The sequence below is a fragment of the Diuraphis noxia genome, unplaced genomic scaffold, assembly GCF_037042655.1.
Source record: "Diuraphis noxia isolate RWA-SAM2 unplaced genomic scaffold, SU_Dnox_SAM2 contig0001, whole genome shotgun sequence".
Lineage (NCBI taxonomy): Eukaryota > Metazoa > Arthropoda > Insecta > Hemiptera > Aphididae > Diuraphis > Diuraphis noxia.
In genome coordinates, this window is record NW_028301711.1 from 65,912,253 (window position 1) to 66,027,059 (window position 114,807).

The 114,807-nt window shown below is 28.7% G+C and overlaps 3 protein-coding genes and 8 pseudogenes across 3 annotated transcripts; 5 read left to right on the forward strand and 6 right to left on the reverse strand.

The window, feature by feature from the left end:
• Positions 1-1,562: 1,562 nt before the first annotated feature.
• Positions 1,563-3,868, reverse strand: LOC149061343 (zinc finger protein 862-like). Its single transcript, XM_089214952.1, has 2 exons — positions 1,984-3,868; positions 1,563-1,591 (listed from the first exon to the last, which is right to left on the reverse strand). Exons 1-2 carry the CDS (start codon positions 3,866-3,868, stop codon positions 1,563-1,565), a joined length of 1,914 nt encoding a protein of 637 aa, XP_089071078.1.
• Positions 3,869-8,726: 4,858 nt separating this feature from the next.
• Positions 8,727-9,371, reverse strand: LOC149061344 (uncharacterized). Its single transcript, XM_089214953.1, has 2 exons — positions 9,134-9,371; positions 8,727-9,058 (listed from the first exon to the last, which is right to left on the reverse strand). Exons 1-2 carry the CDS (start codon positions 9,369-9,371, stop codon positions 8,727-8,729), a joined length of 570 nt encoding a protein of 189 aa, XP_089071079.1.
• A 6,296-nt stretch (positions 9,372-15,667) lies between these two features.
• Positions 15,668-21,280, forward strand: LOC149061345 (uncharacterized; annotated as a pseudogene).
• A 1,110-nt stretch (positions 21,281-22,390) lies between these two features.
• On the forward strand, positions 22,391-23,504 carry LOC149061346 (uncharacterized; annotated as a pseudogene).
• Positions 23,505-26,239: 2,735 nt separating this feature from the next.
• Positions 26,240-27,912, reverse strand: LOC149061347 (uncharacterized; annotated as a pseudogene).
• Positions 27,913-34,443: 6,531 nt separating this feature from the next.
• On the forward strand, positions 34,444-35,532 carry LOC149061348 (uncharacterized; annotated as a pseudogene).
• Positions 35,533-37,487: 1,955 nt separating this feature from the next.
• On the forward strand, positions 37,488-85,733 carry CtsL4 (Cathepsin L4). Its single transcript, XM_089217820.1, has 8 exons — positions 37,488-37,624; positions 37,701-37,825; positions 45,505-45,650; positions 55,429-55,542; positions 62,618-62,751; positions 62,815-62,950; positions 77,377-77,537; positions 85,300-85,733. The coding sequence occupies exons 1-8, from the start codon at positions 37,620-37,622 to the stop codon at positions 85,538-85,540; spliced, it is 1,062 nt and encodes a 353-aa protein (XP_089073946.1). The 5' UTR covers positions 37,488-37,619; the 3' UTR covers positions 85,541-85,733.
• LOC107168651 (uncharacterized) lies at positions 80,313-80,960 on the reverse strand (annotated as a pseudogene).
• A 13,257-nt stretch (positions 85,734-98,990) lies between the features above and the next one.
• On the forward strand, positions 98,991-101,676 carry LOC149061350 (uncharacterized; annotated as a pseudogene).
• Positions 101,677-102,591: 915 nt separating this feature from the next.
• LOC107168650 (uncharacterized) lies at positions 102,592-103,887 on the reverse strand (annotated as a pseudogene).
• Positions 103,888-109,569: 5,682 nt separating this feature from the next.
• Positions 109,570-110,838, reverse strand: LOC149061351 (E3 SUMO-protein ligase ZBED1-like; annotated as a pseudogene).
• Between the last annotated feature and the right edge of the window lie 3,969 nt (positions 110,839-114,807).

Consider the following 114,807-nt stretch of genomic DNA (forward strand, 5'->3'; position numbering starts at 1 on the left):
TAATAGGTATTATGACATTATGCCATTATGATTATCAGATTACATAAAAATAATGAAAAATAAATGTGCGTAGGTATTGTATTTTCGGTAATTACCTAGGTCCTAAGAGCTAAGCGGCTAAGTACGGTATTTTTGGTAATTGCCGCACTTCAGTATTTTCAGTAATTACCGCAACTCGGTATTTTCGGTAATTACATAGGTATGGTATTTTTGGCTATAACACGATTCCGCAATTTTGCGGAATCGTGTTGATTTTAATAGACACTGATATACATACACGACTCCGAAAATTTAATATATATGTATACGATTCCACATAATTTTAAATGCAACGTTGCTAAATATACGAGTACAATTAATTACTCTTGTTATATAAATTGTAATTTTTTTTTATAGTTAAGTATACCAGTGGCGTAGCGTGCGTTTCAGCTTAGTGTATGCATTGAAGTTGTAAGTTGATAAAATCGTGGGGGGCATAGCCCCCCACACCCCCTACACTTATCTTAAAATATTACTTGAAACATACAAAGTTTTACGTAATTTTTAATATATATTACCTTAGTACAAAGCACAATATTATATTTAATAAACAAAAAATAAATCACTTTTTAAAAATAATAAACTTATTAACTACAAAATTACTTATATATTTAAATATTTTTCATCAAAATTCAGTGAACTGAAAGGTTTTAAAAATAATTTTTCAATTGCACACTCACATATTGTATTATTTATATTCATTATTGTTTATTTAGTTTAAATAGTTTTAATTTAAAACGATATGTCACACTGTCTTATAATATACGATTAATAATACGCACTTATAGCCGGCAAAATATACGACAAACGGACAACGGTTCTATGCGATAGCGTATGCAATCAGTGTTGCCAGATGAAAATGTCATAAATCTCGAAATTTACACTCAATAATCCCCAGATATCCCCACTATAAAATTTCGCGCTCGCTACGCTCGCCAGCATTTTTTATCGGCACTCAAATAGTACAATAGTTAACAACCCGTCTATTAACAATTAACATCTAATAAACAGCTTAACAGCCACCAAATAGTTAAATAGTCTTTACTTTAATTCTTACAGACCCCAAAATGTCTCACTCAGAGCGGTTTATTACATGATGTCATGATTGGTGTACAGTGTCCGCGCGGGCAGCCCGCTTTCTGTATGACTGAGGCTTTAAATGTTTGGTGAAATTATGTTTTTAAAAAAAAAAAATGCAATGTTGATCATTTTGACAGTAATATTATACAAAATACATGACTTGCAAGTTGCAGATTATATCCAATAATAATACAAAACATAACACAAATGTTATAATTTATTATTAAAAAATACATAGTTACAAATTGTTGTCAAATAACAAAAAAATATTAACAATGTTTACATCATAATGTGTGATGATAGATAATATAAAATAAATATGATTTAAACTTTTATCTCAGACTTTTGAGTAGGTAACTAAATTTAATTAAATAACAAAACAATATCAATCATAAACGTTTACATCACATTGTGTTAGGTAAATAATATAAAATAAATATGATTTAAACTTTTATCTCAGACTTTTGAGTAACTAAATTAAATTAAATAACAAAACAATATTAATCATTAACGTTTACAGTATTACACTTTGTGTTAGGCAGCATACCAATAAAATATAATATAAATACACTTTAAACTTTTATCTCAGACTTTTGAGTAACTAAATTAAATTAAATAACAAAACAATATTAATTTTTACATCACAGTTTGTGTCAGGCAGAATACAATAAAACAAATTAAAATATTTAAGTATACAACATATTCATTATTTAAAAGCTAATAAATGTGTTCAATTTAAAAAAGAATTTAATAAAAAAAAATAGTTCTATTTATCATATATTGAGCTATTCATTTTATTTATTATTTCAGAGTTAATATCAAAGTTAAAACATGATTTGTCTTGATTTTTCAATAAATTTTTACAATGTAAAATTCCTGTAACAGTATCTGTTGATAGTTTATTCCTAATCTTTGTTTTATTTAAGTTAATAACACTAAAAAGACGTTCAACAGTTGCGCTACTATGAGGTAAAATCAAAACAAATGACACTAATTTATTGAGTAAGGGAAAAGTAGTATTGTCGTCACCGTCCTTAATATTTGATATATTTTTCCAAAACTCACATACTTCTACATCAAAATCTACGTCTAAATTTCTTAAATGGCGCCATTCCCTGTCAATATCATTTAAATCAATATTAAGTCTTACTTCAAAATATTTTACAGCCGGTCCAATTGAAGGAATACTCTTAATTTGTTTTGGTTCCAGAAACTGTAACATTTTTAGGCACGATACTTCGGTGGAGTTAAACGGAAATCGCTTATAAATTTGGCATGCACATTCCACATAAAAATTTAGACAATTTGTATAAAATAATGTTTTCTCACTATTTGTTAATTTTCCATCTGAAATAATAGCAGCACATTTACCACCAACATATATTTCTTCTACTTGAACAAAATGAATAGGATTCCTGTACTGGCATTTTGATACATCCGTGTTGTTCAAATAATCTGGTTTTATGTAACATTCTAATATTGATTTAAAAGCTGAAGACATTTTTTGATACAGTTTGTGGATTTGTGGTTTTTCACTTTGAAACTCAACATTTAATTTTATTAAAATAGGTAGAACAAAATCAAGAAAGTGCAAATACAATTGGTTAGTCACTTTGGATAGTTCACAAAATATTTCGTTTGCATTATTTTCAATTAAATGTTGTCCTTGAAAATATAATTTTAAAGCACTATACTGCTCCAAAATTCTTTTGACACATAAATGTAGAGATAACCACCTTGTTTGTGACGGTTGCAAGAGTTTATGTGGCTTTAATTCCACAAACACTTGAAACTCTTTTAGTTCAGTCTGACGTTTAAAACTATATTTAAAGTAGGTATAAACGTTCCTAACTAAATTTTCTACCGAATCAGGCAATTTATTTGAGGCGTATGATGCACATAGCGCTAAAGAGTGACATATGCACTTCATAACAAATAAATTTGGTATGTCGTTCTGTAGAAGTGTCTTCACTGAATGGTGAGAACCAAACATTGTATTAGCCCCATCAGAGGCAAATCCAACCATATTTGTCTTGTATGCTATGGTATGTTTTTCAAAGACATGTGTAATTGCATCATAAATTCCTTGTGCTGTTCCATTAGCAATTTCAGTTAAACTAAAAAATTCGTCACGAACAATACAATTTTTTAAATCCATCAATCTGACAATAATGGCCAAGTTCTTAATAGATGATTTATCAGTAAATTCATCTATTAAAATGGAAAATAACTGATTATTCATCTTTTTTACTAGTTCTTCTTGTCCATAGGAACCCACAGCATTATTAATTAGTGCCGTTGCTTTAGTGCGATTACATTTAATATTTTTTATGGTGTCGGGCTCGGAACAATCTGAACATATCGTTTTGATAAGACTTACTAGATGATCAGAAGTCCTATGCGCAATATTGTGCTCTATTATAAACATAGCAATTCTGAGCTCAGCACTTTTGGTTTTTTTTTCCATACTACTTTTTTGTAGGACTCTTGGCATTTTATTTGCTGGAATCAAATTAGCATGGGATTTGGCATTTTTGGTATGTTTCGTGGTCTTTATATGTTTCTGCAGCGCAGATTTTCCTGCCAAATAGTCATCCCCACAAACCATACAGTGGAAATAGTTTTCTCCTTTCTTGCTGCTTCTGATGCATTTAAATTCTGGGATATTTTCCCAAGCACTTCTGTATTTATGAACATATTGTTTTTTTTTTGGCCAGCCTCTAGATGCATCTTCATCACTCGATGACATATTAAAACAGTCCCTAAAATCCTCAAATATGGCAACACTGTATGCAATACTGATCCTGCATACACGAGTGACGAAAACACGACCGCCAGAATTCTATGTTTGTTTATTAATATTATCGATAAGAAATATAAATAGCTGTCGCCAAATGTCTGTACCCGTATGCAATCGCCTACGTGCATACTGCGTACGTAATGAACGTCATGTACTAGCTATTAGATATAAATATAACGGACAAAAGCGCGAGGCGGCCGTAGTGTTGCGGATTAATCCTAATGAACTTAGAAGAAAATATACAAAATATAATAATATTATAAAATATAATATTAATACAATCAAACATTTTTTTATAAACATATTAAATTATTAATATAAAAAAAAATATTTTTTCAATTTGTGAAGTGTATGCTGTGCACCACTAGTATACTTATACTATATTTTTTTAATATAGCCAAAAAAAGTTATAAACATTTTTATATGTAAGTTAAAAATAATAATGAGTATAATAATTTTAAAAATATATGTAATATGAATTATAATGATTTATCTTGATAAGTATGGCCAGTTAGTGATAAATAATATAATAAATGATCTTGGGATTTACAAGATTTATACTTATCATATGCCCTAATAATAGTTTCAATGCGTTCTGTTTCTCTATGAGTCATTTTCTTTTTTTCATTTTTAGAAGTAATTGAATATATTTTTACATCTGTTTCGGACTGTGTTTCTAATAAGACTGTCAGCACTGAATAAATGGGTGGATGTGAGTAAAATTGGCCATTGTATGTTCGATGAAAACTTTCGGCTGCATTTGTTGTTCTGTGATAACATTATAATAATATTATAAAAATTATACAGTTTAAATAATAATTATAGAACCTACCTTGGATTTTTTTATGGTTCTTCAGCCCAAATTAGTGGTGGAAAAGGATAGTCTTTGTCAATATAATTTTTTAAAACATAATCAGAAAATACAAGTTGTAAATTAAATTTAAACTAAAATCATGTTTTCTGAACGTACATAATAACATATTTTTTTTTTATAATCGATTATAGCGCTTACGCTGTCATAAGTGTAGTCCAAATTTCTTATTCATATTATATTTATATAAGAAACGTATTATAATCTAATCTTATATTAATGACATGAACATTATCTTATCGTATAATAATATAGCTGAAACAAACTCATATACGTTTAATTCCTTATGTTGCGGAAACTGATCAAAAAAACGTCATTTTAACGCGCGTACCGGGTGCCACCGTCGTATGCGTACCGCGCGCCAAAATCACTCAATAGTGTGGCTCGGTCTTTAAAATAATATAGATTTTGTTTTCGGAATGGCAACGTTGCATTTAAAATTATACGGAATCGTGTATATATATATTAAATTTGCGGAATCGTGTATGTATATCAGTGGCTATTAAAATCAACACGATTCCGCAAATATTGCGGAATCGTTCTCCACCGGTATTTTTGGTAATTACCGCACCTCGGTATTTACGGTATTACCGTGGCACGGTATTTTCAGTAACAACTGTAATTACCAAATCACGGTATACCGGTATTCTGAAATACCGAAAATAAATGGCTATTTGAAGCAAAACTTATGGAAAACTTAGTGCCGATTTTTTTAACCTTAGATATAATTATAAACAATTTTATAAATTTTGAACTACAAAATAATTCGTAAATATTCATGGTATTGACAAATTTTTGTCAATATTAGAAATTCAAATGCAAATAAAAATTTAATTTGAATTTCCGGTGGATATATTTTTTTTATGATAAAGATTGACAAATTTGTAAGGAATCTTGTATTAAATTTTCAAATCTGAGATTTAAAAAGAAAATTTTTCATGAATTTCTAGCTTAAACAATTTGCGAATTTTTATGATGTTTCCGTATTTTGTCAAAATTCAAAATTTGAATGCTTATAAAAAAAAATTGTGACTATGAATTTATTTTATTTTTCAACTGCTATTGTAACAACATGTTAAGAGCCTTGTATTAAATTTTCAAGATTTTTTAATTTTCATTAGGTGAAAATCGATTTTCCTAGAAAAATTTTTGGAACAGAAAATATAAAAAGCTGCTGGTCAGAAATTCACACAGGAATTAAGTTCTAATTATTGTCAAAAGAAAATTTAAAAATTTATATTGGATGGGGGGTAATATACGCGCACCTGAAGAAACGCTTCCTCACGCAGCATGCGAGAGGAAAAGTCACCGCCATATCCCGATGCATGAACAATTATTTTGAAAGCATGTTTTATTTGACCACAACTAAAACTATGTAATTTTTTTCTATTCTACTAATCGATCGAATTATGCGATAATATTTCAGCAGACTGATATGAATTCGATAAAATATCTACTTGAGATCAGCCAGTTCACATTTTAAATTTCGAACAATCGATTTTGAATACCCCGAAATTGCAAAATATGATAAGAACATAAAAAAAACATAGCGCGCAACACGATATTTTTCCTATATTAAATATAAAATCTATGAATCTATGTATGTTTTTATTTTTCAGTTACGAAATTACCATGATTACGAAAACCTTACGAAAAATCAGTCAGAAATAAAAATCTTGTAACCAGCCCAAAAACATATTTATGTTAATATAATATATAATATTATAATGTACTTTTCCCCGTCCCGATTCCTATTTTTTAGTATGTTCAACTACTAGTGTAGTATTTATTACCCTTGATATTTATTATTTATTTGGTATTTAAAATATTTATCTGTGTTTCGAAATAGTATTGATAATAAAATCAACCAATTATTGTCTAAAATTAAGGACTTCGGTTATAACTTTCAGCATTACACTTTATGCATTATATCATATATTATATTAGACATATATATTCAGACTATAAGCTACTGCTTAAATACTCTATACTCTTTTAGACTAGCGTTTATTAAACTTTTGTTTAGATATTTTTATTACTAATCATTTATCAAATATGTTTATTATATAATTATTTACATTTGCTCTTGATTTTACGCCGTTGCACGTTGCTTAGTTTTGACAGATTAAAAACTTAGTTTAGTGCAAAGATGGATCAGTGGCGTGCTCAGCTTTTTCGAAAGGAGGGGGATAAGCAGTTTTGACTTGTCACAGACCCGTGGGGACTTCACCCCCCCCCACACCCCCTTCCACTGGATTTATATTTTAATTTACGGTGTCTAACCCCCCCCCCCCATATCAGGAACAAAAAATAAATTATCTGACCTACATAAATACAATATGAATAGTATGATACTTTTATGAAAATTTCACCCCCCCCACCCTTAAATTTTTATCTTGCATTTTGCCTGCCCACTCACCACCCATTAATTTATTAGTTTATTCTACCAAAATAAATAGATTTCTGATTTCTACTATTCTGTAATAGTATAAAATAATATATTCTCCAGGATAATAATATAATATATTTGCATGAGACTTGGCGTCACCACCAATTTTATATGTAGGACAGTTGTCCTACATTAACATAGGGTTTGGTGCCACTGCCCTGAACAACTTAGAATAAACATTTTAATCTTAAACTTCAAACTTTTTAATAAATTTAGACTTTCAAATTGAAATATTAATAAATAAATGTTTCCCATTCGTAAATAAATAATATACATGTAAGTTTAATATATTATTTTAACTACCTATATAGTTTACTATATAATATTTACTGTATATTAACTATATAATTTTTATTAACTAAAGGAAAATTTCTATTTTCCTTGGCTTCTTGGCTCATCTAACACTCCGTTTAGGAATTAGCATTGATTATAAATACGATAGATCGTTCACTGCCTGTATAATAATATCGCGCGGAAATTGGACGTCGCCGTTGTAGAGCGCTTCAGTCAGAAAGTGGTTCTAGACGTCGACGTTAAGATCGCTAAAGTCGCGTCGTGCGGCAGCGGCGGCAGATTAACATTTCTTCGGGGAGACGAGGTGGCCGAGCCATAGAATAAAGATTAGATAGAATGGACACTCGTTGGTAATAGTTGTTATTGCAACACTAGCGCTCCCGGTGTTTGTCGTCAATATTAAGCTTGTAAAAAAGTGCAAAAATACACCAACCTGTTTCTTAGCTACGGGTTTATCCCACTAGGCCACAGTGTGATATACTAGTATATAAGGAAATTAACATTTTAAAGAATTAATTATTATAAATGTTCATAATATTTTTATTGTATAATCTTTCAACAGTCTTAATAATTTTGAACAGCATTTGACACATATTTTGTAATACTATATAATATATATAAAAAAAATTACAATTGATACAATTTATGTTAATAATATAAAATATCCTTTTGCTGAAAAAACAATTATGAATAATATTGTAATATAAATATCAATGTAGGTTATAATGTAGGTACATAATATTATCCATTTATATTATAAATATTAATAGGCAAATTGGTATCTACTATGTATAATGTAATATGTTTGTAGGTAATATAAAGTAGATAATTAGTATGAATTAAAATTAAATAATTAAATAATTATATAAGTAAATATATCATACAATATATTTTCACAAATATTAAAATATGAAAATGCATCAAGTTTTATTACTTTTTATTTTTGTTGCCCTTGTGTTTTAAGTAATAATTAAAAGCCAAAATGTTCGTGAATACACTTTTATCAAAATGTTTATCAATACCTTTTAGTATTTTTACAAAAATTAAATAACACAAATTGTATAGATTTGCATTTAATTATTTCTTTTAATTCGTGAATGGGACATTTAAAATAACTAAAATCAGTATTCATTTCATTTAAAAAATTTAATTTTTGTCCAATTTGTTTTTGATGACATATTTTTGAAATAATATTAGAATAAATACAGAGCATATCTTTCATTAAAAACAAATGTTGTGTTTACCTTACCCCAAATATACTTTAAAGATTTTAAAGTAATGATCCAGTTTTTGACACATGGGGGAGTACTTATTTTGCCATCTTTAGCCACAAACTTCATATAATTGAAAACATCTATAGCTTCATTCCAAAATTCAATATCAATAGAGGACTTTGTTATTGCACATCGTAGAATTTTGCCCTTATCTGGTTTTACACTGGAACCATTAACCGAATCGTAAACCTGATCCATAAAGTGTAAAAACTCTGATGTTCCCTTTGCACCACTTAAAATATTATTTGGAGCTGAAAAAATATGAGTACCTAATGAATTAATTGTTTCTAAATAATATAAATATTAAACTAAATAATTTTTCATACCATAATTTACAAGAAGTCTTAATGTGGATGCAACACGCTGACTGAACACCTGTGCTGCGATAGAAACCTTCATTTTTTTCATTTTATTTATATAGATGTGCTCATCTCTTAATGTAGGTAAAGATCGTAAGCCATGAACTTCATTTTTTTTATCAAACTCATAAAGAGTTTCAACATCTTTCCACGACGCTGTATGACTCTCGCCCCTATATGTAAACTGAACATTTTTTGTTAACATGTTGTTCCTAATGCACTTCAGTAAGTGGGCGGATCAAACACAGGCACTATTTCCACATCTTCAATAAGAAAGCCTAAGTATTGATTTTCAATATTTTGACTCAAACAGTATCTGTTGGTTTCTTCTTTAAGTCTTCTTATAGCAGCAACATATGTAGCACCTTGGTCACAAACTGTAGCAATGATTTGCAAACCAGTTGTTAATAAAGATGAAATTACCTGTTTTATATACATAACTAAATGATCAGTTTTTGTAGTGCCATTACAAAAATAATAGGCAATGGGTTGTTTCCATTTCTTTTTGATACCTCGTAACATAAAAACAAGAACATGGTCGGAAAAATATGTCATTGTTGAATCTTCATTGTTTTCAAATCCAAAAATAATATCGTTTGTTCTGTCATAAGTTAATCCCGGTTCTAAAGCCATTTCATCAAACAGAAGAACACAGGATTTATCAATTTTTTTTAATCTATTCACTTGATGTTTTAAATTTTCAATTAATATTAATACATTAATAAATTCCTGGGTGAAATGGTACTTTATTTAATAACGTGGACAATGTTTTGCGAGATGGTAGAGAAAATATAGTTGATAGGATCTGTATCCCTTTGGTGATGTCTTATACAAAGATAATGCCAAAATTTTGTCACTGATATTATATCTTCTCCCTTTCAGCTTTCTTCTTTGACATTTAACATGTGACTTAAAAAACTGGATTGTTGTAGCATTTAACTTATAAGAAAACTGTTCAAAATCTTTTCTGTTAGCAAGTGACTTGGCCAATTTCAAACGATTTTTTAATTGAACGTTTGACTTCTTCATTCTGTTGGTCTTCTTTTGTAATTTTAAAGCTTTTACATAAAATTTTCTTGCTTGTGGACACACATTTTTTTGTTTAGTATAACCAGATTTTAGTAAAAAAGAAGTTTTATTATTTGTAAGTTGAAAAGCAGCATTTGAATTAGATGAGTAATCTGAAAATAATACAAGTTATATTTTATCTGTAGGGCACTTGAACACTTGAAATATTTTTACACATATGTAAACACATTACCTGTTGATTGAAAAGAAGCATTTGAATTAGGAGTGTTTGTTGAGTTTGATGTATCATCTATTTTCTTTTCTTTCATACACACTTCAAGAGCAGCTTTTAAAATAAAGAAGGTATTTAATTTAAAACAAAAATAATTTTTAATAAAGATAATAATTGAACCTAAGATTTTTGAACATAGAAACACAAATTAAATAACACAAACATTTAATACCTACTGGCTACTACACACATTTTTTATATCAAAGGATATTATATATTGCTCTAAGTATTATTTTGAGCTTGAAACATAATCCATCTTTTACAAACATATACATGCAACACATAATGTTTATGTTTTAAGTACTTGATAGATTTAATGTAGGTAGAGATCGGCATTTTAATCGTTTAGTTCCTGGACTTTTACAAGATGACTCAAAGTGTTGTTCGCAAATTAAATAACTTTTATATATATATTCAAGTGACTTATTGAACAATTCTATGTTACCTGTTCTTTGCACCCAAATACTTAAATCTTCAGGTGATTTATAAGGAAATCGATGCTTTGGTATTTCTTTATTACTCTTACATCCTTTAACAACACAGTTTTTAGAAGGCATTTTGGAAATAAAGAATTGTAATTAAATATCGTTAAACAGATGTTATTCGTTATTCTCTATATTAAATGTTCGGTATTCGTAAATCGTATACTTTTAGTAAGTACTTAACAAATAACAATGTTCAAAATAATTTTGGCGGGAACATAATATTATGAAAATAATATGATAAGAACAAATCGCGCGAGTGGCGCGACTGGTGTCTGTCACCCATAACTAATAAACGTAGTCCGTGTTTAATTGTTTATATCAATGAGTGCACACCCCCTGGGCCGAGTGGTCTAAGGCGTCGGTTGCGGGCTTGCGGCGCTGCGCTGGCTCGAAAATACTGACAAATTTTTTTTTACAGATTTTTGCATATTGAATGGTTATTGCATATTTTTAAAAAATTTGAAATGTATTGCACATTATTTAACCGAAAATCAAAAAAAATATATTAAATTATATTATGCCAAGTAGAAATATTAAAAATAATTTTGTTGGCATAAAATAATAATAACTGAAATAAAGATAACATTTAAAAAAATACATTAAGAGGACGTCGAACGTGTATATTGAAAGTGTAAAATATGCCTCAGCTCTATGCACACAGCACAATACACAAATACCGCAGAAACGCAATTTTAACACTAAAAGAAAGATAATGACTTAAACTGTGCTTTATCGATAGTTTTTAAAAAAAAATTATTTTGTTTTGTTTTTTTATGGGGGGGGGGGGGAAATAAAGAAAATTACATTTTTAAACTTAAATATTTGTTTATGAACGTAATCGATCAAAAAAATCTCTTCGAGGAGGCCTAGTTTAATTTCTCTTCTTTCAAAATAACTAAACACAATTCATCTAAGTGAATTATTGAAGGAGCTGTAACTGTAGAGCGAATGATAATTATTTTTTTAAATTTAAATATATTTGAGCCGTCAAGTGCTGCGCCTATCGGCACACGAATAAAATCAGTCGATTTGGAACGGGTTGTGGTGGCGGAGTACGGGGTATACGTATACCGTATTTCCGCAAACCCGTATTTATATCAGGTTGACGGTTCATTATCTACGCCAAACGAAGAACTCTTGGTATTCGACGCCAATAATAAATTGGTCGTGTGTGTAAAATAAAACTATAACCATTGATTATAAATGCTATAACATTAGGAATAATGAGCTATTCAATATATAATTATTATAGGTACACTGTGGTGGGAATTATAAAATGTGAATGTTACTTTTGGATTATAATTTTATTATCGTTTGTTGTAATCGATCGAAGGATTGCGTACGTTTAGAGTATAATTCGAAAGTAAATACACTTTGGTTTTCTATAAAAAAAAAGTACCTAAACGCCAGTTTTATAGTTTAATAATATGATGAATGGTTCAAAAAAAAGTCGACCATATACTTCTATTAGAAATGTTTACAAACCTAAAAGTTTAGCATCTCGAATGAAAAAACTTAATGCTAAGAGAAGGTAAGTTCCTATTTCCTATAGGCAATAAACATTAAACTACTAAAGCAGTATCTAAAATTTAAATATATTATAGGTAAGTAGGTACCTACGTTAGTACGTTACCTATACGTATTTTATGTATCCAATATTGATAAATAATATTTTAGATTTTAAGTGGATCAATGAATATAGGTATTGATATTTTTTTTGTGTGTATGCGTACAAGACTACCTAGTATTTTACACCATATATTTATTTTATTAATTTATATAATTGATAAAATTTTAAAAAAATTTCAAAACATTTTAAGTTATTTATAGACATTTAAGATTCTGAGCGGAGCGATAAATGTATTGATTTTACCATGATGTGTTTGTTTTTTGTGTCATCACGTTTTGGGGCAGTAAAAATGCTTATATATATGTTTATATAGGCATTTTATATATTTGATAACATTTTCAAAATATTTAGATTTGTTTTGAGCTGTTTACTGACATTTTAATTTTTTAACTTTTTTAGTTTTTTTTTTCTATAAATATCGATAAAAATTTATTTGTTCGGTAGAAAAGTTTGAAAATTTAATACAAGGCTTCTAACACATTGTAACAATAGCAATTGAAAAATAAAAGAAATGCGTAGTCAGAATTTTTTTTACAAGCATTCAGAGTTTGAATTTTGACAACATATGTAAAAATCACGAAAATCACGAAAATTCGAAAATTATTTCAAACTAGAAATTCATAAAAAAATTTCTTATGATATAATATCATTGGATTCAAATTTAATTCCATCCATTACAGTAACCCACTTGTAACCTACTGTACAGCAGAGCGACATCTACGACGTACCCGCCTTTTTAAAAAAAATAATAACAATATAATTAATGTAGTATAACATATCCTAGACTGACAAACCGTCTCAACTCAGAATCGTTTTTCGTATACAATGATATTATATCATTGAACTTAAATTTAATACCATCCATGACAGTACCTAACCCACTTGTAACTTACTGTACAACAGAGCGACATCCACTTTACTTACCATACCAGCTTTTTTTCGTTTTTTTATATTTTCTAACTGCTATTATATAAACTTATAGGGAACCATATATATATATTGTATTAAATTTTCAAGTTTTTTGACCCAACGGATAAAATTTTGTTGACATTTATAGAACAAAAAACGAAAAATTGCAAATTTTTATAAATAACTTAAAAATTGTTTAAATATTTAGAAAACCTTATCAATTATAGAAATTAATAAAATAAATATATGGTGTATATTTCCGGTTTCTTCAGTTATTCGTTTTTGAAAACCTTTTAAATAAGAATATTGGTTCACGAGAAATTGAGTGAATATCCAATGTTGTAATTCAAATGTTCATAAAAATTTAATTTGACTTTTCAGTAAAAATTTATTTTTTGATAAAAATAGACAAACTCATGAAGAATCTTGTATTGAATTTTCTAATCTTAGACATAAAAAGATAAATTTTTATGAATTTTTAGCTTAAAATAAATTGCAAATTTTCGTGATTTTTACGTATTTCGTCAAAATTCGAACTTTCAATGCTTATTAAAAAAATTGTGACCATGTATTTTTAATGTTTTTTTAACTACCTTTGCGGAAATATATTAGAAGTCTTGTATCAAATTTTGAAGCTTTTTTACCCAACAAATACAATTTTATCGTTATTTATAAAAAAAAAAAATAAAAAAGATTGAAAATTTTTGAAATTTTATCATGTATAGAAAATGCCAGTATAAACATTCAGTGAAAATTTCATGTTTCTACGATAATAAGTTGTACACCAATATCTAAAATCGATTTTTCGTAAAAATTCCCTTTTTTCCGTCATTATTTTTTTTGAAAACTGTTGGAAAATGTTTACTTTTGACCTCTATAATGCACCAGCCACCAAGGCTTATAACTTGGCTATTAACTTTGCCATCTGAAACCACCCCCAAAGTTTGAAATTGAAGCATTATTTCGACTAGTTATGCTGTACACAGATACCAAAAAAAAAAACATTGTAAAATCAATACATTCATCACTCCGTTCAGAATCTAAAAACAAATATACAACATTGTAAAATCAATACATTCATCGCTCCGCTCAGAATCTAAAATATTTTACATACCTACATTTTTATAGCCTAAAAAATCAGTTATCGGATAAAATTATAATTGACTCAGTAAACGATGAGGTACAAACTAATACGTCAGTATTAAATAATCATAGTAGTCCAGAACATATTTTGAGTGTTTTGATTGATGCAGAAAAACAAAATATTTCAAGCCCATTAGTTTCTATCAGACCATCAATGTAAGTTTGTATGAACTTAAAAATATATTTTTTTAAGTTAATATTATCTGTTAATGTTATAACAACTAAAAAATATATATAAATGTTTTGTTAGCGTCGAAATACCTATAAGTGCAATTGATATGTCTGGAGTAGATTTTCTTTACGACGAAAATACCCTGTCAAACTGTACAGATGTTATGGGAAATTATGTAGATATTTCTTATGATAATCATTCAACTTCGGTTTCTAATTTCACAAAGTATACCTATTTATACAATTTAAATATTGTTTTAATAATTATAAAATAATTTATATTATTACTTATTAAGCATAATTTAACCATAAATACTGTTGTAAGTAATAATGACAAGTTGCCAGAGTTGTGTACTATTGATAAACAAACTAATGATGATTTTACAAACACGTAAGTTAATCACTCGACAACATTCGACTTATAACTAATATCTAAATTTAAAATATTAATTTTAAAACCAACATATTTTGTAAAATTACAGTGAAACGTGTAATGAAATAAACGGTAAAAGAATTGTCGATGTATTTTACCTTTTTGAACAAATACAAAATAGTAAACATGATGGAGGATTTGGGTGTACCTTTAATAATATGTATTTTTTATCTGAAGATCGACGAGGATGTTATTCGGAATTTTGGTTAAAGTGTAGAATGTGCAATATAAAAAAAAAATATGTTCAGTGAAAGAATCTCCGAAGACTAATTGGTCAATTAATAAATCTATTGTTAATAGTACAATAACAATTGGTAAAAATTATTAAATATTACATACCTACATAATCTATCAATACCCATTCAATTTTATTTTTTAATTTTATTGTATAGGAATAGGATACACGTAATTAAATGAATTTTTATCTGGAATAGAAATATTTCCTATGAGTTCCAAAACGTATGCTAGTATAGAAACTACTCTTGAGACAGAAATTAAGAACACTGCTTGGTTTGAAATGCAAAAGGCAGGTCAAGAAGAAAAAAAAATAGCTATTGAATCAGGTATAATCATAGAATAATAGAATTAATTACTTTGTAACTATTGCTGTTCTTGGTTGCCTCATGAATTTTGAAGTTTTAAATATTTAAACCGTTAGGTATTTTAATAAATATATTAAATGTGTATTTATTTATATAATGAATAAATATAAAATACCTATATAGCATATGTATAGATCGTAGATGTCTAGAACATATAATATTTTAAATATATTAAATATTTATTCATGTTTATTCAAATAAATTGTTATATAGATAAAAATGTACTTAACCTTGTAGGTAATGTAGATGCCGATGGCATACCTTGTATAACTGTTGTGGCTAGTGTTTGAAAATTTCATGAAATTTAAAAAAATGAAATATTTCAGTATTTTAATAAATTTTGTTTTTTTTTAAATAAGTTTTATTTTTATGTATAAAGTAAAAAGTTGTTATAATTTACTTTTATAATTTAATACTACTGAAACCAATCACTAATTACCCATTACCTACTCATTACTTCATTAGTAATGGTTTTTTTTTGTATTAATGGTATTATACATTTAAAATAGTATTCAACATTTTTAAATTGATAAAAAAACATACAAAAATGTTTAAATGATACTATATGTCTATATTAAGTATACCGAATGCTCACATTAGTGTACCATACACTTCTATAGTTCTATAAAATTAAATACTTATTATAGATTTATATATACAAATATAAATGTAGTATGCAGGTATATGGCCAAGTTTTTAATAGGAATACTAGTGATAACTAGTAGATAACTAGGTACTGAATATAGTTTAGTTTAGTTTAGTAGATATATCTAAAGCCTAAAAGGAATTGATAAATTAATTTAATATAATAATTTTTTTTGCTAATTTTTGCTATAAACAGCCGAAAACAAGACCCTAATATAGTATAAATAGTATAATATGTCAACCACGGCACTCATTGCATTAATAACAATGATTATACCAAGAACTCATGGACTGTACTGTCTGTACTATTAATAATTGATAAATAACAATCGTTATAATTTGTTTAAAAAAAAAATACAATGTTTCACGTTTTTGTGAAATATTTCACCATGTAGTGAAATATTTCACATGAAATATTTCATACTTCAAACACTAGTTGTGGCTGATGGACAATGGTCCAATAGAAGTTATCGAACCAAGTATGATGCTCTTTCCGGAGTAGTAAGTTAATGTTTTTAAATTTGTTTCATTTTTTTTTTTCTGTGGGTTAACATTTTAATATTTCATTTAGGCAAGTATAATAGGTTTTAATACTAAAAAGGTATTATTCGTTGGCATACGAAATAGATATTGTGTTGTTTGTGAAAGAGCATACAATAAAAAAAGTCGATGCTTCAGCACACGTTTGCTTTTTGAATTGGAAGGAAGGGGCGACCAGCATTGAAGCTGATGCCATCGCAAAGGGGTTTCGAAAAAGTGTAGAAACACATGGGGTAAAATATACTAAATTAATCGGTAAGATAAAGTTATAAAAATAATCATATATTGCACATATTTTTAAATATGTGCAATATATTATATAATAATAGTTAATACTAAATGGCGAATGATTACATTAACTAATATAGTAATATAAATAGGTGACGGGGACAGCAGCGTTACTAAACGGTTAAATAATATACTACCTATGGACCGCAATGTAGAGTGGAGAAAGTTGAATGTAGGAACCATTTACTTCGTAATTACTGCCAAAAGCTCATGACATTATCAAGAAATTTTGATTATCCTATTGAAATTAGGAGAAAAATATCTAAAAATATTTTAAGGATGAGAACAGATGTTACGTGTGCTATAAATTTTCGAAAATCAGAGGAAAAGCCGCTGAATGAAAAAATTGCAGGTAATTTCAAAATGTAAAATACAAATAATAATATATTGCTTTTTTTTCGTTTGTTTTTGTTGTGTTTTTTTTTATACACTTTTTTATAATCAACTTATAGCTTATATTTTATGTAAGGTCTTAGATTTGATATAGACAACGCACCAAACCATAGGATTTTTGAAAATCATGCCAAGTGCTCAACATATTTTTGTAAAAAGTCTGGTGTTGTACAAAATATTTCTCAAGAATAGAAAAATAAATATAAAAATATTTCACGAGACATTGATACAATTGTGTCCCGATTAACAAACAATGCGAATAGTTTAATAATGGATGTTGATAACAATGCTTGTGAACAGCTAAATAGTGTTATAAATAAATTTTTGGGAGGAAAGAGAATTAATTTTACTCAAAAAAGTTCCTATTCTACAAGAGTGCATGCAGCTGTAGTTAGTTATAATTCAGAGGAATATTTAAGAGCCGTTAAGAGACACATAACACACACTAGTCCAGGTAAACATTAAGTCTACACTCTACAGTAATTTATGACAAAATAATATTTAATATTTTACATTTTACCTTTACCTTTTTTTGTAGGAAAGATTGGTAAACGTTTTTTGAAAAAACACTAGAAAAAAGATACATTTGCCAAAAACGAAGAAAAATGAAATCTAAACTACTGAAAAAAAACCTAAAAGATCTAAAAGTCATCATACTAATGGAGCAGATGAAAATTATGGTAATGCTGATGCTATTGAAATTATTAAAGATGTCAAAGATGTAGAATTTATTCATGAAATGATCTTATTTGTCAGGTAATTTTTAGGAATATACATAGCTGTATTTATTATACCTTATGCTTGAATTGGAAGGGGGGATCCCTTCTTTTTTAAAAACATTTTAGTGTACCTCTTCTTATAATCAACAAAACATTTAAAGCTACATGTACACATATTTTATACTTTTATTTCATGCCCCTCTTTTCTTTTTTTTTTTTAATATAGACAGTGCTAAAATTAAAGCCATATAATATGTTTTACGATAAATAATTTTAATCATATTCATATACCTGCAGGTTACATGTAATGTTAAGAAATTAAATAGTTTATCATACTATTTTAGATCATTGGGAGAAGTTGATCGTTTACAAGTGGAGAGTATGACGAGAGATCAAGCTAATAGTGAAATGTGGAAACGTGAAAGACATTGTCGACTAACAGCAAGTAATTTTGGACGTATCTGTAAAATGCGTAGAAGCACAAGCCATAAAAATGTGATACATTCAATATTGTACTCTAGTTTTAATACCAAGTATATATTTTAATGTTTTATGTTTAAAAAAAATTTATATAATTTTAATTTTTATAACCAACGAATATTATTATAGTGCAATACAGTACGGTAAAGACATGGAACCCAGTGGCGTAACTGGATAAAAAACTAGGGGGGGCAATGTAATTTATTCACCATAATCAAAACCCTGAGTCCCTGACCCCTACATTGATTTAGTCTTAAAACCAAGGCTTCAAACCGAAATGATTTTTGTGGTTAATGGTTTTAGTTCTTCTTTAATTTTTTTCGGTTTAAAAAATCGGTTAATATTGATCCTACATTTCATGGTTATTAAAAACCGATTTTTAAATTAATAAAATCGGTTAATTTTTTTTTAATAATATGAATAATATGTTTATACTGTCTATGTTAGAAACAAATTGTAGCCCGTAGGTAACAGTTACCCATATTGTTAAATATTATTAAGTACCTAGAGAGGTCATTAATAAAATGTGCTATGAGTAGTTTAAAAAGTAGGTAAGTAGTATAAATATTATATACACATATTGACATATTTTATGCTTGGGGAACAATAAATAATAAATAAATAACCATCAAATAATTTAATTACTTTATTAACAAATAAAAGAAAGAATAGGTTTTATTTTTTGTTATTTTAGTGTGAGTTTTCTGTTACCTCCTACTCCATTCGAAACAAATTCATCAATTACTTTGTCAAAATCTATTGGCACTTCTCTTTGAATTTGTTGTAGTTTTTTTTGATCTCGATGACATGAAATCGACCAACGTCAACTGTCGTTTATTTGACATATTTTTAAAAAACGTAATTAATAATTATTTAGGAAAGCACACTATCGTAACGTAACAGAATATAATGTCGTAATAAGACAAGTACAAGTCCAACTGAACAGTGATATAAGGAATTAGCAAGAAAAAATAATATAATAATTATCTTTAATCTTTATTATACTAATATACCATTATCAGTTACTTGTTATTGATCTAAAATTAACCTGCCGTTCAGCCGTACGTTCCTGTAGTCATAATCTCGATTTCAAGATAATAACGTGTTCCCCAATCACGGATAATAATAGTCACGAGTAATGCGATTATTGCCATAACACTGACAATACGTCAACATTGTAATATTATTCAACAAGAGAAACATAAAATAAATTTAAACTTTTATAAAGTAATTTGAGGAAAAAAATATTTTAATATTATAATAATATGTTAACAGTCTTGTTAAAAATACTTTTTAAATGTGGATTATTTGTGGGGGGGCAAAATGATACTTTTGCCCACCCACAAACATTTCTGGGGGGGCAATTGCCCCCCTTGCCCCCTCGCAATTACGCCACTGATGGAACCTATTGCAAGGTTAAGATTCGAGGAAATGTCAGGGTTAAAGGTAAAATTGTGTGGATTGTTTATTGATCAAGAATACCCATATTTTGCTGCTAGTCCAGGTTTGTATTTTTTAATTATGTATTACAGTGTTAATACTTCGATCATCTAGATTATAGTTTTTCTTTTAAATCATATATTTGTTTTTTTAAATCGTCAGATGGAATTATTGATGATCAAAAGTTAATTGAAATAAAAGCACCTTACACAGCAAAAGATACAAGGAACGGAGTAGAGGCTGTTGAGACAGGAAAAGTATATATAGCATATAAATAGGCTATAACAAATATGATTTTAATATTATAAATTAACAAATGAATTCAATTTAACTTAAGCATATTTTTATTTTTAGTTAAACTACTGTACAATCGAAGATGGAAGTTTAATACTAAAAAAAAATCATAATTATTTTTACCAAATACAAGGACAGTTGCACATATCCGAAAGAAAGTTGTGTTTTTTATAATTTATACTCCACAGTGGATATCAATTCAGGAAATAAATTATGACCATGATTTCTGGACAACTTCTATGGTTAACAAATTAAAGTCGTGAGTAACGTAGTTCACCAACGTATAAAGAATATTTAGCTAACAGTATTATTTAATTGTAAATAATATACGCTATTAAATTATACAATTATATTTAAAAATAGACATAATAAAATTATAGACTAATAATAAAATGTATGTCTATATAATAGGTCTATAGATACCTATTTAGACAAACTACTATATAAGTCACTATCATGTTAAGTAATATATATATATATAAACCGTATCTAATACAAACTTTTATAATTTTTAGGTTTTATTTGGAAAGTTTAGTTCCAGAGATAGTTGACCCAGCATTTGGACATAGATTAATGATATCCGATATAAGAGAAACAAATACCAACACGATTAAAACTGTGAAAAAAAAATTTTTTAAATAATCATCTGTACCTACCTAATAAATTATGTTATGTATTGCACCAACCTAACCTATGTAGGTACTTTGCACAATTTGGTAATTTCAGAATATATCGACTATCGAAATATTAACTTAAAAGAAAATCACAATAATATAATATATGTCTGCATGTTTTAATAACATTTAATTCAACCTACCGTATTATTTTAAAAAATAAATAAATAACCTACACAGTCTCTTTATAGCAAAATAAATAACTATAATTAAGATATTTAATTTATTATTATCTAAATAATAATCATAATAAATTATATAATAAAATAAGGTTATAATCAATAATGGGTATATATCAATAAGGTGTTATGATGAGTCGATGGGAAGACGCCTAATTTTTTTTGATTTACCCAATTTAATTATAATATTCAATAATTAGTAGGTATATAACATATATTATTTAGATTATAATTATATTAGGTTAGTAAGGGTATAATATTTAAATAACTAATAAGTAATAAGGCAATAAATACAAAACCATTCAATTAGGCTGTATTACATTTGATGTAAAAGTATTTTATAAGAGTTGAGATGTTATAATTTTAATAAACGAAAAGTTGCCAATTATATTGTAGATAAAACAGTCAACAGAATAGCATTAATATCTACTATTGATCCTATAAGATCTAGAAATTAAGTACCTACCTATTTAAGAACGTAGTAACTGTATTTCAAAATGCTAATCATAAAATATATACGCATAACGCGACGTAAGCATGTAAAAGTACATGACTACATCATGACAACATACATCAGACACATTTCTGCCTAAAGGAAAACGTTCGGTATTATATTTCAATAAGTAAAAATGCAATAAATACAAATTAAACCATGTTATAATACAGCGTATACGATCTATATATTGGTACATACATTTAGGTAGTCAGTGACTTAAATTATAATAAAAATTTAGAATTTTAAAATATCACGGCGTGTATGAATTTTATAATGACGCGAAACGTCTAAATAAAAAATAAATAAATAATAATAAATAATAATAATAAATATAATAAATAATAATAAATAATAAATAATAATAATAATAATAATAAATAATAATACCACACACACAATTCGGATTCAGACCAAAACACTTGACATTGCATCAATTACACAAAACAGTCACTATCATATACAGTTCCCAGGATAAAAAACAGTTCTGTATAGCAGTATTACTTGACATCTCCCAAGCCTTTGATCGGGTATGGCACAATGGACTAATGCACAAACTTAATAAGTTTTTAACCTCCCATTATGATGAAAACATTTACTTAATGCATTATTTTCCAATTTATTTCTATGAACAAAAATCCATCACAACACAAGAAACAAATACGGACGATTGTGTTGAAGAATATGTTGTAAATGAGGAGGAGTTTGATGATGATGCGCCATCAACGCATGCAAATTTGTCGTTTACTAATCGTAATTATTATTATTTCTGTGCTTATTTACTTCATAATATTGTATTATGAACCTTGTGATAAATATAATTATAATTAATATAATAAATATAATATAATTAATATTGATACATTTATGATTTACGTATAGTAATCAAACAATTTCCACCAACTACATCTTCATCACTAGAAGAGATAGATATAGTTGATACAGATATAAATAAAGAATCATATATTTGTACAGATGAAAATCAAGAGCAACGTAGGTCTAGATTCAAATATTAAACAAAAATAAAATGTGTAGAACTTTAATAGCAAAATGCCTGAAATTATAAAAATTTAATTACTGTTTATCAGATAATAATCAAAACAATTCAACTTGGTCTCCTTTAAACTCAACAAAAATGCTAAGAACAACATCTAAAAATCCAAAATTAGTATTTAATAACAGTCATCAAAAACAATGTGAGCTTTTATAATTTTAAATAAAATATTAATTTTCTGCTACATGCAGACATTTAAATATGTACTACAATGTCTTCTTAAAAATTTGTAGCTAACAATAAGAAACATTGCATGACCATGAAACGTTGACATGAAAAGTTTGAAGACCTTGCAGTATCCAAAATGGAGTTGGTATCTCTGCAACAACAACTTGTTAGACAAGAACTTTTACAGTCGTCTATTGAACACGAAACAAAATTAAAATATATGGCAGAAGAACATGCATTAAAACTTGAGATCTTAAGAGTTGAGTTAGAAATTAAAAAAAAAAATAATTTAATTTAATTTAATTGAAAGCTTAATATAAAGCTAATAAAAGCTATAAAAACCTTTTTTTTAATACTTTCTTAAAACGTTTAACCATCAATAATAAATAATAAACAGTAAAATTTTAATTCCTAAATATAATTGTATTTTCATTGTAATTATAATTAATATAAGATTGTGAAATAAGTAAAAAATAGTTATAAAATATATTATTATTAATATCAAATAGTAATTAAAATGAAATAATAAAATATATTATTACTAATAGTGATACCTAATAGTAGTAATATTATATAAGTAAAAAATGTATATTTATATTTATTTATAATAGTATATAATTCCTAATTTTTTAAATAATAAAAGTTTTATCTAAGCAAATCAAAATTTGTATGTTTTCAATGAAGATACCTAATGTTTATAGTCTAGAGAAATACTCTCTTATCAATTGTTGTCTTGCACAACCTTCTTCATCTATTACTTCATGATTAACATTGATTATTTCATTTGGTGGTAATACTACGTCTATGAGATCAGGGGCTTCTAAATCATTGTTATCGCATGCAATGTTATGTAATATAGAACAAGCAACAATTATAGCTTGTGATGTAGTTAGCTTCAAGCGTAGACCAAGAGATAAAATTGGGAATCTACGTTTAAGAACTCCATATGTTCTTTCTACTGGATTTCTGGTTCTAATTATTGACTCATTGTACAGCTCTTCAATATTTCCCCTTGGATTTATAAAAGGAGTCACAATATGACTGGTATTTTTATATCCACTATCTGCAACAATTAAGCTATTTCCCCATTTACCATTAACCAATTGACTGTAAATATTTGAATTTTTGAAAATTGTTTGATCATGGTAAGATCCTGGCCAGCGAGCTACAATGTCCATTATTTTTAAATCAGGCGAAACAACTGTTTGGACGTTCAATGAAAAATATCCTTTTCTGTTTCGAAAATACTCAGCATTATGACCTCCTAAAATATTATTATAATTATTATTTTATGTGATACATAAAAATATGTATCTGCTAATAAAAAAGAGTAAATTTGTTTTTGCAACATCATAGGCAGTAACACCCTATAGGGCATTAAAAAATAATAATTGAGCAGATGTTTTATTGGTGATTAAGATACCAGACTTCCACCTGTGTATATCATTACAATATAAATTCTTTTTATATGAAGTTAGTAATAATAGTTAATAATAATCAATAACCTGGCTTTGAATTCGAATATGTGTGCAATCTATTGCACCTATAGCTCTCGGAAATCTAGCAATTTTGTAAAAACATCTCTGTAATGTATACACTTCTTCATCTGTAGTTGGCATACGAATAAATTGATGACATAGGCTTGCAATAGCTGTGCTAACAGTACGAACAATAACACATGCAGAAGATTTACTAACACCGAGAAAGTCACCAGCAGTAATAAGAAAACTTCCTGTTGCATAGAATCGCAGTGTTAATAATAATTTGTCTATGGGTGCTATTGCACAATTCCTTTAGAAATAAAGAGAAATTAAAAAATATTATTAAAAAATTAAAGATTATTAATTGGAATTGTATAGACCGATTCCAACATGTATAGTAGGTTGCCATTTAAAAATAGTAAGGTGTATCATATTGATGTGAGATAATTATAAATAAATTTAGAATGGTGTAAAGAATGTTGGTTTAATACTTGAAAATACTTGCAAACTTATATTTTAATTTCATAAATACAACATTTTACCTTACTATTTTTGTACAAAATAGGAAGTACCTACAATTATTTTTATATTTTATTTGTTTAAAGCAACTTTTTAATTTTTTTATCCAAACTTACCATTGGTTTTCTACAGATATATTGCCCGTTATTAATTCTAAAACTTGTTCAACAACAACTTTAGAAAGTCTAAACCTTATCCTAAAATCATGATCATCCCATTTTATTATATGATTAATTCTATCTCGTACCGTGTAAGGTCTTCGACGATAATTAATAAACTCTAATATTTCATCATCGTCGTCATCAAATAAAAGATTTGGCTGAATATTCATTATATTATAATAGTTATTTATTCTAAACAAAAATTTAGGTCGGGTACCTACACATAAAATTTATATATTTTGAAATAAAGTTGTACAATACAATCATATAATGATGAGGTACCTAGTTTATTTTTTTAATAATAATATAATAATAATGTATAAACTCTATGTTTTAATCCTTCAGTTAAACATTTAACTAGTAGAAAAAGTAATCGATAACTTAACCAACACTTTATCCTACAGTTATGTTTAACCATTAACTGATAAACTGAAAAGTTTCAGTTAACTCTCTGTTAAATTTAACTGATAGTTAAATGTCTCTAACTAGCAGTTAAATATGACTGAAAAACCGGGCCTAAGACGAACGTTCATATAATAATAAACGTCGCTCCCGAACGCATATTAACATACTGTACATTGCTACACGACCGCTGTTCTCTGATTGGCCGATTCAAATTTACCGTGGTTTTATTTAATAATTATTATCAAAGAATAATATGATATCAGATGCCGCGGTTTTACATAAAATATATTTAAAATTATAATATTTATTATCATCAGGGTTGGGATTTTATAGCACTTAAAATTGCATAAATATGCGCTATAATATGACCTTAACTATCGCTAAATATGCGCTAAAAATATGCAATAAAAACAACAAAATATGCAAAAAAAATGGAAATTTATTAATTAATCACTTACAAATTTGAAGTTATTATAGGTAGTTACTTAAGTTAATTATCGCTAAATATGCGCTAAAAATATGCAAACAACAATACGTACAACAATACGGTATACGTAATTCAGTCACTCTGGTCAGAATCCTGAAGGGCTGTAAAAAAAATTACCCAATTAATTATTTTCAAAAATTTTAAATAAAAAGTAAGCGATTTAAAATGTTTACCTTGAGTGTTACATTGGATTATTAAATGCTTGGCCAGATTATCAAATTTGAATTTACGGCGGTTGTCAGCCAACAAAGTCTTGTACGTCGAAAATGAACGTTCGACGTCCACTGACACAATTGGTGCGTATTTGAAATATACAATATCGCTACATGTAAGTTCACCAAGTAATTCACCAATATTTGTATTTTCATCCCCATCCAAGATATTTGAAATATGTTTCAATTTAGACAAACCACTATTTTTTTCTAAAACGTTTTTTAATTTTATGTATATAGGATGGTAAGGTTCACCATTTAGTGTTTTCAGTGTTTCTTCGATATCTTTAATAATATTTAATGATGTGGCTAAGGACAGATTTTTTGCTTGCAATTTATCAATGGCTACAGATAAAATAGAAAAATTTGATTTAATGTATGCCAAGTTATTTTCAAGATTTGGTTTGTCTAAACATTTTTTTGCTTTTTGAATACTAATCGCATCTTCTTGGTCGAGTAATCCAATAATATGACGAACAGCTTGTATATTCTCGCAATAATAGGTAGCTGCATTAATCCAGGTTCCCCAACGTGTAATAACTGGTTCTGGCGGAAAGTTTACTCCAGGAAGTTCATTTTTAAATAATTGTAACCGACTCGGAGCTTTTTTAAATACTTGTTTAACACTTGCTATTAACTTATCCACTGTACTGAAATGAGATCTAACTTGTTCTGCTACTTTGTGTAAACCATGGGCTGCACACGTCACGTGTAGCATTTTAGAATAGAAAACTTGGAGAGCCGTCCCTGCCTTTACCATATATGATGCGGCGTCTGATACAAATAAAAGAACATGTTCATGTTGTACTCCGTTCGGCCACAATATACCCATTGACTTGTTGAATAGCTGGCTGATAGAAGAAAAATTTGTTTTTCCTAGTTCTTCAGTATGAAGTAAAAATACAACGCCTTAACGATCGGCTTCAAGACTGCCGACAATCACATTGGCTATATACCGTCCTTCGACATCGGTTGTTTCATCGATACTGACCCATATTCGCTTAGAAGATAATTTAGACCGAATGTTTTCCATAGTCTCGTTATATATATCATCCACATATAACTTTCTTAACGTGGTTTGATCTGGAATCGGATTTTTCATGTACGTTTCAAGAAATTGTCGAAATATTGGATTAGATAATTTATTTAAAGGAATGTTTGCCGCTATAAATGCTTTACATAAATCGACATTAAAAGAGTTTTTTTGGTACCTCGTAAGAAACTGTTGTTTTTTTTCAATTTTATTTTGATGGCGTTTCGTTGCTTTAATATGTTTATCTGTCTTTAAGTGCTGAGTTATGTTAAATTTTTTTTCACTGTTCACTTTACACTCACATAATTGACAAAATAATACATTGTCATCTACCTTAAACACTTCTTCTCCGAACTCTGATACAAAATTATTGAGTTTACACAAAAGAGATGACTTAACTTTTGGCATTTTAAAACAAAGTTATTGCACATAAACGGCGAAAATACAATGTAACACGTGAGTAGGTACTGACTACAGGCACACGAGACAACTAGGTACCTATATAAAATGAATTGACTATAGTCTATAATACAACGTTGATAATCGGCGATTAATAATCGCAGTAGAAATCGACAAAAAAAAAACCCAACAAAATTAGCAGATAACAAAAATTAGAACCAAATACCTAAAACTAAATTATCGTAGTATTATATTATACCTATACAGGGCGATTTTTTTATCATGAACCACTCATTATTTCAAAAAGTATCAATGTTTTTGAAAATATTAACGCTGTACGGCATTGCATCATAGTAATCGGCCTATTTACTTAATCTATAGGTACATTTACAATTTATTTGATAATTCAATTGAGAAAAATCTAAAAACATGTTTACTAAAATATAATTTCATAACATTTTGACAGATTTTGATTCAAAAACAGGTAAAAATGCAAAAAAAATCTCAAAAAACCCCAAAAAAGCAGTAAAAACTAAAAAATCGTAAAATATGCAAAAAAAAGCAAAATAAAATTTTTAATTTGAGTTCTCTGTATCATGAAACACATTTTTAGCTTACTCTGCTATTTTTTAAGCATCTCATAAGAAATATGCAAATGCTATAAAATCCCAACCCTGATTATCATTAATAGTAAAGTATATAAAGTTTATAATATTTATTTTTTGCAAATATAGGTACAACAATATGCAACACTAGAGTGAAGTTCAGTTTATAAATTAGGTATACATGTTATTATGTCTCTATATATAAGAGTCAAGAGAATTAATAAATAAAAATAAAAATAATTGCTATATTATAATGCCATAGTCTAGATTATACAAAAACATTTTAATTCCCTAACATTTTTGAAGCTTAATAAACTAATGTTTAGTTTTTTACAGAAAATTGATCCTATGGTTAAGATTTTAAATAATAGTTAGCTATAATAAAACAAGTACCTATTATAATAATACCTAATTGTAATGTTATCACAATGCGTCAATGGGTTATTGTTTTCACCATTAAAATTTACAAAATGAATCTGCATTTGCCTAATTCATTCATTAACAAAGTAGTAACTGAACTAGAATGTTATGAATATGTTATTCGATCAAACATTAAAACTAAAGAGGACTGTAATTTGTGGGTTTGTGAATTTGGAAAATTAAATAATATTAAATCTAGATCTTCTCGACCATGTTGGAAAAAAATTAATTGTTCGTAAGTATAATATTATAGGTGCATTATACCAATCAGAGAATATATTACATTTATGTAAAAGTGGCAAATACTCACAAATGTTCATAAAATATAATTCTGGGACATTAGGTATTGTATAATTTACAATTAATATAAAAACATTTTAATATATACTATATTATTATAGTATAAGTCAGTTTTTGAATTTAACACTAAATTTGTATGATTTAATAATAATTAATTATTAATATGGTTGAGTTTAAATTATTAAGAAAATATAAATATAAATGTAATACATTTTTAGTAAGGTAATATTATGAGGTGATCTATCCACTACTATCCTGTCATTATGCCTGTCAAACTAAAATGTTTCAATATAAAAGTGCATATACTATACATATTATATACCTACTTAAATTTTTTATTTAATTATTAACAAGTGTTTAATTACAATAAATTATAATACAATATATTATTATTTTTGTTGTTATGGTGTTGACTGTTGTTGTCATAGTTATAATAATTATTAATTATATTTTAAGTTGGGTGAGTCTTAAATTAAATGATTTAATAAAGTAGAAAATATTTTACACTAACGGTTAGGTAAATTCAATAGATATTGTAATATTTGTATTAATTCAGTAAAATCTATTTTTTGGTACCTAACACTAATCAATGATTAGTATTATATTATGTATTATATAATATTATTATATATTATATATATTGTATTATATTATGTAATAAATTATAATATGATATATATTGCTTACAAGTAGATGATATCAGGTATGTTTTTTATATAATGTAGGTTAGGTATATAGGCTATTATTTATATAATATATAATATATTTTAATTTGTGGCTATACTAAAACAAGTACCTATAATAATTATTTTAATCAAAACCATATCATATTTTTCAATTTTATACTCTTACATGTATTTAGAGATATTATTAACTATATTTTTAATTTAGCAAAGTTGAAATTTGTAAATCTCGTATTAAATTATTTTGTTTATATCTGCCTATGCAGTATGTACACATATTGTAGACTTTTATAATTTTGTATTTATATATAATTAACCCCAATTGGCTTTTATTGCAGTATTGACAAAAGTATTTTAACAAAACAAAATATTAAGGATACAATAAATCTATGTGTTAAAATAGGAATAAAATATATATACTTATACTTATATATATAATATATATAATAATATATACCTTTACCATCACATCTGAATAGGTTGTAGGTAAAATAATAGTTTATTACAAATACAGTAATATAATGTACGGTAGTTAATTAATTACTTAATAAATAGGTATATAAAACAAAATTTAAGATCTATGTTAGGTACTTAGGTTTAAAATAAATTTATCTGATTTTTAATTATTTGTAACTTTTTTTTCTATTTATCTTGCAACTTCTTCAAGTTCAAATTAATTTTTTTTTGACTTGAAACTTAACTTTTATTTTCCTATATTAACTTAACAAAGTAAAAAAATTGGTCAAGTTATTATAAATAATAATTATTCCAAAATGTAAGTAGCTATATAAATAAGTATACAATATATTTGTTATTTACATATTTTATGTTATCTTTTAATTTCTGAACAAGTAATAACTATATTATCATAATTAATATTGTATTATATTATATGTGGAAGTAATGTGATAATTATTATTAAAATATTACACCTAAATATATTATATCTTTTGTTTAATATTCAGGAAACATTGTTTTGGACTCGTTAAGTCCAAAACGTCTTCGGCAGCGGTACATATGTGGTGATCATTTCGAATCAAACATGTACATGAACCCAAAAGCTAAAGTGTTAACATTAATTCCAAACGCTGTTCCTAAAAGATATCATAATGTTTCTCCTAAACGTAATGTTTTTTATAACATAACGTAACATTAATATTTTAGTATTGATGATGTTGTTAAACAATTTCAGAATCTCCAGATCAAAGTTCATCGGCCTTCTTTAAAATATTGAAAATAAATATACACACATTTTCTTATAAGCATTTGTAGTTAAAATGTTACGAAAAAATTTCAAATTTAAGTTTAAGGTTAGGTTAAAATAATACTCAAAATTATATTTCGCGCTTATGGGCTACAGCCGTTTATAACTCAAAAACTAATAACTAGGGTTCGGAAGTTATAGGAGATGCATATATTGCAGTTCTGTATGCTTTCGATTTATAGCAGACCAAGCTGGAAATCCAAGCTATACAAAGTTGAGTTTAAAAATTGAAAAATAAAAATGCATATTTTTACAGTGGCAGTTGCAAAATAAAAGAAATACATACTCACGATTTTTTTTTATAAGCATTCAAAGTTTGAGTTTTGACAACATATTATGTAAAAATCAAGAAAATTCACAAATTATTTTAAGCTAGAAATTCATAATAAATTTTGTTTTTAAATCTAAGATTTGAAAATTTAATACAAGATTCCTAACAAGTTTGTCAATCTTTATCACAAATAAAAAGTCCACCGGAAATTCATATTACATTTTTATGAGCATTTGAAATTTAAATTTTTACGACATTGGATTTTCAATGGATTTCACATTTAGCGATTTTCTTATTTTGGTGTAACACTAAAAGTCTAAAACAAATGACCGCAGATACTTGAAATTTTTACTGAATGTTTATACAGGCATTTTCTATATTTGATAACATTTTCACAAAGTTATAAGAATACATAGGCACATTTTTTTTAAATTAGCATTTGAAGTTAAAATGTTGACTAAATACGTAAAAATTACGGCAATGTTCAAATTATCTTAGATAGAAATTCATAAAAACTTTTCCTTTTATACCTAAGATTTGAAAATTTTATACAAGGCTCCTAAAATAATTTTACAATAGCATTTGAAAAATAAAAGAAATATATAGTCACAAATTTTTTTTATAAGCATTTACAGTTCAAATTTTGACTAAATACATAAAAATTACGGCAATGTTCAAATTATCTTAGATCGAAATTCATAAAAGTTTTTCTTTTTAATTCTAAGATTTGAGAATTTAATACAAGGCTCATAATATAGTTTTGCAATAGCAGTTGAAAAATAAAAGAAATGTATAGCCACAATTTTTTTTTACATGCATTCAAATTTTAATTTTGACAACATACGTAAAAATCACGAAAATTCGTAAATTATTTTATCCTAGAAATTCATAAAAAATTTAAAATTTAAAGCCTTGTAAAATTTTTTTAATTAACTTACACTCGACTTATTTTATAATTATTATAAGAAAAACTTATGGATAACCTTGCAATAAATTTTTTGCTTTTTATACAATATAGTTTATAAATTGTTAACTACAAAACAATTTGCAAATATTTGTGATTTTGACAAATTATATCAATATTTGAATTACAAACGCTAATAAAAAAAATTATGCCTCTGTATTCTTATATAATTTTTTAATCACTGTAATACGTACTAACTTATGAGGAACTTTGTATTAAATTTTCAAATATTTTGACTCAGCCAAAAAAAAATGTATCGATATTTATTTCGAGTTCTCTATAGCTATTTGATGGAAAAATTATGGAAAACTTAGTGTGGCAGTACCTTAGATATAAACACAAACAATTTTATGATTTTCAACTACAAAATTACTTTCAAATTTTCGTGATTATGGCATATTTGATATTTCTTAAATATTTAAACTTTAAATGTACTTTAGTCACAATTTTTTAATTTTTTTCAAGTGAATAAATATCGCTATAGTATAGAAATTTGGTAAAAATGTCATAAATCATACATTCATCACAAGTTCAATATCTAAAAGCAATAACATTAATGTAACTTTTTTAAATCCCGATTTGTAATTTTGTTTTTATGCAATAGCAGACTTACGTTTATTTAATACTACAAATAGCTCATTCGGTAGTAGGTTAATTCAAGATTTTTTACCCAATGAACTCAAATTATTAACACCGAAAAAAACATACACTAGAGATCCAAACGATGAAAGTAGACTTGATGTTTATGAACATGATTTTAGTAGTCCTGCGTATTCTGTAGTATCACCAGCAACTAAATTATACGTGTCTCAACTTGTACAGCTTCCGAGTCCCCATAAAAAGGCTAAAACTGAAAATATGATTATTCCGTACGATCAATTGTTAGAAAAATATGAAAAACAGAAAAAACTATTATCTAGGAAGAGAGCAAATATTTGTCGTTTAAAAAACAATTAAATAACAAACATAAAAATGACAAACTGAACCATAAATTATTTATTAAAAAAACAAAATTTGTATCGAAAAACTCAAAATCTTTAGTTACTATGCAATTGCTCCATAAAAAACGAAGACCTTGGTTACAAAATGAAAAAATTTTAGTTATTTCTACATATATTCTATAAATCTCCAGCTGCTTACAAGTTTATGAGAAAAAATAATATTATTTTACCAGGTGTAAGTACATTACACACATGGCTCAAAGCTCTACAATATATGCCTGGTTTTATTACAGAATATACGGAAGAATATATGAGTCAATTAAGAATGATGTGCTATGTCTTTACAAGAAAAAAAATGTGTTGTGATGGTAGACGAAATGTCAATAAAATATTCTTTAGAATACAACAAATCATTAGACATGATAGAAGGATATGAGGATCTAGGACATTTGGTTCGGTCTAGTCTGCCCGCTAAACTGGCCTTTGTCATAATGATACGTGGTTAATATAATAAATGGAAATTACCAATGTCCTACTTCTTAAGTTCAACTGGTGTCAAAGGAGATTTAATGGCACAAATAATGAAAAGTTGTATTTCGGAATTAATTAAAATTGGTTTTAATCCTGTATGCATTACATGTGATCAAGGTACAGCCAATCGAAAAATGTTTGCAATATTTAATGCCACACCAGAGAAGCCATACACAACCATAGAAGGGAAAAATGTATCTTATTTACGACGTGCCACATCTATTAAAAAGCATTAGAAATAATTTAATAAACGGTAATATATTATTAAAGACTTCGGAATCTACGAAAACAATAAGGTTTTATGATTTTAAAAAAACATATGAAATTGATCGTTTAAGTGTAACCACCAGAGCTATGTGCAAAATAGGCGATCAGCATATAAATCCAAATCCATGGCAAAAAATGAGCTGTAAGATTGCAATTCAAACGATTAGCAATAGTGCGTCTGCAGCCATTAAAACATGTGTAGCAACTGGGGAGTTAAATTCAACAACGGCATTAGACACGGCTAATTTTTTTCAAGAACTAAATGATTTATTTGACGTGTTAAACAGTAAAAATATGTTTGATAAAAATCATAATAGAAGACATATGTGTGAAAAGAATCCTAATGCTTTAAATATAATTAAAAAATTAATCGATACATTTAAAAATGCAGAAAAACAAAGTTTTAAACCATCAAATAAAATTAAAAAAGATGTACCACCATGCTTCACAGTATTCATTTGGACTTTAAATGCAATATTAAATTTGTATGAGTCTCAAAAATCAGAAATGTCATTGACTATACCTTTAACAAAATTTTTTTTAATGACTAACCGGTTGTGTCAGGATCCTATTGAGAACTTATTTTCAATATCCGCCAAAAAGGAGGTTACTGTAAGAACCCAACTTGTCGTACTCTAAGATATTCTTTTGCGAGTGTATGTTCTTTTTGGATGTTAAATTGTGCTTCGGAAAAGTCCAACTGTGAAGAAGATGATGACGTGTTTTTGAATTCTAGTAAAATGCCGATAAGAGCGAAAATAGATACTATGAAAAATAACAATAGCAATGAAGACGATTGGGAATCAAATAGACAACTTTTGAAATCACAAACATACACGTACCTATAATGATTCTACGTCAGAAGAAGAACCACGGAATGGAACGTTTATAACTCTTGAAACGTGTTCACAAATATATTATGCTGGATATTTGGGAAAGAAATGTTTGGAACAATTCCATTGTGAACAATGTCAAAATTACTTATTAAAATCAAATACAACATTAGATGATAAAAACCAGCTGTTAATTTTAAATAAAACATTTGAAAATATCGAATTAAATTCCAATTCTGGATTGAGGGCTCCATTTGACAATCTGGAACAATTTATAATTATATGCTTAAATGTTTTCAAACAAAACTATAATCAATTGAAAAGTGAAAAATATTTGGTTAATCAATTAATGACCAAAGCAAATCAAAATATGCCCAAAAATATTATACCACTAGAATGTGCTAAACATTTTGAGTACATTATGAAATTGCTATTTGTTGTCGATATATACAAAACATGTAAATGGTCTTCAAAAATATCTGAACACAATAAAATAACCACCTTCTCACAGAAACCAAATCAAAAATTAAAAATCTTACAACACTTATAAAATTTACACGATACATTCCATATAATGCACTTACATCCTAGAATGTATAAACGGCAATCTTCTGAACTTAATATTATTTTATAAACAAACATGTACATAAAATAATAAATACATAAATATGTAATGATGACAAATTATTATATTAAACATTATACTATATTTTATTTATTATATGTTTTTAAACACTGTGTAGCTAGTTATATAGTTATATCTATTATAATATTTAACTGTTGTTTTTATTATTTTTGACAGGTGTTTATTATTTAAAAACAATAATCACTATACAAAAAGCACATATCATAACTTGAAAAATATTGCAGAAATTAAAATATAACCCAAGTACAAAAGTACAAAGCATTAACGGTTCATATAACATGTGTTAATTATTTAAATGTAAAAAAAAAATTATTTATTTTATGGTAATCATTAAAATCTAAAAGAAAAATATTAAACATAATGTAAATAAATGAAAACAAAATGAAAAATATTTATTTTCAATAGATTTTGAAACAAATCATAAGTAAGTATTGAAAAAATGAAAATTTAACTAGGAACACGATTACCTATAATAAAATCAATAAAACAATATAACAATAAAATATCAATTTAGAAAATCGGTTTAGGTATTGTGCTGCAGGTCGCGGGACAACAACACGCAGCCGCTCACGACGGAACACGACGGTCGACGACAATTAGAAATACCTAATATTATTTCACTTGTAAATTATTATTTATTATAAATGAAATTTCTTATCGCCATCTATCGAAAATATTTTCCGCGCACCGTATTTTGTATTGCAGTGAGCGATATATAGTATTTATAATCAATGGAATTAGGTATGGGTAATGAGGTACAAATCACAATGTTATATTATATACATAATACAGGTAACATATTATTCAAAATTAACATTTTATAAAATGTTACTAAACATAATTATACAATAGACCTTATACTAGTGCCTTAGTATACTAGTACCTAGGTATATGAATTATACATACTTTATAATAATATGCATGACTAAATAATTGTTTATTTTGTCATGATAATATTTAACATAACTAAAAAACTAAATTAAATTAAAACACTACATTTTTTTTCTGAGTAAACCAAAACTATCGAAGAACTATTAATTACGCATAAAAAAAGTTCATGTGGGGGATATGACTGACACCCTCATCCTCCCACCCGTGAGAACGCCCATAAGATGGATGAGGAACGATTACCTAACTGATTTGGCCTCATTAAACAAAGAGATATTTAAATCAACGTTAGGATCTAAATAGATCTATATAACTATGAAAAATTGTTGTTAGTATTTTTATTTCAGATTTTTTTTACAATTTACGAATATTTTAATTTTTTTGTATTATTTTTTACTATAACAAGTCTTAGAATGCATTAACCGTAGTAGGATTGTTACATAGTCCCTTAGTATATCATCATGCCTATTTTTTTTTTTTATTTAATAAATAAATGTAAAGTAGGTAGCAAATTAAACAACAACTGATATATTCTTTTTGTTTATTTGTTTCAATATAAAATATCAATATGATCTCTGAAACACTGATATTCGATATTTCGATAAAATAAAAAAAACTATCTAAGTAGTATGAAATGTTTGAACTCTACAAAAAGTCCAAATAAAAACAAAAAATATTTTTAAAAAAAAACTACTATTAGCTAGTACAATATATGACCTATAAACAAAGACAAAAAAACGCGAAATCTCATTGTCGTCGGTCTCGTCACCCCTCTTTCGTATGTAGCAACGTTTTAGCAACGTTATGGAAAATATCTTACACCTTTATATACCTACATACATTATACATACATATTGCGCGGGTACGCGATATTCGGTCATCGATTTTCGTCGAGTGTGCGAAAATGTATGTTTGCGTACCTTTTTCACGACAGTTAAGCAATATATTGAAACCGCTCGGCAGACCGTCACCTACCTGTGTTCCTTACCTGTCGTTACTGTCACCTGTACTACACTTCGTTGCTGCTGGTTAAGTCCAAAAGTGCGTACAAAATTTTTATTGACTTTAGGTAACTACTGAACGAGGGTGTTTATCAGAAAACGATGATGTGAGTATACAATAATATCTTGAATTTTTATGACTATAAAACTAGTTGTGTGTGTCTACGATTACTTGGCTTACAGGTACAGTACCAAGCGAGATCCACTTTGGCCACTGTTCTGTTGCGTGATACTCTTCGAAGCCGTCGAGGGAGCGAAACCAAAACATTCCATTCATTTGGACCCCCACTGGGATAATTTTAAGGCCAGTATAAAGCAAAGTAACAGATAAGACAGAAGCTATTCAACTATAACATATTTAATTTTTATGTCTTATAAAAACATTAATACCTTACTGAGAAAACTTGAGTAACTACTAAAATGTCCGAAAGTTCAAAAAGTAAGAGTATAAATCGATATTATCAAAAAAATTTTTATTGATATCCCTGATAGTTTCTGAAATAAAATTTAATCTAGTTAGTACTATTAGTCAAAATTAAAAATTCAAAGTGCTTTTAAAAATAATGTTATAGTAAATTAAAAAAAAATAATCTTTTTACAGTATTGATGTATGATATAACTTTTGTTATTGGTCAAAAATGCTGTAAAATTTAATATCAGGTTCCTCATATAAGTTGTTCTTGCAAGAAGAAAAACTATTAAAACTACAGTCACAATTATTTTTATAATAGCTGTAAGTAAAATAATTTTTACGAAATTTATCAAAATCACGGATTTATTATTAGGTTTGAAAATTTCAAAAAAAAAATGTTCAGTATACATTATTTTTTTGAGTGTTTGAAGTTAAATTTGACATTTTAGACATTAGAGATTGTATATTGAAACGTATAATAACGATGTATAAAAACTTCATATGATTTATTATTTTTTAGTTTAATTAAAAACAATCATCGTGGAAACTTAAGATAATATTTCACCAATACTTAAATTATTATATCTATACACTTTGAAATTTTGAAAATATAAATAATTAGAGATATTCTAAGCGATTTTCTTCCTACTCGTTTATTTAAAGTTTTGTTTATTTTACTTTTTCAATTTATTGATAATAAGAGGGAGTTATACTACTCTGCTGTTCTGTACGAATAGGTGTAAAGGTTTTCGAACCAACTCTTAAAGTAAAATTTAGATGCACAAATTAAATATTTCGCATGTGTATTATTGATATTTTTAATTTTGTATGGACCACAAAATAAATAACTCACAAGGTTTCTTGCTATTCATATTGAAATATTTCATATGTAATGAATTTTTGGTATTAGGTATATATACAAACATTACCTAACGTTTATTACGAATTTACAAATTTTGTGAATTTTTTGATATTTTTAAACTGATTAAAGTAAAATTAATGAGAGATTATTTGCCATTTTTTTTCACTTTTTATTATCCAAGATAAAAAGGAAATGCATTTTTAAAATCCCTCACCCTCAGAATATTTGAAATTTGCACTTCAAATGCTCAAAAAAAGCATGTTGCTCTATAAAAAAATTTTTTTATACGTGTAGTAAAATTAATGTAGAGAAAAACTCCAATCCTTCACCCTTATGTATCTAGGTATAAATGTTGATATTTTTATGGTTTTTACATTTTTCGGAAATCTTTTTAGTTTTTTCCTATTTTATCAATTTTTTTTATTACTGAACATTTTTTAGATACTACGTTTACTCACAGGACAATTATTAAAATTACACAAATAATATAATAGTTTATCTAACTTTTTAACCATATAATTTTTGGTATTTATACATTTTGTGTTGAAGATAATTCGTAGGAACTGAATTAAATTACTTCATAACCTTTTTTTCTAAACAAAACAATATAATATAATTAACGATATTACTACACAGCTTAAAATCGACTGACGAAGTTCAAAAATAGTTTTTTGTTTGATGATTTAGCATTTATTTTAAACTTATGGTAACAATAGAATACCTGGATTATTTTATTTAATACAAATATTAGTTCAGTATTTGTGAAGAAAGAATAAAGAAAAAAACATTTTACATTATTTAAATGTATTTGTTTATTCCTTATAAATGTTATTTCTGTAGACAATACACTCAACCAAATAGCGGCGTCTGAACAAAATATAGATTATTAAACTAGGTATTCGTATGATGTTTGTTAATACTACAACATGAATCCAATAAAATATTTATTGATTTATAATTCCTGCATTCATTATTTCAACTAATAAATTAATAAAAAGTACCTATTATTAATTTAACGATACATGTTATCAATACCTCGTTAATATTAGGTAGGTACTATAATTTTCAAAAGCGTATCATTAATGCCACTTATTGGCATTATCGCGTGTAATATCCTATCCTCACAATTACACATTTACACAGCCTGCCTACATACCAATTTAATATTAGATAAAAGATACTAATTTTAATCAGTTATTATACCTATCTACCTACTATTTTATGCTCGAATTGAAAATATAAGAGAAGGGATGCTAAAGCACTTATAAAAAATAAGCGTTTCAATTAATGCTTTAAATTAACCTAACTATACCCAAAAAATAAACAAATAGTTTTAATCAACACCATTTAAACAATAATTACAACTATACAAAGTGTACACTACAACAATAAATAAATATTATTAAATCACAAACAAATTTTTTATTTTTATTTTTAAATACCTACAAAATATAATTGTTTAAATTTTTAATTTATTCCACAGCTCTATATAATATTATGAATGGTTCTTTTCATTATTTTTTCGCTTATGGCAGTTAACTTTATCAGCACATAATTTGCCCTTCTGTACCCAAGATATAACATAAGGTTCAGGTACAAACATGTGCACTGGCGGTCCTATACAATTTGACAGCATAAAAGAAGAAATACTTTTTGGATTCAAAGTACCTATTTCTTTTAGTAGTAACTATATATCATTCATTGAACTGAAAGCTGTTTCACATTCACTAGACGATATGCTGATACAGAGCATATAATTTTTCAAAGGACATTTGAAAATTATTAATACCACTAACTTCAAGGTAACACTAAGGTATCACATACAGCGAGTTCTAATCTATGATTATATGATTACAACAATGCCAAATAACTATATTCTGGTATATTTTTTTCAACTGAGCTCCAACACCAGCAACTCAACCCAACATTGTTGATGCACCATCACTCAGAAATGCTATGAGATTTAACTTTAGAAAATTATTATTAAATCCATGAGATAAAAGATTTGTTAGTATAACGTTTTTGACTGAATCAGCTGATGTGCTTGTTAATTCTATGATATCAAAAAAAAAAAAAAGTTATTACCTCATTATTGTATCCAACTACAGTTATTAGGCAAATAACTAACATAGAATTTTGACTTAATGTTATAGATTTATCAACAACAATGCACAATTTCCTTAGAAATTGTTTGTAACTTCTTGTCTTACCGCCAAGCTTACATCATTTTTGTTGATAATTGTGCGACAAGCGTATTATAAAATATAAATTATAATATTACGTCAATTTTTTTTTTAATGTTATACGAAATGAGTATATATGATAGATGGACGGATTACGGATAGTATATTTTTTTTGAGATATTTATTCAATAATATTGTAAGTGTTTTATTTTTTTTCAGATAATTATTTATTAGTACTTTTTTAATATATACAATTTATTATCTACCTTCTATAAAGGTATAAGACAAGCTTGTGTTAAAGCTTAGAACGTTAATGTTTATGGTTGAAGGTACAGAATTACAATTAACTTAAATTCAAAATACACAAACTATAGATAATGAAAGAATATAACAACACATTTTAACATAATAGTATGACCAGTTAATAACAGTACCTACTTTTTACATCATTTTATTAACAGACCATGTTCTTATGCAAAATTACTAACTACATTATCAAAAAAAAAAAAATGTATACATTAAAATATTTATAAATTACTTACATAAAATTTGCAATTTTCTATTTTTTGTGTAAGGAAATTTCAAATTTCGATTGGTTCTAGTTAATGCAGTATAATTTCTAAATCTTATAAATAAATTTAACAAATATTCACGAGGGAATTGCTTACAGGGATGTTCAAAGTACACATTTAACATTAAAGTTTTTATTTTTTGCCCTACTTTTGGTAATGTTGGTAATCTTCATTATAATATTCAAAATAGTTTAAGGAAAATAATGTTTTTAAGGTAGGCTGTATCTGGATAGTGGTGGAGTTTATACAGTTACCATTTTGATTACGAATAGATCCAAATACATTTTCCAAACTTGATTTAATCACCTTGTCATTAGTTCAATCTTTTCGTCATATTCTATTGATAATGTATCTTGTAATCTTATTAATCTTGCTATTAAAATCATTCAACCTGTTTAAAATTGAATGTTGTAACTTTTTTTATGTTGTGCCATTGCTTTGTTGACGTATTATTTTTTTGTAGATCGACATTTAAAAAAATTAAACATTTTTAACAAGAAATTATTTTGATATTCAGCATTTTTAAAGGCCAAACAAAAACGTTTTACTCCTTTAAGTTATGATCCATCGTCAATTTCAATGTCTGTCTCTTATGGCTTTATTTTTTTACGAGAATTAATTATATCAAATAAGTTATCCATTTTATCTATAAATTCTATTGTATCAGCAGCTGTACTTTGAAGTAATCCATCTGCCATGCATGTCGTCATTGCACAGATAACAGTTTTACGGATAACTTGAGATGCAAATTTTACTTTCTTTTTTGGAAATGGACTAGGATTGATGTGTTTTTCTGTTAATTTAGAGGCTAGGTGACAAGTTCGTTGTGCATTAGAATAAAAAAATTGGTTTAAATGCTTGCTCTCAATAATTTTGTCTTTAGAAACTAATCTATAACTAAAAAAGTTATTTATAGTTTATTTTAGTAAATGAGGAGGGTCAAACATGTAAATTATTTCTAGGGTTCCAACTTTAAAATAAGGATTTTGTTACACCCACACTGTCAACAAATGATATAAAATTAGAACCCATATCGGATATCATCACTCTAAAATTAAATTAAATACTCGTCAATTCAAAATACACTTATAAAATATGTTTTTTTCAGTGCAAGTTGAAACAACAAAATAGTATCATATTGGCTGTTTCCCCGAATTATGTATATCCTTCATCATTAAAACCATTACAGCTTTAGAAACATCAGTGATTTTATGCGTTTCTACTTTATGGAATCCAATAACTTCATCTTTGGCATAATTTTAGTAGAGAAAAGCTTTTAATGACATTTCATCAACACATAACGCACAATCTCTATCTTAGGTTATTTATAGGGATTAATCACAATTAGAATCAAAATGGTCAGAGCTGATTATTTTTTGAGAAAGTTTAAATGTATCATTTAAACCAATATTTTGAATCCAAATACTACACCTAAATTAAAAAAAAAAATTAATCAGAAATAAAATAACATATGGTATAATAAATATAACTAGAGTTATATAACAAGTGGCATGCTTTTATGATTGATGTTCGATTATTTTTTTTCTCCATCATGTGCTTAACACACTGAATTCAAAAGGGTTTAAAGAAATTTTCAATATAAATTTAAATTTTGCAAGTGGGTGTCGCTCTACTGTACAATATACGTACAAGTGGGTCACTATAATGGATTTTGATAAATTTGAATTAAATGATATAATATCATTGTATAAGAAAAACGATTCTGAGACTGTAAATTAGCCTATGATTACTAAGTATATATTTTGACGATATAATTGTAAATAAACAAAATTTATATATAACCTATATACGTGGAACCACGGTCTTAGAAGATAAGGTCGGACAACTCCCCCCGCTAGCCCATGTTAATGCATCCGCTTAAAAAGGTTAAAACAGTTCAAATTTTAATCACTTTATAATAGAGCGCTGATGATTATACGTTTTGAGGTTAGGCAATAAATATTAAATAGGCAATACAAAAAATGCCGCTAAAATTGATTGGATTCAAATCATGTGATTTGTGAAGAACATTTTACAAAAGACCAAAAAAAAAAAAAAAATGTTATAACTAATTATTTAGGAAATGTCTTATATTCACTAAGTAATTGTGTACCTACATTGGTACAAATTTGAGGGAAAATAGTCTATACAATGAATTGCAATAATATAAGATATTAATACTTAACTGAATGATTTGTGTATAATAGGTATATAATGTATGGTACAAAATACTACAAATTGTTAGTTTTGACGAAAAAAGGGTTTAGCTTCATATTTTTAGTCGGTATATAAGTACGTATAAACTTGTAAATAACACGTTTTTAGAAGTTAGCACTTTAAATTTGAAATTATGTTACCTATACTCAATTCAAATTTCAAATTAATAATAATAATTATTGTAAACAAATTCAAATAATGCATTATTCTGTATTCATAAACAAAAACAATTATACCTTGAGTACACGGTCTTGGAAAATATCTATCTTTGAATTTTGATATTAGTATTTAGTATCTACGATCTACCAGATCTTCTAAGATCGTTATATTTACTACATAACCTCAAAAACATATAACCAGCAGCGCTTTAACAAAATATGGTCAGTAGTGGAATTGTTGTAGACATCATACGCGGAACGCTGATTAAATAGAGTTGTCAGTCCTTATCTTCTAAGACCGTGCGTGGAACCATGGCTAAATACTTAGTTGTGATTGCAACTCTGTGATACGCATGTCATGACGTCAGCCGGCAGGAACTGTCATCACTACTCATTATCATTTATCGGTACTATAATAGTATTTAGTATTACATATTTACAAATTTGAAATATTGTATTGCTATTATAATTATTATATTAGGTATGTTAATTTATTTCAAAATTTCAAATTATGTTTTACATTTTAAATTAAGACAAATGTATAGGTATACTATAAGATGTATTTTTGCAGTTGTTATTCCAATTACTTATGATATAAACTTTCTAAATCAGAGGCCTCTTTTGAACGGTGTTTGTTTGTCTTATAAAGCTTAATACCGCACCACGACATTTTAAGAAGTTTCAAACACTACAATTGGTGGATGAACACAGGAAAAAAAATAACAAGTTGAATACTTGAATAAAAATTATTTTTTAGTTAATAGTGTGATACATACACATAAAAAGACAGACAGTATTTGTAGCACTCCTGACAAACTATTTTGAGTGCCCCCTTAGAAGAAAAAATATCAAGGAACTAGATAAAAAAACAAAAATCGATTTTTGTTAAAATTTGGTTTTGTTAAAAACAAAGTTTTTCTTAATTTATTTATGGTTTTTTTTTGCCCCCAATATGGCATTTTATAAATACGTTTATATAATATGTATGGAAGTATCACAAAATAATATAGATACATAGTTATTACAACATCATTATCATATATTTATTTATTATAAGGTAGTATGCAGTAACCTTTTTTTTTAAGTTAGCGGTCTGGTCTCGAGCGGTCTGTTTCAGCGATAAAAGCGTTCCAAACATCACGCCTTACCGCCAAGCTTACAACATCAATCAGTTACAATGAAATAAAAATAATTAAAGTGGAGGGGCGAGTGTCGCTTCTATAATATTCTATGGTATGGCTGGACTTACGAGATCGCCGGCACTCACCTAACGTGTTAAAACTTAATTTTAAAGGTACCGTCGGTACTGATTAAATTACTTGAAACTTTTAACAAAATTAGATCCATTGTCAGTTGTTGTAAAAGATATTTTGTTTTGAGTCTCAAATTTTATATAAAACAATTCCATTGCATCTGCTAGCACATCAAATATTTTCCTGCTTAAGTTTTCTTCATCAAACCAGTGACATGTAATGCCAATATATGATCTTTATAAAATAATATTAAAGTATTTTTAAAACGGCTACAAGCTTTTTATCATTCCGATCAAAATTAAGACATTCTAATTTTTATTTAATAGACAGAACATAATAAATCATACATAAGATCCAATGAACACCACCATCGCTTAGCGTGGGAGGAGAACTTTCACCATATTAATAGACACAACGAAGAGGCCAAAGATGGAAAACATAATTACACACTAGATTTAAATCATTTAGCTGACATGGTAAGAAATTTATTGTTTATTCTAAAATAATAATTATGGTATTTTAGTTACACAAAAAGTTTATGAGTAGTATTTATTTGTATGTTTACAGTACGTTAGTTTTTTTCGAGGGTAATTACACCATGCCTAAGAGGGTTATAATGTTACTAATTCCCTTATAGTTTTAAAATCGGTTCATATTAAATTTAAGTGACAATTTTATGGACATAATAAAATTGTGAAGGCTCTCCGTAAAATGTAATACGTTAAATATTTTAGTGTGAGAGGTAGATATGTGTATAATGATTGTGTAATCTCTCAGTGCGTGTAATTGAAATCATTGTCTTCTGAACACACAAAATCATTTTGCCTCTTATTTGAAAATAATTATCTAATAGGGACAACTTTTTTTTAAAGTCCTTTAACTTCATGTTCAAGAAACCGGCAGTTTAAATGATTTGATTGACCCATCCACGCTTTCCAAATTACCAACTCTCCTGAAATTGTGAATTTTTCACAAACTTTCAGAATTTGGGAGTAAGCGGTTTGCAAAATATTGATGGGTTGGATTACAAAAATATAATTTGTTTAAAAAATATCAATTGAATTAAAAAAACTGAGTATAAAAATATAATCCAACTAAAAAACTAAAAAACATGTTGTATTGAATAAATATGTCTCAGTTGATAAAAAATATAATTTGGTTACCAAAAAATATTTGATTAAAAAAATATTGGTTGATATTTTTTTTTTTTTTTTTTGTTTACGGCCTTTTAGACCAAACATCCAAACATAACTGCCTCCATCTTTCACGATTTTGTGCTAGCATATGCCAATCTTCCTCCGGCAGAGAAACTGCTACATCCTTCCTGACACAATCGTCCCATCGCATTCGGGGTCTTCCTAGTGGTCTTTTCCCTCTTGGATTCTCTTGTAAGACCGCCTTTGTCAAAGCATCAGGTTTCCTCCATACATGACCTGCCCATTCCAATCTTCTTCTTTTTATCTCCTTAACTATATCCGGTCTGTTATATAGGTGATGTAACTCCTCATTATGTCTTTTACGCCATTCACCTGTTTGCAGGTTACGACATGGTCCATAAATCCTTCTTAATATTTTTCTTTCAAAAACTCTCAGTTTTGACTCGTCACTTTTCCTTACGGTCCAACATTGTGCTCCGTATAGTACTATGGATTTTATTAGTGTGGTGTATATCTGAAGTTTAAGTGTCTTTGAAAGGTTTAGGTGTTGTGTTATGGCTTACGCGAATATCGCGTGGGTCAGGGTAGCCCTGAGAAGGGCTGTTTTTGCCGAGTATGCCAGGAGGTCTACATGGGACGTCTGGCAGTCGGTTTTGTGTTGTTTGGTTTCGTGGCATGTTAAGCTAAATTCAATCTCATTTCAAAATACAGGGAGGACCACGAGAAGGTACAGCACCCCCCCCCCCTTCCAATGAGAATCATAACAGGCGCCGTGAGATCAACCCAACTAGATTGGTTGCCGGTACTGTCTAATATAGCCCCTCCAGACCTACGCAGGCAAGTCCAGACTGAGTCAATGATACTGAAACTGAGCAACTATCCAGACTTACCTGTACAAATAGATATAGCAAACCACCCACCCAAGAGACTTAGTTCCAGAAAACCTATATGGGGCATGGCACGGTCAAATAAATCAATAGAGGAGATGTGGGCAAACAAATGGACAAACACTAACGTCCGAAACCATTTCTTAGTTAGCGTCCCTGATAGCAGAGTACCTGGGTTCGAGCTCAGTCGAGCACAATGGACGGCCCTAAACCGAATAAGAACTAGGCAAGGTAGGTGTAACTATCAATTACACAAATGGGGCATGACTGGATTCCCCGTTGTGCGAGTGCTGTCTAATACAGACTACAAGCCATATTGTTGAGGAATGTCAAAGAAGAAGATTTGAAGGAGGGATAGCAACTCTACACATCTGCGGACCAATGGTGATCAAATGGCTAGAGGAACTTGATATTCGACTCTAACAACCATGTTTGAAGAACATGTCCTATAATATTTTAGTCTGCTTTGTTTTATTTGTTGTTGTTATTGTTATTAGTCTGTTATATTTTATCTAATATTCTATATATGTATATCTTTTAATTCTGTTAAATTTAAATCTAAATACGAGCTCATGCCGAGTGTCATATGCATAAATAAGTGTCTTTGAGAGAATTCTTGACTTAAGTAAGTTATCCATTGCATAATAACACTTGTTACCCATTTGTATCCTTTTAAGAATTTCATACTCTATATTATTTGATTAGGTGATCATTGAACCCAAATACTTAAATTGTGGTACATTTTTGAATCTATAAGGTCCTACCTTGAGAGACTCCTCTCCTTGTTTTCCGTACCGTTGTCTACTTATTTCCATATATTCTGTTTTCTCTTCGTTAATTTGCAATCCTACTCTTTTCGCCGCTGTTATAAGTCTTTCGCACATACTTTTCACTGTATTTATATTATTCCCTAAAAGCACTATGTCATCTGCGTATGCTAGAATACTTATTGATGTGCCATCGAGTCTTACCCCTTCATCTGGTGAGATATTCATCATTCTAATTACTTTTTCCAGAACTAAATTAAAAATAATTAGGAACAGTGCATCACCTTGCCGTAAGCCTGTATTCACCTGAACTTCTCTCGATAGTACGTAACCAACTTTCACTTTTACCATAGTCTTATTTAAAGTGGCCTTTATTAATCCGATAAGTTTTTGTGGGATACGAAAATGTTCTAAAATTTTGTATATGCATTCTCTGTTGATGCTATCATACGCTTTTTTGGAATCAACAAAAAGTGTATGTAATTCTTGATCGAATTCCCAGGTTTTTTGAGCTAATTGTCTTATGATAAATATTTGGTCTATTGTGGATTTATTTTCTCTAAAACCACCTTGATAGTCACCTATGATATTTTCCGCTAAAGGCTTGAGTCTATCTAGAATGCAATACGATAGAATTTTATAGGTTATATTCACTAAGGCAATACCTCTATAGTTATTACATTCTTTTTTATCATATTTTTTGTGTATTGGGCAAATTAATGCCATATTCCAGTCTTTAGGGATCTCCTCAGTATTCCATATTTTCTCAATTAATTTATGGATCATTTCAATCATTGTTTCATCAACACATTTTAGGATTTCGCCTTGTATACCAACTTCGTCAGGTGATTTATGGTTTTTTAACCTCTTGGTTAATTGGTTGATATAAAAAATATAATTTAATTAAAAATTAATAATTAAATTAAAAAATATTGGTTGATACAAAAAAATAATTTAAATAAAAAATAATATTTGAATTAAAAAACCGTGTAAAAAAAATAAAATCAACTGAAAAACATGATGTATTAAATAAATATATCTACCTCAGTTGATAAAAAAATATTAATTGAATAAAAATAATATTGGTTGATATATTAAAGGGAATTTAATTAGGTAATATTAAATGAATTAAAAAAATTAAATAAGTTTACTTGATTAATTTAGTTGTTTTTTATGCTATTTTATATTCAAAATTGCTTTTTTTATTTTGCGTATTTTACGCAAAGTATGTTTTGCCTTCTATGTTTCATCATTTTTTTTACGTTTAAAATGTTATTTATGTGTTGAGCTAATACCTTAGTAGAGTTATTTACGAGAATTTGCTAGTCCACTTTCAGAATTTGCAAGTAATCCATTTGAGAAATATTGATGGGTGGGCCAAATTCACAGAGCCCACCCATGTCACTCTAAAATTTCGATATATATGTTACGGTAAAAGTACGAATACCGGTGAAACCTAGGATTTACCGGTAAATCCTAGGTTTTGCCGACTACTGTTGGTAAAACCTAGGATAAACAATCAGAGTTAGTAAAAGTCCAAAAATGTTTACCAAATTTATTAATTATTATTATTATAATAATAGTAGTATATATAATAATAGTAACTTAAGTTTACTTAAGTTAAAAATATTATTATTTAAGTTTATTTAGGTAGGTACTACATCAATGCCTATAATACATTAAATACACACATTTATATTATTGTTATATATTATGACAACAAATTTATATAATTATTACATTATATTATTGCTGTAATGCTCTTTGTTATTATTGTTATTATTATTATTAAATACTAATGCAAAAATTGATATATTAAATGCATAGATAATACATAAATTAAAAACTAATATTGATGTATCAGTATTTAATCAAATGGAATGTGTTAATCAAAACCTACATTTAGATTTACTCAATTTTGAAACCCACCGAGATTTTCTTATAAAAACTATTGGTCTCAAATACTTCAACATAAGAATTTTTCATGAAATAAGAAAGTTAAACGATTCGTGCAAAATTCGTCAAAAGCTCACTAAAATTATTCATTTTAGAAATGAATAAATATTATGTTATCTGATATGTAATATTGTATTTATTGCAAAGAATTATTATTGATTTTTAAAACAAATAAAACTGTACTTTTTGTTTTTTTGTTGAATAAAATAAAATAGTTGAGAAATTTACAGATTTTTAATGATTATTTTTAAGTATGTTGTGATATTCAGAAAAAGCGGTATTTAATGTTATATGGCAAATGCAAAAAAACATTTTTAAGTACTATCGTCTACATCTATCATACCTAATTATTGATTAATAATTAGTAATTACCTATATATATTTATGATTTAATTTTTAAAACAATAGTATCAATGTGCACGGACTTAAATATATTTCATATACGTATGAGTTTTACATATTAATAAATAATACATAGGGTTTTTTATATACATAAAATAGCAATAAATAATTAATAGAAAATACAGTTAAATTTTTAAAAACATTAAAATAATACAAAATGATTCATTTTTATTTGTCCGACTTTAAATAGGCATTTAGTTAAATGCCTAGTCATTTTATTAAATTACTAAGAATTTGGCTAAGAGTCTACGCGGATAGTGAAATTGCATAAAAATTAAATTCTTTATAAATGCCTAGGCATTTAATAAAATGTCTGTTTTGACTATATGCTTACGACATATTTACTTCTATTATAAAAAAATCAAATTTCAATTAATTTTCATGGAAGAATATTTTTGAAATATCATGGAGTGTAAACTCTTTTGCTGAGTGAGACAGAAGATCGAAGAACGTCTGATAACCAATATGGCCTATCCATTATGTATTATCTATGATTAAATGCACTAGGAACATTTATTACTAGTATATTATTTTCATTATGATTAAATTAATTGTATTATTAAATTATTTATATGTGCAGGCTTGGCTACTGTGACATCTTGAGTTGCATAATACATTTTGGATCGGCATTTACATAAATTGTATGTGCAACACAGTATTAAATAGGAACAACTTTTATCACATATCTAGGTACCTTTTTGGCTAATTTATTGATTGTATTGTGATTCTATTGATAGTGATTTGACTGTATGAGTATTTAGGTACACGTGTCAAGGTTTTCCATTATCATAATGTATATTAAAGTCGAAATGAAAATTCCCAAAGTCAATACTTAAATAATAATAATTATGATAATCAAGAAAAAAGCCGATCGCAGTTTAGTTGTCATAATATATAACAATAAAATAAATGTGTGTATTTAATATATTATAGGCATGTAGTGCCTAGGTAGTAGGTACCTACCTAATAAACTTAAATAATAATAATAATTAATAAATTTGGTAAAATTTTTTGGACTTTTACTAACACTGATTGTTTATCCTAAGATTTACCAAATCTCGTTTGTAAAAGTCCGAACTATAAAAATCATTCGGGGTTTGACCAAACGATGTTGTGTATCCTAGGTTTTACTGAAATCAATTGGTAAATGTCCAAAATTTGGACATTTACCAACAGTAGTCGGCGAAACCTAGGATTTACCGGTAAATCCTAGGTTTAACCGATATTCGTACTTTTACCGTAACATATATACCAAAAGACGCGTCACAATTTGAGAGTTCGCTTTCAGAATTAGCAATACACTCTTTTCATCATTAAACCCATTTCCATATTTATAGCTCCATATATTTTTGATTAGCTTAGAACATTATTTCCATTGGTTTTTTCGATTTAAAGTGTAATTGTTATAAACAAATGTAATTCATTTTTATATTTTAAATTTTTATATTTATAGATATGTTAGGTTAATCATTATTCAAATTTGATTAATTTATCAATTATACTGTGAAAAGAATTTGAATTTACTCACCATTTCAGCAACACACCTACTATTTTTTGTTCTTGTGATCTGTGCAGTGTTTATTACCAACATTCTTTTCACATGTACACAGTATAATTTTAGAGTGACATGGGTGGGCTCCGTGAATTTGGCCCACCCATTTTTATTTTGCTTGCTGCTCATAAACCGCTAACTCGCAAATTCTAAAAGTGAACTCGCAAATTCTCGCAAATAGCTCGCAAAATATTGGTGAAGATTTTAAGTCACTACTGCAAGGTGGGTGGGCCAACTTCACGTACGTTCAGGTGAGGCACTTGTAACGGGAAATGTGGTTGCAATATGAATTACCGTATAAAGAGTTTATAAACTTAATTTAATTCTGACATTATATAGAATATTAGCAATAAATCTAGTAAACTTTCTTAATTTATATTTTCATTAGAATCTCAATCTTCTGTTTATGCATTTTCACTAAAAATTAAACATATTATCTTCCTACCAAATGTTCTAACTATAATTTGAATACTTTTGGTTAAATTTATAACATTAGAAAATTTAAAAAAATAATTTGCAAATTATACATATTCTTCTTTAGTCCACATAGTTATATACACTTCAAGTATATTTCACATACTTAATTAAAAGTATCCATTGGTAAAGAAGATTTGCACATTTTACTTTAGTTATTGTTTAGTAGAAAAACAAATATCTATAAGTAAATGTTGAAATTTTGAAGTAAATCTGACATTAATATCGGTAACAATTGTATCTAAAGAAATAAAACATGTTTTAATTCATATTTAGGATCCGCAGTCTTGGGTAGTATTCGAAATAAATATTCCAAATACAATATTCGGAATACTATTTAGGTATTCAGAATACTTTTGAAAATACTTTTCCTAAAAGTATTTTATGCAGTATTCAGAATACCTTCGAAAGTATTCCAAATACTATATTCGGAATACTTTAATAGCAGTGCTCGACTTGACAAAATTAAAGTAGGGAGACTCTGTTAACTTTAAAAAACAGAGCGTCCCCACCACTTGTCAAACGTTACAAAGCCGTGGGGGCTATGCCCCCTTACCCCCTTATACACCTCTTTGAATCATATAGGAAATATTTATGAATAATTAAATTTAAAAAAAAAATTATGTAAATATTATATTGTATATTATATTTTTAATTTATAAAATCAAATATAACAAACTCAAGAACAATTGAAACAAAACAAAAAAAAAACTATTTATTTATATATGTTATCACTTAACACGTACATTTTGATAAAAATTAAAAATTCAGAATGATGGCAATGATGGCATGATTTAGCGTCCCATGCGTTACCCTTAAAAATAAAAGTAGGGGTACGCTGAAATTTCTGAATAATTAGTTAGGGTACTCCGTTCCCCTGCGTCCCCCCCCCCAAGTCGAGCACTGTTTAATAGTATAACAATATTAGGATTTTAGTATTTTATCATCTAAATTTGCAAAATGTCAAGCTATTTGGAACAGACAGAACCGTTCTAGTCAAATGGCCGACATACTTAAAACCAATTCGGATGTACCTATACTTGAAAACTCCTAATGATACCCGTTAGAATCTCTGGTTTGATGCTATGAAATTTCTTATTATTCATTTTAAAATGAACCCTTCTAAATTTTACGAGATATGTGATGCTGTTAAAGTTAACCGTTTTTCTAAAGCCGATATATAATTTTTGGACGAGTATTTACTAGTAATGGAGCCTCTGCATGTGTGCTAAACTTTGCAAACTCGACAAAGCAAACTTTGGGGATTTTTTTTCCGGAGGTTTTTTTCTGGGGATTTTTTTCCGGCTACCCTGTCTAGATGTATACAAGGGTAAAAACATATGTATTTTGGTTACTTATTGCCATCTATCACATCATTCAAACAAAAATATGATGATATTCTATCGAAAAAAAAAATTAATATTTCCTGGTTATTTTGTTTAAATAAATACTTTTTACATTCCTTATTTAGTATGTATTGTATTCAACTGTGCCTGTCCTGGTAAAAGATTTTATACTTTAATAATATTATTAATATTATTCATAGAAGATAATAATTGCAGACAATCATTATAAATATTATAAAAAATTATTATAATATAATATTTAAATCATAAACAGTTATAGTTTGGTATATATTATAATTTTAATTTGCAAACAATATATTATAATATATTTAAACATTGGCTATAATTTCCCAAAAGCAATTATTATTTTATTAATATCTATAACAAAAAATATTTTAAAAGTATTTGGAATATTTTTATAATATTCTAAATACTTTATTCAGAATACTATTTTTTGGATGTATTCGAATACATATTCGGAATACTATTTGTCATGAATATCCGAGAATTTATTCCAAATACTTTTAAAAAGTATTTTACCCAAGACTGGGATCCGTTATAAAGTTGTTTTCAATTTATTCATTTGTTAATAGTTTTTTTCTTTTTTTGAACCATGAGGCAATAACTCCATACTTGATTTTTCAATGTAATTTTCACTTTATTTGCCAAGCTCTTTATGCATTGTCTATCTACGAGTACACCCATCCATACATTTGGTAACTTATTCTGGTCTGAATTTTTCTTTAGTTTTTTTAGTTTAATAGGTATTGCTTTTTTTATAAAAAATAAACTCAATTAATGATTTTAAAAATATTCAAAATGGACTTGATAGTTAAAACTGGTAAATGCAATTCTATAATTTCTGTAATAAGTTTTTAAATCAATGGCTTTAATGTAAAGTCATAACGTTAACTTGTTCTCGTTCTCTTACACTTTTTGATTATTATAACTCGGTTATTGCTAATTAATTATAATTGATCTTGATTTTAAATTATCTTCAATCCTTGTCCAAGTTCTCACATTTCAATGATTCCAGTAGTTGTTTAAAAACTAAGTGTTCATCTTTCATGATACGTTAAATTAAAGTCTTAAAATTACCAAAATCGCTAAAATTGATATACTGTTATCTATTTAGTCTAATTTTACAATATGAATCTATAACTTTGGGATTTTAATGAATTTCTAACTTTGATTAACTTTAACTTATCCAATTAAGATTCTTATGACTCCATTGTTTTGTTTTAGGAATTCCCAATTTAGCTCCTTATTATACCAATATCACTAAAGTACTTGACCTGTAATCTTGTCAAACAAAGAAGAATATTAAATTTAAAATGTATTCGTCGTTTAATAACTAACCTGATTGAATATACATTTTTGATATCCCAAATAAATTTTAAAGACCTTTTGCATACATCTTGTTTTCAAAAGACCTTTCATATTCCTAGCACCAAGACAAATTATTTATAAAATTAGCTTTTAAGACGTATTATGTCTTTTGCCAATGAGGGCTCCTTATTTTATGATAGTTAATTTTAATATTTAATTATTTTAATATTAGTGCATAGTATTTATTTATATTTAGTATCTAGTAAAGATATATGAAATATCTTTAATGTTATAATATACAACTGTTGTATAAACTTAAATAAATCTACAAATAATATATTCCTTTTAATGATTTCTTTTTTTTTTTTTTTGTATATTTTATAGCCTATACATCTGTACAATAGACATTTTACAAGTCTTTCATCAAGCAAATTAACTAAAGGCGCAAATATCCATACCAATCTACCACAACAGCATATGAGATCAATTCCCGAAGAGGTACATAAATATATCGCATTTCTGGAATAATAATTGCTTAACTCAAAATATGTCATTATGAGGAAAACATTATTAATAGTTTTGACAATTTTAAATCATTTCTAACAAAAACTTGTTGTTTGTAATAATTCGATTTTTTAAAAATATTTATCATTTATTGTAGATTGTTCTTTTAGAGGTTTTATTAGTTCCTGAATTTCCTAATCATATGCAAAATAAGTTAGAACGTTTTTATTCTACATTGTATAACCTTCCATTATGAGTTTTGTCTTTTGTCGCATCAGGAAAATCTTAAATTGTGCCATTAGATCACCAATTTCCTCCAAATAATCAAAGTTGAATTTGGCGAATGATATTCCTAATTTTCAACAAACAAATACGACTAGTTAAGGTTTTTTTTATTGTGTAATGATATAAAATTATTTTTGTAGCAGCCTTTTAAAATAAAATACAATTATGGAGTTAGGTATAAATTTATGAAATTGACGATTACATGAAATACACAAAAAAATTGCTGTTTTTATGAAGTTCGCAACGCTGTTTCCGATAGCGTGAAGTCAGCAACTTGAAGTGCATAATACTGCCGATTGCGGGAAACTGGCAAGACTTAAAAAATGATAAAACATAATCAAATATAAATGAATATCTTATATTTATAATCTTACATAAAACACTGAAAATATAATAAAATTCAATTCTAATAATAAATTATGTGTATAAAAAAGTAAAAAAAAAATAATCAAAATTTATAATTATATTAATATTCTTTTTTTTTTTTATTTTAAAGAAATTTACAATCTGTACTCAATGGCACAATGAGTAAATGTGAATTTAGATAACGAACAGTTTTAAGACATATTAGTCACAAAGGAGAAACAACCATAATAAATTATACATATTTTGATACGTTTGGAGAAACCATTAGTGACACTTTCATTTTGGAGTATATTATATTCTATATATTTTTATTTATTTTTTTTATTTAAATTAGTAAATCACGTCACCATTTACGTTTTAGCCTTCCAGGAGGGTTATCTGGAATTATTGAAGTAGAAAGATCTCTTGCAACCGGATTCGGATGAGGTGGTAAACGTAGGTAATAGGAAATAGCCTCATCGTGAACTAGTGGAATTTTTAGGTATGGATGGATAGTATGGTTAGATAAGTAGGGAGGGGCATTTAAAAGTTTACGTAGAGCTATATTTTGGAAAGTTTGTATTTTGTTTAAATTAGACTTTTTTTCATTTCCCCATGTTGCAGACCAAATGTCCACATAGGTTTAAGTAAAGATTTATAGATGAGGAGCTTAGTATTAATATGTGTATATTTATTATTATAAATTATGCTTTTTAATAGATGAAGTCATAGATTTAATGTAACTCTTTTTGCTTTGATATGGTGGGCCCAGGTAAGCCTCTTATCGAGGGTTAAACCAAGGTATTTAGTACTTAGAGCACTAAGGATTTGGGTGTTATAAATTAAAAGGTCATCGCATGGGGTGATTCTAAGGGTGAATGTTGTATGTATAGACTTGGATTGATTAATTTTAACTCTCCATTTAGTGTACCAGTCTTCCATGAGGGTGAGATGTGATTGAAGATTTTGTATTGCTACGAAAGGATCGGAGTGAATAGAAAGTATGGCCTTGTCATTCACGTAGTCTGCAACCATTGTATTAGGATTGGTTGGTTGGTCAGAGACATATATATTGGAAAGGATGGGGGAGAGAATTCTACCTTGGGGAACACCCGCAGATATGTGGGTTATGGAGGAAAAAGAATTACCAACAGGCACTTGAAAATTGCGATCAGAAAGATATGATTTAATGACAAGAATGTAAGTGGGATGAAGAAATTTTTTTAATTTAAAAAGTAGACCGTCATGCCAGACTCTATCGAACGCCTGAGAGACGTCTAGAAATACACTTGTGCAGTAGAGTTTTTTTCTCCAAAGAGTAAGATATAGCATCAACGACACTATGAACTTGTTGTATAGTTGAGTGCATAGAACGAAATCTTAATTGAGAGTTAAGAACGATGGAGTTTGCAGAAATACTTGGAAGTAATTGTTTGAGAATTAGTTTTTCTAGAATTTTGGCAAAAAATGGAAATAGACTTATAGGACGAAAAGTAGAAATTGAGTCAGGTGGCTTATTAGGTTTGGGGACAAAGATAATAGAGAATTTCCATAAGCTTGGGTTGTGAGAAAGTCGTAAAATAGAGTTAAAAATATGGGAAAAATGAACAATCGCTCTTTTAAGTAAACACCTAGCTACTACTGCAGTTATAAGGTCATATCCCGGGAATTTCTTGAGGGAACATTGATTTATGACAGATTTGATCATTTGGTGGTTTTTAACAGGACCAACCGATGAACATAGAGGTGAATTAAGATTGTCAATAACCTTATTATTATTGGTATGAGAGAAGTTCAGCTTTGTCAGGGTCTGAAATGACATAACTACCGTCAGGATTTTTAATTGGTAAATTAAGCAGATTTATAATTACAATTTTTTTTATTTCTCTCCAAAGACTATCGTCTTTGAAAGAGAGATTAGAAAGAAAGTAAGCAAGAGACTCACATTTTTGTTTTGCCAACACTTTTTTTTAGACGGATAGCTAATTTATTATATTTTTGTTTATTAGATGGAAGACGCGTACATTGATACAAAGCTCTAGCTCAACGTTTTTCAACAATAACACTACGTGTTTAATCTGGAATTAGGGGGAGGTGAGTAGAAGGATGACATTTTATTGATGAAGACCAAGCCTAAGACTGTAAGAGTTGTGTAAGATTATTTACAGTCAGTTCAATATTGTCAGAAGTTTAAAGTTTTACATTTAATTTGATTTGTCGATCAACAAGATTATGGAATTTATACTTGTCAGTAGAGAAATAATTTGGAAGGCTCTTGACGTGTAAGAGGGGAAGCACTTACTGATAGCATAACTGAGGAGTAATCAGAATTTGGTTCAAGGAGGTTTTCAGTTTTATAGTTAAGGTTATTAGGAATTTTGGCAACAAAAATATCTAATATATCAGGGTTTTTTCGTGTTGAGGTCGGCCAGTACGTAAGACCAGGAGGAGCGTGAACATTTGGATGAAGTAAAATTTTTGAGAACTCTCTCCACGGGGATTATTTGCACGACAACCCCAAGAAAGGTGTTTTGCATTAAACTCTCCTCTAACTATAAAATTGTGGTTTATTGTGCTAAAGTAGTCTATGAGGATTTTATTAGTAATCTTGTAATTAGGAGGGGAGTATATATCCGCAATGGGATGCTGTTTAATTTAATAGTTAGGGCAGTGGATTGCAAATAAGGTTGGCAGAATTTTGGTAGAGATTGAAAGGTGATCGAAGTTTAATTAGAATGGCTACTCCACCATGGACAGTGTTGTCTGGGTGATAAGTTTTTAATAATTTATAATCAGGGATTTGGGTGGAAGAATATTTGGTAAAATGGGTCTCTGTTATAAGAAAAATGTCTATTCGTTTGTTGTGTAGTATGGTTTCGAGTTCATTTACATGATTTTTTAATCCATTAGCATTAAACTGAAGAATTAATAGTGATTTATTCGTAAAATTATTAGAAATTTATATTTTATCAAGTAGTTTAGTGATAACTTTATGAGGATTGATAAGAGATTTGAACTCCTACAGAAAATTTGTAATTGCGTTGCTTAAATCTTGAGTTGGGATAGAAGGAGGTTCGCCATATTGGCCAGAAGTGGCTTCAGCGTAAGTGGGAGAGTGATTTGGCGTGGATTTAAATGAGAGTTGGCAGAAGGGAGGCTGTCTCTTACATTTTGAGTCTTATTTCTAATGTTATCTGATAAAAAATTATTTTTAGAAGTTTGTTTTTTGCCACGTTTAAGATGTCTGTACATCCTTTACAGCTTGCTGGGTGGTTCCCAGAACAGAGTGCACATTTAGGTGGGTCCGAGCGTGGATTTGAACATGACGATGATTGATGTTGAGCATCGCATCTAACACAGCGAGAGTTATGGCTACACTAAGTTTTAGTGTGACCATATTCCTGGCAGTTGGTACATTGGCTGATTACTTTAGGTTTGAGGGGTTCTTCAACTTTTATTTTAGTGTGAAGGAGAGAGGTGAGCTGATAAATTTGAATCGAATAATCAGTTAGTTCCAAGTCAAAAAAGAACAGAGGAAGACTTCTTTTAGTGGACTTTTGGTAATCTTGTGTAGAACATTTTTAACCTGCCTGATCTCAAAGAGACGGGTTTTAAGTTCAGATTTAATTAGGTCAGTAGGTGTAGAAAGATGGATATGCCGAATAACTAGGCGTAAGGGTTCACGTAATTAATAGTTATGTAATTCATCCTCGTTTTCTTTAAGATAACAGATAAGTACTCTGGAAGATTCAGGATTTGCAATTTGTATTTTTAGGCGATCGCCAGCAGCTTTGCAAATAGAATTGCCAACAGCAGAAATTCGGAAATCCTAATATACCTTCGATGAATATCGGAGGAGGCGGTTTGATTTGAACGTTGTAAGGTTCTTCTGTATCAAAGGGTTTTTCTGTAACGGAGGGTTCTTCTCCAACAGAGAAAGGATCAGTACCCATAACTGTACTCAATTTGAGCTAGAGCTTCAAAACGATTGCGTAAAGTGAACGGTTTTTTTTTTTGAGGCTTCATTGGTGGAGAATTTTTGGTAGAATTAGTGTCGGATGAAGAACTTGATAGATTTATTGTAGGTTTTGTTTTCTGCGTTTGCCAGCCACCGTTTGAATTGCTTGACATATTACTCCCTTGAGTATTGCAGTTAGTGTTGATTTGATTTTTATTAGAAATTACAAGATTTAATAAACGAGCAGGCTGTATAGTGCTATTGTTTGCACGATTTGCTTTCGAATTATTTTTCGACATCATATCTTACGTGAGGGCAGTGTCGCGAACCGGTGTGCGACGCACGCGATGCCGCGATAACACGTACATAGGCGCCGCCATGAATTTTGTCAGGGAAGGGGGGTGCATCGTGCATAGTATACACTATACTCTTTGATTTCTGAATAATGTTTAAATTATTTTAGTTAAATACGTAGAAATGTTTTTTTCAAATTATATGACGATACAAAGTTATTTTTGTTTTTTCGTTGGATGTGAAGTTTTAAATAGATAATATTGCAAAAAAATCTTTTCAATACCACCATACCTTTTTTTTAAAAAACGGCGCCCTTGAACACGTACGTGATATCTGTGGATGGCGCGACAACTGTTAGATAATCACACTACTAATTAACTTAAAGAAATTATTTAGAAATACATTTTGTAAAATACACAGAGGGCATACTTACAAGTTCAATTAAATTAAAAATTTGGATCGGGTTTGACGTTAGCAATTTTTGGTATGATTTTGGACATAATCGGTTGCGATGAGCGAGAACGACAACGGGTTTAGAAAGGAGTTTAATAAAGACATGTGCGTCGGACGCAGTGCGAACCGAGACTATATTAATATTCTTAGTTATATAATTATAGTTATACATTTTGGCAAATACGGCCTGGGTGACATGCCTAATTACATAGAAATTTTTTCTGCAAGTGCACTGTTTTATGTGCAGTTCCTATGGCAGATATAACGTTGATATCTTTGTCCTGTCTCAACTAACTCTAATTGAAGAAGTTCCCGTAAAGAATATTCATTTTTGAATGTTGAACGTTAGAGAACATTACTTTGTAGCAGTCTAACTCAGAATGCTCAGAATCCAGCATCCTTGTCATTATATTCTTCAATAATTCTAGAGGTACTTTTGTTGACAGTTTCATTCATGTTTTTTGACCCAAAACCACTTCATATGGATTTGTCTTTATAGCTTCATGGTATGTGGTATCAACACCCCGTTGTATAAAGGGGAGGTCGTAACTTCACGTTGCAGTTTTGTTGCTTTGCAACCGTGCCACCAATGAATCCTTCAGTGTGCAATTACTTCTCTCTACAGATCCTTGGATTTGTGGATAACGTGGACGACCGTTTACTAGTATTAGATTGAGCCATAATGGCGCTTATTTGGTTATAATTCTGACAGTAAATTCGTGACCTTTACCGGACATCAGAATATGAGCGACAACAAAATGTTTTGCAGTTCTTTACACGTTTTTGCACTTCAGAAGCAGGAAAAATGAAAACTTTGTCAATTGTTCTTTGTAATGAAGAATATATTTAAAATTTCCGTTAGGTTCATTTAAAGAAGAAGATAAAATAAAAATAATTAAAGATAAACTACTATTTAGATAATGGTTTGGTAATGTCAATTAGCATGCGTGCAATTTTGGTTATTTACATAGTTGATTGTATCATAACAATGATCTACCGAATTCGTATATTCGGCAGAAAATAACTGTGTAGTTCATGAAATTAGCAATCAAAATTTGCCGATTTCATGAAATCAGTAACGTTGTTGCCGACAACGTGAATTCGGCAAACTTGGCTACCAAATTCACGAAATCAGCAATTTCATTAATTCGGCGTAAAATAAACAAAAAAAAAGCCTATTTATAAGCTTAATACAAAATTTAATTTTAATAACAAATAACCTATAAACAAAAACATAATTCTGTTGTTTGTATTGAAATTATTTGATGTAGGTAGTCCTTAAAATTCAAAAAATTTGAATGATCAAGTTCTTTTACTTTGAAAAACGAAGCTTTTTTTAGAATCTCTAATATTTTCTACGTATTGATATACAGTATAAGTAGGTGACAACCTTAAGGTCAACTTAAGTTATTTTTAAAAGACCGAATGAACGGAGTCACCCTCGTTTTGCGTATGTTCCCGAATCAAAAACTTGTTGTGATTGTTTTCAAGTTTGGAAATATTTTTAAAGTTTACTGATACAGCTTATAATGGTTTATTTTTATTTGCCCTCCACAGTTGTTTTAATAGAAAATTATTTGAAGTCGTTAGTTCTCTTCAAGGTTCAAAGATTTCATCTGAAAGAATTTGAAAATTCAAGAAGCAATTTCGTTTGGTCCTCTTTATGCTCCATCTTAGTTTTATATGTAGAAAAAGCTCATTCACAAACCATTTATTCTATTATCTGATCGACAGGTTGACTGGCGGGAAAGGGGATTCAATACGCCCGGATGGAATCAGTTGGACTGCGGTGCATGTTACGCATTCAGTATAGCTTCTATGCTCGAAGGTCAGCTATTCAAAGCCACCGGGAAGTTGCACACGTTGAGGTAAAAAAAATGAATAAAAACCAAACTAGATGAAACTAAAACCTTTTCCTGGGATGTGTTTAGCTCACAACAAATAATCGACTGTTCAATCGCATATGGGAATCTCGGTTGCTCTGGTGGCTCATTAAAAAACACACTGCAGTATCTCCAGAGAGTTGGAGGAATCATGCAAGGAATTGAATATTCGTACAAAGCGAAGGTGAGTACGTTAGTTTTTTCACATGGATAAGTTTTTATTTATTGTTTATAATATAGGTGGATCTAGGCAGTTTTGGCGTCTCTGCTTTGGCATTAAGCTTTTTGTCGTAAATGTTTCAGATTATTTAAAAATTTTTTTTGGAAGTAAAATACTTCTTTTTATTTTATTAAAATTATATATTACTATTTTTTAGTTTTAAATAATTTAATTTATTTAAAAAAATACAATTTACAATTGATAACTGATAATCTAGCTGAAAAACTTACTAAGCAAAACATTATTATTGTAAAGAAATATTATGTACTACACCGCCTATACCTCTTAAATATGTTGTCTCGTGTATCTGATTCTTGAACTATTGTTAATAATCGTTTGTCAGAGTCGAAATATGTGTTGAGCTTTTAAAGGAGATTCGTTCCTAATTCCAGTTGAAATAAATATGTATCCATCATCATATGATCCTACTTGAATCTTTTTAAACAAATTATAAATAACCATAATGTAGGTCGTAATATGTCCTATTCCATACCAAATAAATAATGTTCCATCAGTTATATAATTCACAGCTCTAATGGTCTGAGATGTCAGAATTTTTAAGGATTACTCTAGTTTATGTATTGTAAAGATATTAGTGACTTAACAAATTTTCTCCACGACTTTCTCTGACATGATAGATTTACCTAATATTCAGTTCTTCCTCTCTGAAATCTTATTAGGTTGGCTGATATAAGCACTAATCCTAGTTCTGTCCAGGATGGTGTTTCCTAAATACTGCTTACGTTGTGTAAATATGCTTTTTATCATTTCTCGTATGAATTCTTTTAATTGATTACATATATTCGTATTTTTAGAAATTAAATTTTATCACTCCTTCATTAAAAATTGATTCAAAGAATGCTATTACTAGAGCTCGGTATTTGCTGCATTAAAAACCGTGAAAATGTGCATGCAAGATGCACAAAAAAAAGACATGCACTTAAATATGTAATTATAAGTTAATATTTTTACTTCAAATGTAATTTGATATATAATAAATAATATTATTACAAATAAAAAAATAGTAAAAATGCGAATGAAAATTTTTACCTAACATTATACCTAGTCAACAAGTTTAGTTTTAGTTTTTTCAGAGTTCTCTTTTAATTATGGCTCTAAAGAAATTAAAAAAAAAAATGTTTATTACATTATTATTACTATTTAGTATTTAATTTATATATTATTCTCCTTGAAAATTGCTTTGAATTAAAAAATGTTTTGATATTTTCGAATTTGAATGATTGTCGATTGAAAGTGAGTAAATTTTTTTACGCTGAAAACGAACTTTAACGTCAACTGATGTTATTAGACAGTAAATAGTTTTTCATACACGTGACATCATTTAAACTCCAATCTTCGGGTAATCCATCTGTCATGTATTACATTTAGTACCTATCTAAGATATTTTTAAAATTGCATGATAGTCTTTATTTCTAATAATACAGACTCAATATTATTATTCCATTTCTACATTAATTTGTATTTTATTTCTTCGATAATAGAAATAGAATCTACCAGTGGAATTTCTTGTTTTTCAAGTCAAGAAATTAAAAATTTAACTTAATCAATATTAGTTAGGTTTCAATATTTTGATCAGAGATATTTTTCTTGATACTGCATCATTTTCATCAAAAGAATTAATGATTACTCAAAATGTTCAGAATTGTAATTTATACTTATGTTCAGTGACGTAGCCAGTATTGTTCAATGTGGTGTAAGTGTTACGGTGGTTACGATTTAAGGATGTACAACAAGTTTACATATAAATAAAACACATTTTTAATTCTTTATACATATAAAATATTCGAAGTCAAATTATATTTTTATTACATTACATTAAACTTAATTTTATTGTTTTAGTAGCTAATTTATTTAGGACATCATCAGAAACATAATTGTATCACCATGTAAATTCATTATTGCTAAACCATTCAATCCGTTTTAAAAAGGTTGATTTTAAGATCTTTAAAAAGGGGATGTTATGAATTGCAACAAATATAGAGATATCTCCTTACTAGATAAATCATACAAAATTCTATCAAATGCACTCCTTAATAAACTCAAGACATATGGAAAGCCATGGAAAAGAATGATAAGAGCATATGTTCAATTCTCTAAATGTATGATCAAATTTAACAGCCAACTATCGAAGGTATTCATGATCAACACAGGACTGAAACAGAGAGATGCACTTTCACCAATGCTAACATTGCGTCGAAGGAAGTGGTTAGAAATGTATTTAACTCCGGTATAGGAGTTAAACTACAAGAATCTAAGACTATCAAACTAGTATCATATGCTGATGAAATAGTATTACTGTCCGAATCTGAGAACGACCTTCAGGGTACGGCAGAATCTCTCATGAATTGAAAGTAAATAAATGGGCTTTACTATAAATGAAGAAAAAACAAAGTACATGATACTGTGACGGAAAAATAATAGATACAATTGCATAATAAGGGATATGGAGTTCGAATTGGTCAAAATCTTTAAATATCTAGGGAAGGAATTGAGTGTATCGGGAAATAATCACAAGGAAATACAAAACAGAATAAACTCAGCTAACAAGTGCTTCTTCGGATTAAAAACAATATTAAAATCTAAATTAGTTTCCATCAGACCATATGGCTCTAAAATTAATATAAATATAAACTATTAATTTGATTTTAAAAAATAGATATACTTTGGTATATTTTCAATAAATTACATAGTAATAAATAAATCAAAGTGTGATGGTAAATGAGGTAAAAGTTGTTATATTTTACATTTTACTTCTAAATAAACACATTATAGTGACATAAAATTTGTAGAGATGTATTATCTTTAGTTATATGCATGTGTGTTTTGTACTTATGTACGCTACCTATCTAAATATCTATATACTATGTATGTTCTAATACCAATAATAGAGAATCTGAAATTTAATATAATATAATCATAGACCTATTATAATATAATATATTATGTTTTATACTTTTTATATGTTACATACAAATATACAATACTTTATATAGGTAGCTACTCCAGAAATGTAAGATTTATGTTTTACATTATATAAAACAAAACTAGTATACCAACCTTTTGAAGAAGGTTAGGTTATGAGCTGGATCTCTCAAAAAAGATAGATTGTCAACAGGTTCGGATGTACTTGGAGTCGACTTGACATTATTTGGATGGAAATCTTCTGCATCTGAATCTCCTCCTTCATCTGAATCATATGCCATTGAATCAGATATACTATTTAACTCCAGAATGATGTCTTCTTCAGTAAGATCACTAGGCATCTACTATTTTTACCAACAAATTTGTTGGTTATAAGTATATTTTGTAATCATAAAAAAATTATATAAATAATACATAATATCATAAATATATATTATAAGTATATTATAAAATTACCACAATATAAAACTATAAATATTTTCTTAGTGGATTATAAAAAATACTAAGTTTTTATATTTTCTAAAACTACATAATATAATGGTTAATTAAAATATACTTACATTTATGATCTTGTAGTGAACCTCCTATTATTTTTGACTGTTTTAAAATAACATTGTGATTAGTTTGATACGAAAAAAATATTTTGATTATCACTTTTTTCATATCCATTTTAAGCGGGAAATTATGTGATAACACCAACAAATGGCTGGAGTTGTAATGTTTGTTATAACTTAACCATTGTTAACACTGCTTACAAACAGTATTTGATAATATTTAAAAACCAATATAAAATACGCGCCAAATAATGCCTCAATTCCGGTGGCAGAAAATTTGTGTGGAGCCAAATTATTTTATCCATCAGAGTTATTACGTATTGCTTATTATTAGTATATTTTGATAAGATTATTTGATAAGATAGGTATTTTGGATTTTATAGAAACACAATATTGTTGTTTAAAATTACGAATACATATAACATATTATATTTTATTTAAACACAATATAGTTGTAAATTATTAATACATAATATAACATATTATATTATTACACAGTTTGTCGTTTGATAGATCTTTTGCCGTCAAATTAACTAGTCATAGGTCATTGACGTTGCCAAGGGTGTACTACGTGGAAGCGATCTATCATTACACCCCATATTTAAAAAAAATAATCAAATGAAATTAAAGATAAAATAAATTTACTGTACTGAGTCATATTCAATATTAAAATTAAAAAAATGTAAATGTAATAGGTAGTAAGTCAAAAATTGATAGGGTTCCGTACCTCAAAAGAAAAAAACGGAACCCTTATAGGATCACTTTGTTGTCCGTCCGTCTGCCAAGACCGTTTTTCTCAGGAACGCGTGGAGGTATCAAACTGAAATTTCTATATGATACTCAGGTCTACAATCAAAAGATACAGCCATTTAGGCCGCAGATTTTTGACTTTTTTTGAGTTATTTATACCACTGAAATTTTCGACTTTTTTGAGAATTTTTTTTTGAAGTGTCAGTAAAAAAATGTTGGACGACCAAAAAAACTTGAAAATTTAATACAAATTTCCTTATGAGTTGTTCTTATTGTAGCTAAAAAAAATTAAAAATCGTAAGACACGATTTTTTTAAATAAGCGTTTATAGTTCAAAATTTTACGAAATCTGTCGAAAACGCGAAAATTTGCAAGTAATTTTGAAGTTGAGAAATCATAAAATTGTTTGCATTTATAACTAAGGATTAAAAATACAACACTAAGTTTTCCATAAGTTTTCCTTCGAGTAGCTATAGAGAAAACTCGAAACATCATTATAGGAAAAATTTTAAGTGCGTATGAATTAACGACGATAAATCGTTATCATTACGCGATTTATCCTGAAACGATTTTAAATATTTGTTATTATTCAAAAAGTATAAGTCCTAGATACTTGAAAATTTTACCAGTTATTAGGATTGGCATTTTCTTTACATGATTTAATTTTCAAAATATTTTGACTTTTTTGAGATATTTATAGACCACTGAAATTTTCAATTTGTCTGAAAATTTTTTTTTGAAGTGTCGATATAAACCTTTTGGCACTATCAAAATACTTGAAAATTGAATACAAAGTTCCTCATAAGTTATTCTTGTAGTAATTAAAATATTATATAAATACATAGGCACAATTTTTTTTTATTAGCATTTGAAGTTCAAATATTGACTTAATACGTAAAAATTACGGCAATGTTCAAATTATCTTAGATAGAAACTCATAAAAGTTTTTCTTTTTAATTCTAAGATTTGAGAATTTAATACAAGGCTAATAATATATTTTTACAATAACAGTTGAAAAATAAAAGAAATGTATAGCTACAATTTTTTTTTTACATGTATTCAAATTTTAATTTTGACAACATACGTAAAAATCACAAAAATTCCGTAAATTATTTTATCCTAGAAATTCATAAAAACTTTTCCTTTTATACCTAAGATTTGAAAATTTTATACAAGGCTCCTAAAATATTTTTACAATAGTATTTGAAAAATAAAAGAAATATAGTTGGCATTAGTTGGCACGTATATAAAATTTGAAAAATTAAACCGTTTTTATAAATTAAATACATGGTATGGGCAATGGGAATATATCATCCCATTACTATCGTTTTCAATTATTTCTGACGATTGTATTGCTCTTATCATAAGTAAATCTTGTATAGGTACAAAGTACGCATGTTATATCGATGATTAATTTAGTACGATCGATAAGTAAATACCAATTAACCACAAAAAGTAAATATTTTTTTTCCGTTATGGTAACTATAGATCCCAGTGCCTTATAAAGGGGTAACCCTTTATAAGACAGAAGGTAGAACTTCATCCAATGTTTATGAAATTTGGTATACTTACTCAGTAGGAAACAGGTTTTTTGGGAAAAATAGAAAAAATTTTTTTTTTTACCCGCACTTCTAAAAAAGTCCACGGGAAATAGTATCCATTGAACACTTGGAAAGTAGCGATTAGCGTATAATATGCAAAAGAGCATTTATTTTATAATATACTTTTTTTTTTACCACCATATTATATATTAATTCCCTGTTAAATTTACTAAGAAATAAAACATTACTCATGCCATAATTATAAGTGTAATTTGGAGGGTTCGGGGGTTAGGAGGGTCTGCACCCCATATTATTTTTTTGTATTTTAAATAGTTTATCATTTGAGAAAAATTTAAAAATTATAAAAATTTAAAACTCAAATTATTGCACTATCACATTTTATAAAATAATAAAACGCACACGAAATTTCTAATTGACATTTTATTTACCAATCTTTTGGTTACATTTTATAACCTAACAATATAAAAACAGAAAATTTAATAGCATACAAATTCTAATATAAATACTTTAATAAAATTAGTTTTAATTTTCACTTGAAATTAACTACCAGTCTTTTGGTTTCATCTATAATACATACCTAACAATCTAACAAATTTTTAAAATTTTAAAATATAAAAACTCATTAGCACTAATCATTATAGAAAAAACATAACATAAAATTCTTGTAATATTAGTAAAATAATAAAATCTATTGCTTCCTCTAAATTAATTGGAATATCCTTTTCGTATGATAGTAAAATTAAATTTTTCAGTTGGGTTTGATGAATGGTAGATAGTAATCTAGTTTCAAATAATTTAAGTTTGGAGAAATATAGCTAATTTGACACAGAAGTTGATGGAATAATACACAAATATTTATAAGCTGTATATAAATATTTGTAGGGAATTGAGTTTGGTTTTATCAGCAGTATTATCTTTATTTTCATAATCTTTAGATACAATGCTATTCTCGCATTATTACAAGATAGGTTGATTTTAATCTAATAGTATTTATTGCAAATTATTCGACCTATGAAGATGGAGTAAGATATGTCACTTAAGAACCTATTTTTTTAAATACAACCTAATTGGTTACAGGAATAAATCAGTATGGTTATCTGTCGATAAAAATCAAATTTAAATATACACCAATTTTGCCTTCCATTCGTTATATTAATATAAAATTTATTTAATAGGAATTTCATATTTATTGTTTTGTGCAAGTATGTATTTGATTGATTTATAAGAAATCTATGGAAATCACACAGTTGATCGCGTTGAAATGATGTTTGACCAATTTCGGCCATCATTACGACCAAAATATGGTCTCAAGAATCGACAAACTGTATGTCACGCTCCTAGCGGATTTTGTCGCAGGCGACGACGACGTAAGACAATATTCATGACATGAAAGAATTGATGACAGGCGGCTACGAACCTGCGGCGTGTTCTGATGTATGGCGGACGATGACTGGCGTATAACCATGTTATATCTGACTTCCGTGTCACTCACGACTTATATCTTCCTACTATCATTATTACAAGACACAAGTGTACTGTGCATTGAAAAATCTTGTCCAATACGAAGGTTTGGCGTTTGCCGTTGTTTCGCTACTTGTTATTGTTATTATAACGTTATACTAATGTACAGTTTTGTAATAATGCCTAATTTATAAAATGAAAATGAAGCGTGAAATTGTTAAAGAGCGAAGATACTTTGGACAACAAGTAATGGTCTTATAGTTGTATTTATATTACTTGTTTTGATCATGTTATATTTTTTGGCGTGTATTTCTAATGCATGAACTTTTGAGCTATCTTCTTATTAACTTCAAATTCATCAGAATAAATATAAAATAGTTATTATGGATTGTGTTTAACTGTTTCTAATGAACAATTGTCCATTGTTATTGGATAATATGTAATGATGTTCGTTAATCAATAAAACACGAAATATAATCACTCTAAATGTACAAATGTAAGACAGCGAGTTCTGAAGTATCGAAGTATCACTGTATGAACTGTAAATTAATATTAATAATTATTTTTATTAATTAAGCAACATTTCAGATACAAGTCAGCCACTAACCGTGAGTTGAATGTTTTCAGGACCAATTAAAATTAAAAGAACGTTTTACTATTAAATTCAATAAAAAAAAGTGAGCAAGCGGGTATTGATCTTGTGTGTAGGAGAGATGGGGAGTAGGTCACAATGGATGTATTATTAAATTTGAATGCAATGACAGCTTTCATTGTACACGAAAAACGATTGATTCTGAACGGAGATGATTTATCAGTCTAGAATATTAACTATATTTATATTATAATATATTTATTTTTTCATACAAGTACCTAACTAATCGTTACTTATATAATGACAATGTAATTAAATTGATGAGTTTTGTATTAACATTTAGGTCCATAATTTTGGTCTTGGTTATTATTATCAATATTTGAAGCGGTATGAAAACAATGCAATATAACTGAAAAACAACCTCTACTCCTATAATTTGAAAAGCAAGTTATATGAAATATATGGTGCTTTTTCCAATAATCGTTTGATCTATTTAGCTTTATGAATAATCAGAGCTAGTAAAGTTAGAATTTCATTTTTATCCGTTGGTTTCCGCATTGATATACTACGAAGACCACCAATACGTAAAAACTCTGTTTTAGCGTAATTATTAGTTTCATCGGCCAATAAATTAACGAAATTGTCATCGAATATCGAATAATAAGAAATAAAAATATAGGATTTCCATTATCTGGCATTGGAACCAGTAATTCATTTTGTTTCGTAACATTAAAATCAGGTATATCAGTTTCTTCTTTAAGCTAACGGACATCCATTTAACCGGGTTCTAGGTCATTTTGTACAGTCAGGCATTTAAAGTGCGGAACGCGGTCACTTAGTACCTACAGTCTGGTAAAAAGGTACATTGCAGAACGCGGACACGCAGTACGGTCGGACAAAAAGGTACTTTGTAGAACGCGGACACTTTGTGTACTATTATATACATAAAGTATATATTATAAATATATGTTTTTGACCTACGTAGTAACTAGTAATTATGTATAGTTTTAATTAATAGAAAAATAAAAATAATATTGTTTTAAAATATGGTATAATAATAATAATCTAAATGATCAAATAATCAATAAATCAAATGATTTATGATTGATGACTATCATCAAACTACATGTAAAAATGTGCATGTACAATACAGCGTCGGATTGGCTAAAAATTTAGGCCCGGGAAATTACCGTATGACCGGCCCACCATCCAAAAATAACAATTTTCCATAACAACTATTTTTTTTTTTTTTAGTCATTGTCTTATTTATTTCATAATAAATATTATATTTTTATTTAATATAATATCACTGACTTACCTTTACTTTTTGCATCAGTGCTCATGCATCATGCAATGTGCACGTATAAAACAATATTAATAATTAAATATTAAACAAATTTTAGAAAAATTTAGATTAGATGGTTAACAGTTAATTATAAATTAACTCATGTATTAACTGCTTTTATTATATTACAAAAATTACAAGCGTGCAAATTATTATTAAAGCAATTCAATTAGTAAGATAATTCTTTTTTTAAATTAATCACTATTTTGTTTTACATCATCAATAATCTCATCTATCTCTAAGCTATTCAAACAATTTTTGTGCCATCATTTAGTGATAGGCCATGTTGGCACTGGAAGCGCTAGTATCCAGTGAGTAAAACCATTTATTTGATAAGAAACTTTTCCGCCGTAATGTACCGTGGGATTGTATGAATTGTCGCTCAACCATTCTATCTTAAACCGTGATTCTGTAGGCCCATCAGCTGGACATTCGTATAATCGTATAGATTTTAAAAGGCGTAACAGAAATGTCACAAAAAGACTTATTTGTATAAATGTAAGAAGAAAGTCTCAAGTAATATTTTAAACATAATATGTACGTACTTAATATTTTATATTTTTATTATTTTTATTTATATATTAGGTACTCGCTGGTTGTATAAGATTTGTTGAAATTTTCCCTACACGTAGTAATTGAAAATTTCCAACGTACATCGTTCATATATTTTTTTTTTAATTGTGTACTCAAAACCATCTTTGACGAGCTTTGGTCTTAATTTAGATGATGTTGTTTCCATCGTGACAGTCTTAGTGAAATGCATTTAAACGATAAACTCAAATATCTTAAATCTAATAACTTGGATATCACGATTAAGAAATATATATAATGATAAAATATTATCGATGTATACCCATGATTCCCCAGATAGTATTACCAAATAATATTTTTAACATTTCTGATAAAATTTGTCATGAAAATAAAGTTGACTATAATAACTATTACAGCTAAATATTATTTTTATGTTATACTACCTTTTGACATTATATTTATATTTTCATTTGACATTCATATTAAATATAGATTGTAATGTAAAAATCATTAAATATAAATACTATTTTTATATTATACTACTATTGGACATTTTTTTGACTTATTTCATTTTTGATATTTACTACTTACTAGTTACTTCATAGGTCTAAAACATATATTTATAATATATACTTTATGTATATAATAGTACAAAGGATCCGCGTTCTGTAAAGTACCTTTTTGCCCGACCGTACAAAGTGTCCACGTTCTGCAATGTACCCTTTTATCAGGCCGTACTAAGTGTCCGCGTTCTGCATTTTAAATGGCCGTAACACGTTTGGGCACAAAACGATATTTTTACCTGAGATTCGAGAAAACGATTGGGAACACACGTTTAGGCAAACGTGTCTATTTGTACCCAAACGTGTTGGCTTTTGGGTCAATGTGACCAAACGTTCAGCGCCCTTTTAAACAATGGACAGTACAAAGTGATTGTTTACCATTTCACCGACCTCAGTAAGACTGTACAGTAGTATTTTGTATATTACCTAATATTATTCATAAAATCAACATCAACATAGGAATCACTTTCAGAATCATCCACTGGCTGGGAAGAAGCTTCAACCATATAATCGCTGTCGAAGTCGAAAAAGTCAAAATCTTCATCGCGTTCGGATTCGAAAAGCATCTGTCCAATCCTACTATCATATTCCCGATTCGTACAAATGCAATTAGGTCGAGATGAACTAGATTTATTTAATTCATTACTCATATTATAAAAAACTAGAATAAAATATGTCACATAAATCGTCTATTAATAACGAACAGTAATAATTACATATTAGACAGTCGACCACACTCGAACAATTGATAAAGTTATACTAAAAGAACATAAAATAATAAAAAACGGTTTATATTTATTTCCACATATACGATTTTTGGAAATTAAACATGATATGATCAAAAATTTGATCGTTTTTTTTTAAATTAGCGTATAGTACTTTTAAGTACTTACTCTGCATTTCAGCACTTAGGGCATTGGCAGTTTTCAATATCCTTGGTCATAGGATTAAATTCGTTCCCAGGAAATGCACGTGGTATGTGAGACATAATTATTAAAAAATCGGTCTTGTACACACCCACATCTCCAGGATATTTGTACGGTACATCCACTCACTAGAGTACGAGTCTGCTACTGTCTTAAAGTTACACCTTGTTAATATACATTTTACTCTCTATAAGCTCGTTCGATATGTTGAGTAAGATTCCGAATCGGGGCCAGGCCATCTGTTACTCCTTCCCGTTGCTTATCCAAACATTGGGAAATTCGTGCTACTGGCACCCAAAATGAGGAGTAATGTTTTGGTGTAAGTAATAAGTAATAACCAACCTTTTTTTTAAATAATAACAATATAAGATAAAATATCTTAGAGTGACAAACCGTCTCCGTTCAGAATCGTTTTCCGTACACAATATCATATCATTGAATTCAAATTTAATTCCATCCATTATACTAACCTACTTGTAACCGAATCTACAGCAGAGGGACATCTAATTTCTCGCTTTCTTTTTGAAACTATGGAGTTTGGTATGCTTAAAAGGATAGTGAAGAGAGAAATTGAGGGTCGGATTTAGTTTGTAAGTTGAAAATATATGAAATCAAACGCTCTTCCAAATTCACTTAAATAAGTAGTTTGACTATCGGTATTCTATGTACAGTATGGTGCAGTTATACAATTTTATGAGTATAATCCTAGTTTCAAACTAGCATTACCAAATTTTTTTTGTATTTGTATTTTTATAATTATGGAGATTATGGTTCTATAACAATGATAAGCACTTGTTCGAAAAATTGTTAGTGGTGATACGGAGGTTACTCGGTGACCAACATGTGGTGTTGTGTATTATTTATATAGTCGAGGGATATTTTCGTTTTTTTTTCATCTTAACACAGCTCAGTAGTAGGGTGGCAACATGGGCATAACTATAATAGGATAGGTACAGTTCTCTCCCGTGATAAGAAATTATAGCGAATAATCGCAATTGAGTTCAAATTCTACTATTACTGGTATCAGTCGTGGTATAAGAATCCTTATAATCCTTATAATTTTTCAGATCATTGTACCATACTTATTTTATATCTTTAATCGTGAGTATTACAGATCACATGTGTTTTAATCTATATTTATTTAGTTTAACATACTCAGATGGCTAGTTTAACACAAAACATAAACCATTCCTGGTCTTTCAAATAATCTGCTAGCAAACTATTATTGTCTTTCAAAATTGAAAAAACTTCCGTTCGAAGTTCAAGTAAGCGGGACGACCTAATATCTCGTGACTTCTGTGTGTAATAACAATGACTTGAATGAAGCTCCCATATCTTCACATAGTATTTTGAGTAGTCTATACTGGAAAGGCCGTGTCTTAACATGGTTAATAATTTTAACTGTGTTGTCAAGTACTTGCTTTAATTTAACTTTAATTTTTTCGTTGCGAGGGAATGTCAATGTAATAGACAATGACAACTCGTGCAATTTGCTGAAACATTTTTTATCCTTGCATCAACGCCAGCAACATAACCCACTATTGCCATCTGTGCACACGTCAATGCAATTGTTCCATGGTATTGAGTTTTTAATGAAAAAGGCATCAAAGCATAGAACAAATTTCAGTTTCACTTTTTGACGATAGAAGTTGTTTGCAGAACAAAATATCTTCATGAAAAATACCAGAAAATTCGTACCATACAAGTGTCATTACCACAGCTAATCTAGCGACGTCCGTCGATTTGTCAAGTTGTAACGAAAATTATGTTTAATTGATACGAGAAATTATGGTGTCTTTAATATCGTATAATAAATCCTGAATACACACAGTATTATTTGATAAAGGTAAACTTGAGATAAAATTCGCAGTTTTTCCATCGGCTATACACTTTACTACTTTTACTAATAGTGGTTTTATAAAAGTTTCAGCGAAGGTGTGCGGTTTGCCAGCAAGAGCCAATTCATAACTTACTAAGTACGATGCTTTCAGTGCTTTTTCACAATCTGTCTTTACATGAGATACAAACGTTTTTTGAGTTGCATGGAGTTCATCACTTTTTTCTTTTAAAATAGTTTGCAGTTTTATTTGTAAAGTCAGTATGTGTTCTAAAATGTCGTCTAAGCATAGCAGGGAAATCGAGCTATTAGGCATAACTTTGTTACATATAACACATTGAGAACGTCCATTGGAAGATTCAGTGAATCCAATTGTCTAAATACGAATCGTTCATATTTTCGTTTTTTGTTTCCTTTCAGAATTTCTACATCAGGTATCGTAGACTCTAAAGCAGAACTTCATACATCATATTCCGAATGTGATTCTTTTGGTATAATTTTTGCTACAATAATTCTTATCTTCCTTTGATCGATCAACAGTTGTTGACTGATGATTTTCAGATCTTATGGAGACCGTTTTAAACCACCGTTCCATTTCAGTAGAAACACACTGCGTCATTCGTAAATCCACTAAGTAAAATAATAAAAATGAAAAATTGAATCTAAGAAAAAATTCACGTCTGTTGTTCATAAATACGCACAATAAAATAACAAATTAACCGAATTAACCAAAATAATCACATATCCGTTTTTCGTCAATACACGCGATAAACTGATAAATTAATTTATTAATTGAGAATCAAACCTAAATTAAATGGTAGAAATGTTCTAGTTTCCAGTTTTATCTAAATTCTAAAATTAAATAATTGTACACAATTTGCTTATCAGGAAATATACATAGTACACGTCATATCGGTGAATTGCAAGTTGAGTCTTGAGTGTTGACGAGATTTTTAAGATATATATATATATATATATATATATATATATTGGTTTAAATCAGTGGTTACCAAACTGTGGTATTTAAACTTAACATATTTAACAATTACAAAATTATAATCTAGATCTCATGAAAAAGTGCTGTATTACTGTATTAGTTAACGGTGATAGGTATAGGTAAGACAATAATGAATAGGTAGCAATGGAAAATTGTTTTTGTTTTAAATGATTATGGGAAATAAGAGACATACATCCATTGTATCTATTCTGTGATGCATCCTTATGTTCTGTTAATATTATAGTCAATTGTAATAAATAATAAGTTGTATTTTTACTTAAGTACGAGGATAGAATTATTTATTTTTAATTTTACTGAATTTATTTCAGAAAACATTGTGTCATTTTAAAAAGTTTAGATCTGTTATTCAAATTTCAAACATTACAATACTGCCACAATCCGATGAACACGCGCTAAAAGTAGCTGTGGCGTTTATAGGACCAATCAGCGTATCAGTGAATGCAAGTCCAAAAACATTTCAACTGTATTCGTAAGTATACATATTTTTCAATTTTTTTTTATTTAAAAAAATGTTTCGATCTCATTTTTTTAAGTTATAATTTTGTTAGAAAATAATAAATAGTAAATACTAGTTAATTATTTGAGTAGATTATTATGAAATCATTGTGAAATATTTAAAAACGTAATGCTATGTTTTATGGATATTTTTTAAATTTTTAAATTTAAAGGTATTAATGACTTTAAATTTAAAAAAGTTCGAAGTAAATGTTTATTCATGTAGATATTTAATATTAGTTGTTATTTTTATCACACGTATGGGCTCTATAATATAATTTTGGTTATTTTGTACTTTACCCAAAATCGATGCATTTAATTAATTCGTTGTAAATTCTATTACGAGTCAAAATTTTATAAATACGGGGTAAAATTATATCAGTAATTCAATTACATATTTAATATTTATATTCTGATAAATGTTTACTCGCACCACAGAATTTAAGTAAATAGCTGAAAATTGTCAAGTATTAACAATAGAACAGTTCATTCATCAGTACAAAACAATATAATAAATGAACTAAACAGGGGATGGCCAATCCACCTGAATATAATTATAAATCAATGTTAATTGACCGAACTGACAATTGAAGATCCTGGCTGGTATGAACGAGATGGTCACGTGTATCTTGGATGCTGTGAACAGCGATGGAGAGTGATGTCGAACAATCATTATACAAGATACCGAACTGTTAGATGTCTCCGAGACTATTGTGTTGAATATGTACAAGGATCAACTATAAGAATTTTATTTATGACAGTATTTAAATGTTGATTAACAAACTGAGATAATGAAAAACCTTAGACAGAGCTGTAGTATACAGTTGAACGATGGACCAAAGACAAACATAACAAGGCTTAGCGGCAACATGAGATGCGTCCGAGCTGGACAGTGGTGAGTGGTGGAAACGTCTGCACTCAGTGTACCAATACTATAATATTAGCTAGGGCTAGGGTTTTAAAAAAAAATTATATTTTAATACCTATAATTTGTTTTCATTTATTTTCAATTTACTCATATAGATGAGAATTATAGGTATAAATGAAGTCAATTAAATAATTGTAAACATAACTAAAAGTTCAGATTTTACCAACTTTGATAATAAAAATAATAATAATATATATAAATAAATAATTAAACAACTGTTTATAATTTAAAATCCAATCTTCTTTCTTTTTTTGAAGCAAACATATTAATAATTACTTCAGAATCAATATGGAGATCTCTATAGGTGCGATCCCACGGCCCGTGGGCCGTGGCGTGGAGCGCGGCGCGTAGCTTGGTAAAGCGTGGTACAACCGACGCGCCGTGGGATCGGTGTGGCGCGGCGTGGCATGGCATGGCGATGGCGCGAGGCAGCGCGACCGTTTCCGATGATTGTCGGTTTTTGGGTCCCGCGTCAAAAGAAAATAGGCACGGCGCGTGTATTGTAATCCCACGGCGCGGTGCGGCTTGTTCAATTTTTCGACGGTACATTTTAAAAAATTTACCTAGTTTTTATTTATTATTGTTTTAAATAAGTTTTATTTGAAAATCTAAGTTTTTTTTTATTAAAATTAACTTTTTAATAAATTTTAATATGAATTGGTCAAATGATCTTATTGTCGAGTTCTTGGATTTGTACGAAAAGGAACCAGCTATTTGGAATCCAAGGGACCCAAAACATAAAAACAGGAACTATGTTATTGATTCGTGACAAAGGATTGCTGATAACATTAGTGTATCATGTACAATAAATGAACTAAAAAAAGAGAGAGATTCATTAATGTCCACCTACCGAAAACTGGCCTCAAAGGTAAGAGGAAGTAAAAAGACTGGTTCAGGTACAGCAGACATATATAAGCCCGACTGGTTTGCCTATGATATCATGGCGAAGTTTTTTGCATGGAGTTTTCCAACCTAGAGTCACACAAAATACAGAGGTTAGTTCAAACTACAAATAATTATATAGTTAAATAGTTAATTGAACAGTATGGTATAATGTAATAAAATTAGGCTTAGTTTGTGTTCACTTAACGTTTTTAATGTTTAAAATGAAAAAATTGTACAGTTTCCGTTATAATATGTTAATAAAAAACGTAAACTAAAATTTTTTTCGTTCGGCATAAACCTGAGTTTAGAAAAACTTAATCTTAACCACAAAAATCTCTAATAAATAATCTTAAATGATATATAAAATAAAATACTAGCTGTTATGTTTGGTTGACAATGTAAAAGCAGCTGCAATACCCAAAAAACGAATTCATGCGTATCGTGAACCATGAACCTATTGGCTATTGTTATCGAATGAACCTTTTTTGATATGTTACAATCAATTATATAACAACAAAAAAAAAATTCACCTTAGGTCTAGACTACTAAAGATAAGGTTTACTTAGTATAAGGTTTATTAACTAACAAATTAAATAAAAAGTCAACGTATTAGTAAAATACATCCTACATAGACGATATGATAGTCTATATTATATTATTATGTACTGTATGTCCACGCGAAAACAGAGTACCTACACTCATTTATAAGTTACAACTCACTACTCAGTACTAAAAAAAAAATAATTTGTGTTACAAATATATGAGTTAAAATAATTGAAGAAATGTATGATCTAATAGACTAGTTTAACCTTAACGTTGCGCAAAGATAATTTTATAATATGCATATAGGGTAGGTACTGATAGTTTACCCTGTTTTCGTGGATACACGGCATAATACAATAATATTATATATACTATTATAATATTCTTAATTAATTATTTGTTATTCTGCCAAGTCACTGCTCCGTTTGTCACGAAGTATTGAGCGAATAAATCTCTTATTCGGAGAGCTTCAAGTCCAGATTTTCGAGCCACTCTCCGAACTGGCAAAAATGATGACATATCACTCTGGTCTGTTCTCCAGGAACCTGAATGGTCTTCATTTTAATGTTCAGAATCAAATGTTCCTGGGGGAGAATAGCTTGCTCTTGATGACTTACTTCTTTTTAAAAAATTGTGCAGCAATGCACACGTCATTGCTATGTCTGAATTTCTGTGTTCGTTTAATATAATTGGCTTTCTCAAAACACGAAAAACAGATGACATTATACCAAATACGTCCTCAACAATTCGGCGAGCTCTTGAAAGCCTATAATTAAATATACGTTTCGAGTTACCTTTTTCATATACGCCCGAGTATGGTTTCATTGTATGTTTGGCCAATGCAAATGCAGCATCTCTGACAAAAACATATGACATCATTTCGGTTTTTGTTGGAAGTGGCTCATCTATAGGAAGATTAAGTTCGTTCTGTTCTAATTTTTTGTAAAGAGATGTATTTCTGAAAACACCACCGTCACTGATGCGACCTTGGCACCCAACGTCAATATACGTAATCAAATAATTTGCATCTACTAAAGCCATTAAGACAATACTAAACGTGCCTTTATAGTTATAAAATTCTGAGCCACTGTTTCCCGGACATTGTATTACAATATGTTTCCCATCAATAGCACCGAGGCAATGGGGGGAGTTCCATTTGTTGTTGAAGTCCTTAGCTATTGTAATCCAATCATTTGTATTTTTCGGTAACTGAAAATGTACATTTATAATTATTATTATTATCTGTCATTTATAAATCTTATGTTAGACGATTGCGGTTTTCTTATTTTTAAAAATTTAATTTTGTTATATACCTATGAATGTTTCTTTAAAAAAAATTACTTTTAAAAACAATCACCACATACTTGTAGTAGGTATTTAAAATAATATATAGACATACCTTTACAAATATTCAAATACATCTTTTTTTATGTCACAGTATAAAAAAAAAATGTATAAAAAAAAAATATATAAAAAAAATGTATAAAAAAACCAAGTAAAACATAATAATAGTATCTACCTAATTAAATTTTGATCTCTACTCATTTTTTTATCAACTGATTAAATGTTGCATCGTTATTCATAATATTAACTAATAAGTATTAGATTTGTTTAACAAAATAAATGTAAAACTCAATTGATTTCTACTGACTACATTTTTATAGTAGGCGACTAATTGATTGGGACTATTTAAATCTAAAATACAATTACCTTTAATAGATAAATACTTTATTTTTCGAATACATTACAATAATTTTAAATACTATAATAGCATTTAAATAATATTCAACTTTTCTTTATAGACTTTTTTGAACGAAAATCAAAATGCAACAGAATCGGATAATGAACTAGAAAACAGTGACCAAGACGATGTTAGTAATAACGAAGGTATAGAAATCACTTCTACACCTCCAAATACTACTGCAGACACAGTTTTCAAAATTCCAACCACGACCAAAAAACGAAAAGCTTCAAATTTAAACATACTTTAAATTGAAAATCGTATGGAAGATGCATACAATATTTTTTTTTAAAGTATCTGCAGAGCCGATTCGCGATGAGTGTTCATTATATGCTGAACTTATAGCAAAAAAATTGAGAGCTTTAGATGAAAATACTCGTGAAACAGCTATGCGCGAAATTGACAATTTATACGGACTTAAACGCAAACAAAATCTGTTGCATCATCAAAATAATCCTGTACCAATAAACTCTACACTGCAAGCTTTTCAAACTCATCCACCATATCCGCATACATTTCAAACATTTTCATCACAGTCGCTGCATAATCAATTACCAATAGAATTTTCAACACTTCCATCTGGTCCTGGTCCTTCTCAAGAAAATGTATGTACTTCACCAGAAGACTTGACATCGCATCATCCAGGTTTTTCATATAGTTATCAACCAGAATACTCCACTTCTTCAAACTCTCAGCCGTCACAAATATCTTATTCACATAGTCCTGCAATATCTCCAAATTATTCAATACCTTCACCACATTCACAAACATCTTCATCAAATATAGCATTTCCTTACAGCAAAAGTCCAATATCTCCAGATTATTCAATACCTTCACCACATTCACAAACATCATCATCAAGCATAGAGTTTCCCAAACATAAAACAGCCATGGTAAATCAAACCAGATGCATTGGAACCAAAGGATAGGCTAAATTTTGATCAATTATTTAACAAAGTATAACTCAAGTTATGTATGTACTATTTGCAAGATAAAGAAAATCAACGCTTATAATTTACATAACTTAAAATTTAATTATTTTTATTTGAATTTAGTATTTATTTTAATTTTGATTGTGATACTATGAAAAGTTTTGTTTTGTTTTTTAATAATTATGTATACATTTTATTATTTTATTAATTTGTTTAATTTATATTAAGCTCACTAGAATTTTTTTTTTATTTTGGTTCATTTTTTTTAGCAATACCAGTATTATTTTATTTTATTTTTTTATTATTTTATTTTGAGTTTTTATGGTTATTTTACCGGAAATTATTTTTATTTTGTTCTTTTCATTAGAAATACTAAGTATGTTATAGTATGCTTTTAGTTTTTCCATAGTTAAAAACATTATTTATTTAAAATACAATAAATGTATTTTATAAATGTTATATTTACCTTGATTTCGTCTTTCAATTCCTGTATTAGTGCTCTACAAACTTCTTGAATACATCTCGAAACGGTTTGAAGAGAAAATTTAAATGTGTAGGACAAACTTATAAAACTGTCACCTGATGCTAAATATCGTAAAGTTACAGCAAGTCTTTCTTGTATAGGTATGCTTTCTCGCATATTAGTGTCCATTTTCGATATATATGGTGCAATTTTATGTAATAAATACTCGAAATCTGTTGATGACATACGGAAAAAATTTTGGAATTTTTTCGAAGGATTTATTTTCAGATCATGCAGCATATTTGTCGCATTATACCTAAAAATTAATTAAAATACATATTTTGTAGTGTACAATTTACACTTTAAATAGTATTTAAAATAATTTACTTACTGGTTTCGACTTTTATAATAGGTATCTACCCAATATCGTCTTTTTTTTGTACAATTTGATTTTAAAATTTCACCACATGCCATAACACAATATGATGCAGCACAAATCGCAAGTTTTGATTTTTCATCACAGTCACCCATTATTCAAAAAAAATAAAAAATATGGTAATAAAAAAATATTTTACACAAAAATACTGTAATTAACCAACGTCCAACATACGTCCTTACTCTAAAAAGTGAAGGAACACTATGATCAAAACACAAAAAAATAAACTGCCACTGCATTTTCCCGCGCTTGGAAACACGCCGAGCTACGCGCCGTGGAATTATGTAGACGCGCGTAGATGCGCGTTCGTAGTGGCGCGTGTAGTTGTGCGGTATATGCACAAACTCCGCGCTCCAACCCGCGCCACGCGCCGTGGGATCGCACCTTATGAATGTTCATCAGCGCTAGTTAAGGTTTAAATTTGTTGGTTTTTCACATCACGATCACCTTGTCATTATTATGTTTTGACATAATCATTTATCACAAAATAGCTCAGCTGGATATTGTTATCATTTTAATCAGTCTTGGGTAGTATTCGGAATAAAGTATTCCAAATACAATATTCGGAATACTATTTAGGTATTCAGAATACTTTTGAAAATACTTTTCCTAAAAGTATTTTATGCAGTATTCAGAATACCTTCGAAAGTATTCCAAATACTATATTCGGAATACTTTAATAGCAGTGCTCGACTTGACAAAATTAAAGTAGGGAGACTCTGTTAACTTTAAAAAAAGAGCGTCCCCACCACTTGTCAAACGTTAGAAAAGCCGTGGAGGCTATGCCCTGTCTAGATGTATACAAGGGTAAAAACATATGTATTTTGGTTACTTATTGCCATCTATCACATCATTCAAACAAAAATATGATGATATTCTATCGAAAAAAAAAATTAATATTTCCAGGTTATTTTGTTTAAATAAATACTTTTTACATTCCTTATTTAGTATGTATTGTATTCAACTGTGCCTGTCCTGGTAAAAGATTTTATACTTTAATAATATTATTAATATTATTCATAGAAGATAATAATTGCAGACAATCATTATAAATATTATAAAAAATTATTATAATATAATATTTAAATCATAAACAGTTATAGTTAGGTATATATTATAATTTTAATTTGCAAACAATATATTATAATATATTTAAACATTGGCTATAATTTCCCAAAAGCAATTATTATTTTATTAATATCTATAACAAAAAATATTTTAAAAGTATTTGGAATATTTTTATAATATTCTAAATACTTTATTCAGAATACTATTTTTTGGATGTATTCGAATACATATTCGGAATACTATTTGTCATGAATATCCGAGAATTTATTCCAAATACTTTTAAAAAGTATTTTACCCAAGACTGATTTTAATAACCAGTTTGTTATACTCGGTATACTCAAATACCGCCAACGGTAAACGTTTTCGTAAGACGGATGTTCTCTAACATCATGCTTGGTAAACGTTTCTAATATAGTATATTGTTCTATGATAGTACTTGCAGTAATTTCTAGAATTCAGTTTGAGACGAGTAACGATGGATCCATAAAACATTAAAAGTTCTTTCTATTTCTGGATAAGAACGTATGTCAAGAGCTCAGCGAAAATAACCGGAGTGTGACTTACACAATTATCGTAACGGTAGACCATGACCGAATTATGAGCACGCTTTCTTGCCTATCTGCCAACGTACCAGTCAACAATAATAATAACCTCTTAAATCCATAGAAAAGTGTCTGCCGACGCTAATTATATTAAACATCGTACCTACCTAAATGTATTACATTTATATATGTTTATAGGTCTGGAGTATACGATGATCCAGCTTGTTCATCCAGCTCTGTTAACCATGCTATGTTGCTGGTCGGGTACACGAAGGACGCATGGATTTTGAAAAACTGGTGGAGCTCGAAATGGGGTGACAACGGTTACATGTACTTAGCCCGTGGCAAGAACCAGTGTGCTGTATCCACCTATGCGGCTTACGCTTCCATATTACTGCCACACCATCGACCACTACCATCGACGCATCCCTACGGTTGATTGTGATAGAACATTTGGTACTGTCTCAAGTTAACTAGAGCCTGATTTATTTATATAAACTAAACTTTACCTAGAATATACTTTAAAAATTAGTATACTTGTATTTCATTATTTCTTATGAATAAAAAAATCAGTTCGAAAACTTAAGAATCTTCAATTAACTTTAAAAAAAATAAATAGCATTTGTTACAATTTATGAGGAACCTTGTTTTAAATTTTGTGTCCAAGCTAAAAAAAATTTCCATTCCTCTAAATAGCTCAACAATTCATAATAATTTTACCATATATTATATGGGATATAGTTTTATAAATATTTAAAGTATTTACTGTTATTGGTTTTTAAGTTGCACAAAAAGAACAAAAGCTGGTTTTCTATGAATAAAAATAAATCCAAATAATATAAAACGTCCTAATTAAATGTAGTAGGAAAACTTTTAGGGACTTTTATTTTTTTAGTAACTTCAATTTACTCTGACCAACTATTACTCACACCTATGTCAAATGCATGAGCGACAATACATAGTGTCCATTTTTTGGACCTATTATTTAAGCACAAATGTATTAGTTTAGTGTCGTACCACTTGACACAACTTATATTTACATTTGGGACGTAAAAACTGATTTCATGGAAATGCAGTCTCTCTTCCCAAATTTTTAACCGTTTTATCCGATAAAAATGGAGAATTACAAAATCGATTGATTCAGAACGATGGCTTTTAAATTGAACGATTTGTTTATTTGCCGATAAATATTTCTCTACAGATCGTTCTAATCATATTTTTTAGTTCAGTCAAATAGTGATCGAACTTGTATAAATTGTTCATTATTAGTTTTTGGACTATATATATTATTAATTACAAGAATATGTGATCTTGGACAAAAAACGATTCCTATTCATCATATCTGTAATTATATTTATTGGCGTATTGTCCTCCCTATACATGTGAATACGTGGGAACTTCAAAGAACCCATCACTAAATGCATATCAACGAATTACTACATTTCTTCAGTATTTGTTAACCTAAAATTATGAGTATTTTATTGAATAACATATAAATTCGTGAAAAATTATATGTTTTCTAATTTGGATTTTGAATTTCATCTGGACAGTCAAATATTCCAGTTTCGTCTAAACTTACCTTAAGAGATCTAAAAAGTTTTTGTAGCCATTTCATTTTTTTCTTATGTAAACCATCCAGGGACATCAATTTTCAGAATATCATTTATTCTAATAACTAACCTTTCAAATTCGGGTAATTCAAAGTTTTCATTTTCATCAAAATTAACTAATAGTTAGTCAATCTCTCCATCATTATCACTTTCAAGATCACATAGCTTGGATATATTTCCATCTAATAATTCAACAAGTTCTAATAAAGTAAGTTCACTCATTTTAGAAAATAATGTTAAAATAAAAAGATAAATTACCTAGCAACGTGCATAGATCATTAATTAAAATAATAATATATCGGAATACAAGGCTGAGTTCCGAACGACTGATGGTCATTCTGTATTAGCATATTTTTGTGTCGTCGGCCGTCCGCTTCTTACTCGTTCGTGATGAGCCGGCCGGCGAGTCCTAATGTACATATATTTGTAATGATTCCTATAAACCCTGTTATATTGGTGAACGGCCACCTACATCCTCGTCCTAATAGATCCCCATGATCTAAATGACACATCGGGATCTACTTGACAGGGGATCTAAATAACCATAGATAACTATTTGACACTATCCTAGATGGGGATCTAAATTACCCATTTTTCGTTTAGATCTCCCTTGTTCTACTAGATACCCCCTTTGTAGCGGCAATATATACATTAAAACCTCTCTATAACGGACCCTCTATTAAATGGAATCCTTATCACGGAAAATGTCAATAGTCCCAGTGCAATTTGTACCTTTCTATGACAGAAAACTTTATACTGGAAAAATGTTTGGTCCCATGCGATTCCGTTATAGAAAGGTTTCACTGTACTACTCATAAAGACATAAAGTCATACCTTATATTATAAGCCTTATAAGGATAAGTCATAACTCATGAATCATAATTCATAAGACTATAAGAGAATAGTTAGTAAATTTTTATTATTTACAATTAATGTTCGAAAATCAAGGTTACTCATCTCTCTTTAAGTCTAATTATATAATAGATATTATAGATATTATAAATATTATATCACTTACGAATTTAAATATTTCCATACAACCGAAACCATAATACCGGTGATGCTGACGACGGATGGTTCGGAAAGATTCATATAGTGTTGTTTGGTGATCTGCTCCAACTGCCTCCTGTGAGACAACTGTCACCATTCGAAAATTTGAAATAATCTGATGTCCTTAAGAGTTTAGGATCCCTTAGTGCTCCAAATTTATGGGAAAAACTATTTTGTTATGAGGAATCGACTGTCAATATGAGGCAAAAAAACGACCAACTTTTCGGCGAAATGTTGAATCGTTTAAGAATGGGTGTAGTAACAAATCAAGACAGTTGCACTTTATCCAATAGACTTCTAGTCCAGTCAAAATAAACATTCAACTTCGGAAAAATTCGCATAGAGCTGAAAATTGGTACACACCTTAGGTACATCATTACAAATGAAATGTCAAAAGTCCCCATCGATCCCACCTTTGCTATAAACTTAATTCGAGGTCAAAGGTCACAAAAATAGATTTTTCGCAAATATCTCTTAAACTTAAAGTATTTATATAAAAATAGCTATTACATAACTTGTAGATCAAGCATCGTAAACTTCATTATCTGCGATATTTGGTTCAATATTGGAGCAAGACTGGCCTCGACAGTTATTACATACTAGTGAACAAAATAAACCAACTTTCTTACAACCACAATTATAACTACAACCTTTTTTGCAATTACAAAAAATAGTATTAAGAAGTTTTTCCGGAGCAGGAGGGAGTAGAGTTTGAACTGGCTCCAAACCGTTATCTTTAAATACCCATCCCCAGTCTTCAGGATTCAATTCGTTACCTAGCCATACTTGAACTTGATAGTATACTCGATATAAATGTTGATAAGCAGCGGAAGATGTTGGAGGAAGACAGGGTAACTTAACACTTTTATTACTCCGTGTATTTTTTACAAAACTTAAATACCTATACTTGTCAATAGAATCTATTATTTTTGGAGCTCCGTACATTGCAAGAAGAAAACGAATTCCATTTGAAAGAATAAGTTCTGGAGAAGAGTCAATATTTTTAAATACTTCAGCGCAATCAACTAAATCCTGACATTTTTCAAATAATTTAAATACTTTTGTTTTACCTCTTTGGTAAAGTGCTGACGTAGTATCACACCCAGTTATTGCATGTAAAAATAAGATATGAGCTTGACATTTTGAATATGAAGTTAAACTTTGAGATGAATACATTTTTGTTTCTGTTTGAGCTTTTCCTGGTTTTAAAAAGTAAATCATCTTATCCGTAGGAGTTCGTGCAATTAGTATTATTAATAAATCGACATCTTCACCTATGACAATAGTTTTATTTGTGTTGGACCGTTCTAAAGCTGTTTCTATTATTAAAACATCAGCGTCATTATTCGCATGTTTCACAAAAATATCTGCAGCTGTTAATTTTTCAGACAGTAGTGTTATGAAGCGAGACTTGTTATGAATATTAGCAAGAAATTGCTGTTGGTTTATAGGAACAGTCATAAATTGATCAAAAATTATATCACAGGATGAAGTTATTTTAGTAGTTCGACGATTTTGTTCTGCAGCTTTGGTATTCTTTTTATTATCATTATAACCATCAAATACTACAATAACGTTACAACCAAAATGTTTATGTATATAATGCACGTATTTCTCAAAAATAACATCAAATGTTTCTTCTCGATCCCATACGACGCGATGTAAAAGATATCCTCCGTCAATGATATAGGTAATATTTTTGTGATCAATATCAATATTAACACATTAAAAAAAATCATAAATAGCAGATTTTTGTGTTTTACGCATGCCATTAGCATCAAAGAGTGATAATGGATAAGGAGCTAATTCATATTCAAAAAAATTTTCAAGTTCATCCCCAAATGTCTTAGTTATACTCATGCGTTGAAACAATAAAATAGGGTCTATAGCTACTTTATCATCATGAATTTTTATAGTACTACTAATTGTTAAAAGAGGGAGTACTCTATCAGCACGTTTTAATTTAATATTATTAAAGGTTTGACCAATTATTTTATTCATAGAAGCAATTCCAACTTCACGAGCATTATGACAATTGATGGTTTCATCACCGACCACTCCACTTGCAATGGACATTATTTTTTTAACCTCAGGAAAAGGTTCATGTAATGAAAACCATTCAAAAAGTTTTTTAATATCTTCGATATCTCTTTTTATACGAGAATCACTCGCATCTATATGCTGATCTGTTGTATCCATTTTAACATTTGCAAAATCCTCTAACCCTTCACATACTGTGTTCATTGAGTGCATACCATAAACCCATTTACTTAGGACACTTTCTTGTGTACTTCTTCCTCGAGCAACACCTCCATCTGTTTTCATTGATTTCATCAACGACTGCTCAATAATCATGTCTGTCGAAGTTCCACAACTTAATTTGTTAGAACGTCTTACAGTAAAAAATCCTTGTGCAAATCTACTAAAAACACTAGAATCAATTACATTTTCAAGTTGTAGCATATCTTGGAGATATAAGTGGGCAGATTTTGCATAAGGAAAATGTCCCGAAGCGTGGAAATAAGGAAGCATTTCTTTAACGCAATTCAAATGAGCTTGCCAATCTCCCATACGTTCAGCTCTTATAAACTCCTTTGCCATCGATACCATGTGAAAATACTGTATCCATAGTTTTGCTGTAGAGCCTCGTTCCTCGAATCCTTTCAATTTCTTGCTAAACTGATACAATAATGCTTCAGCTTTTTCGTCACAACTTTCAATATCGTTATATGAAACAGTGTTATTTATAATTTCATCTATAGTTTTTTTTAAATAATCATTCATTTCATCATCAATAACGAGTTCTTTTGATATAATAGTTGACAAAGTTAGGTGAAGTAATGTATGAGCTCTGACAGCTCTGGCGTAAGCATGGCCATTGAGCATTTTATCCAATGAATTAGGTGCATATATTAAAGAAAGAACTTCTTTAATACCACTTCCTTGCATAATATAACCAATTGCTCCGAAAAAGGACATTAGTAGATGAAAACCTCCAAGTCTAATTACAATCTTTGACAAATCAGATTTTTCTGGTGCCGCTGACACTATTTCTCGTGCTTTTGCATACAATGGTTGATCAAAAGTAATAACGCATACATCGTGGCCATAATTTTTTGCATTCTCCAAAGCACATAATAAAGTAGTGTATATGGTATTGTAGTTACTTGCTGGTTGATGAACAAATGGTAAGAATAGAATTTTAGATAAAGAAAAATGCATATTATTATTTGTTAAACGTTCGATATAACCATTCCAACCCGGCAATGATAAATTGTTCCATTTCCCATACAACCATACCATATCTATTTTTCGGAGTAAAGAAATCATTGTATGATTTTCATAAGCAAAACTCTGTGCAGTTATTTTACTATATCCTACTACACCATCATTTTGATAGATCTGAATTGGAATATGTGCTTTTTCTGCAAAATCTTTTTCTGAAAAGACTTGATTTGTTAGTGATATAGACTTTTCAGCTAAAACTGAACTTTTTGGTGTAATTATTTGAATTATACCCATTATGTGTAAAGTGTTATGACCATCTATAGTGTGTACATTTATATCGGCATTGTCAGCAACATATTGTACAAATGTCCCACTTTCTGGTGGCAAGATATGAGGCTGACTATGAAAAACTGCTGCAGCTTCGTACATCATAGTGTTACTGTATGATGCACATAAACCAAAAGACGAAAAAATCTGTATAAGACGTTTTGAACCAAATCGTCGATGGAAAAATACTGAAAGACCCAATTGCAAACTCGAGATAAACGATCTAGGACGAATAGCAGCCATAATACAGTGGCTAATAGTTGTACATATTAATTTTAAATTTTCAAATTTATGACGTTTATTTTTCAAAATTAAAAGCTCCGAAAAATAAGTTAACGATTCTGGAATTTCTCTATTAATATTTTCAAACATTTGACTAGGAGGAGGGTAGTTTTTAGTGTCGCACACAACAGATTGAATATCTTCTCGGAGGATTGTAGCTGCAGCTTTTAGTATCCTAAAACGTTCTTCACCTATATTTTGCTTTTTACTGTCATACCAAACTTTGTTCAACACATCGTGCGTTAATTCGCATAGAGCTGCAAATTGGTACACACCTTAGGTACATCATTACAAATGAAATGTCAAAAGTCCCCATCGATCCCACCGTTGCTAAAAATTTAATTCAAGGTTGTAACGTCACAGAATTTCAGGCCTTATTATTATTATTATTAAACCACTGGGTATACCCAATACCTAGGAGAACAGCATACCTGTCGGCCAGTGACCATCCCATTAATATAATAGCGCGCCCGCGATTACCACTATGTTATGCAATAACTGATCCCCGACCTCCCCGCCTGCAACAGTGTTCACCGTCGTCGCCGTAACATGTCGTCATCGGCTGCCGTCGGTGCCTCTGTCGCGTCCGTCGGTGCGATCGCCGCAGTGCAATTATTTTAATTACCCATATTATTGTAAAATCCCGCAATACGCCTACCCTGACCTTCCCTACTACGACATCAATTGCGACAACAACGGCCAGCGACCGGACACCGTTCGCCAGCCATCTTCTCTTTTTAAACCAACGCATTCCCGTCAAGACGTAACGAACACCAACGGCCCACTCATTCTGCGGGCCGATCATCCTCGTGGTCAATAGTCAACTTATAGTTTTTTGCATTGTCATCCATACTCATAATGTACGAAATGATGGGCTAAGCGACGACGTCGGGCCCGATGTCGGGCGAAGCCTCCGTTTTCCCAATGACCGACGCCAATGGGCCATGTCGACCACGTGTCTTGGGGGTCGACGGCCAACTGGCCAGCCTATCCCAGCCGTCGGTCATCCACACTTTCGTCATCCAGCCACAACTCAAGTCATCATCATTTGTGTAATGTACAAAACTATTTCCCCCAATATTCCCCCCCTTTTCATTTTGATTATGTATCACAACTTTTTCTTTTCTTTTTTCATTTTGATTATGTATCACTACAACGTATTTCTATTTATGCTCCATTTTTCCTCATAGGTGCCCCGGTAACCGTCATGCGGAGCCGTGGGTATTTTCCTTTAACACATGTAATAGTATAATGTGTCATACCGACGTATGATGATTATTCCGTGCCGGTAACCGCTTGTCGGAGCCGTAGCATTATATTATATACTTTTCCCTGTATTTTGTGTATTTTGCCATGTGCATTATATTATATTCTTTTCCCTGTAATTTGTGCATTTTGCCATGTGCATTATATTATATACTTTTCCCTGTATTTTGTGCATTTTGCCATGTGCATTATATTATATACTTTTCCCTGTATTTTGTGCATTTTGCCATGTGCATTATATTATATATTATTTATTACAACCATGTAAAATATATCCCCATAGTTATCCTAAGACTTTACGCCTATTATTTTATTAATATAAAATTTTTTGTTTGTTTTCCCCCTTCTAAATAAATCTTTGGCGTTCATTCGCCACTGCGTGTATCAAAGCCTGTGAGTTCCACCGACTTGACCCTCGGGTCTCACGCGGTGCGGCTCACAGGTCACGAGGAAAGTGTTCCCCTTTGCTCGTGGGTGGTTTACGGAGCCCTAAAAAGCTCCGTAATCTCACATATGGCGACCGTGACAGGACTCATGTCCAAATACTCCCCTGTATAACTAATATATATTTTTTTTCTCTCTGTCCCTTAATAAAATTATAAAACTTAAAATTATTAAAATATAAATTTCTCTTATAAAAATGGCAAATATCAGTATATATAAAACATGTATAAAAAAAAAAAAAATTTTTACCTAATGGCAAGCACATGGCATGGCAACATTTATTATCCACTTTCATCTTAAAAACTATTATTCTCCTGTAATGCAAACACATTTTAATTAAATCTCCTAAAATCCTTAATATTATTACTCCCCAAATCTCTCAAAGTTTTTTTAAATCTTTTATTCAAAAATATGACTATATTATTCTCCTAGAGAGATATTTTATTTTATTGTTAACTTACTGATGGTCATATTAATTATTTACTTTTGGTACAAAAAAAAAAAAAATACTGTTATATTGATAGATTATGTGAAAAATGTTATACTACCAAGGTAAATATTAACTTATTATTATTTCTATGTTCCCCCCATGACTATGTTTGTTATCCAGTTAATCATTTCAGAAATTGTTCCTGCTGGTGTGTGTACCGGATTGGAAGCGGCAGCGGCGCTTTGACGGTGGCGGTATGTGCTGACAGCTGCGGCGATAAGACTACCGAACACTGCTAGTGACCCGTCTCTTTCCCTTTTGGTATGATTATAATAGTTTTCCCCTTGTATGACCCCCCTTAATATGTTCCCTAGACCCGTATTCCTCCCCTGCATAACATAGTTAGGAACTTTTTATATTATAGGGCTGCGATAACTTACATTTTTTCCCAGGACCACATGGTCAATTATTATATTATGTATTCAGTCTGCGGGTTATTACATTTCTTATGTCTCATGACAAAAGTAAATTTTATTATTATATTCTGTTCCTTCAGAACACATGTTTATCTTGGTGGTTAAAACAAATTATTATTAACAACATTAATATATCATGTGTCCAAGATTTGTATCTGGCACAAATAAATCATTATCATATTATTAAATTATTTAAAAAAAAAAAAAAAAAAAAAAAATTAAATTATTATTCTATTTCTCGATAAAGATGACAATGTTCACTATACAACAATAATTAAAAATTTTGTTTTTCCATATACCTTACCATTAGTAAATATTTAATATTATGTCCCCTTAACGCCCAGGTTTATATTATTATAATGCTCTCCCTAACTTCAATTAAAATATTACTATGATTAGTCTGTATACCAGGTTAATAAACAATATATTCCCTTTTATCTAACATAAGTATGTTCTCCCAACTATTCCCCTTATTATTTTTAAATTGTTATATCCTCAATGATGACTGAGTTGCTGTATAAGAAGTTGGTTAGCCCGGTAGCTTTGTCCCAACTAGGGCCCCGTTACTATATATTATAAATTACAAACTAAATCTATTTCTTGTTGACTGTCTCAACGTTATTATATTCATATTAAATTTACTATTATTATCTGTCTTAGGACATTTAGTTAACTTATATATTAAAATATTATATTTCCCTTAGTATAACCTGTTAGAGTTAATTATTATTTTGTTAAATTAAAATTAATTTTCCCCTATATTATTTACCTTGTAGTATAACAATCTATATTACATTTTTATTATTAATATTAAATTAATCTTTCTTGTACGCTTAGTGCACAACTATTTAAATATTTTCTTATTAATACTTTTATTATTTCACTGTTACTGTGATCACATTTAAGTTAATTATCACTTATTATTCTTACTATTCTATTCTTATTATATTGTTATTGGTGCTACGCATAAGGAGGTTTATTGTATAGTATTATTTTAATACTTGGACCAGTATATCCACCTTATTGTTTAGCAACAATTTTCCACTTTATAATTACTTTAATATAACTATTTAATATTTTCCCATATGTTCCCCTATTGTTATATTACTCAAATTAATATTATTTAAAAAAAAAAAAAAAAATTATATTATATTCTTTTCCCTGTAATTTGTGAATTTTGCCATGTGCATTATATTATATACTTTTCCCTGTATTTTGTGCATTTTGCCATGTGCATTATATTATATTCTTTTCCCTGTAATTTGTGCATTTTGCCATGTGCATTATATTATATACTTTTCCCTGTATTTTGTGCATTTTGCCATGTGCATTATATTATATACTTTTCCCTGTATTTTGTGCATTTTGCCATGTGCATTATATTATATATTATTTATTACAACCATGTAAAATATATCCCCATAGTTATCCTAAGACTTTACGCCTATTATTTTATTAATATAAAATTTTTTGTTTGTTTTCCCCCTTCTAAATAAATCTTTGGCGTTCATTCGCCGCTGCGTGTATCAAAACCTGTGAGTTCCACCGACTTGACCCTCGGGTCTCACGCGGTGCGGCTCACAGGTCACGAGGAAAGTGTTCCCCTTTGCTCGTGGGTGGTTTACGGAGCCCTAAAAAGCTCCGTAATCTCACAAGGTTAAAGGTCACAAAAATAGGTTTTTCTCAAATATCTCTTAAACTTAAAGTATTTATATATAAATAGACTATAGAAATAGTTGTTAATTGTTCTTTTCCTGTATGCCAAAACTTTCGGTGGTCATAACTCACGACTAATCTGCTTTTTTCCAGATTCAACTTCTTGAATGATAGAAATATATAATACGTCAATACATTTAATTTGATATCAAAATAACCATTTTGGAAAAAAAAGGACTTTTCCGGTTTTTCCTCTGTACCCTAATTATTACATAGCTTCATTATAGTCAGTTACTGATTTATAGCTTAAATATCGAGCATACACATAATCAATTAAAGCAATTGCAGTATTTAAATTTTATTACCCATTCAAATAAATTTCGTGTACAGTAAGGTGGCCCTTATTTTACGATATTGGAGTTTTTTCAGTCTTACCCCCTAAATATATGTACAAATTAGGTACACAAAATGTCAAGTCGATTGGTTAAGTTTAACCCGTGCCAAGAACGCCAATTCTGCAATTTCAGGTGCTAAATACCACAAGTGTCCGCATAGCTTTTTTAGAGTTAATCAAGAAATGTTTTTATTTATTTTTCCATAATTGATGAGCCTTCTATTGGAAACTACTGTAATAACATCTCCAGCGTTAAAAAGAAGAAAAGTAATTTTCTATTATTAAATATTACTTAAAAAGATCTAATTAGTAGTATAATATAATTTAAAATATTAAAATCATTACCTACTATTATAGTTAATTTCATCTATTTAGACCACTGAAGCTAATTCATTATTTCAAGTAGTTTTAATGGAATTAAACAGTGTAACAATTCCACCAAATTGGTTCAAAACATTGGAATCGGTCAAAAATAATTTTGTTATTGTATTTCATAAATTAAGTCCATTGAGGAGTGATTACATAGATACAGAGAAAAACAATTAGTCATAACTAATGGTTAGTATAAAAGGACAGAAAATAAACAATAAATACAAAATTATCATTACTATAATGTTTGAATACTTAAATACAATTTCAATGATATTTGGTGATTATCATTATATGTAGACAAAATTTATTGTAGTAATTAATTAGGCAGGTACTATAAACATTACCAATTTATTAATGGTTTTCTATCCATTTTTATTAGATTCTAATACTGTTATACATGCTGTTGGTAAACATATTAACGATTCAGAATTTGGTCTCAATATTAATAACATGTGGTTAATTGAAGACATAGAGTTACTTCTATCAAAACTTGATGCTAAAAGAACTTGTCAAGGGGTTATATTTTGTTCTTCATTATCTCCTGATATAAAAACGTCTTTTGGGCCACAATTTGTCAGTTCAAATGGACAGTTGCGGCATGTTAACTGTACTATGTTATTAGAAAATGATGAATAGTAAGAAATCAGTATTAATAATATTTAAGAAAATAATCAAAGTAATTATAATTAGTGGACAATATTTTTTTTAGAAATGTATGTCTGTGGTGTAAGAGGTTGCTTTACACATTTCGTAGAAAACAATCTAGACAGTTAAAAGGAATGTTAAATCGACCTTACTTCTCCCCTAACAAAAAGCGTGCCGTACAAAAGATTCAAAAGCCTAAAGCAGTGATAAAGAAAAAATGTTCAAGAGCCAACTTGAAAATAATGAAATTGCAAAATATTCTCAATGTTGTGAAAAAAAAAAATAATGATATTACTGACGAGATATTAGATGAGCTATTACAAAGATCAGGAATAACAAAAGGTCAAAGTGTATAATTAAAGAAATATTCTCAGCAGAAAAATATACAAATGTTAAAAATCGACGATACAGTGATAATTGGATTCTGTTATGTCTTTTATTTCAAATGAGGTAAATTATTTTTTTTTTATGATCATAACTTATAATATAAAATATAAATGTATATAAATATTAAATATAGGTCTCCCAGTGGTTACAAGTATCTCAGAGAGCAATATATTCTTCCATTACCTTGTATAACCACAGTACGGAAACATTTAATGGCAGTAAAAATTGGATGTAGTTTTGGTGATAAATTTTTTGAACTTCTTAAAAAAAAGTTCTGATAAATCTTCAGTGTTAACTTGCTTAGTCCTTGACTTTAAAAATTCTATCATTGGCTCAGCTACTTGTTCGCTTGCTTTTTTAAACTGAGTTTTAGGTTTTTTCGGTCTTTGGAATACTGCTTTATTTAGTTGTTGTTCACAATCTGATACTGTACCATCTTCTGGTGTTGAGGTATTGTCTTCTACTATTGATGTATCAAACGAACATTCCTCAGATTCACTACGACTCGTTAGAATAGACCATAGAACCTGACACAATAGAAAATTATATGTTGGAGAACAGAGTAAAATGGGATGCCGTGGAAACCTTTGTTCGAAAAATACTGTCGACCAAGGAAGAAGAGGAAAGAACCACACAACGCAATTAAGATTAAACAACTACTTAGTTAAGTTTCTTTTAAAAATGTAGACCGAAGGTGAAATTTAGAGGGATAGAACCCTCTGTTAATTGTATAATATGTGTTTTTGTATTTACGAAATAACAAATGATACGGATGCGAAGGGAAGGATGACCCAAAGTGCAAAGTTCCGCTTCGCAGCGCCGTGATTACCACAAAAAAAAAGGTTCAACGCACAGTTATCCGTTTACATGTATAAGATAAATGTGCAACTACTATGACTGCACAGTTTTTTTTTTCAGGCATCGCCTGAACTCGCTCAGTCCAAAATTTTGAACTGTACAGACGTACAGTCATACGATTTTCATTTACACATACAGTTAGTTTGCGCAAACTTGAGTTCATGCAGTCCGTTTGCGCAGTTTAACCGAACATGTAAACCCACCTTAACATAACGTATTTATTTATCAATTAATAAGTATATATATGTCAGAAATTCAATTTATTACCAGTGAACGCGGTGGTACATTAATTTTGTATAAAATGCATAAATATTATTTTGAACGTACATTGATTTAAACCGACGAAAAGAAGTCGCGTTGTTGTGTTAAGAAATGTCCAGCTTTTATAAAAATATTAGAACCTCCAATTATAATATCATCAAGTAGGTAATGAAGATCATAAACACGAAACTTGCAGTGAACAAATGATACAGCGTCAACGGCTGTCTGCATCAGTAAAAAGAAAAGCAACTGATAATCTTCAAGATAAACCAAGTAAAGTTTTAATTCAATGTTTGAATGACCAGTCAACTAGTAAATGAGAAATAACTGATTTAAAATATGTTAAAAGAAACGCATTCAATGCACGCCGAAATATTTTACCCCCTTTACCGACAAATTTGAACTTTGTCCTCGCAGCTATTGAGCAACTTAATATAAAAACAATCCAAGACAAACATTTTGTATTAACAAATAATGTAATAGATAATTAAATAATATTTTCATGAAAATCAAATTTAAGAGCTTTTTGTCAGGCCGAAATTGTTTATCTTGATGGAACATTTGATTTCTGTGTTAAATTTTTTTACCAATTCTTAACATTATATGGTTATTTTATCGGTCGTTATGTTCCTTTAATATTTTCTTTATTTAAAGATAAAAAGGAATGAATTTATAAACAATGTTTTTATACAATAAATGAACTATTTAATGAATTTGGTAGTGAATTCAAACCAAATAAAATTGTTACTGATTTTGAAAAAGGTTTAAGAAATGCTTGCATTTTTGCATTAAATGTTTCCGATGTGACCGCATAGGTCATTACGCAAATGAATGTAGAACTTTAGAACAAAATATTGTATAAAAACTCGATATCGGACTGTATATGAATATTACTAAATTATCAGTTTTAAAAGAACATTTAGTAGCGAATGCGATGGAAAAACGGCATATAAAAGGTATACGTGCTGCCACTATTCTTACTATAGGTCTATGTGCGTAGAAGTATTTATAAAAGATAAAAGTTATAATATAAAATTCGATATAGTACACGATAATTTTCTAATACCAAAAGCGGGTATATCAGGCATTCAGGCATTGCATTTGCAAAAAGCAATAAAGCAATAACAGACTGGGACAAGGGGGTTTTAATCATTCCCGAACCAGGTGAAGAAAACAAAGTTGAACTTATTACAATACCGGCACGTAGTAAATGCGTGTTGCAGGTAAAAACCGATGAAATAATCAATTTAAATGTAAAAGCAATTAAAAAACAAACATTAAATGAAAAAGGAATAATTGCAAATTGTTTAAGCCCAGTTCTAAACAATAAAATTGTCGGTAACGTAATTAACATTTCAGAACAACCGTTTATTATTGATGAATTAACAACTAGTCATTTAAAATGGGAACCGTGTATACGGAGAATATATTTGGTTATTAATGAGAATAATGTTTATCTGAATAGTCACCCGGGTCGAGTTAAATTGTTTAACGATACAATTAAAACCGGACATTTGAATAATGAGGAAAAACAGAACATCATGAGTATTTGTAACGAATATTCTGATATATTCTATTTAGAATGGGACCTTATTTAAGACCGCCTAGATAAAATCGAGACCATCTGTATTGAATAGTATAAATATAGTGACATAATACTTAGTTGTCAACCATTACTAAATCATTCCTTACTAATTAAAAACTAATTAAGCGAAAAGAACTTTTATTAGATTCTGTCGAAATAAAAGTTCGTCGGGGAGTAATAAAATATGCCACCCAAGCAGCACAAGTGCTCTACGGGTTATGTAATTGGAAATGTATAAAGAAATTTGATTTTTCTATAAATAGCTAAACCAAGGTAGACCAAATGGACATCTTGAAGGAAAATATGAGAATATTAGACATAAAACACGAAGTAAATGAGGGGCACATAATAAAATTATAAAAATCAGTGATGTCACTGGTAAACTTAACTAACCCAATATTTCCTCGAATAGAAACTAATAAACAGTTTACAATAATTAATCAGGTCATGTGAATACAAAGATGAGGGTAAATACGCTAGTTGAAATACTACAGAGCGCGAGATTGGACAAATACATCCGAATTTAATGAGTACGAAGGATTTAGGTACTAGAAAAATTTAGAGACATTAAACAACTAAACAAGTGTTATCTAGTGGGACCAATATGCCATTTGAGGTTCAATATAGTAATGTTTACGATTTAGTAAAACTTTTAGATTCAACTGTATATTTTAATAATATTAAGATTGTTTTTAATTTAAATATTCCACTAGTATATCAACATGAACTTAGTTTGTATAAATTAATACCAGTTCCAGCATATGTAAGAGAATATAAAAAAAATATATGTATATTAAACCTAAACATGATTTTCTAGCTGTAATAAAATCATAGGAGCTCTACTCGACGTATGACAATTTTAATCCCACCAATTATAAGTCTGTTCATGAATTTTTAGTATGCCCAGAAACGCACCCTTTACGTTCTAGGAGTATGAGACTTATGTGCGAAATACTCCTAATGCAGGAACCGCAAGAGGTATCAGAAAGTTGTGAAGTTAGACACGTGGAAATGGCAACAACAGTGTTCCATAAGCTAAGATATAAAAACGAATGGTTATATGTCACTATTAAAGATTTTTTATTTATTACATGTGACGAAGACAAAAAATCTAAAACCCATATTTTAGGAGGATAATAATAATAATATATAATATAATTATATAATAATATAATAATATAATAATCTCATTAAATGATACCTGCCGAGGTTACGCAAACCGAGACGTTTTAATTCCAGGACGACTCGTATGTAAAATACAATATGGTGCAGTCACACCATGTAAAAACAAATCAAATGCATGATTTGAACGAGATATGCAGCACTGAAATTTCTGGGTGTTTGGTTCTCACATGAACCACCTCGAGCTCTTATAATATTTAAAAATAGCTCTATATGGTTCTGGGAAATTTTATAAGTAAGTAGATACTTAAATTAGTTATAATCTTGATCAATTACTTTCTTGTATGTATCTAAGATGCTTAATGATGAAATTAGAATACCTATAGTTGAAAAAAAGTGTATGTTAGTTACTTAATAATATTTTCTATACATTATTTTTTTTTCATTAATTAGTCAGAATAAAATCTAATTTGTTACTTCTGTAAATATTTTTTTTTAATAATCAACATAGTTATGAATTATAGAAGCATAATATATTTTTAAATATAAAGCTTATCTTTTTTAAATGTTCAACCATTAGCCCTTTGCCTGATCCCCATGATTTAATATATAATTTGTTATTGTATCTAATTCTTTTGTTCTTTGGTCAATGTTTGTAGATCTTAAAGGGCTTTTATAACCACAACCATGCAAATTTCTGGAATTATGAATATCAAACCATGTATCAATTGTTCGATAAACTTAGTAGTTACCTTGCTGCCTTCAAATCCCTTAATATTAAGGTATCAAAAAAAATCAATAGCATCTGTAACACTTTATCTTAACCTTCATTGATGCTTGTTCCTATTCCAAGTGTCTTCTCCTCAACTTATTACCAGCGTGAAGTCCTTCATTTTCAAATTCGTCTCTAACAAAATTGTAAGCTTTGGGTGAGTGAAAATTCAAAGTTAGAGCAAAAGGTCTTAATTCTGGCGAAAAATATTTTTCCCGCCATTCCTATACCTGTTAAACAACTCTGAAATTGCCGTTGGGAATATATGTTAAAGATAGGATGATAATTTTTATTTAAAACCATATTTATTTTTCATATAAGTCAATTATAACTTAATTTTATTTGACGTTTGCACCTTTGAACCAATTTCTTTGAACCTAATTTTTCTAATTTTCATATTTGTTGTGTTTTTGTTTTTGTGTTTAATTAACCTTGAAAGAATTGATATATAAGAATGGTCAAAAATAAAAGCACGTCTTGCTAGTACTTTTGGAGTTAATGTAGAAAACTTGTTACATTCACCCAGCGGTACTATAAATTGATTAAAAACAAATAATTAAACCTATAATATATTATTTATCTCAAACATACTCATAAATTGTATATTTGACTTGAGATTTTCATTATTATCACAAGGACAAGATAAAGGTAGATAACTTTCATCTTCTTCTATTTCTGTTAGTTTTTTTAAATGATATTCTTTGGTTATTCTGTCTTTTAATGCAACAAACACATAATATTTCATGATTGCTAGTCAAAAACTTTTAAACATAATATTATTATGTGTATATTATAATAAGTATACATAATGTGTATATTATTACATTTTTATTTTCTTATATATTATTGTAATTATTAGAGCCCAGAAGTTTATACATTTACATGTTTTACTGAATACATTAAAAAGTTGATGAATCAGATATAAATAATTTAAATCACAACCTAATATGTTCAAAAATAAAATTTTAGTTAGCATATTTTCAAATATTTTGAGATTGTTTTTCTAAAATTTGTATTACTCAAAATATAAATTGCATTTTACTGCATTTTTATGTTGCATTTTTTTTTTATATGTATATTATTTTCCGAAAATTTCGGAGTGTAATGCTTTTATTTTAATTGGTGAATTTTCATTATAAATATTTTCATTCATCTCATTTCCGTTCAATGGTAAATTTTCATTACTAATATCATCGTTATTCATTTTAGTATCCTAAACAAATTATTTCAACTCAACTATAGTAAAGAGCCAACTAAAAATTTGATAGATTTATTTATGAATTCATTACCTCAAAATCAAATGATAATACCATATATTTATGTTCATTATTTCTATGCTAATATTGTTTATTTACTATTTTAATCACCTATGTATACAATTAATATTTATAAATTTTTAATTTTAAATAAATTGTTTACTATTGGTAAAACAAACTGGGCACTGCAGATAATTTCGATTTTTTTTTACATTAACGTCAATCCCATTACGATCAGAATCACAACTTTAAAAATGTTTTTCACAAACAAAGTTTTTTTTATTCCTGGTTTCATTTATCCCTAAAACACTCATCTATTTTTTTGACCGTGTAATATCGTGAAACGCAACTCTAAATAATTTCATATAGGAACATAATAATAATTTAAATAATACATATTTTTTATTGAAATGAAACATATTTGATAAAACTAAGGCCAACAACATTCATTGTTGCATGCAACCAGCTACACAACATTTTTTTACCGTAATTGTGGCAACAAGAAAATATAATTTATGTAAATAAATATACTTTGCAGTTATAAATCACTAATTACAATTGAAAACAAAAAAATGTACAATTCTAATACTATGAAGTAGGAAGTGCTATATTTTATTAAAGTACCTATGGAATAGTAGAATGGGGATTAGGTAATGACAGGAATTCCAGCAATGGCATTTAACTTTCAGTAACTTCATTTTCTGAGAACCGAAGATAATGTCTTAGTACTCTTCTAAGGAATTTTAAAATTAAGCGGCAATATTATTGCAAAACATTGCTCTGATAATTATTGCTTTGTTAAATTGTTTAATCTATTAGAAGAATCAATATAGTGACCTACAAAGGGGAACGTTTATTCTTTCGTAATACCAGCCCCTGGGCACTCAGTCGCCATTTTTTTGGAGGACAAATTGTTATCACTGCTGTAATCAAGAGTCTAAGACACTATCATTGTTTTGTTATGCGATTACAACGTGTTTTCAATCTTTGAAAATTTTGATTTTTGTGATCATTTGATTCCTAGTACGAAACTACGAACATACCTAATTTCAAATTTGATTTTTTCTATAATATTCAATAACTTTAAAGAATGGTGCTTGTGTGTATTGTTAAAAATTGTGTTAACTCCAAAAGGAAGACTAAACAAAAGGACTGTATATTGCATAGGTTCCCAAATGATATATCGCGGTAAGTGTACCCAATATTTTTTTGGAATTGAGATGTCAAGTCAAAGTTAATTATTTTGATTTTATTATTATTAAATGTTTTACAATTTCAGTTGTATAATTATTTAATCTTTGTGGTCATTCAGAAGATTATATTTATAAAAATTATCGGATATGTAGCAAACATTTTGCTGCTAGTTCATTCAGTAATCCTGAAAAGACAAGGTTATTACCAACTGCTATACCTACAGAGTTTGGTAAGTTAATTTAAAATGTTTGATGGTAATTTATCATATTTCATCAACTTGTTAAATTGTGCTTTATCTTTAGATAATACTGAAGCAGGATTTGAGTTGCCCTTAGATAATGAAGTTGAAGTGTCCATTGAAGATGCTACTTATATTTCAGAACCAAGATATTCGAGCACACCTTCTAAATCAAATGTTTCAGAAAATCATCTAGATAGTAAGTATACTTTATGTGCAAATGTAATGGCAAGGTTAATTTTTAATGTTAGATTTTTATTTTATTTAGGGGTTTTTAATGATAATTGTTAATACATATTTTCACTTTTTACCTTAAATAATCTTACCATTCTCTTTTATATATTTAGTAATTTGATTTATTTTTAGGGTATAGAATCATCAATCACTAGTTCAACTTCTGTTTGTTCTACAATTTCTATGTCAACATCTACTACTCAAACCACCCAGCTGCTCTCTGTCTACACACCTAGAAAACGTCTGTTGAAAAGTAAGGTGAATGAACTTGAGAAAAAGTATAGAACATTGGAGAAAAATTTCAGTTTAATGTCCAACAAATTTTCACAAGTAATGACATCCAAAGAACATTTTTATGAAGTATGTGATATACATTTACCGTCTAATATTTCAATGATTGTTAAAAGTTATTGTAGAATGGCTTCTAGACAGCCTCAAGGCTTTCGTTACACTAACCAATTAAAACAATTAGCTCTTACTATTCATTTCTATGGGCCCGTGGCATATAGGTTCTTAAAAAATATTTTGCAATTGCCTAGTCCAAGAACTCTACGAAGAATCACAGAAAAACTAGATATTATGCCCGGGTTAAACGACATTATATTCAATTCTATAGAACTAAAGATGAAAAATTTTAAAGATGATGCAAAGGACAGCATTCTTTGTGTTAATGAAATGTCCATAAAAACTAATCTTTTTTATAATTTATCCAAAGATTGTATAATTGGATTTAATAATTCATATGATCAAAAATCATATGAACCCGCAAAACATGTGCTATGTTTTATGATTAGAAGTCTTAACTATAAATGGAAGCAACCGGTTGCATACTATTTCATAAATAATAGTTGTACTGGAATTACATTACAGAACACAATTTTTTGCTGTCATCTCTAAACTCCAGAGTATTTGTGTTAATATTAGAGTTTTCACTACCGATCAAGGACCACATTTTTATAGTTTTGCTAATAAAATGCATGTCTCAAAGGAGCGTCCTTTTTTCTTTGTGAATGGGAAAAAAATATACTATGTATTTGACCCTCCACACTTGTTAAAATCAACAAGAAACAATTTTTACAAGTATAACTACAATTGTCTAATGACCTAAATGACCTAACGGACAAAAAAAATACCTCGACGATTTTTTTAAGGCTGACCAAGGTCTAAACCGCTGTGCACCCAAGTTAACTGTTGCTCATATTTATCCTGGACCTTTTCAAAAAATGAAAGTCTGTTATGTTGCTAATGTTTTCAGTGCAACAGTGGCCGCAAGTATGCGTAATTGCATTATAAATGGTACCTTGCCTTCTACTGCAAATACTACTGTCAATTTCATAGATGACATAGATAAACTATTTGATCTATTGAATTCTAAGGCAAAAGCCGGTAGTAAAGATTTTACCCGTCTATTTAAGAACACTCCCAAACAAAAAAAAACATTTATTGAAGATATTGTTGAACATTTTTAAAAATATGCAAGTTATTGAGACAAAGATCATAGATGGAGAAACTATACAAATAGATGTTACTCTACGCACGAAATTCTTGAATGGGTGGCAAATCACAATTAATTCACTTTTACAACTTTAGGAATATGTTCAAACACCGCCGTATGCATTATGCTCATACAGACTCTGTCAAGATTGTCTTGAGAACCTTTTTGGTAATTTCAGAAATCAAAATGGGAATAATATTAATCCAACGCCAATTCAATTTCTTTGGGCATTCAAAAAGATATTTTTTCTCAACTTCTTCAAGCATTCTGAAGGGTCCAACTGTTTAGAAGATTTGGATGAAATTCTTACTAACATCGGAGAAACTACTTCTCCATTAAATAATTCGTCAGTACTGTTTCCTGAAAAGTCACCAATCAACTATAATTCTTTAAAAATTGGAACTACAGACTATAGGGAATTATATTTAACACCAAGAAATGCTCTTGCTTATGTTTGTGGTTATTTACTAAAAAAATGTCTTGACAAGCATACCTGTGAAACTTGTTTAAGTTTTTCCAAAAGCCAAGACTACTTAGATGAATCATTTCTATTCACCCATTTGAAAGCGTACCAAAATGATCAACCGACAAACTTCGGTAACTTAAATGTACCATCAGATGCGTTTTTTAATTATATTAATGAACTTGATAATTTATTTATAACAAATCTTCCCACACTGGCCATAGAAAACAATGTAGGAATGAAATTAAAAAATGTAATAGATAATGTTCTATTTACTCATCCTTGTTCTAATTTCAAAGTTGATTTTCTTAAAAACCTTTACCTATGCTTAAGGATTTTTCATGCTATCAAAAAAATTAATAGAGATTTACTATCAGCTCCTAGAAAGCACAGGAAACTAGATATTCTTTCTCACTATAATTTTTTAATTTAGACTCAATAATTTATCTTACAACCAAGTATTTTTATTTGTATGATGTGTTATTCCTACTGATTAATGATAATGTTTAAATGTATTTACTTATTAAATCTATTTTTATTTTATTTTTATTTTTATTTTTTATTTTTTTTTGGTACAAAACTGTAAAATATACTATTTACAGATAATATTGAGTTTCTGTAATTTGTTTTATACCTACTATTTTTATTTTTTAAGCAAAATTTGCTATTTAATGAATGACAAAATTTGAGTTTTCAAATAAAACTACCATATTATAATGATGCAACATTGTTTTTTTTCCCCATTAAAGGTCACACTATTTTGTCCTCCAAAAACATGGCGTCATTGATTTGGTTATTATCCTATGTTTCCTGTATATTTTATAATCAGTGTCCATTCTGATTGTCTTATTCTGTGGTATTACCATCAAGAATCAAATCACTTTCGTAATTTTGTATATTGATTGTATGATAAAAAAATCACTGATATGCCCAATGCCGTTGTGTCGCGGATCACCCTGCTCCGCGCTCCAAGCGGATTTTTATGCAGATGGCGACTACAGACGACTACGGCGCGTCGGTCAGCGTGCTTTGGCTTAGCGATGGACGGTAATGAATAATTTGTACTATCGATTATTATTTGATTATATATACAGACTATCGAATATTATTATGCATGACTGAATAATCAAAACTATCGAATAATATTATGCATGACTGAATAATCAAAAACTATCGAATAATTATTCGAATAATCGGTGTTTTGTAAGGACGTTATATCGATATTTTTATTCGTATAGATACACGCCCATAACCTAACCTGTAGGGATGGCAAAATATCGATACACCGTTATATCGGATCAGAAAATATCGATAAATATTTTTATAAATATATTGTTGTCAATTAATTTATTGTAATAATTTGTATTGTTTCTTTTTTAATGTTCATATACAATTATTGTGATAATATAGTGGCAAATCTGGATTAGAAATTCAATGTGATTCTTCTGAAAAAGGCAATAGGTTGTTGCTTATCTCAGATGAAATCCTATACATTTCACATCAAGATGTTTAAGTGAGACAGAGGTTGCATATGCTGAGGTTGAGAAGAAAATGTTGGAAATTTAATTTGCTTGTTCAAATTTCATTCATTATATGGTCAATAAATAAAAGTGTATACAGACTCCTCATGTTACTATTATGAAAAAGATATTCATAAATTTCCTAATCATCGTTTAAAAAGACTTAGACTTAAGCTTTTAATATATTAGATAGAGTTACAACATTTTACCAGGTCGTTTTATGTATGTTGCTGACCTTCTCAGTAAAAATTATATGAGAAGAAGTAATACCGGTGAAGAAAGTCTAAATGATGTAATTCATACTGTGAGTGATATTGAATTAAAGTATAAAAAGTCAAAAGAACAAGAGTTCATATTAAAAACACAAAATGAGAAGGGGCTAGGAAAAGTCCTAGAATATTGTAAATTTGGTTGGCCTAAGTCAATTAATGTGGATGGTGAGAAATAATACTGAGACTAAAAAAAAAAGTGGTAGGGTAATTAATAAACCAAAAACATTTCTATAATATAATAATTTTGTTTATTTACTATTAATTTATTATTTTGTTCTATTTATGAAATTGTGTTATAACTTATAATGTAATATAGTAATTTTGTTTTGTATATTTTTAAGTTAATATTTTGTTATTTTATTATCTTGTTTTGTTAATTTTCCTGAAAAACAAAGTATGATTTCATAAAATATTTTGTTATTTAACAAAATATGAAGTTTCTTTGAATTGAATTATAATGCCTAGGTATCTCCAGAGTACATTCAGTTAATGTGTCTCTAAACCAGTTGGAAATCTTAAAATAATACTACAAAAAATATATCAATTTAAAATATTTTATTAAATTATAACTTAGATTTTATGGATAGTAATATTTTTAAAAGTTAAAAAAAAAATTAAAAACTACATATTTTTATGTAAAAAAATTAGTTTCTAAATTATCTGGCAATAGTCTATTTCTTCTAGCACTCATTATTTGTCCTGTTTTAGAGAATATTCTTCTGAAGGAACAGATGTCGCTGAAATTATGGTGTATTTTAATGCAATTTCGCTCAAAGGATGCAATACAGATTTATGGCTAAGCCTTCATTCGGCCATATTGCAGTTCAAATTTTGATAAGGCATGTTTAAAATGTTTAAATATTGTCTCATCAAACTCATAGCACTGCTAGTTGATGTTGTTTGACCCTGCACGTTACTAACTCTACTCTGTAAAAAGTTCCAAAGATTTTCAGAGTCCTCCTCAATTTGTTCAGTAGGAACTTCACGTTCTAAAATTAAATTAAGTATGATGTAAATGAAAGATTTAATAGAACAGTAATGGTCATTGGTCACTTATATTTATTAAGTATTTAAATATCAATTAAATATTTACCAGTATCTAATGTATTGTTCGTCAAACTTGCTATTTCCAATACAATATTTTTCTCTTCATCAGAAGCATTTTCCTCAACTGCAAAGTCAGCGTTTTTGCATTTTGGGTCCTAAAGAGTGGCACGAGAAAAGTATGGAGTTAAGGATTGTTTTTCAATCCCTTCAAAACGCCTATTTACTTGCAACGTTAAATTTGATTTTATAAATCTTCCAAGAGATGTTTTTGGAATTTTAGAATTTAATGAAGTTTGAAATCCTAAGTAGGTTTAAAATAATGAATACGGTATAAATTTAATCTAACTTTTAAAGTAAAATATTAATTACCTCGTAATAATGGTACAACTTTTGATATAGTAGGATATTTTTCAGCAGACAACTCTATTGTTAAAACTGTTAAATGGTCGCAATAGGGGTACTATATCTTCAATAATGACCCATTCTTCAGGTGTAAGGTTTGAAGGAGCCTCTTTAACCGATATCATTGTTACTGTGAGGGGCTCTTTTAATTTCACTAATCTTTCCAACATTATTAGTGTGCTGTTCCATCATGTACGAACATCTTGTTTGAGTTTCAAGAGGTGTGTGAATCCTAGTTGCCTTTGTTTTTCCCCCAAAATTCTATTCCCCACTTCACTTCGTTTAAAAAACCTACAATAACACGGCATTTCTTTAAAATTAATTTAATTTTCCCCGAATCATGGAGTTCATTTGATTCATCTCCAACTGAATCGTCTTCGTTGAGATATAAGGCTTGTTGAACTACAAGATTAAGTTTATGATCAGTACAGGGAATGTGTTGTATGTTCATTAATCTTATAGCCGACTTGATATTAGCCCCACTATCAGAGACAATTGCTGTTACTTTATTTGAAATTCCCCAATTATTTAACTCACTGGTCATTATTTCTGCAAAATGAACTCCTGTATGACTGTGATGTAGTTTTTTTGTACAAAGGACAACTATTTTCAGTTGGCTTTGTCTTTTTGGGAAAAAATGTGCTGTTATAGTTATAAAAGAATCAGTAGGTATTAATGGATGTCCAAATATCAGTAATAAGAGCTATAAAACTGGTATTATTTAAAAAAGTTTGAACTTTATTTCGGACATTTGAATATATACTAGGTATTATAGTTCGACCAAGTGCCCTTCTGCTAGGAATTTGATACCTGAAATAAGTTGTAATATTTTTATATTTGTTTTGTTGTTTTATTTATTAAAATTATTTTTTGTATTTTTTGACTGTTTATGTATATTATGTATAATGTTTAGTAAATAAGTTAAATAAAAAAAATGTATGTACATATCTACTTCATGGTTTTTACTAACTATTTAATCTTTTACTTATGAAATGTTTCTTTAATTGTATTACAATTGAAATACAAAATATTTAATTCATTTATATTTACCTAGAGTCCAATAGTTTAACCATATTTCTAAAGCCTTCATTTTCTACAATTGAGGTTGCAAGTCCTCAGCTATCATTCTAACGATCGCTTCATAAAATGCTTTAATTTGTAATTCTGATGATGATCGAAATCTAGAATAACACTTATTAAGTAATAAATAGTTCAGATGTAAAAATGTAATTATAACAGATTATAGTTTTCGTTATCGGTAGGAACAACAAAATAAAACTATAATAAGTAATAACACGGGTTTTAACTTCAGTATACCAAAATTGTACTTTAATTATAACTTACTAAATTCGAAATACTTTTTTTTTGCCACACTAACGCCTCTTTAGTATTCATCAGCTTTTTTAAACCAAAATAGACAAGGTACATAAACATCTGTCAATCCAGCTCCACTTCTTTCCGATTTAAAAATTTTTTTGAGCTCACTTTTATAGTTCGTACGAACTTTTTTATTTTGGTTTTGATGTCATCAACTGACAGTCTAGGTAAATTCAAAGCTGAGCGCATACTTTCGTAAGCTTTTTCTCGCGTTTCTCGGTTTTTATAATTGTCACTACTTATATTCCATAAACACTCATGTTGTCTGTATTGATCCAAAAATTATTCGGGTACATTTATTTCGGATTAACGTAATATTATAATTTGAATAAGTACTGAAATTATAAAATATTTAGATAAATAGAATGAATTCAAATTGATTGTATCAAGTTCACACGTTTCAGTTGCCTTTCATGACGCGATACTGATCATTAGAAATATCGCAAAATAGAAATAGTTTATATATAACTGATAATCAATTTTGATGATTCAGTCATACTGAACTTTTTGACTGACACGTGTGAGTCCAGCTTAACTGACAAAATATAAAAATTATAAATATTTCATTGACACTTAAATGAGAGAAATCATAAAGTATATACATACATGTGTTGTAATAAGTTATGTCTTATCGTCAAATCATCACGACTTCTAGGTCTTCGCGGAGTTTGGAATTAAGATAAAGAGCAAAAACAATTTAATATTTGAGTTCAATACATACAAATCGGTTACCTATCGTAATAATGTAGTTAAAATAAAATTATTCTACAGAATATTCAAAATAATATATTTATTAATTTAAATACCGATAGATGAATATAATATTTTTAATTTTGCGTCATTTTCTTTGCGTGTTTTTCCATTCATAAAAATACTTGTTTTTAAACGGAATAATTTAGTGTCATGGAAGCTTATGTCGGCACAACGGGGCCGTCGGGACATTCAGTTGATATAATATATACAATATTCCGCATAAAGTACTCGGCACCCGAAAAAGTCTGGCCATCCTCCACGTTATTGGATTAATATTAAATACATTTACTTTCGCTATTTTTGGAAATTTGAAAAGTAATATTTGACATTTACTAATAATTTCATTATAATTTATTAACGTGTGTAAAAAAGAAATAGTTGATGGTCTGGACAATCGTGGTTAGATTTTTTTTTAGTAGTATAATAAAAAATTAGGGATTGGTGTTCCTAAATTTGCTCAAATAAACGAAAACTGAATACTGATAGTAAACGGTTAAATACTCAGCGAAGTGTGCAGAATAACACAATCAAAAGTTAAAACATAAAAAATCAGTATTATATAATCACATAATCTCATAAGATGTAAAAAAGCATAATTAATATTCAAAAATCATGTATTAATTTATGATTATGATTATTAAAAAATATTAAATTATCAAATACATAATATACACAGCAAATAAATGTAAGTTAAGTATTGTTCAAAGTATGTTAATCGACAAATAAAAAACAATAGATGTAAGAATGAATGAAAACAAAATAAAAAGTATTATAATAATATTGCATTTAATTATTCTTGTTTTATTAATGGATTGATATATGTTGGATCAACTTGGGTTGAAAGGAGACGTAGTGGGACTTTGTTAGTTGTGAGAGCGATGGAATATTTAGATCTTTGTGGAGATTATTATTTGTGATGTACCATGGAGCAGAAACAATTTGCCTCGGACAGATTGACTGGAATGCTTGAATTGTTCTCGTGTTGGAAGGTTTGGAAGAGCCCCAAATTTGGATGCTATAGGGCCAAAAATAGGTTTAATGATGCCTTTGTATATTAGTAGTTTATCATTAATTGTTGTCTTAGATCTAAGAAGTGGGTGGAGTAAATTGAGTCTGAAGTTGACTGTTTTTTTTTTTGTTTTTATGGAAAAACACCTATCTTCTTTAACAATCCCCGATAACCATCAGTAACGTCTTAAACGTTCCTGGCCTAGAGATCTTCTAATTTAATCCATCGAGTGGCACTACTGGTGCAATCCTCCATCTGTCAATCTTGCTATGTGAATATTTCATCAAAATTACTTATTGTAATAAATTATTATATAGATTGTAATTATTTCTACTTTAACAGGCACCTGAAATTTCAGATTTTTTCTTAACGCTGAAATCGATGGTGCATACGAAAATTTGTACTATAGAAGTTACAGCCTATTGAAGTTTGATAGTTTCGGTTAAATAGTGCTTGTTTCATGCAATGTTCAAAGCTTGTACCATGGAGTAGTGGAGAACGCAGCACAACTATTTTAAAATAGCATGGAAGGAGCAACTCATCACCCATAAATTCACGAAACCACAAATGTCTAATAATGACAGGTGGGACTTTGCAAAAAATGTATTTTTCCTCAACGATATGCTATAAATTGTTTGTTTTATATTTATTTTGTATTTATTTTAATTTAGTTAGTTTTAATTTTAGTAATTATAATATAGTGTTTAATTTATTTTTAGCATTTACCTATAGTTGCAAGTTTTATTTTTTTTAGGTTGTTTTTCCCTACACATTCATTTGAATTTATCCAAAGACGTATCATCGCGTTTTAAAGTCATTTTATGCCCTCTTATGCATTTCGGTACATTATGTAATGTAGCGGTTCCCTACCTTTTTAGTTTCGCGGACCACTAATTTTGTAAAAAAATATTTTAAGCCCACCTATAACATGCCTATATACGTTTCCATAAAATTATAATATATATTATATACATATATAGATGTATACATAGTTATTAGGAATGAAACATTTTAAAAATTAAAAAATATAATTGTTTATTTTAAAAAAATCAATTAGATAATATTTAATATTATACCTATGACTCGCGGCCCACAAGTGGGCCGTAGCGCATGGATTGGGAACTACTGATGTAATGCAGCGAAATTTTGGAGCATTTCTATTAATGCCAATCCTTCGTTTTGAAGAGACAGTGCTTTTAAGTCATATAAATTTAAACTTTTGACACTCATTGGATTAATATATTGTATTGTATAAGTATATTTTTAAAGAAAATTTTAGTT

What these genes read in the sequence shown, in the direction of transcription:
- CtsL4 (XM_089217820.1), top strand. An exon ending in GGGAAGTTGCACACGTTGAG is followed by an intron (nt 62,752 to 62,814) that starts GTAAAAAAAATG and finishes GGATGTGTTTAG; the next exon opens with CTCACAACAAATAATCGACT. An exon ending in AATATTCGTACAAAGCGAAG is followed by an intron (nt 62,951 to 77,376) that starts GTGAGTACGTTA and finishes AATTTATTTCAG; the next exon opens with AAAACATTGTGTCATTTTAA.
- LOC149061344 (XM_089214953.1), bottom strand. Translation starts at nt 9,371, where the DNA reads ATGTTAACAAAAAATGTTCAGTTTACATATAGGGGCGAGAGTCATACA. An exon ending in AAGACTTCTTGTAAATTATG is followed by an intron (nt 9,059 to 9,133) that starts GTATGAAAAATT and finishes ATATTTTTTCAG; the next exon opens with CTCCAAATAATATTTTAAGT.
- LOC149061343 (XM_089214952.1), bottom strand. Translation starts at nt 3,868, where the DNA reads ATGTCATCGAGTGATGAAGATGCATCTAGAGGCTGGCCAAAAAAAAAA. An exon ending in TGTTACAGGAATTTTACATT is followed by an intron (nt 1,592 to 1,983) that starts GTAAAAATTTAT and finishes AATTTAATTTAG; the next exon opens with TTACTCAAAAGTCTGAGATA.